The 144,179-nt window shown below is 38.6% G+C and overlaps 1 protein-coding gene across 1 annotated transcript; it reads right to left on the reverse strand.

Annotated features, from left to right (window-relative positions):
- Positions 1–12,135: 12,135 nt before the first annotated feature.
- On the reverse strand, positions 12,136–92,417 carry LOC139691569 (nose resistant to fluoxetine protein 6-like). Its single transcript, XM_071589445.1, has 13 exons — positions 91,863–92,417; positions 74,527–74,774; positions 57,647–57,861; positions 48,849–48,934; positions 44,136–44,329; positions 41,518–41,678; positions 40,237–40,405; positions 38,014–38,207; positions 33,892–34,033; positions 31,628–31,817; positions 18,541–18,683; positions 13,096–13,204; positions 12,136–12,263 (listed from the first exon to the last, which is right to left on the reverse strand). Exons 1-13 carry the CDS (start codon positions 92,263–92,265, stop codon positions 12,181–12,183), a joined length of 2,337 nt encoding a protein of 778 aa, XP_071445546.1. The 5' UTR covers positions 92,266–92,417; the 3' UTR covers positions 12,136–12,180.
- Between the last annotated feature and the right edge of the window lie 51,762 nt (positions 92,418–144,179).

Consider the following 144,179-nt stretch of genomic DNA (forward strand, 5'->3'; position numbering starts at 1 on the left):
AAGCTAGGAATGCATTTTAGGACATATTATCTAAGAGCTGTACGTAGATGATATCAAAGCAAAGCCTTTAAAGGAAAAAGCGTAATAAAATGCCCATATTTGTCGGTTGCACCCGGAATTAACCGATCATTTTGAACAATTGGGTCATATTTTCTCATGACGATCTGAAGTTCTACTCTGACGTCATGCTTTAAAAAAAGGAAGAATATGTTATATAAATGATTGGAATTTAATTTTCAAAAGTGAAAACGGAAGCACGCGAGTTAAATATACATTATTTGTGTAAAAAGGAAACGTTTCGAAAAAATATATTTATTTGCTTATATTGCTACAATGCTATTAAATTCTTCAAAGTACTTCCATTGTGCTTCAACACTCGTTTTCCAGTGGCTGTTCCAAGACTCAAAGACTCCCTGGTAGGCGGATTCCGTAAGATCCCAAAGGGTACGCCTGGAAGTTTGTTTGACGATAATTAGGGTCCCATGGTGGTGTCCTTTTAAGGAGGATTTAGATTTTTGGAATAGGAATTAGCTTGCTGGTGACAAGTCGGGTTTGTAGGGGGTTGGGCAATCGCCGCGATGCCGTGACGAAAGGCCTTCGGAAGCAGACACTCGACTCTGCTCTAGGTCGTCCGTCAAGCCCTTCGGGACGAGTTTAGCGTAGATGTTTAGCATCGTCAAATTTTCAGCGATAATGGTGTGTGTATATAAATATATATATAAATATATATATATATATATATATTCTATTCGAGTCTTGAATCAAATAACCAATCACAGATGAGCATTGAGTTACGGAGATTATCGATTGAGGCGTCGGAATCAGCCTCAAATTTCAATCAATCGAGCTTAAGTCAGAAGGAAATTAAGATTGGGTAAAAGAATTCATCCGAGGCTTAGCGCGGGGTTTTCGTCCAATATTTAACGTTCTGATTCCAAAAAATTAAAGTAAGCATCTAATGAAACGGCTTTTAGGTCTTCGGCAATGGATAGATAGTGCAAGGGACTGTCACTCTCACGTTCCCCTTCCGTTACTCATCTACATCTACTTAATACCCCGCAAGCCGCCGCAACGGCGTGTGGCGGTGGGTGTTAGGACACCACCCGTAATTTAGAAAAGAAAAAAAACCGCATGCTAGAACCAAAAATTCATACATCCACAAAAAAAAACATGGCATACATTCATGCAAGAACACTTACATCCCACACATGCAAACACTCAAACTACATCTTACATACACATGCACCTGAAAGTATACCTAACAGCTTTGCAGTGTTTCACTTTGCTCCGACTTGTAAATTCAATGTTTTTAATATTTCCAAACTGACTTCGGTTTCTTACTTTTATGATTTCTGACTGTTCGGGGAAATAATGAGTATTTGTATCCTTCTGTCCTGGAATTTATCTCCCTTATTTTATCTTTGTGGTCTGACCTGCCTAAGTAGTGTGGAGCCACAAAACTTCTTTCAGTGTTTTAGTTAAACTCGTTTGTTCTGAACCTTTCTAAAAGTCTAAGTCTCGCTTGTTCTCTCCGCACTTCAAGAGGTGCCCAGCCTAATTCCCCTAAGAGACCTGTCACACTTGTGTTCTTATCATAACAATTTTTAACGAATCTAGAGGATTTTCTGTGGACTTTATCTGATTCTTGTTGCCAAATTTTTCCAGGATTTGAATTCAGGAGTTTCCATGAAGAAATGGAAACTCCTGAATTCAAATCCTGGAAATCGAGATCGCTTCATATGGATATGCAGAATCAAAGCTACCGTCGACACGAAGCGCTTTCCGCCTGAATGGCTGCGACTGCAGTTCTGAATTAAAAATATCAGACAGGCCCCAAACTGTATGGACGGCATATTTCTTACCTCTAAGGAACTAGTGCTCACCTAAGAAATGGAGAATCCGGCCACGAAAGGGTTTGTTGTTTTATTGCGAAAGGGATATGAGATGATGGGTAGAGAGGAAGTCTTTCTATTATGTTGCTTTCCAAAATGTGAATGGGAGGGCATCAGGTGGTATCTTACCTATTACGTCTATTACTGTTAGCTTTTTATTGTATTACATCAGGTGTTGTTTACGAAAAAAATTAATTATTTATGCTTATAAGAAACCGAATTTATAAGTGCTTACTAATTAAGTTGTCGCTTCAGAATTATGTGTGTTCATTTTTTTTAAATTTATTGTAAGCCATCGCTAGGGGGTGTGGCAGGGGTTGAACACACACCAGACTAATTTTTACCCGAATATGACCCTTCCGCGGTCGGACAATTTTATTATGATCCCTAATCGTTCGTGAAAAAAATGAATTTTGAATTGTTTGGTTTATTTCGATTTATGTTAGTACCAAAATAAAAAATCAGTTGTCATTCACCGCAGCGTACATTTTTTCTTCGTAAACACGTAATTGAAGCGATCTGTTTTAGTCAGCCTATATTAGTGATAAGTGATCATACGTGGCAAAAAAAACGTTTTCCCCAAACCAAAGTACGCTTTTTTCTTCGCTGAAAGTACTTACTTTGATGTACGTTGGTATTATTAATTAAAACGCAGAGAAAGATTTAAAGTCTTGGGGAGGAGATATTGACCTAGGGATACTTATTAATTGAAGTACCATGAAGACTTGGCTTTAATTTACTTCTATATCTTCCACCTTTTACTACCCTACGAGCCACTACTAGGGTGAGTAGCAGGGTTTGATTCACGGCTAGCCATAAGCATAAAAAATCTAGTATCTCTTAATTTTTAATTACTATATGCATGTATAACAATTCAAGTAATTTAAATCATGTTTACTACAGGTACATGAGCTACTATATTTATGTGACATACGCTTCTCTACGCTTAAGTAATGATCTGTGAGTAACAAGATGTATAATAAAATAAAGGCAAATGAAATAATGACATCATACTAGGCTACAAAGATTTATAAGAATATTTTTCTCCTCGGTCGTTCGGCTGTAGCAATTCTGATGCTTTACATCGTACATGGGAAAAAAGACGTCTTAAATCTGTTTTTTCCCAGACCGGTCGAATCCTGCTGACAAATCTGTAATTTAACCTTCGCTGGATGGGTGAAAACCGACCTAGATCATCAAATGATTTTCATACCCTACTCAGTTTATGAAAACCACGTTTTACGATTCTAGCTCCTCTACGCTGCACGAGATTTGAATCCGCAATCAACTCAAACTTCATGAGAATGAATCTAAGGACGACGACCGACGAAACTAAAGACAGATCGACCCTAGAAGGGCATTAATGCGGGTTCCCTTGAGCTCGGTGGGGTGGTCAGTGAACTGCCTTCCTATCTTGAGGACCCAAGTTTGAAATTCAGCGGTGGATGATCATTACGAAGGCATATGCCTTATTGGGATGCCACCTCACGTGGATTACGCAATCCTTCGGATGGAACGTTAAAGCATTTTAACCCCTTTGGCGTCTTCCGATTGAAGTAGGCCGATTTTTTCACTCTCCAACTTTCCTTCCCTAATTTTCTGAAAAATCTATAATCTATCAAAATTTCCCCCTCCACTTATCCCCAATAGTGCAGATGACCTCGGCAGTCCTTCCTCTCCCATAGCGAATGCTAATACAATTGATTATGCGACACAAACGGTCTGATTCTACTACGCATCATCGATTGACGTGACTGCGGAGTTTCTTGACTGTTTTAGTTCCTTGAACCCACCACCCGATGCAGGCCACCGTGGTCCTGCGGGCAGCGGACGCGGTCCGGCGGGCGACCTCCAGCCGTGCGGCCGACAATCGAAAGTGGGGAGACAAGAATGTGCAAATATGTGCATTTTGGAAAGTGAAATTTTGGATATACACCCAAAGTAGGGTGAACAGACAGTATGGCACCGGACGGGATTTTTTTAGTAAATATGGAAGGTTCTCTTCATTTTTTTCTTTAAAAAATATCATTCACTCACACGTAAGTGTGCCTTTCAAATGCGCCCTACATTCCCATTCAAACGTGTAATTAAATTCTTATAATATTTATCTCGGGCACGCTCGCTTCACTACCCGGTGGATTTCAAGTATCACTCGGGTGTTTCAAAGAATTTGATGGCTTTGGGCGAATCTAGCAGGTGAATTATTTTTTCTTCCATTACCCGAAGGAAAGTGTTTTAGAGGCCGTGGGTCCAATATGTGGATCGATATTGAAATTATCGCGACCTACATATAACCTTCCTGTCACAGCAACCCCTTCAACCTCTTTTCTGGGTCCGCTACATAGACGATATTTTTATTCTCTGGACACATGGCTCTGACTCTCTCAACAACTTCTTATCCGCCTTAAATTCATCTTTCACGGTTAAATTCACCTTTTCCATTTCAGACTCCACCATCACCTTTCTTGACACAGACATCTTACTTCAAAACAACAAATTCACTACTTCAGTACACATCAAAGCCACTAACCATCAGCAATACCTACACCACACAAGCTGTCATCCTCAACACACGAAACGCTCGATTCCTAACTCTCTCTCTATCCGCGGACACCGAATTTGCAACACCACAGCCACTCTCAACAAATACCTTGCCAATCTACACCTTGCACTCCTCAAACGCGGTTACCCAGAAAAGTTGCTACGAAATAAAATCCACCGTTCCACCCGACCACACACACCACACAATAACAAGCCCACATCTGACGCAGGACTCAACCTTTGCACCACCTATTACCCCGGATCACACAGACTGAAAACCCTCCTTAAAGAACTGTTTCCAATTTTACATGACAATGACGCGACCTCATCCTTACTACCCCAATGCCCATCTATCGCATACAGACGACCCGCCAATCTCAAAAACCTTCTGAGATCCACCAACCCTTTGGCGCCCCCCCGTGACAAATTTCCCAATATTTCCCCAACTTGCAACCGCCCCCGATGTAAAACCTGTCCTCTTATTATGCCTACTCCCCTCTCCCTACATCCCCTCATAGCCCCCCACCTCGTTCCCACGCTAATTGCCTCTCAAAAAATATTATTTATCTTTTATCATGCAAACATTGCACTTCCTTCTACATAGGTGAATGCATTACCCCCTTATCCATCCGAATGAATAATCACCGGTACTCCTGTAATTCTGCCTCACTCTCTTCTCTTCCTATCCCTTCACACGCTAATTCCCACAACCTTTCATTCGACCAGTGTTTTTCCCTCAGCATCCTAGAATCCCTACCTGATTCAGCTACCAACATAGAGGTGAGAACTCGTGAATCCGCCTACATACTATCCTTCCGTTCCTTCAAAATTCCCACCCTTAACCGCCATATTTAATTTCCCTCCCAGCATTCCCTCCACACCTCCCCTCCACACCTCCCCTCCACGCCCATAACTCTTTCCCCTCTCCTGATCCATAGCATATTTTCAGTCTCTCTTGAAGAAGGCCCCTGAGAGGGCCAAAAGCTCGAACAATTTACCGTGTAAGTGTTCTTTTATATGTGTCTATTCTTTTCTATTTGTGTTATGTTGTGTCAGCCCATTATTGTGCCGCTCGTATGAGTTTTTCCGGACAATCGTGATATTAAGCTACCTAGCTACTGTTCCTGTCTCTTCTGTGTTCGTCGTGGGATCCAGCACCAGGTTTTGCGCCGCGGATTCTGCTCTATTTTGAATGTGCTATCCTTTCCCTCACCACTATCTTCCTTCGTTTCCTATTTATTTTCCACAACCTTCTCAATCGCCTAAACATGGACCACCCTCATCCCATTCCGTCTTGGATCCGAAATTTTCGCCGTCACGCCTATAAGCTCGCCAAATACACAAGCCACACCGAGTTTCTCACCTCCTGCCTGTCCTTAGGAATCGTTCCCAACGGTCTAGTCATTTCCCTACCACTATCTGCTACTCTTCCCGATATCCACCCCATACTTAATGCATTTTCTTACCAAAAATCTTTAGAATACACCCACCTTATCCTTATGCAATACCAATGCATTCGTGAACAACACAAATCAAACCTTTTTTCCCTCTTTAAAATAATCTCTTTAGCTTCTGCTCACCTAATTCCACAACTCAACGCCATAATTTCGTCTGCCCTACGTTCCCTCCAACAAAAACGTCAAACTCTCCTTAAAAAGCTGTCCAACTTGTATATTTCCTACTTCCGAGTTGGTCTCAAAATTCCACACTCTCACCCTTTCCCGCCACCTCCTCCTCAACCACCCCCACTCTTTCAATATAAGCCTGACCTCCGCAGCATTTACAACCTTCCCCCTCCTCCCAAAGGCCCTCCGGTTTTTCCAAAACGCCAGCCACCACCGAACAATCCCAACACCCCCCCTCCCTCCGACAATGCCCATGACATTGTAAACCTTTCAAACACCAGCCTTTCAGACAATGAAATATCCGTTCTTAGCAAAGGCCTATCCTTCTCCCCTACACCAAAAATAAACCACATAAACATACTCACTGATACCCTCAATTTCTGCCGAAACCTTCGATGGCGCGCCTTCTGGAAATTACAAAGTAAACCTTTCAGTAACCTAAAAACCAATCCCGCACTTGACAAATTCCGCCCGGCTTCAACTCATGAGCCAAAACCTCTTCCTAGTAACCATCCTGTCGAAATTTTTATACGTCTTCTCATCGAAAAAGTTTCCAATCAATCCTTCAGAAAACATCTCAGACCGGAAAATAACCTCTCCATGAACGAACGTCATGCCCTAAAAACCCTACAGTCCAATCCTAACATCGTTGTTACCTCCGCCGATAAAGGCTCCTCTGTTGTAATTCTAAACACCAATGATTATATTTCCAAAGCCCTCGCTCACCTGAACGATACATCCACCTATACCACTCTAACCAAAAACCCAACACAAACTTTCCAAACCGAAATTCGGTCTTTTCTCCTCCACTCCGGACCAGAAGAAGGCCTCACCTCCCAAGACATATCCCTACTTTCACCCCCAAACCCCAGAACACCCCAGTTTTATCTCCTCCCAAAAATACACAAACCCAACATCCCCTGTCGTCCTATAGTTTCCAGTTACAATTCTCCCACCGAAAGAATCTCCGCATTCCTTGACCACCACCTACAACCACTTGTACTCTCCTTGCCCTCCTTCACGAAAGACACGTACCACTTCCTCGACCGTCTAAATTCCGTCTCTATTCCCTCCACACCCAACCTACTTATGGCCACCATCGACGTTACCTCACTTTACACTTCTATTCCCCATGCAGAAGGTTTATCCTCCCTCCGACATTATCTTTCTCTGCGCCCCCTACCCCAGCGCCCCTCAACGGAATTTCTCCTCAATCTTGCCACTTTCGTCCTAACAAAAAATGCATTCACTTTCCAAAATTGTTTTTACCTACAGACAAAAGGCACAGCGATGGGAACGAGGATGGCACCATCATACGCCAATCTCTTCATGGGCCATCTCGAAGAGACCTTCCTGTCACAGCAACCCCTTCAACCTCTTTTCTGGGTCCGCTACATAGACGATATTTTTATTCTCTGGACACATGGCTCTGACTCTCTCAACAACTTCTTATCCGCCTTAAATTCATCTTTCACGGTTAAATTCACCTTTTCCATTTCAGACTCCACCATCACCTTTCTTGACACAGACATCTTACTTCAAAACAACAAATTCACTACTTCAGTACACATCAAAGCCACTAACCATCAGCAATACCTACACCACACAAGCTGTCATCCTCAACACACGAAACGCTCGATTCCTAACTCTCTCTCTATCCGCGGACACCGAATTTGCAACACCACAGCCACTCTCAACAAATACCTTGCCAATCTACACCTTGCACTCCTCAAACGCGGTTACCCAGAAAAGTTGCTACGAAATAAAATCCACCGTTCCACCCGACCACACACACCACACAATAACAAGCCCACATCTGACGCAGGACTCAACCTTTGCACCACCTATTACCCCGGATCACACAGACTGAAAACCCTCCTTAAAGAACTGTTTCCAATTTTACATGACAATGACGCGACCTCATCCTTACTACCCCAATGCCCATCTATCGCATACAGACGACCCGCCAATCTCAAAAACCTTCTGAGATCCACCAACCCTTTGGCGCCCCCCCGTGACAAATTTCCCAATATTTCCCCAACTTGCAACCGCCCCCGATGTAAAACCTGTCCTCTTATTATGCCTACTCCCCTCTCCCTACATCCCCTCATAGCCCCCCACCTCGTTCCCACGCTAATTGCCTCTCAAAAAATATTATTTATCTTTTATCATGCAAACATTGCACTTCCTTCTACATAGGTGAATGCATTACCCCCTTATCCATCCGAATGAATAATCACCGGTACTCCTGTAATTCTGCCTCACTCTCTTCTCTTCCTATCCCTTCACACGCTAATTCCCACAACCTTTCATTCGACCAGTGTTTTTCCCTCAGCATCCTAGAATCCCTACCTGATTCAGCTACCAACATAGAGGTGAGAACTCGTGAATCCGCCTACATACTATCCTTCCGTTCCTTCAAAATTCCCACCCTTAACCGCCATATTTAATTTCCCTCCCAGCATTCCCTCCACACATCTACATCTACATCTACATCTACATAATACCCCGCAAGCCGCCGCAAGGGCGTGTGGCGGGGGGTGTTAGGTCACCAACCGTAAAAACGAAAAATACCACATGCAAAAAACAACACGGAAAATTACACCCCAGCAGCGCACACACTCATGCAAAACTCCCTCCATCCAATACTCATGCAAACACATACACCGCAAAACTGCACCCCAGGATACAGCACCAAAGCCATCCTACAACACGCAAGCCAGGACACAACAAGCAAGAATGTGAAACATCACTACCACATGAAAATGCACCACAAAACACTCAACCCCCCAAAGAGACAGTAAAAGGAAGGGAATTCGACCCAACGTTGCAGGTAGCAGGAATTTCCCCCCGCCGGGAGGGAAGAGGGACTGAAAGGGAAACTTAAAAACAGATGAACAGAACACGAATGATGTCATGCGGAAAGAATAAACACACCTCCCCTCCACACCTCCCCTCCACGCCCATAACTCTTTCCCCTCTCCTGATCCATAGCATATTTTCAGTCTCTCTTGAAGAAGGCCCCTGAGAGGGCCGAAAGCTCGAACAATTTACCGTGTAAGTGTTCTTTTATATGTGTCTATTCTTTTCTATTTGTGTTATGTTGTGTCAGCCCATTATTGTGCCGCTCGTATGAGTTTTTCCGGACAATCGTTATATATATATATATATATATATATATATATATATATATATATATATATATATATATATTTCTCACTCACAATGTCGATGTCGACGCAGTCGAGTTTTCCTCATGGAAGGTACCAACTGAAGTGTCGTATCGATCTTAACCTCAAGTATTCAGAAGAGAGGAGAAGGCGATTAAGCGGAAGGAGGATCATATATGCTTCATGGCACGCGTACTTGGCTCCCTGATATTTAATTAACGATCAAATAGAGTCGTTCATTTTAGTTATCTCTCTAAAACCTGCCATATATCATATTAAGTGTATTGAATGAAATAAATTGGTTCTTAATCCATTTAAAATATTCGTAATATAATTTCATCGAAATAACGCGGAAGTGTTGAATAAAAAAAACTTGGACAGCAACAAACAATATAAGAACACAAAAAATGAACACTCACTCGTTATATATTAATAATGTAGACGGAATAATTTCAGTACTACTGTTTCTTCTGACGAAGACGGAGCTAAATTCCGTCGAAATTATTTAGAAATAACGTTCGAGTGTTCTTTTTAGGTGTTCTTATATTGTACGTTGCTGTCCAAGTTTTATATAAATATATAGTGTTACATATAAATAAAAGTGTTATATATATATTTATTAATATATATATATATATATATTAATATATATATATTAATAAATATATATATATAACACTTTTTGAAAATCTCACGTACGTGAATAATAATGTATACAATTTAGCACTTGTGGACACAGGCAAAAACACAGAAACACACAAAGAAGAGACTCACTAAGTTTCGAATTATCGGTGGTCGCAGCCACCTCACCCAAGGAAGAGAGGGATAGAACTGCCTGGAATACCAGGGCTGGAACGATGGATGGAAGTGGTAGGTGGGAAGAGGTTGCCGGAGGGATGATTTTGGAAGGTAAGCGTTAGAAGAGGGATTTTTAGAAGGGTGGGTAAAATGTGGAAGGTAATGGAGGTGGAGGGGGGATGAAAATATAATGGAGCAAGGTAATTAATGCCTAATATTGATTCCTGGACAATTCCAGGACTTCAAGAGCCAAATGAAGGATTGCGCTAATGTTTTGAGTTTCAGTGGAGGATCAGAGGGTGGGAGGGATGCTAAGATGGATACACTATAGCTTTTATCAAAGGGAGTGTTGTGTTCGGAGCCGTGTTTGGAGATAGGGAGCATATCAACCAGGGAAGAATTCTTGCATGTGGCCCAGTGGTTGTTAATTCTAATATTAAGGGGTGTGGTACACTGTCCAATATAATAGGCAGGGCACATTTGGTACTTCAGTAGGTAAACTACATTGCTAGATGTGTAAGAAGAGTAGGGAATTGGTGAGAGAGAGTTAAAAAGCGGGTGGGAGAGGGATGGGATTTCGATTTTGAAAATAGGGCATGTTTTGCATCTAGGTTTATTGCATTGCATGGGAGTGGTTTTGGGACGGGGCGGGGATTTAAGGAGAGGATGGGTTGATTTGAGAAGATCGGATAGGTTGGTGGGACGTTTGAAAGTAACAGAGGAACATTTAATACCACCGCCAACCTTTTTATCTAATGTCCCACACTCACACTCCGTCCGAAATCTCATACTTTTCTTCATCATACCCCTTCCAAAATAATGCACCGTGATAATACCACACACTGTTGCAATCCAACTTCTCACGCCATACTCCCCATCACGCACAGAACAATATTTTTAATACATAACATAATATAATTAACATCGACAAATAAAGTTATACAATAACGACAATTTTATTATCGTAGTTGCATAGGAAAATGGCCATATAGTTCCTATAACAAGCTCATTCCTATAACAGTATTTTAAGGCTTGAATAAATACATTTTGGAATTAAAATGCACTCTTGACCTCAACTTTGAATAACAATCATTTTCTGTCGAAATCTTGAATCGTGTGATAATTTTTAGGAGAAAGTCGGTGAAAGAAATTCATTACCTGGTTTCAGTTCAACCTGAACTCGTCGGCGAAAAATTTTGCTTTGTAAGTTCATCAGAACAAGCCGGTTTTGTCATTTTTAACTTCAAACTGCATTTCATTTGCAGGAACTGCGGAAGCAAAATGTGTGTATACTCTGTACAAGGAAAAAAGTTTTTGTATCTACCTTTTCTGCCTCCTTTGAATTTCTCCGAACAATTTCCTCTCCCCTTACCATGTTAAGCACTTCCTCATTTGTTTTCCTTTCTTTTAACTTTATCTTCTTCATCTTTCTCCACGTCCAACCCACGTCTATTATCCTACTTCAATGATCATATTACCGCGCCGAACATAAGTATGCCCCATATCAGTTTTAAGGAGCCTTAAAATTCTTAAATCCTTGCTCAACGTCTATGTCATTAATTTTCTTTTCCTTGTGAAAGCCTCTTCGTCTACTGCAATTCTTCTCCATATGTCCCTACAACTTTGGTCATTTGTGTCCAAAACACTTCCGAGATACCTAAACTGTTCCACCTGCTTTAGTTTTTGTCCTCCCATGATAACTGTCAGCTTAGCCTTTCACTTTTCTGGAAAACCGCATAAGCTTTGTTTTATTTCCATTTATTCTCATCCCATGCATCCCATTTATCGTAATGACTTTTCAATTACCTAATCAACGCTTGACGAAATAAAACTTGATAATCAGCGAACCTATATGATTTTATTAATTGCCCACCGACTTACATTCCTACCTCCAGTTCTCCCCATGTCTCTTTAACCAATTTCTTCACATATACGTTGAACAGCACATGTAATAGTGGACAATTCGTACACATTTCATGCTCTCTTACAGGTAATTACAGGCTTGCCTGTAATTTAATGAAATCGAACCGTGGGAATGTAGGGTGAGAGATGGATTGCTCTTGAGCAGGCACGTGGGATTGAACATACCGGGAAATAATTGGGACCGAATGAGTAAAAAAATAATTTTAATAAAAAATATAATATAACAATAATTTATTGAGGTATAGTCATGATGCGGCCGTTTTCGTAGGACATGTGGACAGTTTCCGCGATAGCCTCCTTCTCTGAATGTTTACCTGTGCGGAGAAATAAATTGTGTTTGAAATTAGAAATTAATCAGCACCTCTGAAATTCACTAAAAAAATTGATTTTATAATAAATTTATTTTAATATATTAATTATTCTTAATACTTAAGAAAGCGGAAGGTGCTTAAATTTTAAGATCCCATTCTCCACAACAAGGACAATATTTACTCAGTCGTAACAGATTTAGTGATTATTCTTCAAAAGATAATCACTCTGTAACGCCCGGTTTACCTTAATGCAGCAGATATATTATAAGTCGATTAATGAATAAAATAAAAATTTTTTGACAAATTTCTGCTTAGTTAATGTTTTTACATTTATAATTTATCCCATGGGGGAATATAGACTTAATACTGGCGAAATATGTTCCTTTGTGAACCACATGCAACTGATTTTTTTGCATTTTCTTAGAAGAAAAATCCTAAGCCAATATGCCTTTGCTCTGAATTTTTCTCCGGAAAACATTATGCCAATAGCTCACAGTTTCAATGTCATGCAAATTATTTGACTGTTTCATGAGAATGGATATCCAGTACAATGCTCTCTTGTATTGCAGAGGAATCTAAAATGCTCGTAGGAAAATTCTTAGGAATAATAGATATCTGCTGAAGGAGAATGTGTGAAATTATTGTTTCCTTTCATGAATCATATATATGACAACATCTTCACGTCAGAAGATATTTACTATTGGGTTATAGTTTCAATTTTGACAATGGTACTAGCGGGAGGGGAGCAGTTGCCAAAATTGTGATTCCCATTGAATAAGCTCGAGTCTCACACGAGAGCATCTATGAAGTTGATGATTGCCCTATTTCAACTTACCTCCCCTCAAGAAGATCTTTTGAAGGCTGCAAATAGGAGATTCAAACACCAACGTGACGAGAACCGCGATCATGAAGGTGAAAAATATATCTGCGCTCGTCATCCAAAACTGAAAATAGAGATTGTTAAAATTAGAATAATCGATGATCAAAGAGGCACTTGGTTCATTTTCGTTTCTTTACCTTTCTGTCCATTTTACCTTGTCCCTCCATCTCCATTCATGCATTGCGAAGACCTCTCTATAATATACGCCCATCATCTTACCTCAATTACCATGTTTCCTCATACAAAACCACCCACCACATCAAAGTCCTGATGAGTAGTTTTTTAACATCCTTAACGTTATTGTCATCAATTCCCTTCTCCTTGTGAAGCTTCTTTGCCTAACACATTACTTTTTCTAATGCCTCTCCTATTTGGTTCATTTTCGTCTAAAGTAATCCCAAGATTGGAAAACTTCTCCACCTATTCTAATTTTGGCCCTCCAATTTTAATATTTACCTTAGTCTCCCATTTTCTCGAAAACCTCATTAACTTTTTTAAAATGGATCTTATTCCATGCCTATCACATTGATTTCCTGATCCGTTCTGGAATGTTTGCAACCCCTTTGCTGACTTGTAAACTAAAGCTTGATCATCCGTAAACAGAAACAACTTTATGAATTCTCTCTCAATTTTTAATTCTATCTCAATTTCTCGCCAAACTTCTTCAACCATTTGCTCACATACATGCTGTAAGTACGGTTGATAAAGTCAACCACTGCCTTACACCTTTTCCTAGCACTACCCATCCCGGCTCTCCATCCAACACTCGTTCCTGAACAGTCCGAGACGTGCAGGTGGCGGATAAGTCTCCTATTCATCCAATCTTATTCTATTTTCTAAGACTAATTCAATTGTTCTAATCAGTTCACCCTATTAAAACGCCTTTTCGAAATCTACGAAACAGAAAAATAGATCCTGATTGTATTATACGTTACTGTCTATTAGAGACTTCATTACTGCTAGGCATCATGCGTGCCTCTCTCCTTCTTGAACTCAAATTGATTATCCCCTATGCATTCATTTTCCCTGCTCTCCATCCTCTTATCGATGATCCTAAGAACAAATTTAGCTGCGTGTGAAATCAAAATTATTGTTCTGTAGATAATCTATTCATGACCTTTTTTGGAATAGGAAGTAACACTGATCCCGCGAAATATTCCAAATTCCTCCCTCAGAAAGTCTACAATTTAGTCCATAAGAAACTTTAACATAAGAAAAAGGTTTTCTCAACCCTGAAGTAGTTGCGAGGAAATGTTAACTATTCCCACGACTTTATTTGATTGCAATGCCCGTAAACTTTTTGGCCTCATGTCTTTACCAAATAGTTCCTCTATATCTTTTATTTATTCCATCTCTCTTGTATATTTCCTGATCCAATTAATAATCATTATAGGCTTATCATTAATTGTAACCGCGGATTTCCCCCTCTTATTTCCTGAAAGTGATCTCATCTACCTGTATAGCACACCAATTTCACTTTTACTTTTCAAACTTTCCATATCCTCGCAATGCGTATTTCACCACGTTTCTTTTGCTCTGCTTGTTTCTTGCCTTATTTTATTATTTAACCCTTTATATTTGCCTCTGTCTGTACCAGTGTTTATATTCTTTCTTTTCCTTCTCTCGCCTATATTTCCAATTATTTCATCCTTAATCCAAGACTTCCTAGTCCTTTTCCTATTTATTGTTTCTATAGTAAGTGCAATTTGTAAGGTATCGTGTAGGGTATAAAGTATGCATGTAAGATTTGTTAAAGGTAATTTATGTGAGTTACGAAATATAACGCAAATTATGTCATTTTTTAAAATTCATCTTCGATAGTTTAAATCTAGTGGAGATGTAAACTCTGTAAGGAATGCCACCTTGCTAATATTCTGCGTGCGTTAGTTGGCAAACACGCGTGCTGCAAGCTGTGTTATTTGATTGGGACAATCGGTAAAATTTGGCAGTTTGAAATTTCAGAACAGTAGGAAATTTCTGGGACTTATTAAATTTACGTACGTGATTCAAATATTAATCACTTAATTTAAGTTTGATATAATGAAATAATTGATTAAGCATTTACGGCAACATTTTTTGCGGTGGAATGAGGAAATATTTTAACTATATATTAATGAATAGAATATGATGGTATTTTTACAGGTAACCCACTCATCTCTATCCACATAATACCCAGCAAGCCGTCGTAAGGGCGTGTGGCGACGGGTGTCAGGGTACTAGTCATTAATGCAAAACCATTAGTTTATTCATAAACGTGAAATGAGATAGCTCATATACAAACTCTCCCTTGCATACATATGCCTGTAGAAGATATTAGGTACGAAAAAAGAGTAAGCGTGACGGATATGTTGCATGAGGAAGTTTGGGACGCCCTTAGTTCTCAAAAAGTCCAGGCAAAACTTAAAATTTTCAGAAAGGGACCAAATACCCGTATTTTCTTGTGACACTAAAGTAATTTTAATGGTTCCAAATTATGTTGGTAGATTCACCCACCAATATTAAAGTAGGTGAGGCATGGACACCTTCAACGACAGATTTAAGTACTCGTCCTAAAATGCAAGCATAGCAAAATCCAACCCATTAGCCCAAAAAAGTTAAATAAATTTGAATACTAGAATTTGATGGATTATTCAATACACGACGAGTATTGTATGATATACGGTAATTAGGCATGTATGTGCACGAATTATGTGGTATGTAAACCGATTTATTTTTAAATGCCTATGTGAACTAATAATTAAGTAAGTGTTATCGGTGCCATAACATACCAATACATGTCCATGGGAACCTGTAACCGACCGCTACAGTGTATGGTCTTGTGAATCACGTCAATATAATTGAGCCGTTAGTTGTACAACGGATAAATTTAGGACGTAATATCTCTGACGAACGATTAGGGATCGGGAAGGCTTTTTTATTTAATCATTCCAAGGAGTAAGTATGTTATCTTTATCTCATCTAGCTTTAGTTATTGTCCTTGTTGCTAACAGCTCCTTGCTAAAGATGTAATTATGATTTAGATGCATCGAAAGCTGAAACTGTGCTGGGCCATACAGTTAAGCGATCCTCTTATTCCGGTTGAGATACTTTTCAGTTTACCGGTGGTCACATGTTAAAAATGTTGAAACCGGCCCCATCATAAATTCTACATGTTAATCGTTTTCTACACCTAATCCTTTTATCCGTTCCCTCCTATTGCAAATATTTTTGGGGCAAATGTTAAACATTTTCGAAGCAGGCTCGTTATAAATTCGGCCATTAGCCCATTTGAAGCTCGCACTGCGCCCCCATCCCCCTCCCGCCCTCACCAACTGAAATCCCGGGGGTGGGAGTTATTTCCGTAAGATTATTACGAAATATTTCAAGAGGTGAGGTCAGCGTCCGTTCTACAAACGAAAATTTCCGGTGGACCGGCTGACTCGATCGACGTAAAGGACCGGTTACCCACAGTCCGTGGCCACATACGAACCAAACTCAAAAATTTCACTCCCCAGCATGATTTCCTCGCAGAAATAAATTTGGATAAAATAAATAAATAAATAATTTTGACGTCTCCTTCGACTTTGCTTCCGGATGCTTGGCGCGGGAATACGTTCCGGTCTCATCCTGTCGGGAGTCCTTTCCGATTCGGGTGCGCTTAAAAACGAAATCGACGACCTTTCTCCAAAAGAGCGAAAGTTGCCGAGAGCCTCGCTCGTGTGGTACGCCGGATCCTTTGAAGAGACCGGTTTCGCCCGAATCCGGATGGAGATTGATTCCCCCCCCCCTTCCTTACTCAGTTCTCCGAGACTCTACGTCCTCTCGCAATCGATCCCGCGAACCCCTCCGGAAATTCCCTGGAGTGATAATAATTCCTCCGTTACTGTCTAGGTGACCTAAGACGCGAGAGGAAAGGGAAAGTAAACTGTATTTCTCATCCTGAAATGCTGATAGCAGATATTATGGGATAGGCAACCAATAGCGATAGTCATAGGCACCATGAGATATATACAGGTGGGAGTTTCGGGAAATGGGGGGAAGGAAGGGCAGAGGAGGAAAAATCCGGTGTATGAAATTAGTGAAATACGCCAAGAGGTCATAGAATTTACCGTTCTATCCAACGAACGATGTAATTCACTCTAAGTCCTCTTCATATGGCAAACATGTACGTAGTTTATCCACACATTAGTTATTTGCACATGTCCAGCGAATTGAAGGGCGAAGAGAAAAAACTCGGCGTTCAACAATATCCTGATGTAATAAAGAGATGAACTAAAGAGTCACACAGTTTAACGTAACATTTGACGGACGGTATAGTTCACTCGAAGTGCTCACCACATAGCCTCCAATCAGGCAGAATGTTCAGGGAATGAGCTAAGTAAATGTGGAGGAGGAAACCCGGCCTCGTCATTAGCCTAATCTTAACGAAATACGCCTAGGGGTCGCACAGTGTAACGTCCCATCTTACCACGTGAAGCGCTCTTCACATATGGCACCGGAGTAGGGATGCCTATGAAAAATTCAACCCCCATCCAGATTGAAACCTTGGGCCTCGAATTGGGAAGTCAGTGAACCAGTCACCACTCCAACTCGATCTCCTGATTAACAATCCTTGTGGAAGGTCGTTTAATCTAAGTCTTGGCGCGTCACTAAGGCACATGGAATGCCGTGTTCCGTTCTCAAATCATTTAATGGATTTCAAAAGCATTCGTCAAAATAAGGTATATAGTATGAGGCATTAACCACATATCAATCTCCAGAGATAAATCAAGCAATTTCTTCAAGCATGGTAATACTATGGGAAATGGTTCATGTAAATTGGGAATCGGCCCCTTTCTTTCGTTTTAACCGAATTTCATCTCAGCTGAATTTCGTTTAAACAAAATTCCATGTCAACCGAATATTGTTTTTGATGAATTTCATGTTAACCGAATTTCGGATAACACGAAAAAGGGATTCATTTTACAGAAACGTTTTCGGTGGCCATTTAATCACGGCGTCGACGTTTTGGAAACTGCCCAAGACTGCAAGAAGGATATTTGTAACTGAAGTTTCATTTTTTCTGGTGCAAGTAATTTGCCAGAGAAAATTATGAGAGCGTAATTAACTAATTCACGTAATCAGTCATTATTGTGAAGTATTTAGATAACCGCTATATTAATCTATTGCAACAATCGTCCCTCAAGTAGCATCACATAGGCAATAGTTTTCAATTCTTAAAGCTGAATTTCATTTTCTTCTTTCCGTTTTATACTCTGACAAGTATAAAAATGAATGGAACGCTTTCAAAAACGTATTGGTAAGTCTAAGATCAAGGTAAGAAGAACACATGTGATTGAAGATACTCAAATAAAGGTCGTAATCATATTTGGCTGTAGGGGAATGGAAAATTGGGAATATTGGGTTTCAATGATCACTCACCAGTTTATAAAACGTCATATACTCTGGGGTCCTGAGCGTGGCGATGCTCAACATTTGAACCCCACCGTGGATGAGGAATGCGCAGTAGGTGAGTCTACTGAGAGGCACCACGGCGTTCCATTTGAACAAGGGAGTCAGCGGCCCTGGAAATAAACGGACGAGGAATTAAAACATCAAAAGTACTCGTAATGTGAACGCATATATATATATATATATATATATATATATATATATATATATATATATATATATATATATATATATATATATGCTTTCGTAGACGTAACACGGAAGTGCCGAATAGTACATTACATAGTAACAAACAACATAGAAACACAAAAAAAGGGTCACTCACACGTTATTTCTTGATAATTTCGACGGAATTCTACTCCGTCTTCATCGGAAGATAGAGAAGTAATGACTGATGATTATATATATATATATATATATATATATATATATATATATATATATATATATATATAATATATATATATATAATCAGACCACCATGGTAGGAACATATTTACATTTTTAGAACTAAAAAATATATTTATGCATTGCAAAATAAAGTAATTAAACAAGAAATACAAATAAAAACACCTGCAATAATATTCTGTGGTAATTAATTTGCTGTGACTTAATGCCATACACGTATCATGTCAAAACTCACTACAATTATTGGTTTGCTCACTATTGAATAGCGTTACTAAGGCCGTTTTTATCGTTCTTAAGTAGTATGTTATTGCTAAAGATGCTTTTTAAAACAAAGAATCCCATTATATTCTTATCATTCATCACCCAAAAGAATCTCATGACCAAATTTCTCAATGTACCATTAACTTACATTAAAATCGAACCAATTCGAGTATCGTTCATGTGTCCGCAGTCACCATTGCAGATGCTTAAAAGTGCGAAATTGAGTTATTAACTCACGATATATTTGTCGAAGAAGGTAAATATTTCAAATAAATTTCATAATGATTGAATAAAGTCGCAGATATTGCTCCCATTATCCATTTCATTCTGTTTGGAGAGAACTATATATAAGTTTTTCAGGGGAGACATATGAATCTGTGACAAAAGTTACAAGGCATATTAATGACAATCTTTATCTAATAAGAATGTATACCAATGCAGGCAACATTTCATAAAAATAGATTTAGCAATTTAAAAGCAGTGACAGGGAGGAACCGAGTAATTACAGGCGTGTTTCCCTCACATCCATATCGTGGAACTTATGGTATCATGTAACTTATGATTGTTCGGTCGATAATGAGACACCTAAGTAGTCTGGAATCGATGATAAAAACCAGCACGGATTCCGGAAGGGTAAACCCTGCGAGACGCAACTTGCGCTTTTTGTTCATGGTATATGAGGCCCGGAAGGAGGAGAAGGGAGGGAGTATTTGGCCTGGGAGGGAGTGATGCTCCAGTGGACGCGGTATTTCCAGATTTACAAAAAGCCTTCTGTAAAGTATCCCATTGTAAACTGTCTGGATTAAAGACTTTCTGAATGGTCGCGGGAAAAGGGCCGTTTTTAGAGGGTGTTAGCTCTCATGCAGTAGAAGTTACTTCAGCTGTGCCTCATAGAAGTGTCCTCTTCCATTCCTTATTTACGTTAACAGCATTGACCCCGTGGTTGACAGTAAGATACGCGTTTTTGCCAACCAGGAAGTTTTTCACCAAGATAACAGTAGTTCTGGAAATAAGTTACTTTAGTGCATGTCCTTAACACAATAAAACGTTATTGTGACCTTTGGCAATGAGAATTTAGCATAAAAAGTTACGCAGTGAAAAATTTTTGGAATTAGAGCAATTCTTTCCCGAACGCATATTGTATTGGGAATACCGAAATAGAAATTGTGGACTCGATTAGTCGTTACCCTCACTCATGACCACCCCTGGGCGAAACACACGACGAATATGAGGGAAAGCTAACAAAAAACAGTGTTAGGGGAATGTGACGAGAGGGTTAAAGAGCAGTGTTATCATTCGCTAGTTAGGCCTAATTTGGAATATGCTGTTATCAAACGGGTTTGGGGATGGTTAAATATATCCGATATGCATGGGAATATATGGGAACATTATACGACCGTGCGATGAGAGGAAAGTATTTTGTCTTTATCTCATATAATTTTTTTTTACTGTCCTTCTTGTTTCCTACAGCTCCTGTCATATGCGTGGAGAAGTGTATCTATCTTATATAAGTTGTACATGTACCTGTATATGTCACTATCTATATTGCTTTAATTATTTTACCATTCTATAATTTTTACTAATTATAATTTAATCGTGAATATAAATGAAGAAGAACTTAATTTTTGATGTTGCATGTATGGTGTGTAATCGACCCTTGCGACGCTACCTAGCTATAGCTTGCAAGACACCGAGTAGATAAGATAGATTTACGAGAGACAGAACATAAGGAATGGTCTTCGCGCGTCAAGTTCATTGAGATCCCCTCGGCGGGTCAGCAAGAGAGAGAAATTTCACTTCGGTGAAAATCTTCAGTGAAGTTTGGATTGGGTACTTTGCACAGCAGGGCTAAAAGTTCAAGCATTGGTGCTGTGTTTGAACATTTCCTCGCTCGTGGTGCAAATTTCTTAATTCAGTATTTGCTTCATCGCATTAGTAGGCGGAATATTTTTCCGAGCATGATTGTTGGGCGTTACCGTAACGAGGTCTCCGAAGTTGGAGAGGCGCGGTCGCCTTCCACTGATGTTATTACTACAAATAACATGCCAGCAAAATACGCTAAGTGATGAATTTATGGAATAAAGATTAGTTTAAATATATCTCTTCACATTTCGGCGCGACTTTTCCCTTCAAGGAGTGGACGGAGGCGCACCTGAATCTGGTGAAAAGTGCGAGGCCAGCTATGTTTTCTTTCCGCAAAGTGATGATTGGGTACGCTCGTTGTCGATGGCCAATATTTGTCAAATGGAGGCGAGGAACTAGTCGAAGAGAGGTTGATTGCGGAGTTGTTGGGAGGTTACTGTGATATTGATTGTTTTTATCAGGCTAGACTTCAAACAGAAAGCACTTATAGCTCACGAGCACACGAAGAAAACAAAATCCCTCTCTGTCCAGCGTAAGATCTCACATCGATTACATACTTTGTAGCCAACAACTGTGGTCTCCGTTCCTCTTTTCTTCCAAAAAATCTGTCCATCGACAACCAATATAATAACTATCTATCAACCCTACAAGACAACGCTAGTGGTAGAAGTGATTACACACCAGGCATTCAGCATCAAAAATTAAGTTTTCCTCAATTGTTTGTAACAAAATAAATAAATTTATATGCATATCATACATCTTCACAGCTGCAGGTACATGTACCACGGTATTTAAGATAGAGATACATCCCTACGCTTTCAATAGGAGCTCTAAGTACTTAGAAGGATAATAGCTAAAGCTAGATGAGTTTAGGACAACTCAATAGGCTACTAGGAATGAGAAAAGTACTCCCACTAAGCGCAGTCTTACAGTTAATTTGAACCCTTTCAGTTCATAGGGAAAATGGTATCTTAAAATTATATGTTCTTAACTTGATCCATATAGTTTTATTGACTCCACCTCTCCTACCATTATGCGATGGGATTAATAGTACTTTTTCAACACCATCGTTAAAGAGACCTTCCAATTGATGCTGGAGATTTAATGTGTAATTTGGCCTCCGCCCTGTGAGTGATTCCAAAACTAGTTCCTCTAATAATATTGATGAGCTACTCAGTTAACGTGTTATGTACACCCACTGGTTCACTAATTTTATTCCTATTTTGCCATAAACCGATTTACTCTTCAACCGGCGGCAATATTGAAATCTTTTCCAATTCAATTTTCATTTAACTGACCAAATTTAGTAGTAATGGTAGTTATTTTTTACAAAAACATGAATGCTTTGCACTGTTATTTCCTGCAATGAAGTTTCAGAATTTCAAGATTCATTGAGAAATTATACGTTTCTATTCTTAAATTTAAGGAGAAATTATAAATTTCGGCCTGAAGAAAAACATAAAATTTAGGTGAGGAATAGGACCGACCACTTCAGAAACATATATGTATGCGGTGTAAGGGAAGAAGTTCCTCCTACTCTCTAAAGAAAATATTTTATTTCCAGCGGTGTAATCAACTGTAAAAAGGGATTTTTTCATCATCCCTAATCTTTGTTGAGAAAACTTGATTGGGGAAGACGAAAATAGAGAATACATTTTCTATACAGCATGAAGGCAGGCAGAAATTACAAATTAATAAAAATAAAAATGACCTAGGGCAAGGAAAGGGAAGTTCTCGTGATGTTTAGAAGTGAATAGCCGTTTGAGGACAGTCCAAAACCTGCACTTTATCTGGTGAAGACCCTTGAATGAAATTGATTTGGATTGATTTTGATAGTTGTAAATGCATATCAATTTTTGCCAGGCCAAATATGCTTCAGGCCTGCAAAATACCCATTTACTTAGGCTGTCAGTTCTTTGTTTGAAGAGAATCTCCGTCCACCGAGGAAAATTTTGAGCTCGGGGACGAGATGGAAATTTGATGGAGCTAAATCACTGATCGGGGTGAATCACTGTTCGGAAATTTCCATTCTTATGCGTTTGGATCCTGCGTCAAGAGTCGTGGAAACCATTTAGAAGATAATTTTATCACATTCTATTATTAAAATGTGATCTACCCGTTCAGATGGCATACCTACAGCTTCTGCGATTTCTCGCACTTTCCGTCGTTGACCCTAATTGGTCATTTAATGCACTTTTGCAATAATCTCGCCCGATCATTATTTCGAATTTGATTATTCAATATAAATTAATCTAGCAAGATATAAGAATCAACTTTAAATGCATTTCTTATGGAATTTGATGTTGAAACTGACAGTTATACACTTGGTTTTCTTTGTTTGACGAGAATACTACCTATCTACATGTTACCCCGTAAGCCATAGCTAGGGCGTGTGGTGATAACAGCCATGTAACATCAAAAAATAAGGTTTTCTTAACTGCTTCCGTATTCAGTGAGATGGGGTCAGTTACCTAAATTGGTTTTCTATTGGGTTTACTCCATCCCAATTGCGTTAGCACATTATAGCACGTTGGTATATTATATCCGAAGTACGCTGTCATACTTTATATGACTCTAAATTGATATACCATGGTGGGGAAAAATGATCGATACATTATTTTAAAATGGCGCATTGAATGCTTATTATTCCTTATTCTTTGATCCGTAATGACTTCACAATTTTATAATTACTTTAACTTACAATTATTAAATCACTCTACATGTGTGAAGTCATAATTTTCCAAAAATGGTTATTGGATTACAGCTTTCTCTTCATTAAATGGACCCTTTGTTAGTTTGTTAACATATTCTCCCGGTTGTCTATGTGGCTAAAATAATAACTTCATTAATCGTTCCGGATGAACGCGATACGCCAAAATGGTGAATTGTTTCGGGGAAGACTACATTTTCTAATTTAAGAGGACTTATACGTGCATTGATTTGCAGCATTGATTAACTGGCCCAAGGACGATATATTACTGTAATGACAGTTGAATTAACAACCCCATGACCTATATCCACGTGAGAGTGCGCGGTGCAATATGCAGATGAGGATTATCACCCGGTTCTATAGCATATTCAGCTATGCCTTTTGTTTCCGTGAGGTAGAATGAAAATGGGACATGGATCTTATGTCCTGCGGGATAGAGGGACAAAGAGGTGCGTGGGTGTAAATAGGACTGCTACACTACTGACGCTTTTTCCTCTGCTACTGTAATCCACATCTCAAGGTTGAATTCCTCAGGAATAAAGAGGTCCACTATGGTGGCTCCTCCCACGCTCTCCCGCTCCTTTAGAACCCCCACACCCCTCTATCAACCCCCTTATACGCTTCGGGGACCCGAGTGTATGAGGAAGAGGAGGGGAGGGAGAGGAGAAGACGAAGACGAGGCGGTGGAAATGGGGGCGGCGAATAAGATCCACATTGTTCCACTTTATTTCGACGTAGTCCTTTTCTTTCGCCACAGACGAAAAACGTGCCCTCGGCATTGTCTTGAGAGAGGGCATCGAAAAAGAGGGATTCGGACCTTCTACTTCGGATTCCGAGGTGACTGGTCTAAATGCAGTGTCCTGACCGTGGCCGTGAGGGACAGTCCTTTAGTTACGTAAGGCCACTTTCCCTTTCTCCCCCCCTTTCCCCTCGGCCCTCGCTCTATAAGGATCTGCAAGATATGGCCTCCCAACCACACCCGTCACTCGCAAAGCTATCGGTACTAATAGAAATACTCGTATATGTATATATATATATATATATATATATATATATATATATATACTCATATATACAGAAACAAATATAAGGGGAAGGGATAGGAACACATATAAAGGACGAACACAATAAAGGTGGGGAAGGCGGAATCGAACGGATCACAAGAGTAAAAATATTTCCTTGACCGGGACTCGAACCTCGGATCTTTCCACTTGCCGGGCGGATGCTCTTAACCACTTGAGCTATCGAGGAAACGTAATTTACCCTGAGATCCGTGGGTCTAATATGTCGCCAAGCGCCCCGATTCTTTAGCCAAGAGATGGCGTCAGGGGACTGAATCACCCACCAAAGGAGAAATAGACAATACACAAGAGGAAAGGACAGTGGCTTAGAATTCATACAACATCGTACAGGAAAGGAACAGTGCGTTTCGTGGCACGCATAGCCAGAAGAAAGAGATGAGCCACATTGGCCAAGTACACATTCAAACACGAAATCCCGCCAAACGGCGAATAAATACTCATATATACAGAAACAGATATAAGGAAAAGGGATAGGAACACATATAAAGGACGAACACAATAAAGGTGGGGAAGGCGGAATCGAACGGATCACAAGAGTAAAAATATTTCCTTGACCGGACTCGAACCTCGGATCGGATATATATATATACACACACACACACACACATATATATATATATATGTTCGTAGACGTAACACGGAAGTGCCGAATAGTACAATACACAGTAACACACAATATAGAAACACAAAAAAATAAAAAAAAAATATCAAGAAATAACGTGTGAGTGTTCTTCTTTTTTTGTTTCTCTATATTGTGTGTTACTGTATATTGTACTATATATATATATATAAATATATATAAATATATATATATATTTGTGTGTGTGTGTAGTTTGAACTATATGTGAGAGGATACGTGTGAGTTTATATATATATATATATATATATATATATATATATATATATATATATATATATATATATATATATATATATATACAAATAAAAAAACATATATATATATATATATATATATATATATATATATATATATATATATATATATATATATAAGCCCTAAGCCTAAGCCCTAAGGGGCTCCCATCCTAGTTCCCAGGACTCTCCGTCTCTTTTACGTCCATCTGGAAGCTATTTTGTGTGAAAGCTAGCGGATCGCAACGGAGCTACTCTTTGACCCTTGAGCAGAAGGCGTTCTATGAATCATAGGCCAATAATGATCGGCCCGAAAAAATTTTCCCTTGGGATGAAATAAAAACCCGTGAGAGGCTTTAACGTGTAACCTTGGAGAAAAATGAAAATCGGAAAGTGCAAGGAAGAGTCCCACGCGGGATTCACGCATAATTGCATCATAAAGCTTTGAAATCGAATTTTCGCTGGTCAAGGCGAATGATTTTTACATTCTGAAATTATTGCATTGAAATGCATATTAGCGGATGACTCCGTCAAAAGTCACTGTTGCGTAAAAGGTTATTCGTATTTTTTACAACAGTCCACCAGGCAGGTCTTAAGGCAGGTATTGGAAGGAAATTAAGAATGGTAATAAAATGGAACTACCGTTATATTTTTAAGACCCTCCTAGCTAGACAGAGCCTGACATTTTACGGTGAAATATTTCCTAATTCATATTTAGATTCTTCAATTCTAAATTCTTACAACCGTCCTTCATGACGTCCACATTGTCTTTTTTTTTCTTTTCCTACCTCTACCTCACCTACCTAACATTTCGTCTCCTATCACGGGTGAGTGCTTAGCCATCCAATAATGTTAGTTTCATTTGAAACATAGAAGGCGGCGAGCTTAATTTTGTAAGACCCAGACCTCCTTAATCCAGAATAATCGTAAGGCCTTCTTAATCCAGAATAATCGTGTATCATCAAAAGACTTGAGGACAAAGTGGTATATTACATTTTAAATGGTAGTCTACCAGTTATGGTAGGTTTTGGATAAACGCAGACTGAATACGCCTACATATCTAATCCCGACTTAAGAAGACGTCACAACTTGCACTACAATAAACCCTTATTCAATTACGTTTACATTCTATTTCTCTTTATTCTTTTATTCTCACGCCCTCTACCTCTCCTACCGAACGTTATCCCCTCTATAACACAGTCTTCAGCACCACATCTCCAGCCAAAACACTCTCCTTACACATTTTTCCGTCTTTGGATTTCTTCTAATAGCCCTCTCTCCTTTCCTCCCATACCATAGTTATTTCTTCTTGGTATTTTTATGTATGTCCCTGTATTTTCCTTTCATTGCATGTAATTTTTCCATACTTGCTGCTATGTACGGAGGACTGAAGATTCCGAACGGTAGAAAATTAGAATATTTTTTATTCCCTGCAAGATATCAAAACAGGTAAACAATAAATTTGTGCAAAAATCAATCACCTATTATCGCTGATTTGGTCATCATAGAGATCAGAAATATATCATTGACTCTTTACTTTTTAACGAAAATCGCTTCAAGAATTAATTGAATTTATTAATACTGATTTCGTATTTACCTAAAATTTAATAATTCATCGACTGAAGAGCTGCAGAAATTGAGAGAAGTACCTTTTCGATGCTAAATAGACCTTTGAATGTTCTAGTTTAAACCCTTGACGTTCAGTTGCTTCTACTTCGTAATCTTCTGAAATCGACGGCCGTCAGAAATGTCGAATGAATTATGCGTATAAAAACATATCTTTCGATATCACCCAAGTCCCAGAAAGTCACTGTTTTCCCTCCGGTTGTTAAAATTTTTATTGTTCCTCAACGTATTTTTGAGTGGGTACAGGAAATATTGAGAGGGTATGGGATTCTGACAACGGCAATAGTGGTATGATTCGTGTGATAACGTCAGTTCTTTTTGCGTTAAAACTGTAGTTTAAAAAATGATTTCGTTTTAAATATGATGAAATTTAATGATTTAACTCATAGAAATACCTTCTGTCATTTCAAAGTAAAGAAAATCGGATATGAAATTGATCTATTTTGGGGAATAGGCAGAGTGTTAGGGACGTTAAAAGCGAAAGTAAACGAAGGGTTTGCAAATAGACGGGAGTTTATAGTAGTCACCATGAGTGAGAACGAAAAATAAATGTTAGTGAAAACATTTATAAGGAGCGTAGTTTTGTATGGTTCAGGAACTTTGTCGTAGAGGAAAAAGGATAAGCGTTAATTGAAGGCCTTTTGGAAAGCCTTGGAAGTTGAAGAGAGATGGTTTTTGGGAAAAATTTGAATAAGGCAGGTCAAGTGGATGCATGAGTTACTGGGGATGAGTCAATGGGATGCCGAATAATGTAAGTCGCATAGAGGGGAGAATTCTGGGAAAGCGAGGTAGAGAGGGGAAAAGAGGTAGTTTTAATGGGAGGCGACAGACATTTAAGGTTATTTGCGCCATAAGGGATGGATGAGAAAGGAAGGGTATAGGGAAACCCAGCGTCGACATTAGCCTGCTCTAGTCGAAAGGCGCCAAGGGGCCCGCCGTTTAACGTCCCATCCGACGGACTGCGTACTCACTCAAAATACTCTCCTCAAAGAACCTCAAGTAGGGATCGGGATAACACTGAAATTAATCTGTCATCTCCCGATTTCGGAAGTCGAACCCGGGCCCTCTGGTTGGGAAGCCAGTACGTTAGCCAACGCTCCCTCACGTTCCCCTATATCAATCTATCACTTTAATAATCAATAAAGTTATATTATATTCATATCAAAAACGCCTGCAATAGATACGTATTTGATTAATATCTATTTCAGGGGACAAATATTGGGAAGAAACTACCAATCCAGTCTCCAGGATTTGAACCCGGGCTCAGGTAAAAAGAATATGCTATTTGATGTAATCAAGAAAGGAAGATATTAATTTTTTGCAGTATTTAGTACGTGGCTTAATAATATTTTGTGTCCATTTAGTTGTTGCTTTGGAGCATATTAGTGTTTTTTGCTAAGGTTCATCAAAAACCTACCCTAAGCCGGTAGGCCGATGCTAATAGCCTTACGCCTAATTACCAGCCACGTCTTCGCTCTTCTTTGGCCCTAGTCTGCAATGCTCCCAGCGTGGCAACACCAACGACTTGAGAGAAAGAAGCCAAGGCTGGCCACACTGGACCGGGGTTAGAGGGACGGAGGGTGAGAGCTATTTTTGAAGCCGGTATGTCTCGTTTGATTTCAATTTTAACTCACCTCAGTTTGGGTATGATTTTGTCGGATCATTACCTTTATTGAGGTCGTAGTCGGTAATGAGTTCGTATAATGAGATGGTAGGCATAACCGCCACCAAATCTCAAGATGGGAGAGGAGCTCGAGAGGAGAAAAAATATTTTTGTCTTTGTTATCTCGACCTCCGGCTGCGGTTACATTCGAAAATGGCGTTGGGCGGAGGATGCATACTTCTTCGCCTTCTACCCACGTATTCGACGGACCCGCGTCTCGAGGCTTGAAAAGAAAAAGTAAGAAACAATGCCGTGAGGGGGAGGAGGGGGGTCACATGAAATTTCAAGCTGTGACCCAAATCCAGGAATAAGGACAAGGCACGATATGGAAGGAGGCCTTGCAGCTTTTAAAAATAAAAAAATCAAGAAATCGCATCACTGAGCGTCAATTGAGTTCCGAAATTGCATTACATTTATTTCGTCGCCATTATATTCCGAGTTCATGAGTATATAGTTAAATAGTTACAGCTTATGAGATAATTAACGCAATACTCTCTTGAAGCGGAATCTTTTGCAGAAACGAAATGACCTCGCGGCATCGTTGCTGTGTCAAATTGACTTCTTTAGTTCCATTCACATCATCTCACGTAGCCTGCATTCGTTCTTTTTCTTCACCAAGCACAACCACATTGCAATGTAATTTTGCAAGTTTTGGTACATCTATGATTTGGAAGTGTACACGACAATATGTTGCCCTATGTCTCTGAGAGGCATAGGGCATTTGCCTGTCTAGAGAGGTCAGCCCGTTATCACAAGTGATCAGTCTTTTTCAAGTTCACAAGTTACCTAAAAGGAGAATGCGTATCTAAGTTTAAATGCATAAAATTTTGCTCGTTCATAAACTTGTATAGACGTCGTTATTGGTTTCAAAGACATTAAGGCATGCAAGTCTTAATTTTCTTCATTATAGGGCGTAGTTTTACATAATATGTTTACTTTAGTAGCTGAAGTCAGTGCTCAAATTAGGAACCTTCAGTGTCGGATTCGAGCATGGTGCTAAGTCTTAAATGTACCATTTGACACGATCTAATTCTCTTTTTCAATGTCAATTCTTTCGAACAGGTAAAACGCTTTTCTTCCGTGTTTTTGTCGAAGAAACGGTTGAATGAAAAGTAATTTTTAAAACAAATCAAGATATCTTCTTTGAACATCACCGCCCGTCTGGAATTATTATAATTCAAGAAGCAGATCGAAAGGAGGTGTCGTAATTATTTCTGTTTTCAGGACTGAATACCGCATTGAAATCTTTTATGGAAAGTAAAATATTCCCCTTCATAAACGATATGATTTTAAGTATACGTAATTTAGTACTGGTTTCAATACTTAAGCAAATAACGTACCAATCGGCCTTGAGATTATTTTTCCTGGAACATTATCATGACCCGTGCATTCTGTCACCCGACAACTCTTATCAGTTTCCATGAAATTCATGTCATATGGTATCCAGTCATCCATGAAGATGTTTAAAAAAAAGGTTTTCTTTATCACGTACTGATTTGAAATAGTGTTTCATTGCAATAATAATCGCCATTTGTAAATTTTCGTTCATACAAGTTTTACTAAAGCTGAAGGTTCAGAATACAGTTTTGTCGCTGTTGGCAGATTATTTTACTTCCATTTATTCCCTCGATAAGTGCAGCTGTTAATTTCAGGTATATTGGTTTAGAGCCATGACTGAATCATCTACCCAGTACATATACATGGTATCCTGTAAATCACCACTTGTGTGTATGGCAGGTGATGATTCTACACCAGGCATACAACATATGATGCTTGCTTAGTTGTCCGTCATCACTAACTATACAAAACATTCCAAACAATGGAAAAAATACTAAGCACATTACAAAACATTGGTATCGACGTGTAAAACACTTGTCTAAGCGTGCGAGACAAACAAATAATTACAAGAAGAAGTACAAAATAAGGATTAGATGAAAATAATGGCAATACACTGGACTACTTTGAATTTTAAAATATTTTTCCCAAAACTAATGCGGTCATTTTCAGTTCACAGAATTATAGAAATCCATCCACCGACTTCAGAAATCCAGTTCTCCTTTTTAACTGTTGATTCTTTCGCTCGCGTAAAAGCTTTTGTTTTGTGTGTCCGTCGAAGAAAACGTTGATTGAAAAGTAATGTTAGATACAATCAGAAATCATCGTTGAACGTCGAATCTGTGTCAGGGCGAAAGATCCCATTCGGTTAATGCTACCCTACTCTATCCGTTCGGACATTACGTCAACCCTTCTACACCAACCCAATACTCCCATCTTAAACACCACTTCCTCATTCTTCTCCACTCTCCAATCTCGTCTTGTCCGAGCGTCTTGCGGGCGAATGGACACGGAACGCCTCCATTCCGTCCCCGAAATGACTAACGCGTTCCAAAGCCGTCTCCCGGCATGTGAGACCGCCGCGGAAGACCACGCGGGAGAGGAGAGTGAAGGAAGGAGAGAGAGGAAAAAAATGAATAAAGACGCGCGCCTTATGGGAGACTAAAGGGGCTGAGTGGTGATAAATAATCCTCCCACCGCGGTGTTAAGATGGATGGATGTATCGGTGGTACTCACCTCCCAAGCCCAAGTCGCTGGCGACGACCAGCCACCCGAGGGATATGCCCCAGCCGGCTCGGTGAAGGCCTCCGTAGAAGGCGGACTCGAGACGACTATATGGCCGCCCTGGTAGGTAGAAAATCCAGGCACCGAACATGGACGCGAGGGCGGTCGTCAGCATTATCGCCCAAAGGCCCAGGATGGTGATCTGTGGGGAGAGAGAGTGGCAGAGAGGTTTTTTCTAATATGCATAAAATCGTAGTAGGTTCACAGAATTTCTTTTTAAAAACTTATCGCATTCACTCGGATTGTCTCCTGATGATGTCGGCTGCTTGACGACATCGGACAATACCTTTCTTATCCCTTTCCTTATTTACCCTTTACCCCATCATTTGACTTGTGGCGTTAGCCAACTAATTTTATTTGTACTTGGTTTTGAAAGGTATACTTCACGGCCATTGGAGTTTTTCATTTATATCACCTTGTACAGAAGAGAGGACGTAAGATAGGCGACGAAGGGTTAGGAATAGGGTGATACGAGTATATAGGTCGGGTGAATGGATGAAGAGGAAGGAAGTATGTGGATTAAAGTTGGTTTTATTTTGTATTGTAGGAGTGTTAGGTAGTATCTTGTAAGAAGAGGCTAATGAACGTAGGCGTGTTCAATCTGTAACCATCCGTAACGTACCTAAACGATAGACCACCAAATAAAAATACTGTCAGCTGTTAATGAAGAAATAATTTCAAATGGTTGAGTTTTTTTAGTTCACAGGCGTACCTCAGTTATTGTTAGATATTTGTACTGAAAAACCAGCCAATCATAGCGATCAACCCGAATAATTGGGTTTGATAAGTGAGAAAAGAGCTCACCTAGTACCTCACCGAGTTCAGCGGCGTTTGAAATTTTCACATCAGGGTACTACGGAAGGTCAATTCCTTTCCCTGTACCGCCCATAGTTTCCCAGGAAGACCTGGTACCCCAAAATAACACAGTTTGGATGGAGCTAAAAATGCCCAGAGGTGTAACCCGGAAATAGAATCTGGACTCTCCAGTTCCCAGCGCTCCCCCCACTAGGCTAACCACACCCCTATATTGGAATATGAAATGAAATATGAATTTCATGAATATGAAAAATGTTTTCGTAAAATCTGAATGCGCTTTCTTCAGAAAAGGTGCCTGTTTGCTATACTATAACGTTGCTGCCGATATTGACGCAATATGGAGGGAATTGGGGGGGGGGGGGAGGATACGAATCCTTCCAAAGGGAAAAAGTGGAAAAAAGGCCGAAATTTGACTCATTATTCAAAGCCCAGGACGATAATCTAAGAGGGAAGGAAGTTTTTATTAAAAAAGTGAATATGTCCAATTTTCGACGGAACCAGTCTTATAGTTTTTTCGATAAGAATCTGTGAATTTTTACGAGGATTTTATTCCATTTAGCTTGAAATTTCACAACATTGAGCAGGGCTCCATTGATTTTGGGAAGTTTTTTCATGCAAACAAGACGAAATCATTTTATTTTATTTTGTGGAACAGATGAGTGTGACCGCAACATAACTTATTCATTCTCGCGTTAATGGCATCTGATCATTGTAATGTAGCCTTGATAGCAGTTTTTATCAAAGTAGAGTTTAAGAAGATTTTAAAACAAAAATGACGTTTGGACTGGGAATGACATAATTTAGAAAAATGTGCAATTTTACACCGTGACAGCTTTTACCGTTGAGAAAACTTGCTTAATGGAATTCCCACGATTGGAAGTGGATAGGTCCAGTACTTACATGGATATATGATCTACAAAGTTAGTGCTACTGTAGCTACGAAGCTTATGTACTGCTGTATATTTATGAAGAAATGTATAGTTTTGCGTATATTGGTATTGCTCTAACAACCCGTTAACATGCCCTTTCGGCTGTTCGTGTTGTATTGTTTGCATTTCAAAGTAATGATTCCATTTTAAAGCATGAAAACCACAAGTTATCAATCCAAAGGTTGGTTTTGATAGTAGAGGGTTGAGCTCACCCAAGAACAAACCCAATTGCTTGTGAAATTTACACATTAGTGAGACATTAACATGGGATTGCAACATGGGACAACAACCCAGGAATTGTAACCGGGCCCTCCTATCAGTAGCCCAGGGCTCTACCCACTGGAATACCACGTCTCCTCTATCATTTTTAATTATAAAATAATATTAAATAAAAATTATAATAGGTACTTCAAAATAAATGGAATCCTATGAATTTTACAGTTAGTAAATTTCAATGAGACGTTTCCTTACCTGAGGTATTTTTATCTTATCAGCCTTAATCTTGTAGTACATGTAGCCCCATATCATGCCAATGAAATACGGACTGGCTCTGGTGTGCGACGTTATGTAAATTGACCGGAAAGTGTCATTGACAACTGGATCACTCAGAGTTCTGTAAGGAAAGGAAATTGGAACTCATATTTCCAGGTAAAGAAAGGAGATGATTAAAAGAATAGTTTAATTTTTCGTTTGTGCCTTATCAAAGAAGGCAATACGAAGTATTTATTAACTTTTTTTAGTTTTTGGGCTGGATTTACTTGGTTATCACAAGATAGATTAAACTTGGCATAAAAATTGAAGGGCACTGATCCAAGTTATGCCATAAGAGTAAGGGTCGAGTGATTTTCATTCCTCGGCCCCTGGGTAAACCCCTTAGAAATGAAATGATTTTGCTTATCGGTGTATTCCAACTACCAAATTCTCCAGCGAGGGTAACCTGAAGAGCAAAAAAGTGTACCTATTCAGTGAGTTAATGGTGCTTAATTAAAATTTTTTTTAATTTATCCTTCCTGTCGTCTCAATTCAGTTGTAACAGTACAGAATTAGCTTTTTTCTGACGTCCAACTCCCAAATCCTCAGTGGTGCAATGGACACCTAATAAATGGATTTAAGGTTACCAATACGTTTTAATTTGGATATTTCGATAGTTTACGTCATGTTTTACGACTCCAAAATTTAAAAAAAGGAAAACAATAAGGAATAACTTTTCCACTTGATATCAAGTGGAAAAGTGCTTCGATCAGTTATTCATTATGCTCGACTTCCACCACACCACGCCTGAAGCTACTCAATTTGAAAATAATAAGCTTTTCTTAAAAATATTTTAAGGTTTTTGTCTAAATATTGAAATGGTTTATTGCGTAGCCTATTGCACTAAATAATAACTTCTCCAAAGTAAATTTATTTTGCCCCGACATTCTATCAGTTTACATTTTGAGTTATTTTCCACCGACTGTTGGGAACTGTGAGCTTTTGTTTCAGGGTCATAGCCGTAGACCCACGACTTATCTCCAGTTATGAGCTTTTTTTTAGAAAACCTTGGTCATCGTTTGCGGCTAGGAACAAGTCTCCTGCAACTGCAGCACAAAATTCTTGAAGTTGACGAGATAAAAGAGAATGTGGGGACGAGGCAGCTGATGACCATTCCGAAAAAAGACTTTGCCGATTGTTTTGAATGGAGGAAGAATCGCTGGGAAAAGTGTGTGAGGTCCCGAAGGGGAGTACTTCAAAAGGGACTAATGCCTCATTGTTCTAGGTAGGTTATATTCCTCAAAATATAACCATGGCTGAATCCTTTCCGGACAGACCTCGTATATGTTAAGCAGATGTGATATAACGAATAACTTTTCTTTTCTTTCCTCCTCCTTATTGTCCATCTAAGGTCTTCATCTGATCCCCTGACTTGTGCCGTCAGATTACATAAACTAATTCATCTGCATCAGAAAATACGTCGGTCCCTCCGGTATACTCCTATATTCTGCATCATCAAATCATTACAATCCTCCTTGTGAAACTCTTTCCCGCGAATAAAATCAAACAGCTTGCCACTGTTAATACATACTCTTTTCCATTATTCTTCTCAATTCTCTCTCCTCTTCTTAATGGATTCGACATTATTTGCAAATAAGTGGGCGACGTTAATAGGGGGATGACGTATGGTAGGTCAGGCAGGGGAAGGAATTGAGGTTAGAAATGTTGAACGGAATGAAAGGAGATGGAAAATATTCGGAATTAAAGAATGATTTAATGTAGTGTTTGCTGTCGTGTTATGTCTTTTTCGGTGAGGCTTAGGCGTAGGCGAATGCTCAGTCTATGTGACCACCCAAAAACTAATTTAAATGGTAGATTTCTATTAAAACTCTGATCTACCCCTTTGTTCCCAAGGTTTTCAATCATACATTTCGCCCTACTTCTCGCTCCGGCGAAATTTAGCTCAATGCCCCCTATACTTCCTATAAATCCCGCAATATACGATGGACTGCCAGAGTTTCATGGAAAACACCTTAAGAGTCATAACACATCAGACCTTCGAGTTGTCTTTTAAGTCTTTGTGTTAATTATATAAGGATATGTTTTATTCCAACTTCCTTTTTTGCATTCATTTCCGCTTGCACTTAACTATCTCTAAATATATCGTAGTATTCCTTGCACAATGATATCGTTACCCACGTCACATTGCCCCCCCCCCCTTGTATCTCAATGGTTATCATAATATAGTTAACAGGATGAAAGAAGACACTTTGCTTGACCACATTTTTATTACGACCTAGGTTTTACAGCGTAACATCTTCAGGACCTGAAGATGTTATGCTGTAAAGAAACTTAGGTCAAACAATAAAAATATTCTATGTGATAAAGCAAAGTGTCTTTTTTCGGTATTCAGGATTGTTAGGCCTGAAACTGCGTTATTTATAGTGAACAGGGATCAACCAGAAGTTCGGTTTGACAGGTGAGGATGAAAATCATCCTGTAATAAGTCCTTTAAGGTGTGTAAAATTCATACTTTGACAGGGTAATATGGGGGATCGGTCAGTAGTAGTCCAGCGCTTAATACACTGGGCTACCACGCTGCTCATATAGTTATCATAATTCACGCCTATGCGTATCCGTATTCTCCTATTTTAAACATCTCTCTTTGGGAAGAGTAAGTTTTTTGAAGATACGTGTATTTGACAGCTAGCTTCGTGTTGACTTTCTATTTTCTCCTGACCATACTCTCGCCTTCTTTTAATACCGCGTCCATTCATTCCCTTATTTCAAAGTTTTTTCTTGAGATCGCTCCAGAAATATATGCGTGTTTTTCCCCTGAGTCCCAATTCCTTCTAGTTTTTAATAATTCTGATCGCTTCCTGAAGATTCTATCTCATCTTTTAAAGCTCTTCCCACCTTTGCCCTACTCTTTTCAACATTCTCTTCGTCCATGTTTCGTTTATGATGAAAATTTCGACTCAAACGCTTTTACAGCCATCTCACTAATCATTTACGTTGGGATGACTAATTTTTGTCTATGGATTCTACCAATTGATCCATTCAGCCTTGCCAGGAGCAATTACCGTAACTCCCACCAGCGCAGTTCTAGGTGCCAACAGAACACGCCCCAGTCCATCCACCAGGTCAAGGTCGCAGTCAATTCTTGGGAGTAATAACAAATTATTATTTCTTCATGAGTGATACTCCAAGGGAAAAAAACCTGGATAAATTGGAACAACCTGCCGGACCGGAGACCTTTCACTCGACCATCTTTATTTCTTTCTGGAGTGAAATATTTGGCATCTTTTATCATTGCACTAAGAGAAAATGCGTATTTAGAAATACTATATTCAGAATCCAAGCAATTTTTGTGGCAAGAGCAAATGTAGCTCTATAGAATTTTTAAAATAGATTCGCTCTAGTTATATTTTTGGTGTTATTTGAATGTTATATTGTTCAAAATCACCCAGGATATTATGTTACGCATGGGCTCCCAGTACCTATTTAAATCAGTAGTTGCCGTGAAGACAGTGACAATGGAATAATAAAAGTAGCTGTGTGGTGAAAACACATGAATATAAGATATTTACGTGCGAGTTTTAATGATTTTAAAAGATAAAACGGCTATCAAATTTTTATTTTACATTTTATGCTGAAAGCCAAATTGAATTGATATTATATGGAAGTATATTCCATAGATCGATGAAGACCGTAACTGTGTGATTGTAACTCTCATATACGTGTTGCGAAATCGGTAAACTATGCGGCAAAAATTGTGTATAAAACTATATGTACAGGAATGGCATCGCTTTGCCGAGACAATAACGCGACTAGAAGTGAAATTTAACATCGGATATATTTGTTGAAATTGTGACCGGACATCGGTTTTTTTAAACAAATTTCTGGGATAAATCACTGAAAATAATATGTTTTAGTTCATAATACGTAATCGAACTTTCGTGAAAAATAAGGTATTCCCTTAAATAAATTACGCTTGAGGTTTCCTGATAAAGTTTGCCCACTCGAATTTATGGGGTTAAAAAGAGACTTTCGGTCATCTCCTTGGTGAGTGGGGCGTCGACATTGGTCCGCTTGGTCGGGGCGTAGTTGGGTAAGACTCACGTCATGTAGAGGAGGAGCACTGCATCCAGCTGTCCAATGTAAGTCACGGCGAACGGGATGGCGATGGAAACCAAGGTGACTAGGAAGAGGACGATGCGTCCGTATCTAGGCCACCTCCACAGGGGGTAGACGAGGAGTGGGGCCATGAGGAAGAAGTGCATGTCGCAGGTGACGTACCACGACTGGAACATGCACTGTTTCGGGAGAATCAAAAGAAGTCATCTGAATGCGGGAGTGAAACGTAGCGTACATTCATACACAGAACTTCTTTCCGAATATATATATATATATATATATATATATATATATATATATATATATATATATATATATTCGGAAAGAAGTTCTGTATATATATATATATATATATATATATATATACATATACATATATAAGTGAAATAAAGCTTTAGATTTATACGTATATATATGTACATTTGGAAAAGGGATAGGAACACATATAAAGGGCGAACACAGGAGACGTGGGGAAAGCGGAATTGAGCAGATCACAAGTGTAAAAATATTTCCTTGACCGGCAATTGAACCACGGATTTTCCAACTTTCCGAACCGCCTGTCTAACCTTACCGGAGCGATGCTCTTGGAAATATTATTACACTTGTGATCTGCTCGACTCCGCTTTCAGTGTGTTTAGCTCCGTTTTCCTTATATATATTTCCATGAGAATGAGCATTTGTTCACCTTATGGTGGGTTTTCATGTTTAAATATTGATAATTTTTAGACAAGAACAAGTTAGAACTTTTTACACAAAAGTGTTGTCAATTATTTAACTAAGCGTCATTTCCACAATGTCGCACCTTTACAATATTAAATTTGTATTCTCTTCCGAAAATAATAACTGAAGTGTTTTGCTTAAGTATAACTTAATTTAAAATCTAGGCAACTTGAGCTCTACCACCTCGTAAAATAATAAATTTAAGGAAAACTCCTGCAGCCGTAATAAGTTAGCACCACTCGTCGCACAAAGAAAACTTAATTTATTGTGATGGCTCGTGGGAAAAGAAATTCTATGACAGTGATTAACCACAATCTCTCAACCGGCATAATTTTCTGTAGTGGTTTGCAGGAGTGTTACTTCCTTACCAGTGACCAAAAACAGACCTAAATACCCAAATTGATCGCAATAAACGCAATTAAAATCATCCACAGGGTTAAAGGAACTCCGTTTTAAGGATACCTGGGTTAATGAACATATACACCTTAGCCGTGACTGTTTACGGGAATAATTTCCCTGTCAGGAACAACCACAGAACTGACACAGTCATGAGAACTCCAGAAAATACTAACTCACACATTCAGAAAGGGTTTCACTACTGGTTGAATATTACTCAAATAGAGCCACGCCAAGATATAAACAACGAACAGAGAAAGACGAGCGTGTGCGTCGGTTATGCGTATTTAAAGTGAGTGCTCGTGACTGCATCAGCTCTGTGTTTGTCCCTGGCGCGGAATTTATTCCCATGTACAGTCACGGATAGTGTGTATGTGTTCATAAACCCAGGTATCCTCAACGGAGTCCCTTGAACTCTTTCAATGATCCCAATTGGGTAGGAGTGTTTGTCTATGCAGTTAGTCACTGGCGAAGAAGTAACATTCCCGCAAACTACTGCAGAAGGGTGTTTTGGTTTAGAAGTTTGTCACTATCGTGGAATTTCTTTTCCCAGGAAACCATCACAATAAAATTTTGTTTTCATTGTGGGACGAGTTGTAACGAGCAAACTTGTTACGGCTATAAGATTTTTTCTTTACTTTGTTTTATCTGAATTTGTGAAATTATTAACCTTCAGTTAATTAAGGTTTTACAAGTTCAAAGATTCATTCAGAATGCAAGTTAGAAAGATTCACTGCAATGAAAGTAAAATTTTATTTCGGATAAACTTCAATTTGGCATAAAGAATTAAAATAACCATAATACTTATCAATTCGGAGTTGCCCACTTTTTTATATAGAGATTTTAAATGCATTAGTGCCTTGTTTATGGTAGTTGCAATGAAACGTAATAAATACATTTATGAGGAGAAGTTATTTTTATGGGATGCTTATTATTCAAAAGACGGAATTCTATAGGTGATTTAAAAAGTGAACACATCTTTCAGAAAACACTAATACTGCCTTTCAGCATTTTGTCATATAGAGCTTGTTTTTTCACCATTATAGCATATTTATGATCAACTTTACAAACGTTAAAAAAGAAAAATCTTACCAATTGCATTGTGTTTACGTAATTGTTGACGTACAATAAGTTCGTCCACCAATTAGTTTCGCATCTCTCGGTTTCCATACCGATCCTAGCCTCCCAGAGTGGACCACGGTTGACTCGATAGAAAAGAGTAGCATAGAAAGCAACTATTATCATATAAACGGGAGTCAGCCTGCGGAAGAAAAAAGAAACGAGGCATTAATGTCTAAAAAATAATTACATGAAAGTCAGCGATCTTATTCCTTGGACTTTACCCAGCTGGCGCATGAAAGACAAATTCTAAGCAGTTTGAGGATGTGATGGCTGGATGTGGATTAACAATATCGCCAGTTTAGAGTGATTTCGACTTAATCGAAAGGATACGAGAATCGCTCGTATGATGGCTTTTATTTGGTGTAAGTATTTGAGAAGGCGATCGGCCGTTAAAGTCTCTTGCTCCACTAGGGGCATTATTGTAGTATGGTAATTTACAGCGTAATGCAGGTTGTGAATGGACACAAGCTTAACACCCGTACGTTTCTTAGCCTCCTCCAATAAAATACACGTTCGACCCAAAACCCCACACTACAATAAACGATTCTTGAATTTTACACACTTCCTTCTTCCCTTCATTCAATCCAACATACCTACACTCTTCCTCCCCTTAACTCAATTACCTAACGTTCTCTCCTCTGTATCATACATTTATCAACATTCCATTGCTAATCAAAGTGTGCAGCTATCATTATTTATTAATATAAAATCAAATGCTTTGCATGTTACAGTTGCATTAATTATGAATATACTGTTGATTCGTGATTTTGAAAAAATCCTTTCATGTGCAATGCAAACTTAAAAATGTTATGAGGTGGTGGTTTTAGCAAACCACCGCTATAAGGTTACCTAATATCATATCAAAATTATTGAATCTCTTTCTTACTCTATATATATATATATATATATATATATATATATATATATATATATATATATAGTATATAAATGCATATAAATATATATCTTATATATATATATGTGGGTGTATACATATATATATGTATATAATAATGAATATAATATTTTTAGCTGTTTACAAAATGTGCGAACAACTCTTTCTTTCATAGGTTTCATTCATTGTAATTCGTTGGGAAATATGTTAATGAACTCAGATATTAAAATTAGATTTAAGGTAAAATTTTGGACACGGGGATCTAGTTGTTGTGCACGGCAATTTCCGCATAAGTCGAAATTCAGTAATAATTTAAGCACAGGTTGGAGAGAAAGCATTATTTCATACCCTCTTACCGAATGTATCGATAGAGGTAGAGTACAAATATGTTGTATTTTTTCTTCTTGTCCAGCTCCAGAATGAGAAGGTAGCACGTGAGGAAGCCACTTATTAGGAAGAAGGTGTCCACTATCAGAGGTCCATTTAGGAGGAACATGTTTATCGCCTCCGTGTAAATCTGTAAAGAAGAAATATTACTTAGCAGGAGTGCGTATGAAGTAAATTGAAGTCACTTGTCGATTAATTTTCCGGAGAGTGCCAGTAAAGGATTACATTGCACGAACAAGCGAATATTTATCCATTAAAACTTGATATGAGACCATTCATTTTAACTCAATTGGTCGTACTCGTATTTCAAGTGCGACATCAAGTTCTTCGATGTATTTACATTGCATTTCTCGTCAATTATTTCTAACTCTAAGATATTATGATTTTGTATTCATTTTTGGAAATAATAAAAAAGTTACTTTTTTAAATAATCCAGTAACCAATCGTTACCAAGTATGGTTACCATTATATGCTATGTTCAGAAAAACTACTGAGATTTCTTGTGTCTCTGGTAAAAGAATTTTCCACAGGTTTTAATGATTTTAATGAAATACATAGATAGCAAGAACAATATGAATTTTATCTTAAGGAAAAAACTTATTTATTTCCATAACACGACAAAAAATAAGACGTCCTTTGATTTGTGTAATTATGCAGGATGATGTGCAGTAAAATCTTGCATAATCCATAAAAAATCCCTTTGAAAACTTAACGTACCACAACACAACAAAAAACATATGCTTAAAGTACCTTAACACAACGAAGCAAAGTCTTCTTCTAATTACTTCATGGATGAGTGCCAGCTCACAATGGTTGCCGTTTGCCAATGCGTATAATTATCAACCCTTACATTAATCCATTCAAATGGAAGGAATTTGAAGTTGAACTACCTGTATAATGGACGTAAAAGGATTTGAAACTGAAGCATCTCTATGTATTAAATCAATATGTACGTAGTTATAGGAATTGGTACTTTGATTGATTTCAACACTGGCGTTTTCCAATGACTCACGAGGTATAAATTTATGAGAAATAAGTAGTTTAGCCAGAAGTTGATGAAAAGATTTACAAGATTTCTCAGAGTAAAAAAAATTATTTTCCTCACAAACTTACAGCGAGCTGTTAAAACGAACTTTTTGAAAATTCATAACCACAAACCGGGAAATACGATGCTGGCTGACTGCTAAAAATAGACTCAATTGTATGGAGAATGTGACGAAGTACTATTCAACTTTTAGAAATTGACTTAAGAGCGGAAATACTATACACTGATCCCTTGATCTGTGGGAGCGACATGACATATAGTATTAGACACGTTTTCCCGGATATCCTCTTTAGCGCCTTATACATGCATTTTCATTATTCGTGGTTACTAGGGCATAATGCAATATGGAATAATTGGTGTGTTTGGCTAATATATTGAATTTTAGTCTTTCTCGAGCACTTGGGTTCCATTTTGTTACGAGATTCGTACATTTGCGAATCGTATTACAGAGCGAGTACTTGAATCTGTGACAGCATTTATTTATCTTTATTTAATCCCGGTGGTCGAATCAAGCAATGTAACTTGGTGCTACTATAATTCCATCGATCTCGAAGGAAATTCAGGCGTCCTGTGCCTCTCTGAATTTTTCAGTCCTTGCCCGTTCTTCAAGGGACACCCAGCCTAATTCCTCCAAAATAACCTTTTGGCGTACTCACTTCTCGTTGCATTTCCTTTATAAATTGATTTGCTTCGAGCATTTTCAATTTCTAAATTAACATTTTTCCCTTGGATACCAGATACCTGCCGCGTATTTAAAATGTGGCCTAGCTTAAGCGTAAGCTTAGACCTCTCTCTCTGTCTCTCACTTTTGAATTACATTTTCCGGCAAATCAACTAATGAAACCCAGCTTCATTCAAAGGCTCACCCGCAAATTCTTCCTCACTTCGGATTATTTACAGGTTTGTGCACTTATAATTCTGAAGTATGACACTGAAAAACAGTTTACATCGATAATAATTGACTTAGTAATGATGTTGAATCATTGATTTTTAATAATCAAGTTTTTGAAATTTGTTGGCAGGATTTTATATGATTGTCTGAATTTTATTAGCTACCAGAACAGGTACTTCGGTCTCTAAAATTGCCGGAGTACGGTGCCAATATTTATAGATGTAGCATTTACACTTTAATTAGACACTCGATTGAATCAGAATAGATCCTCGTTTAAAACGCCGTATTCCACCATGAATCTTTGGGGCTTTCCAACTGAAAAACGTTATAGTAGGCAGACATTGGTGGGCAGCAATGCAGACGGTTAATATTAAAGTTTTCTCTTTGTGGTATTGCTATGAATATGTTGCGTAGCAACCGAACGAATGAACCGAAAAGCAATTTGCCGACGAGTTAACGTCCGGGAAGTAGTTAGCTGGGACGATTGGTTATTCGATAGTATTTCTTAGACAGGGAATATCTTAGTGGAAAATTTCCTTTTGGAGGCTTCTGCAGTCTCGTATTGATGAACCGCCAAAAGTGGGGCCATCATGAGCTGCAATGGACAACAGACACAATGACGCGCCCCACGGCGGTCTTGCTTCACTCACATACTCTACGAATTGCGGGTTGTGCAAAGGGCCTCCGAAGGAAAACATGCAGCGGTGACCGAAGATGATGAGCATCATGGAATAGAAGCGCACGCCGTGGATGGCTTTGAGCTCCCCTTTCGAGATGTCCGTTTTCATCAGGTTGCGGAGGTTGGTCCTGGCGGAGAAGCAGGTGGCGACCCTCGATATCATGCCTGTGGAGGGAGATGCAACTTTATTTAAGTAATCTATTTAAAAGGCTGAGGAGCTGCTCTCTCCGAGAATCTTTACGGCCCCTGAAAATCTATAACAATAGTGATAGTGAGCATAAATATAAATAGAATCAATACGACATATTTTACTGCAAAATTATAAGTTGCGATTATATGTATGCATATATATATATATATATATATATATATATATATATATATAAACTTTGACAGCAACAAACAATATAAGAACACAAAAAAGATCACTCATACGTTAATTCTTGATCATTTCGACGGAATTCAGCTCCATCTTCATCGGAAGAAATAGAAGTAAATTCTATTCCATTGCTTCTATTTCTTCCAATGAAGACGGAGCTTAATTCTGTCGAAATGATCAAGAAATAACGTGAGTGATCTTTTTTGTGTTCTTATATTGTTTTTTGCTGTCAACGTTTGTTATTCAACACTTCCGTGTTGCTTCGACGAAACCATCTATATATATATTATTATATATTATAAATATATATTATATATATATATATATATATATATATATATATATATATATAGCACACGCACACACATATACAATTCTAATCTCCATTGAAATTGTATCAATCACATTAATCCAGAAAGGCGCAAAATATCTCTTTATTGCAACAAAGTAAATATTTTAGCAAAATAATGAATGATATTGGACCAAAGAAAGATATATCCACATCCATAATGTCCCCGGAAGCTACCACAAGAGTGTATGGCGGTAAATGTTAGCACACCAGTCATTCATGTATAAATATTCACTTACACATGAATACACTTGTTAAACAACACTCACTTGTGCATGAATATGCTTTTACGTATACTAGTATTTCACATCTATATATTTAGTATTTCACATCTATACACTTAAAGATTGTACATACAAAGATAAACACTTCAGATACTTAAAAGCACTTATGTATAGCATTTTGAAAACATTTTATTATAATTAAAATTTCAAATTATTTTTTTAAAGATTTTGAAATTTTTAGTGCTAATAACGCCTAATGCTATAAATAATTACACAATAATAGGCTTATAGAAATCTATGATTGACAGCTTATAGAAATCTAGAAGCTGTTGATCGTGGTCACAAAGTGCTCTTTGGTACTGTCCTGAAAACTGGAATTATAAATATATGAAACTAAAAACAAACATGAATTTTTAAAATTAATGTAATGGATATTTTTGTGGGATTTGAAATATCCAAATAACACGTAATGAATTAAAAATCCTCATTTATGTTTAGTTTTCCACCAAACGGCACATCGTACTCATTCTAAATGTTCTCATGAGGTCACAAGGTGGTGGTTCACGTTGGTGTCATCTGGTGCTAATTGCAGAAGGAATTGGGACAGCTGAAGCGTTTAAAAAAGGGTGGAGTGAGGGTGCGAGACGGTTGCATTCACTCAAAGTGTGTTTCCTAGAGACCTTAAGTGAACGCTTCTCCTTCCATGCGTGCAGTCGTTTATTTCAAGTTGAATGGGTGATTTACCTGCACGATATACGCGCACGTCTCAAAAGGATCCTGCTTGTCCTCATTTTCCTGTACAGGCATTTTGATCTTTTGGTTGAATAATTAGACTCACGTATGTGAACCGTGAAACAGCATACACCGTTTTATGACATTTGTGTAAGGAATATCATCAGATGTGAATTTTGAGTTTTTCATTTGGAGCGATAGCTAATCAAATGAACGACAGTATTTGAAACGCTCTCGGAAAAAAATCAAGGAAGATTTAATGGTAAGAATCTTCGATCAAGATTCTACGCAGCGTAAGCAAACACAGTGACAGGGTACCTACTTAGCCGGGAAAATAGGAATAACTTAACTTTTTATCCAGAATTTCGTGGAAAAAATTGTGGAAAATAGGCCGAATTTTTTGGAAAAAAATAAAATTGGATTTGGATATGAAATTCGGGAATGTGGTATATGAGTATTAGTTAATTCCCTCAACGAAAATGACCTTCCTTTTCACTTCCCGCAAGCTCTTTCCACAAATGATTTAGGGAATCGAAAATATCACTTCGAAGAGCTAAGACCCGCATTTAAAAAAAAACATAATTTATGTCCATGCATTTGAGAAAAAGGAAAATGAACGTTCTTTGGGGAAAATGAAGAACAATTTGAGAACGAGAATCCACACAATAATGAGTGTTGCATTCTAGGAGACACTTAAAAACGTCTTAGTTCTTAAAAAATGAGGATCTACCCATCTGTCTACGCGTCATGGAAAACGTAACAAATAAGGGAAGACAAGGAAAGAAAGGAGATGGGAAATACGAGGAGTGAGACTCGTAAAGGTTGAGGGAATGGGAGTAAAACGGGAAGTAATTACAAATGATACCAAATGGGAAAATAAATTAGGAATAGGTTCAAAAAAAAACCAACTGGCATAGTAGCAAACATCCTTGTGGAGACCTTTATAACTAATAGAGGGTGACATTTAACATTTAAACTAATGCAATTGAGTATTGAATTTAGCGGACACTTAAGAAAAACTCAACCATTATTATGCAACATGGCTCATGCATCTATGCGTAAAATCCTACAGTACGATGCCGCTAATGGGTAATTAGGTCTAGCAGGAAATGAAACCTCATGACTTGACAACTGTATCCGCATTTCATGAAGATGGAGACGCCAGCATTAATTCTCACTTCCCAATGCACTTTTAACGGTTGAAGGAAAATCGGTATTTGTCATGACTTTCAAACTAATGCAATTACCGTACCTCCATGAAACAGGATGCCATTACCGTCATCAATTATCCCTGCACTTTTTTCTTTCATGGGACCATGATGCGGCATAACGGCATCACGTAACACGGAATCACTGTCGTGATCTTAGCGTGATTTATGGAAGAAGGGAGACCCTACCGGAAGTAATGCGTGGTTTAATTACTATTTCCTTTCAATTTTTTCCCCATTTCTTTTTTTTTAATTTGCAATCATTAGCTTGAATTACGCGAGTTGCGTCCAAGATCTCAGATTTCTCAGTTATTTATCTCGGGAATGGAAGTAAATAGAAAGATAGATACACGTAGATAGGTAGAGAGAAAGGTAGATGAAAATCTTTGAACAAGTAAGTACTATTTACGAATAAAATACGAGTGGATAGTTGGCTGTACCGAACAGTGCACGAGATTCGTGTAGCTTTTGTTAGAGTAAGGAGCGTTTTCAATGCTTTACATGTTCAGTGTACAAGAACTGTGCGTGATCATCTGCTTTTAACACTTTGGGAGTAAAAAACCGTACAAATTCATCATAAATACGGTGATTGTTTTTTTGGAATGTTACTTTCATGAGCACGGTAATCTAATAAGAACGCCGAACGTCGCGTCGTAAAGTTGCATCGAACGCAAGAAGTTTCGGCCACGGACCAGGCGGTTTTTACAGTGGGCAACAGTAACAACCATGGAAGCGTTCCCTGTGACCGTGTAATCATAGCTTCGAAATTCTCAAAAGTATATAAGCCTACAGGGATATAAAATCTTTTAAGAATCAGACGTTTCAACATTCGGATGTGGATAGTTTGACAGAAAAAAATAGGAGACTTTGGAATATGAACACAAGTGGCATACATCAGATCTCGTATCTGAAAAAGACCTCCCGTTTCAGTTAAAGTGCTATCCGTCTTCGGGTTATACGTGGGTATGGCGTGTATTGGCAATTGGAATTTAAATTCAATGCATTTATTTTCGATGGAAAATGAAAACAGCAGGAAGTAATCAAGGAGGATTGAAACCTCCGGTAAAGGGAATAATTTTTTTCAGACATCGGCACTTTTCAACGACGGCCAATTGGTTGTTGTAAGGTGGTATCAAGCCCGTTATGCTGTCACGTGGATAAAAGGGATGTTATTGAAAAGGGAGACAATATTAGTATGGAATCTAGGGAAAGGGGTGAAGCGAGGTCCACGCCCCCGGCGCCGAGTGATAACTTGAAGGATGGTGCCACATGAAGTGAGCGAAACACAAAAAATTAAGATTGACCTTTTTATTTTTGAAGCAGAATTGCTCATATGTTCACGTACCACAGTTTTTTTCACCTTGAAAGGGGTGGGGGACCTATTATATTTTGCGTATCAATTTACTCTTACTTCTTTTCTAAAAGATTCCACCAGTATTAGGAGGAAAATCCTGGTGTGGAACGGGCGAACTCTCCGTAATTGTTTCTTCTGGATGTGAACTATTTCAAAAACTGAATTATTTTGGTTTGGGAATAATCACACGGGGTATGTTGACTCTTAACCCTCACGGGCAACGCCCAGGTCTAACTCAAGCCTGAATGCAAAATTACCGGTGAAAGATAAGGAAAGCATGCGGTACTGACGAAAGGTTTGCGTTTCTTTTTTTATATGTTCTCTATTTTGATTTTAATTCGTCCTTTATTATAACATTTAAAGCCTCTGCTATCTAGTGATTTTCCAAGATTGTACGATACCCACCCCTAAGGGGTCATTAGAGGACCATGTACTCACTGGTGTTATTTGTTCCCTTCCGCTGGCAGCAGAACTCAAATGTCGTACCGGCGACGACGGCAATGACAAAGAGGCTCATGATGACGCTGCGAAAAGAAGGAGATATCACATAAATTTAATGAATTTCATGTTAAAACAATCAAAATTTTATGGGCTATGACCCTTTAATAATATATTTCCCAACAAATATTGGGCTTACTCAATAAGATGATGAATATTGGACTAACGCAGTTTCTGTCATATTTATGAAGTGTTTTGAATCAAAATGACCAAATTAATAGGGACATAAGAAGAAAAAGAGGCGTTTTATATAGTAAATTGCGAAAAACTAATGAGTATATTTCAGAAAACAGGAATAAATTGGAGAGACAGGAGGCTAATCCGCAACCTGTACATGTCTCAGGCTGCTCATGTGCGAGTGGGGAACGGAGAGTCCGGATGGACAGTACTGGGAAGAGGTGTAAGGCAGGGTTTTCCATTATCACCGGTGCTGTTCAACGTATGTGTGGAAGAAATGATTAAAGGGGCCTGAGGAGAACTGGAGATAGGAATGAAAGTCGGAGGAGACTTTGTAAAATCAATTAGATTTTCAGATGACCAAGCTCTTATTTGTCTGTCAGCCACGGGTTTGCAAGTATTTCTGAGTGAATTGTAAATTCAATTCGATCGATATCAGATTAGAATCAATATAAGTTAAAAAAATGTTATGCGGTTTTCCAGAAAGAGAAAGGCTAAGCTAAATGTTAAAATAGGAGGGTAAGAACTAGATCATATGGAGCAGTTTACATATCTCGGAAGTGTTTTGGATAAAAATAGTGAAGTAAAAAAAAATAGTAGTAGAGACTTATGTAGAAGAATTGCACTGGGCAAAAAAGCTTTCCAGAGGAGAGAATTCATTACAGGGACGTTGAGTAAGGATGTTAAGGAAAGGCTTGTCAAAATTTTAATATGGAGTGTGGTTTTGTACAACGCGGAAACATGGTCATCGAAGCAGGATGATAACCGTAGACTGAAGGCTTTTGAAATGTGGGTGTGGAGAAGGATGGAGAAGGTGAAATGGACCAAAAGGAAAATAAACGAAGAAGTGCTAAGTATAGTAGGGGAGGAGAGGGGATTGTTGGGATAAAGCATAAGGAGCCAGGGAAAATGGAAGAAAAGCATATTGATCGGCAGTGGGATGTTGAAGAATGTAATAGAGGGGAGAAAAAAAAGGAAGGGCAGGAATAGGATAGGGATGCTGAGCAGATTGAAGGGAGGAAGGCAGTAAGCAGAATTGCAGAAGAGTTTGTTGTAGTGTCAGATGGGAGGTTGTTTATTGTTAAACGATAGTAAGTAATGAAGCTATGCTTATTCTGAGTCAATTGCACCTACCTTAATCAGTGCAATTATTATTATTGATAATCTACCGGTCAAAACTGATTTCTGATGGACACATGCTATCAAACTTTAAAGCGACAATTCCTTCGCCTCTCCTAATAAAATACTACCTGATCCAAGCCCCTGTTCTATTCCACATATTTCTTCCCTTCATTCTGTCCAACATCCCTATCGTACAAATGTTAAATGGAATGTTATCAATCAGGCATACGATTATCTATTTTTTCAGAATGATGTTTTCGTATGGTCGCGACCCAGGGAAAAATAAGTAACTTATAGTATTTAAATAGTGGTTTAGTAAATGTGTAAAGTGCATGCCCAGGGGGTATAATTGAATTCAGTCGTATTTTTTTGAGATAAAACATTGATAAATTTATGATTTCTATTCTTAATAACATGAATATCATTTAATGATGCCTTATGTCTTCAGATCAAGATAAAACTAGAACTAAGAACATCGTCTCCAGATCAAGATGGTGGTCCTAGAGATGACTTCCTGGAGCTAAAAGCCACGATTAAATTATATCATTTTCTGGTTAACGAAAGTCGGCACTGGGAAGGCAACTGATCCCTTGACATTGAATCTGTGAACGTCACCACGATCAGGTGAGCCTTACCATCAACTCGCATCAAGTCGACCTTCGGGTTAAGGGCTCTGCGGCGGGCTGGTAGGCTGAAGGAATTCCACCGAGTCATTTCAGAGCGCAATACCGTCATGAGCACTGCTGCGACTTCTCAATGTCAGAAAGAAAGCTCATTGCCGTTACTTAAAATAACCTCCTTTCCCCATACCTTCATTTTTATCGCCATGAAAGACCCAACCGGGTAATATTTCTAGTTTAAATATTGACCTCGCTGAAGCAATCGGTTGTATCGGTGTCGTTTCAACATAGAAAATTACGGTTCATAACCTTAATTATGTAAAGAGCACGGTAGTCTGGGGGCCAGACACATGCAACATTTGAAAAATGGGCCAGCGAAGATTGGAAGCCTTTGAAGGATGATACTGAAGAGGAAAACACTGGAGATAAAATGAATAGACGAAGTGAGTAAAGCGGAATTAATAGTTGCCATATGAAGATAACCATACGGCAATGGCAACAACGGGATGGATTTTACTCACCTTGAGGCACAATGGAGTAGTTAGGAACATAATAGAGGGAAAGATCTCGTAAAGGAAGACCAAGGGACAAGTATGTGCATAGGAAATAAATTAGGAATGGCGTGAAAAAGAAAATATATCGGGGGGTAAGAGGGAATTGACCCTGAATAGGGAAGAATGGAGTTTTGCAATAAACCAATCCTAGGACTTTCTTTAATTGTAATTATGATGATTCTTAATCACGGGTTCCAATCCTTACAAATTCATTGGTGGAGCGGGAACTATAATGATGAATGTCTCAAGAGTTTTATTCCAATAATGAGATTGGCTGTACTGGGGTGACGTAATGGTACCTTGCAAATTGAGGCAAAGATCTTTGGAAATGATTTTCGGCGTTAAACCTAATTCACGCCGTTACTTTGTACCCTTCCAAGGAAAATATCCGAGACCCTAACGAATAAGTTCAAATGCTCTGAGAAAGTGCTGGCCAACTTTTGTTCATGTTTATTGATCTCTCGGTCAAGTCAAGATGGAAGGAGGCATCTGATAAGCACTTACATTCTAAAGAAATTCTGTTGGCAAAGGGACCCCACATATTCACTCTATCCTGCCACCAACACATTTCTGTCGAAATGCGTAAAATTTTGTTTTTTTTGAACATTTTTCTGATTATATATATGTTATATTTTGGAATTAACACTTATTCGATTGTTTGATTATTCTTTCTGCATAGGAACATGAAAAAATCAATGAAATTCACATTTAGAGGGATGAATTATATCCCAAAAGCTTTTCTCTTGTGCAGGAGAGGACTGTTTCTTTCGAAATAAAAGTGCATAGTGATATTGTATACTTGCTCGTCTCCTTTTACCCCTTTTCGAGATCAAACTATTATATTTACGTTTTTTATTGGTTAAATGGATATTATTTTAAGATGAATTAATTAAATCAACATCCATTTGAGTCAAAATTTTCGTGATTACCCGGCTTTCACCGGTATAGCCTAGTTACTAAAATAAAACAATATTTAGACCTTAATTTTACGGAATTTTCCATAAAAATAATAGTATTTTTCTTCTGCAGCTCCACTGGAACTAAAATATTCAAATTTAACTAACCTTATCTTGTCTTACTTTTATCGACCGAGTCCCACGTAAATATGCAGCTAATTAAAGCATTTTTACTAGAGCGATTATTTACGATCAAACACTTTAATTATGTATAGACTTCAATATAAAGTAAAGTTTGGTCACCGAAGCAAATAGATTAGCAGTACAATGGAGACCCTTCAGATGTGGGTGTTGGGAACAATTAAAAAAATTAAATGGACGGGAAGAAAAACAAACAAAGAACCTCTAGGCATGGTGGGGACGAGAGACATTTGTTGGGAGAAATTCGAAGAAGACAGGACAAGGTATGTGGGAGATACTGAGAGGAGGGAATATGGGATTCTAAAGATAGGGATATGGAGGGAAGAAAATTGGGGAGTGAGGTAGAGGGAAGATGGAATAGGCATTTGGAATTGAATAAAGGGAGTTGGAAAGTATGCAGATTTAAAAAACGAGTTATTTTAATATGAAGTGCTATAGTGATTTGGTACTCTACCGTTTGAGGTAGGTCTAGATGGGCAAATACTGAATAACGATACATTTATTTGGCTCTAAACAAAAAAACGACTTGACATGCGACCCTATAATAAACTGCAATCTAACCCATCCATTTCCACCCTCTACCTCACTTGCCCAAAAATCTTCTCTGTATATCACTCTATCATCGTCAATTAAAATGCTCTGCATCCACCGCTCCTGCCTCAATTTTGTATTTCTCCCAAGAAACGCTTCTCTTTCCCTTGCACTATACCTATTACTTATTCGTTTGTTTTCATTTCTGCCCATTTCATCTTTTCCCCTCCTTATTCACACGCATATCTCTCAATATCCTCCAAACTACGCATCATATTTTGCGTAATGCAAGGGCGTGTTGAAAATGGTTTAAGATTTGTTGTCTTGTTAGCGTGCATTTCGGAGCATTATGGTGTTTTGACAGGATCCATCAAGACCTACCCCAACCCAGCAGTATAATGTCATATGCAATAGTGAATCACTTCAAAAAAGAGCATATTTTTTCTCCAGAGAGGGAATAATTGTGGCAAGACGAGACGTCATTCACCAGCCTCACCTCCAGCGGCTGACTTCTTATGAAACTTCTTCCGTCGACCGCGGCGGGCGTGCGAGCTCGCCCAACGAAAGCTTTTGAGCTTGTTGAGCGTAAAGGGTGGGATGTTTTTTCGGGAAGCGGAAGCTGCCGGACCGAAAGCGGAGGACGACGGTTCGAACCAATATTTCGAGTCTCTCCGGACAATGACGCCCCGGCAAGTCGGCGCCGTGCCCAGTTTCCGGGTCCTCTGACCCACATTGGGGCGACCCGATTTCCTCCATCCTCCGGATGCTCGCACACACATACGCACACGCACACCTTCCATCTCCCTAAGCCATTGAAAACCCTTCCGACGCCTTTTTGCCATCGGTCTTTCTCGTATACTTTTTCCGGCGGTTCCCTCCTTCCCTCCACCAAAAACAAACCTCCACCCCTTGCATCGAGTGTCCCTGAGACGATGAGGAACCTTAGTTTGGATCAATCCTTGACCTAGGCAGTCGTGGTTTGAAAAAGAAAATAAATTATCTCAACACCGAAAAGGTTTTTTCCCTCCGAAGGGAAATCTTTTGACGCAATCCCGCCAGATATGTCCGATTAACCTTTACGCTATCATAAATGAGAAAAAAATGTGTGACCAAAAACCAAATGTTTGTGTGTGTGTGCTCAAAAAAACACTTTGAATAGACTCTTCGAATTTAAGTCAGAAACAACGAATTTCACTCCCTCTGTACATATATTTTAGATTTGTTTCGATCATTTCGGCTTTTTTTTTGCTCTGCAAAATCTCTGCATTTCCCTTCTAGCAAGTTATAGAAATTACTACGGCATCTCTCTTATTTCTTTGAATTTGATAAATTTGTTTCCTTAAAGAATCGAGCTCTACTTGTGACGCTCATTGAGGATTAAACTCACTTGGGTGACAGAATACTATATTATTAGTTTTCCCTTTTAGTGTTCGAGTGGGAGTATTCTGATCTCTCAGACGGTCTTCCGATAGTGTTTCTCCTCGTGACTCAAGTCGCCTACAAAACAACTCGACGGTATCTTTGATGTCGAACGGTGAAAGTTGAAAGCGCAATGATGGGATATAAGTGGAATCATTTTGACTACATTCACATGACCCTCACTTCTTGATGTTATTTCCTAGTAATAATAGTAAATTTTCAATTAATATGTTTCAATAACTTAATGCTCTTCTGGATTTTTTTACGTAACTTGAAGATTACCAGGACCATATGAAGAAGGATAAAATTAAACGATATGTTTTTTTAAATTCGTAGTAGTAGTTTTTAGGGGAGGCGACCGAATGCTGAGGTCATTTGCGCCATAGGGGATGGACAGGAAAGGATAAAGGGTGGAGAGAAACCCGGCGTCGGCATTAGCCTACTCTTTACGCAAGGCGCCAAGGGGTCCGCAGCTTAACGTCCCATTTGACGGACGGCGTACTCACTCAAAGTGCCCTCCACAAAGCACCTCAAGTAGGGATCGAGATACCTCTGAAAAATACTCAACATTTCCTGGATAGCTCAAGTGGTTAAGAGCCTCCGCCCGGCAAGTGGAAAGATCCGGAGTTTAAATTCGTATATGAATGTTAACTATGTTTTTCTGCATGTATTCAATAAATAGAAGTTTCTAGCGAAGCCTTGGTCTAGGAGTTCATAATTAATTAATTTATTGTTGCAGAAAAAGACTGTCTTCAATACTTCTTTCTATTCTACGTTTCTAAGCGTCGGAATTTCTTCCGGATCGATCATTAGACGCTATCATTTAGCACGAAAAAATAATTAGTGATGATCACAACTCTTAGGTTTTTATGTGGCGATCGCTTGAGGGGACATTTGTTCACCGAAAAAAAAATTCTTGGACGGTACGCTACTCTAACATGTTTCTAAATACTTCGGTGGGGTGCACCACAAACTGTCTTTGCGTCACGAATCCATGTTAATTGTCTCGTGTGACATAAGTTGTGGATCAATTTTTAACTATGTTCCGTCACTGGATATCATTGTGCAATTTCCGCATATTGCCTGAGACAAATAAGTTTTCTCGATACACCTCGGTGGCACTAGTCTCCTCCCGGAAATAGATGTGATGGGAACAATTAGCGACTTTCTCGAGGCATTTTTTATTGGCTTAGTTTAGTAATTGGCTTTAAGGGGACGGACCTTGATACGTATGTCGGAATGCGGCAGGTGGATGTGTAAAGCAACGTTGGAAAAGAACTGACTAGAGAAATAATTATTATTTTCCCCTTTTGACACACCAGATTAAATAAATGGCTTTTTGCCAGTTGCTGCAATATCAGTTAATGCCGAGGTCTCCGGATTTGAATTTCTGATGTGACAGAACATTTTCAATGGTATTCCGATTCCAACATGGATGCCATCTGTGGTGTGCGTCAAAAATGGAATACGCCGTCCGTCGGATGGGTTGTTCAATTGTGCAATCTCTTGGCGTCTTTCATTAACAGAGTAGGCCATTGTTCTACGCCGGGTTTCTCTCTCCATACTTCGTTCCTCCATTCCCTGAGAATCCTACCAACTTGGGTTGCCATGTGGAGAGAACTTCAAGTCAAGGGAAATATACCATCCTTTGCATTGGAAATTTAAATTACTTACCCCTTGGCATTATTGGCGAAACTACCAAAGAGCAGTTATCAACCCGAAGGTCAGTTTGGTAGTTTTGAGTAGAGCTCACCTCTTTCTGAGCTCAATAAAGCGTGTGAAATTCACACATCAAGAGAGTAGTATTGGGGGGATGGGGCAGTTCCTCGATTTCTGTGCCACCTATGGTTTTCGAGGAAGATTTGGTATCCAAAAAATGGCACAGAAATAGTTAATCCACCGTTTGGAATGGACGAAGATTGAAAACATCTACATTTTTGTACTTCACCCAACAAAACATAGCCGGCCTCCCCACACAACAATAAACCCTTCTTTAATCCCGAGTACTTCCCTCTTCCCTTCCAATATACCTATGCTTTTTTCCCTTCTCGTCTGCCCAACGTGTTCCCCCATATTAGTCTTCCACATCCCTCTGTATCCACGTTTCCAGCCTCCTTTGGATTTCTTCCGAAAACCCTCTCTCCTCTTCTTTCACCGTGCCCATAGATTCTTCGTATCTTTTCCTTTCCGTCCATTTTATCCTTCTCCACACCCACCTATCTCAAAACCAATCCACAGCATCTCTCATCTTGCTTCAAACACATTTGTTGCGCACCGTACTAAACCACGCTCCGCATCAAAATTTCATTTATGCTATCTTAACATCCTCAATCAGCAATGGGTCAAACAATCATGGGTTAAATGGAAGAAGGAACCATTAGGTCTCAATTTCGCCCGAATAAAGACCTCTATCTATCTATCTATCAACGTCCCTGTCATCAAAACCCTTCTTTTTGAATGTATTTAATTCATTCATCTATTACCACTTGTCGTTATGCTCAATATCGGGTTTCTAAAATCATGCTATCATCAAAAGTCATTGCTTAACTAAAAGTATTCTTGTGCATGGGAAACTTATTGAGACAACATGTTTATTTTCCAAGGGAACGTAAAAGCGTTACCTATACTAATGGTATTCTCTCATCATCTGTCAATACTTCTCCAGGTATATTATTCGTCTATATCATCCGTCAGTACTTGTCCAGAGATACTTTTTTTCGATAACGTCTGTCTAAACTTCACCAGAGATATATTTGTCTATATTATCTGTCTATACTAGTACAGAGAGTATTTTACACATCTTCGAAACGAAAATTCTCTTAAAAGTAACTTAACAAGACACATCAAATGTAATTATTCTTATTAAACTGCGTGAGACTCTTCCAACAAAACCATCACATTTACTTCTTTGTTTATTTTCCCTTCGATCCATTTAACGATTTTTTTATGCATTTCGATTATTTTTCAATACATTTTTTTGATTGTTTTTAGTTTGACGAATTATCATATTTTTACCTCATGAAGTTTTAAGTTTTTTAATATTGTTGAGTGTTGTGTATTTCTCATAAAATAACCGTATTGGCTTAAAGGTTGAACAGAAAAACAAATCTGAGACTCAAGTAGAGAAGTCACTCGAAGGATTGGCAAAATAAAATTGACGTGTTAGCGTTCTTTGCATCATTCCCCTGTGCAGTATACGTATTGTGTGGTTTACTCACGTGACGGCTATGGCACCGGTCGACATTGGTGGTATTTCCGCCGTCTGGCACATCCTGTCCCTCACTTGCACCCTCATTGGTATGCCGTGCTCCTGCTGCACCCACTCGAAGGCCCCCTCGAGGGCATTCTGCAGGTCAACCGGCTGGCACGACGACGGGATGCAGAAGGACCAGTGGAATATGTCACGCCTCCTCACGCGCAGATCGCCTGTGTACTGTCGAAAAGAACTTGTCAGCCAATATTTGCCGAAACGTACCTCTGAGATTCCTTAATTTTATTTTTCGATCAAACTGCACACAGGTTATGCTAAGATCATTTCCGTCAAGTTAAGCGTGAGCGAGACACAGATACTTGGGTATTTTTCGTGATTACAAGAGATGATGATGTATCATATTAGTTCAATGCATAAAAGACGAGCATGGAAAGCGATTTAACCGCCGTTCACGGGTATGCCGTAGAAGTATATGATGTGAATATCCAGTTTTGAAAACAAAACTAAGAGGATCTTACTGATCTTATGAACCGTGCTCTCTAAAACTTGTTTTGGACTAGCTTTGGTGCCCAAATTTTTGAAAGCATTCGATTTCGATAAATTCGATAATTTCATGAACAAATTCCTTAATATCATTCAAATAAACGCGTGCTATAATGTAGAAATCATTGCAGTTATAATATAATTCTGCACATGATTTAAGTTTTTCATGAGGTGAATATCTATTCATGCTCCATTAATCCATAATTATTCTGGTGGTACGTAGTCCCCAACTTCCATAAAACTACACATTTAACCTTGGATTTTTATTGTCAATTTCTATTAACACCAGCACAGGAGGATACTGTTTTATCGTTGTCATTTGTTCGAGTGCGCTTCAGACTATAATCTACAGAAGGTTTTATGAAAATGATTCGTGATAACTGACACGTTCGTGACATTCGATGCCTGACGTTTCCATAAAACACGACCCAGGGTTTCGGCGTAGTAACACGTGATTGATGACATTTTGCTTCGGAGCTCGAGTCGTGCTTTAATTAAATCCGAGGGTTAACCAAGTCTCTTTGCCTCAATTATGAACAGATTCCATATAGTTACGCTAAGAAAAACAAATTTTGAGCATAAGCATGCGTTTCAAATGGAAATTATCACGTTTTATTTTTACAAAACGAATCCGCGTGCCAATTTGAATGGAAGAGTTAAAAATTAAATTGGGCGTTCGACAAATAAATCCGCACATTTTAGGGAAACCAGGTCATAGATTTGTTTATTTTTTAGGTTCTAGCATATTATTGTGTCAGATAAATAGTTTCAGAAGTTTCACAGACTATATTGACTTATTGGTTTTAATATGAAAGAAATTGCACTTCAAAAAATGTATCCAAATGCCTAAAATAGGTGCCTAATCTAAAAAGGACGAACTTTGGCTTTTTGGAGCCCATGAGGATGGGGAGTTATTTGCGCGAACTGGTTTATCTATTTCGTAAGCAAGACCAATGGCCTAGCCACCTTGACACACCAGTTCCCGTTAGTTCACGGAAGTTGAGCAGCGTTTGATCCGGACGGAGGTTAGATGAGTGACCATTCATACTTTTGGCGTGGTGCACTTGTCCTTTAGTGTGCGTGTCAGGCAGGTTAAAAATGAGTTAGCACCATTAAGCAAGAGATCTAAGTGCCCAGGGCTCCTACCAAAGGCCTCTTATATAGATAATTATCATGCCTAAAAAGCCGGTATGGTATGAAAGAATATAAGACGCTCCCTCTTTAACGAAGTTAGACGTTTGATAAAGTACGACGATAAAAATAATATCATGCACTGCGAAGCAGTCAAATTTGAAAAAAATCAACCGAAAAATTAAAAGAAAATTAGTCTTTCAGGGGTTCGTGATTGATGAATAGATTACATTTGTGGTATTTTGATTTTCTATATATTTTTCGTATGCAGAATGTAGATTTATCATTCCTAATTCCTGAAAATATTTATTCCTAACGCTGAATCGAAAACCTCTTAATCGATTTCTCCAATCCGAACTATCATATGACCTTTCCCTAGCGTTGACTCGATCCCGCTCAGAAGAAAACTTAAAACTGCCCATAGACAAACCAAATCCATGAATATTCGGCGCTGAATTTTAATGTCAACAAAATTTAACTTCAAAATTGCATTTACATTTCTAATGGAATTGTTTACGTTTCACTTGAATTGTAATGGATAAACAGAGCATTGAAATAATCAAACGTCGAAGTGAAATTCTAATTCAAGGTTTATGATCAAAAAAAAAATTAGTATGACTCTTTCTTAATCGTAATCTCATGGGTTTTATTCATATTTTCGTAGTTTCAAACTACTAAAAATATTTAAGAGTTGTAAAGATTCACCGCCTGATTGCAGAGTTGCAATATCTCCACCTTAGGGAAAGAGTTTCATTCCTTCTAACCAATATTTCCTGGCCGAATGTTTTCAACTCGTTCATAAGCGTTAATTATAGAATTGGATAAGGTTCAGAGAAAATCCGATGGGTTTGTTTAAAATTACTACAAGAAGAGAGTAAGCGTGACGGATACGCTGGAAGAATTAGTTTGGAAATCCCTTGATTATTGAAGAGAGAAGGCGAGACTCAATCAGTGGAAAAGTGCAAATTTGCTCTTCTCATGATGACGAACTTCCACTACATCTCGCCTGAATCTGTTGAAAATAAGACTTACAAGTATTATGGAATACTTTTCATGTAGTACATCTGAGTTTTCTTGTGGCACCGAGACAGTTATCCTGCTTCCAATTAATATTGGTTTATTCGACCACCGAGATAAAATATTGCACGATACTCAGTTATAACAAAATCGAACCCAAGTCCTCCAACAATTTACTTAAAGGCTTAACTTTAATGATTACAACAATTATTGCTTGATTTGAAAAGAAATTAGTGAGTGTATATTAATGAGTTTCTCGTACAATAACTAATATATGTTCAAATGTATTTAAATATTTATGAATGCATGGATGCTGCTCTAATATTACCCTCTACACGCCCATGCGACGGAATACGGTTAATTGCATAAATGTAAACGTAGATCCGTGTCTATGAGCGATCGTTAAGTGCAATCTTTTTCAGCATCCCTGCCTTTATTCATTCAATGATGCCGGGTTACAAGGTTGTAAACTAAGGATATCGAGAGCACGGATGTATGTTTATATCTCTCTATTTTTGACATGTTGCTTAATATTTCCTCGCATTCCAGTCTTTCAAGTCCCCTCAAGTCTTGGGGTTGATACAACCACCCCAATTTCTCACAAGAAGGATAAATTTTTAAAATTAAATCATTTTTGGTTAATTTATGTTCAACAAGCGTTCAATTCTTTCCGTCATAACCCTCATATTCTTGTTCACAAAGTGTCACCCAAGACGGATTTGGAGAAAGGCTATGGCTGTTTTCCTCTTCCAGACAGAAGATCATTAAAACCCATTCGTCAAACTATAAGCGTCACTCGCTTATTCAGTGAGCCGAAATAATTCCTTAAACTCACCCGTAGGACCGTTTCTTAAGTGGTTTGTTTATTACGTCTCCTCGGCCCACAGAAAAACAGTGTAATTGTGAGGGAGAAAGTGTGTGACTTATGGGAGCTTTAAATGAGTGTCATATTTGGCAATAACGAGGTGAGACGGATAGATGCGTGTCTGTCTTAGGTTTCCCTCTGGAATGAGGAAGGGAAAATATTGATCAACATGGTTTGGAAAGGCAATTACCGAGCCTCATTAATCCTTCGAAGACTCAGTTGTTTCTATAGTATTTATTTTTGGACACTGGTTAAATGCATTATTTGTATTCAAAATAAGTCGTATTAAAATATTAATATTTTTTCCATAAATTACAATATGTTTATTTTCTTCGTCTTTTAATATTATTAGAGGTAATCCACAGGTTGAAGTAGGTTGTGGATTGACAGCAGCCAACAAATAATTCTCTTGCCTCTCCCAACAAAGCACAACCCGACATCCTATTCTACTATGACCACCTCTTTACCTTCGTATGCTTCCTTCCTTCATCCCGTCCAACATCCATAATTCTATTCCTGCCACTTCCTCACTTTCCTTAAGTTCTCATCTCTTTTACAGTCTTCCACATTCCATTGCCAATCAGAATGCTTTGCATCCGTTTTTTCTCTTTCCTTAGGATTTTTTCCAGCAATCCTCTCTCTCCTCCCCTTCCACCATACCCAGCACCTCCTCATTTGCTTTATTTTTTATCAACTTAGCCTTCTCTATCCTTCTCTACATTTAAAAAGCCTCCAAACTTCGCCGATCATGCTGCTTCAATGACCATTTTTCCGCGGCATACCGAGCTAAACTTCATATCAAAGTTTTGAAGAGCATTTTCATATGATATTAAAATACTTCGGTGGGAAATTTTGATTATAGGAAATGTCTTAAGGTTATTCAACAGAATTTAACAATGATTTTTCATGATTTAAATGACCACTACAGGAGTGCCGTCTTGAAACACGATATTAAGAGAACTATCGACAACCTACACAAACTGATACATACTACATATAGTACATATATATATATATATATATATATATATATATATATATATATATATGTATATATATACACATTTATGTTTATATATATATATATACATATATATATTAATTTGATCCGAAGGAGGCTGAAAGCTTAACTTTCTGAAATGTGAGTGTCCTTTTACGTGTTAGCTAGTGTATTTTTTATGTATATATATATATATATATATATATATATATATGTATATATATATGCATATATATATACCTATTTATACATATGAGTCGCATTAGTTTAGGGCTAGAGGGGTGGACTATTGACCGGAAGACCCGAGCGCGATTCCCAGGCAAGCCTCTCTGGGCTCCACCCAAGCTATGTGATTTTTCGGGTACTGATCTTCCTGGGAAACCATAACTGGCACAGGGAAAGGAACTGGCCCTCCCCGTCCCTGATGTGTCAATTTCACACGCCGTCGGGCTTAGTACTGGGTGAACTCTACCATCACCTACCAAACCGACCTTCGGGTTGGTTTCTGTGTTTATGGTTTTTTTATGCACGTATATACGAATACTTTTTATATAAGGAGGAATATATGCATAAAAAACGGCAAAACGACTAGTGGAGAATGTAGAAGGGTTTCCTTGACCAGGACTAGAATCGACCTTCAACTTATCGAGCCGAAGCTTAACCCATTAAGCCATCAAGGAAGACGAGGTTGCCACTGAAATCCGTGGGGTTTATGCAATCAAGTGCCCCGATTCTTTGGCCTAAAGACGGCGCTTTCGAGTTATTCTTGAAAATATATATGATGTACTTACTTTTTACGGCATTGTATGAATTCTTCCCTTACTATCCTTTCATCATGTAGGTTCGTCCATTTATCAGTTGGTGGGTGAAACGGCTCCCGTGAGCCATCTCTTGGCTAAAGAATCGGTGCGCTTCGTTGCATAAGCCATGGCGGATTTCATTGGTAGTTTCCTCGGTAGCTTAATTAGTAGAGTTTTGTTGAGGCAACTTGGAGGACCTTGGTTTAAGTCCCGGTCAAAAAACTCTTTTCTTAATGAAGTTTTCTCAGGTCTTCCACTGGGTCAGGAGTTCCATATTGGCCGACGTTTTGATACCCGCCTCGTGCATCGTCCTCAGGGTCATCTACCCTGAGGACGATGCACGAGTCGGGCATCGAAACGCCGGCCAATTTGGTACTCCTGACCCAGTGGAAGACCCGAGAAAACTTCATGAAGCAAATACGCCGGGAAAGCGCCAGATCAAACTCTTTTCTGTTTGGAATGAGCACACTTCTACCGTCCCCACTAACCTTTTGCAACCCTTTACCCTACTACCTTGATCAAAAAGTTCCCGGAATAACCACCGTGTGGCGCTCCCATCGTTCCGATTTGAGTTCTGTTTTTTTTGTTAAATTGGTACATCTGTTGTTGATATTCCCTTTAAATCTTAGTGTCATAACTTGACATTTGCAAAAGTTACGTAGCCAAGAGTACATCTATCTCTCTGTGTGTTGGCGATTTTTTACAATTGCAGAAATGGATTTGAATTTGCAACAACGAACTTGTATTAAATTTTGCGTAAAAAACGGATTTAGTGGCGCACGGACGTTGGAAATGTTGGAAAAGTGTTTCGGCAACGATTCTCTAAAAAAACGGTCGTTTACCAGTGGCACGAGCGGTTCAGAAGTGGTCGTGAGTCAATAGAAGATGATGAACGCAGTGGCAGACCATCGACATCGAAAGTCGGTGAAAAAATTGATAAAGTAAAAGAAATGTTGGTCAATAACCGCAAATTAACCATCAGAGAAATAGCGGAGGACTTGAACATTGCCTATGGATCCGCCCAAGGCATTGTGGTTAATGATTTGGGTTTCCGTCGTGTAGCATGCCAAAAGACCTCAATTTCATGCAAAAAAGAGACCGTGTTGACGTCGCAAAAGACATGATTTGCGAGGCTGAATCCGATCCCACATTCATCAAAAGGATCATTACTGGAGACGAGACGTGGGTTTATGAGTACGACACGCAATCCAGACATCAGGCAAGTGAATGGCGTTCACCAAATGAGCCGAGACCAAAAAAACCACGTCGTTTTCAGTCAAAAAAGAAGGCAATGCTGACGGTTTTCATGGATTACAACGGTGTAGTGCATCATGAATTTTTGCCAGAAGGCCAGACAGTAAACAAAGAGTATTATTTGGGCGTTATGAGACGTTTGCGTGAAGCAATTCGCCGAAAGAGACCAGAAATGTGGGCAGAAAACTCGTGGATTTTGCACCATGATAACGCACCGTCGCACAGTGCTATCATTATTCGTAATTTTTTGACCGAAAATGCAACAAATACCATCCAACAGCCACCGAATTCACCTGATTTGGCTCCCTGTGACTTCTTTCTGTTCAATCGAGTTAAAAAACCATTACGGGGAACGCGTTTTAGCAGCCGAGAGGAAGTAATGGAAAAATCGCAGGAAGCACTGATGGACATACCGAAAACCGAATATAAAAAATGTTTCGAGGATTGGATCAAGCGCTGGCATAAGTGTGTTGCAGTCGATGGGGATTACTTTGAAGGGGACAATATAGATTTAGATGAATAAACTTGTATTTTTAATTTTCTGAATAAATTCCGGGAAATTTTTGATCAAGGTAGTATATACTTAGTACGTGTGAATATATTTTCACAGTTTGGCTGGTTTTTGCGTTTGAATGTATACAAATATATATATATATATATATATAATGTATAACACAAGCACTAGTGGACACATACAAAAACACAGAAACACACAAAAAAGAGACCCACTATTTTTCGAATTTTCGGTGGTCGTTGCCACATTTATCAAGGAAGAGAGGGATGTTGTGCAAATTGAGAGAGGGTGGGGTTCCGCGGTGGAGGAAGGTGTGGGAGTGCACGCATGTTTTCGGATTCTTTTGTTCAGGAGGGATTCGGGATAACCTCTTTTGAGGAGGGAACAGTGTAGACTTGAAAGGAAATTATCAAGGGAATCAGGGTCACTGCACCTCCGAACACAACACTCCCTTTGATAAATGCTATAGTGTATCCATCATAGCATCCCTCCCACCCTCTGATCCTCCTCTGAAACTGAAAACATTAGAGCAATCCTTCATCTGGCTCTTGGAGTCCTGGAACTGGCCAATATAAGGCACTAATTACCCTGCTCTAATTATATTTTCATCCCCTTTCCACCCCCATCACCTTCTACATTTTCCCCACCCTTCCAACGCTGCCCCTCCAAACCCTTCCCTTCGGAATTCTCTCCTCACCTTCCCCTTCCATCCATCGCTCCAGCCCTCGTATTCCCTTCAGTTCTGACCCTCTCTTCCTTGATAAAGGTGTAAAGGTGGCAACGACCACCGAAAATTCGAAAAATAGTGAGTCTCTTTTTTGTGTTTCTGTGTTTTTGTCTGTGTCCACTAGTGCTAGTGTTATACATTATTATTCACGTCCGTGAGACTTTCAAAAAGTGTTATATATATATATATATATGTTTTATATATATATATATATATATATGTTTTATATATATATATATATATATATATATATATATATATATATTCAATTCGTATATTTGCTTGTGTTCTTATGGAAATTCTAAATCGCAACCGATACATTGTCATATGAGCCTTGAAATTCTGAGGGATGGTCACGTGCAGGTGTCGCGGCGACTCGTACCCATAGCCGTAGCAGGTCTCCAAGGTGAAGAGCATCTTGTACAAAGAATAACGACTTAGATGAATTTTAGAAAAGGATATTTGAGTTTTCTTGTGACATCGAGCCAGTTATTCTGCTGCCAAATAGTATTGGTAGTTCCGACACCGAAATGTAATTAGAGAAATAGATCCCGTCGCAGACAGAGACACAGACTGTTTTTATTCTGAGAATAGATATCAGCCATGCCTTCACTTACTCAAGATATGTATTATACCCTGCGATTTGCTAAAACCTAAATTCAAATGAACTTGACTTGTTTACGACAGGGATGTCTCGTAATTGCAATACGATTTAATGTGTATTGTTGCTGGGGTTACTTAACCCTGTCCATGTTGTGATAGCTAATAGTTCGATTTTAAAACAAGAGTGTATGATTCTTCATATGCCGGAGTATTATTCTTTCTATTTAACCAAGATGGTCTGATCCATCCAAGAAATGTGGCGCCTGATAATGGCTGTTGGAGTGGAGGAGTGTTAGTAAGAGTTTCGGGAACTTTGAACTTTTGGTCTTTTGCGCCAACTCATTTTTAATGCGTCTTTCCACATGCATGGAGGGGACATGCGCACCACTGTAAAGGTATGGAGGTCACCCATCTAACTTCCTTCAGAGGTCAAACATTGCTTAACTTATTCATCATTAAGTGATCCATCGGGAGCTGATGTGTCAATATGGCTATGGGCCCTAATAAATTTCCTCTTTGTTAACCCAAGTGCTATTTGCCTTTCTAAAAGTTATGACACCGCTTGCTCTCCCTGTGTTGGGAGCGCCTGCCATACTAACTTTTCAAATAACGCCGTCATAAATCATTTTGGCATAAAAGGTTTTGACAAATCTTGCCGAGCCTCTTTGAACTTGTTGTAATTTATTAATTTATACCTTCACCGACGGATCACATGTGCAACACATGTGGTAACGCGAAATTAAACTAACATCTCTCCCCTACCTGTCCATTACGCTTACTGGAAACCCACCTAATGTGACAGAGTCGCTTTAAGGTCTGACCCGAGATCTCACTTTGGAAGGATACGATGGGAGGGGAGGAGTTATATGAGGTAGGAGGAACCTGGATGTTAAAATGACTCCTGGTTGGGAAATGAACATAGGGGACTTAGTAAAATGATTAACAGTCGCAAGGGAATCAGCCCTAGTAATGACGAATCATTTACGTTGGTGTTTCAAAGTAACCGTGGTTCATGAAACGAATAGCGGGGATATATTCGAATAATAAGGAAATGCGTTATTTCGCGTCGGTGAGACCTGAATACGCGAATGGGTATTTGGGACTCTGTTGAAGAGCACCCAATTTTGGCATTTTACAAGACACCTAGGGGAAAGAACTGATCGCTATCTTGAGGAAACACAATAAGCGAATAGAAATCGTATTATCGCAATTGCATGTCGTGAGTAGAAGTCATTCGAATCACAAAGGGTACAGGTGCAATTCGAACTACAAGATATATTATAATCGATTGAATTGAATGCGGAAAAGAAGGATAATTTTCATCCTCACATTAAATAGGTAACGCTAGGTAAGCGAGGAAAGGGTAGGGATAGAGGATGGACACGTAGGAAGTTTTGATGAAAGGAGGAAGGAAGTATACGCAGGTGAAGTAGGGTTTATTGTAATGTCGAATGTCAGGTTGTGTTTTGCTGGCAGGAGCAAAGAAATGTAGCGTTGTAAAGTTCCAGTTATAGACCGTGTCCATCTAAAACATTCCTTTGCTGGTAGAACTCCAACAATAACAATGTAATAATTACATAGGTGTGAAGTTAAATAAAACTGACTGCAGAATAGATTGACATAAGGAATTCCTTTTCCCTCACGCTTATATCGTGATGACAAGAGCAGGAAACCTAACATACGGCCATTCAAATTATACGAAGATAATTTCTCACCTATTATTTGTAACCACTAATTAGACTCAACATCCTCTGCCATATACCCTCGAGGTGGCTTTCAGGGTAATGTGTAGGTGAATTCTTATAAAATATAAGTTAATCTATTGTAACAGTACTAGGAGGTGACCGATAAGGAAGGTCAATTGCGTAATGGAATAGGTGGGTAGCTTGGTAGGAGTAGGATGTTGAAGTTATTGAAGGAGGCTGCAGAGAGACCCGGCGGCGGTATTAACCTACATTTAACGATAGGTGCCCAGGGGTCACAAAATTTGACGTTCCATCCGACGGACGGCGTATTCCACCTGAATTACCTTTCTCCTCATAGCTCCTCTATAAGGGACCGGGCTACCAACAGAAAATCCTCCCACCTTCTGAATTCGAACCCGGTCCTTATTGGAGCTGGAAGTAAGCCCGAATTCATTAGCCACCGCACCATCCCGTGTAAAGCTACCGCTAATCGCAAAAACAAATCAGGCTATATATTACGTTGTCAGTGGTTATGTGGTGTAAATGTTCCATATAGATGAAAGACACGCTCTCGGTTCTCTTTTAATAAGGTAATAATTCGATTATAATTTCAGTTTTCCTCTTAAATATTAACGAGAGGAAAATTGCGTGTTTTGGGTCAGATGAAAATGATTGTAGGTTGGCGGTGCGAAGGGTATATCAATGACCCAATTCTTCAGAATTTATTTGAAAAAATCAAGAATGCAGTGTGTTTTAACTACGATAATGTAATGTTAAATTGCAATCAATTAATAACCACTTCCTCATCGTGTTTAGCAGGAAAGGGCTATCATTTGTCCAAGCTTATCGGGTTTGAAAGCACTCGGGGTCGTCTAGACTTAATGCACGCGAGCTCTGGAGTTCCCAAGGGTATCTCTAATTCTTTATCGGAAGAATCCTTGTAGGGAATCCTTCCTTTAAGGAATCTACCTGCCTACTTTGAGTCTGAAAGTCGCAAAAAGTGTCGGCGCGTCATGATGAACTGTGAGCCCTCCCAACGTTTTCTTTCGTCATTATCGAAGTCTCAGAATCCACTGGAATACATGCGGACGGTTGCAGTGACGAAATTGGAATTACCAGGCAGTGCACCTTATCCCCACCCCACCCTACCACCACCACTCCCTTCAGTAATGAGACATCAGATTCCCAGGAATAAAACAAGACGATATGCCCTTCAGCGCCGTCGGTTCGCAACGGCAGAGACGCACGAACAACTTTCATTTTTCTGAATGTGGAGAAACGAGCCATTCCTGCTATATGCATTGCCTCAAAGGAGTTCTGAGACCTTATATTAGTGCACTAGCTATCTGTAAAACCAGTATCTTCAAATAAAATGGATGGGAAATGCATTCTCATGAAAGGCTAAATGAAATATAATTTACTTTGCTTGAAGACATACCCTTTACCTTCACCGGGGAATGGGAAAAAATCATGTTATTTTTTTTTCAAATAAATTCCAATGCGAAATAGTTTGAAACTTATATTAAATTATGCTGAAAATTACTCTTATGAAATTAAATTGGCCCTCCTCGTTTTTCTGTGCTCTTAAATTAACAGCGTTCGTAAAAATTAAAAATTCGATAAATTGCTCAAGGTATTTCATTTATAAGTATGGTCCGAGTTAAAATAGGACCGGTTCCATGAGTAAGTTGCGTCAAATCAGCATGCTACTTATTTGTTCTTTGTCCTCCAAAGACCTGAGAGTGTTCGGCTTTAAATTGTGTTTACCAATAATTTTATTGATACAATGTATTCGATATAAGTAAGCATTGACTAAAATGTTCGCGGCTTTTTCTGAAATTGCAAAGATTTGACCTGGATTTTAGAGTTTTGCTGCTTTTCGAACTTTTTAAATGAATTAGTTGAATTCGTCGGACAGTATTATGTTTTTAGTGATCTCGCCGATGGACGCAAAACAAAAGATGGAAATGATACTAAAGCCTAAGTAATGGCTTTTACTAGTAAATCTGTGGTGATACTTCTGAGCAAAAAATCTTTCTCTCTTGAACTCAACTTTTTAGATTATTTTCCAGGAATAGTTAAACAGAATTTTAACTTGTTTGCCTAAATACAGACGGTTAAAATTTAAATACACCATGAAATAATTATCTGATGCGTAATTATATTCCTATAGTCCACTGAATTCGAAAGACTCGTGATTAGAGCTTATACTCTTAAGTATCGGAAATAGTATGAATAATTTGAATCTTTCAATAATTGTAAGCAAACAGTCATATTGGGTTTTCGGATACATCTCTAAAAATTGTTTGAATGCAGGGTTCAGATATAGGTTTTATTCAGACTTGACGGCTTTTAAACTTTGTGTTTGTATGGCCGCATACATGTTACTCCACACATAACTTTATTATGTTTCATTTTCCCCATAAGATGTCCAGCTGAAGATTTTTGGGTTTTGCTGATTGACTATGAGTATCTGTTTTTTTCCATTCTGCCGTAATTGAGTTCATTGAACGGTGAAGAAGATAAACTATTTTTGGCAATATCGAGTCACTTCCCCCCGGAATTCAAGGCTTTGTGTCCACCAAACCAATTAACTTGCGCAAATACGATTTTTATTTATGATATACTATTATATAATAGTATTATACAAATTGGACGATGAAAATGCAATATTGACCGTAATGTTTTCATTCGTGATGGCTGAAGGTGAAATTTCCCAGTGAAATGGAAAGTTTCATTGTTTTGTTTCCATTCTTTTCTACTTTCCTGGTGCAGTGACCACGTAATACTACTGATGAATGGGCATCTTTGAAAATTACATGCGGTGAAAGGCTGAAATTAGCCACGGGCGCTCGACCTCAAGAGGGTGAAGTTACGGCAATGGAATATCCGCGACCGAAGCTTCAATGGCCTCAGACAGTGGTAGTGCGTAGTACGACGCCCTTCACGTTCAGGACGAGGATATTTCCGTACATATATCCGTTTGCCTTGTGTGATTTATATCTGGAAACAAACTTTTTTCTTCTTATCTGCACTTTTTTTTAGGTTTAGGCTTAATAAAGTTAAGGAGGAAAGTCTCAATATAACAACAACGGGCAATACGTTGGAGGCTCCGTTTGAGTGGACGAGTTGATCGGGATTGTTGCGGTGGCTATCGTACTGGCTTCCCACCCAGAGGGCCCGGGATCAAACCCCGGCGGTGTTGAATATTTTTCAGTGGTGTCTCGATCCCTACTTGAGGTGCTTTGTGGAGGGCACTTTGAGTGAATACGCCGTCCGTCGAAAGGGACGTTAAGCTGCGGACCCCTTGGCGCCTTTCGTAAAGAGTAGAGTAATGCCAACGCCGGGTTTCTCTCCACCCTTCATCCTTTCCCACCCATCCCTTATGGCGCAAATGACCTCAGCAATCGGTCGCCTCCCCTAAATACTACTACTACTGTTTGAAAGGACGTAATCTCTTATTCAATTTAGGTCTTCTTCCTCGCTATGTAGACCCGGTTTTTGTATCTTTCTTAATCCAAATAGATATTTCAATCTCTTTTCATATGTTGCAATACGTCCTCTTTGAGACACACTTGCGTGTTTTTTGAGGTCTTCCCTTTCCCATTTTTTTGTCTAATTTTATCCTCCGCAGCTAAATCACTCTCTAAGCAATTTATTTTTATGGACGGATGCTATTTAATTCGCTCTATCTAATTCTTTTTGTGCCCGGCAGATATTTTATGATTTTCTTTATTAAATCATCACCCAACTACTTCTTATTACTACTACTACTACTATCATCATCACTACTGAACATCACTACTGATCATTACTACTGAGATAACATATATCCTTCTAAGTATGCTCAATTCTTATCTGTGGCAAAATGTTTCCGTTTCATTCCTGTACGTTCGTATTCAAATTTTAAAAATGTGGTCATTGTTCCATAGTTTGTTGCAGAATTTTTTTCTGTATGTTGATCGATAAGGCATCCAATAAACTGTTCCAATTCGATAAATTCGCGAATAAATGTATTTTTGATTTCGTTTTCTATTTTAAAACTTTCTAATTTAATAAGACAAATATTTTACCACCAATTCTCTTTAATATTACTAATGTTGTACCATGCCTACATATTTCTTCGAAATTGAAGTCTAAATAGACATTGGTAAGCGTAGTAACCGTTTGTAGATATTCCTTCTTAAGGTAATCCAAAACATGCTCTGAATGATAAGGTCAAGATTATTAATTTCATTAATACTTAATCATTATATTTAAATAATTAAATTCATTAATTAAAAAAGAAATCAGTCTTAATCGTACTATTTTCTCCAAATAAGTTAAAACACAGCGTTACTATAACTAAAGTTCTTATAGCGCACGCCTTTTCAATGACTAAATATTTTTCTGCTTGCCAGAAGAATTACATCTGCACTTTGAAAACACTAGACTCTATTTTCAAAGGGTTGCCTAAACCAATGCCCCTGGGTTTTGTATTCTCTAATAAAAAATGCCATGTGACCCAGTCACCTCTGACAGTGGTAAAGTTTGTAATTAGGACAATGGGAAGTGAACTTCACGGAGAAGATGCGCATCCTATGAATTAGTTTCGAAGAGATATGCTATCGAAAGTTTACCATTGAGGTTCTCGTAATCCAATCTCGATATATAAATTAATATCTTGGGAGTTATAAAACTTCTTTGTCCCCTTTATTAGTAAGTTAGCGGCAGAAAATGACTTTTTATCATGATAGGCTTTCTACAGGACTTGGTGCTGGCAAGGATTTCTCAATTGGAACTCTCAAAAAAAAAAACTTGCTCCTAAAATGGCGAATTCCTTTAGTTGGAGTGCTGACGATGTTTTAGTTTACGAATATGATGAATCGTGTTATTTTTTACAGAACTTTCCCTTAATTCATGGTCATCTGTCGTTTGCTTATGAAGAGGACTGCGGATCATTTTTCCAGTCAAAGGACTATGGGTGAAAAATTGTGAGTCCTAGGGTTACGTAATTTGACCATTTTCCCAAGATTGAATTTGTTTCTTTAGGTTATTGACTCTTAATTCAAGAAGTGGATGTGTAAGCATTCAAGATTTTATGCACTTCGATGTTCTGCCAAGTTTGCATAAGGATTATTAAAGAAAAATGTATCAACTTTCATTAAACTCTTTGCGTAGTAACTTTCTTTGCTTGTGATTTTATGTTGCCATTTATATTCGACGAATGCACTTCACTTCTTTCCTTCGTGCGTTTAAATAAAAATAATTGTTATCGTAAATGTTAAGTAACAGATTTTTATTTAAAATGCACTTTGATTCTACACAATGTATTACTATAAATCGTAAATGTTGAAATAATGCATCTTTTAACCTGAACACCAGTTTTTCCGAATGTCTAACGAATATAATTGACGGATTGTAGAAATAATACACGTGTATACAAAGCAGGAAAAATTACGAATGCCGATCATTTATTTATTGGCTTCCATTTAATTTCCATATCTCCTCTTTTTGTTTAACGACAAAGAAAATTTAGAAATCAGCTTTAACGTTCGTAACTCGGGCGTTGAAGTCTCTATTTTGCGCAACGTTTCTTAACGTCTATGTTTTCATCTTAAGAGCTCCGGCATAAAAGTCGTCATTTAAGGTGCCTAGCTTTCAATGGTTTGAGAATTATTTGTTCTGGTTCAGTTACTTGGCTGGAGAAACACAAAGGCTCGAGAGAGAGAGAGGCGTCGTGGGATGGGGAAACGGGAGAAAAGAGCTCGTTCGCAGTGGTCCATTGTGCGCGGATTGCATTTCTCACGGTCCCATAGAAATTCAGACACAAAAGGAGGCTAGGTTTAAAACGACCACGTGAGAGTTTATTCTTAGACCGCGTTTTTATTGGCAAACTGCGACACTTAATATTGACGTGAACACCTTCTTGCGGAATTTGAAGTAAGAATTTTTCGTAGCCATTGCGTGCTTTCGGGATACGGAGAAAATGACTGAAAATTGTACATATTTGTGTAAATTAGACATCAAAAGAATCAATCAAGATTTCAATCAACAATTATTTATACTCTCAGTAAATAAATGCTTACCAGAACCCTTCAAATATTACATGATAGGACTGTTCAAGAAAGAAAGTATTTTTATAAACTTTATACACTATAGCTGCTTCATATTTAATTAAAAAGCTTCAATTTCACGAACTTACAATCATGTTTATGGATTTTTAAAGAATAGCATTTGTGTTACCATGATGATACATAGTAAGTATAATCCATTCCATAGAAGTTATTTGGTATTTGTTTGTGGCTGTTAACACTTTGTACCTGTACATGCTTGTGAAACTGAAATGAAAATTATTTAAATAAGTCGGTTGAATGGGGCCAACTAGATAATTTTTAATAATATCATTTATGTTTTAAACTGAAATGCACTCGCAATTTAAAAAATTGGCATAAAATTTTACGTTTCCGGGAAAGTAAACTTTTTCTTAGATGCGAAGTTATGTTATTAATCTGTGACTCATAAATTTCGCGCATTTCAGAAATCACCACAACATATTATTTGGACTTGTTTATTCTTAAAATCCTTCGATGGAAATAGAATTAAAGATTTTTTTCCAATTCAGAATTTATAAAATTTTAAAGGATTCCCATCAATGAATGTGACTCGATCAACGAAAGCCAATGGAGGGAAACAAGTTTTCAGACGCACGTACCGCTAATTCCAGCAATGAGGTCAACATTGACAAACTGTGTTTAACTGGTATTACCTTGAGACCTTCCCATGCGGAGCCATTCGGATCCTTGACGTATTCGTACGTGTGGTGGCCCCTGTCGGTTTCCGGAGGTAGGATTTGGACCTCGGCGAGGCAGTACTGGCCCGTGAAACGACTTTCGTTTTCGTGACCCCTTTGAGCCGGCAGCTGAGCCGTCACTGCTATGCACTCGTCGAAGGCGCCCATTTGGTAAGTGTTGCCAGCTATGAGGCCCGCCGGGAACTTCGTCGACGAGTCGAACACTGGGTGAATAAGCAGAGAACCCAAAATAAGAACATTTTTTCCTAATTTATATGCCACCAATTGGGTGGGAGAGTTTTCCAAGAAATTTCTGTGACTAATAAACATTTAGCTTTCATGGTTCCCCTTCGAGAAGACCGAGGCGTTTAGCCATGGAAGGTAATAGCTCATATTATATATATATATATATATATATATATATATATATATATATATATATATATATATATATATATACACATTCAAACACGAAATCCCGCCAAACGGCGAATAAATACTCATATATACAGAAACAGATATAAGGAAAAGGGATAGGAACACATATAAAGGACGAACACAATAGAGGTGGGGAAGGCGGAATCGAACGGATCACAAGAGTAAAAATATTTCCTCAACCGGGACTCGAACACCGGATCTTTCCACTTGCCGGGCGGATGCTCTTAACCACTTGAGCTATCGAGGATAGTCAATTTACCCTGAGATCCGTGGGTCTTATATGTCGCCAAGCGCCCCGATTCTTTCAGCCAAGAATCTCAGGGTAAATTGACTATCCTCGATAGCTCAAGTGGTTAAGAGCATCCGCCCGGCAAGTGGAAAGATCCGGTGTTCGAGTCCCGGTTGAGGAAATATTTTTACTCTTGTGATCCGTTCGATTCCGCCTTCCCCACCTCTATTGTGTTCGTCCTTTATATGTGTTCCTATCCCTTTTCCTTATATCTGTTTCTGTATATATGAGTATATATATATATATATATATATATATACATTTATATATATATATATATATATATATATATATATATATATATATATATATATATATGTATCTCACTCTTTTAATCCCAGGATTGGTTTACTATAGCTACTATTTTCTAATTATTTGAACGCCAGGCTGCGTATTCTAGGGAGAATAATGTGGTGGTTTCCCGTTGCCTTCCACATCGTGGTATTGCGGCCGATATCGTCAACTTCACTCTCGCCCGCAGCTAATGCCGGGCCGACTCACTCGGCCTGCGCCACCAGTGCCTAATAGCTTATTTTAGTAGGAGTTTTTTCTTATTGCCTCGTTCCGAAATACCATTATTGTGTTTTTTTCTGCTAATGTGTGGTTGTCTCGTTCCGAAAAATAATTCACTAACTTTTTCTAAGGTGAAAAAATTTCGCCAATCACGGGAATCGAATAAGCGACCTGCTCCACAGGCAGATAAGCTACCTCTGGTCAACCCCGTGATATAATAGTAGTCTTCTCGATAATTTCGAATGGATTTTAAGCTATAAACGAAAAATGAAAAATAAGTATTTTCAGTTTGCGTGAAATACATTGAAAGAATCAAAGATTAGAACAAAAGTAAATTCGCACCGCTAATTGCTTATGAGCCCAGCATGAAAATGAAGGTGGCGCACATGCTATTACTCTACGGGCACGTGTATTGAACTTTAAGGTTAAGTTACAATATTTCATGGTTTTAGAACTATTTTTGCAGGGAGGAGCAAAACGTATTATCAGATATTATTAATGATAAAATGTGCACAGAACATTATTAAGCAAATTAACTTTCCAAGTTCTCCATTTGAGATTCTATGATATCGTGTTACCCTCTTTCTTTTATTAGTAAACTCCCTCTTTTAAAAAATGGTTTTAATCTTTCGATTAATCTAATGTCGAAAGCTTAAAGCTTGAAGAATTTGCAGTAGAAAAGAAATTTTTCCGGAGTTGAGAAACGGATATGGTTACCATTAATTGCTTATTCTACGAATATTTCTGTTGGCTTATTTCCAGAGGCGTCTTTGTGAGATCGTCATTCTTCCGTAAGCACTCTCCTCACCCCTTCCATGGGCTGCTTCTCAAATAACTAAAAGTTGCGCATCCATAATATTTGAAAAATAAAGTGGTTGTTATATGAAATCATGATCCTGCCTCCTTAAGTCCACGTGGATATAGTGACCACGTTTGGTGAAGGTACCTATTATTTACCCAATATCTTTCTTTGACTCATTTAAACTTAATTGAAAAACGATTATATTTCGACGAAAATAATTTTCAAAGAATATTTTCAATTAGTATCCTGCATAGAAATTCAACAACTCTACCGAATAAATGGTTGTGTATAATGGTTTTATTTAAATGCTTTTAGCGAGTAACATAGTTAATGTTGATTCATGGTGAAGCAAAATCTTAGGAATAACATCAATCAATTTCTTTTTTATGTCGTAGAAATATTGATTATAAACGCCTAATGTGCTAACTAAATAGCAGCCAATGTCTTACACTTAATGGCATCAGAAGTAATGCTGTGGAAACCAAGGATCTCCATTATTGGTTATTCTACCAGTAAGGTTAAATTTGGATGGACACAGCCTACACCACGGTAGATCGATACATCGATAATAGATGTAAGTTATATATGTAATAATTTGATTGATGTGTGGTGTATTGTATTATATGTAATGGCTTAATTTTTTTAATTTATCTTTTTTTCTTCCTGATTAATGGTTGTAAATGGGATGGGGATTCGCTTGTTTTGTTAAAGAGATTGGTTTTTTGAAGTCTGATTTTATCTACGAGGGTCATCCGGAAAGTAGTACCCGTTCGTGAAATAAAGACACAAAAGTAAATATTAACAAACATAAAAAATTTTATTTGAAAGAGGATACTTTAAACTACTTCTCAACATAAACTCCAAGCAAATTAAGGCATTTGTCATAACGTGTGACAAGTTTCTGTATTCCTGCTGCATAGTCCTTCGCCGCCAGCTCATTGAGATACGCGGGGGACCCATCTTGCACAAATTTTTGCATAATGCAGATGGTGTTTAACAATTTCATGAACAATTGTTCGAGAAACATTGGGAAAATGCTCACAGATGTCATCAATTGTGACGCGCCGATCGTTCCTCACGAATTCGTCAACTGAGCTCACCAGTTGGTCTGTAATGACAGACGGTCTCTCCGAACGCTCATCGTCGTGTGTGTTCCCCCTCCCCATGTTGAAGTTGCGACACCACCGCCGAACAGACGACTCGTCCATTACATTGTCTCCATACACCTCCTTTAATTGGCGATGAATATCACATGGGCGAACGTTTCTTGCATTGAGGAATTTAATCACTGCCCTCACTTCACAACTGGCGGCGTTCTCAATTTTTTTAAACATTGTAAACAATCACAGAAACAACACAGGCAATGCTAGCGTCACGCAACTTGGCTCAGAGAAGGCAGACAAGCCACTGAAGCTATCTGACCTCGTCCAGCGGCTACTCGCGTCGTCAGCACTTCATGCGGCACGAACGGGTACTACTTTCCGGATGACCCTCGTATTATCTTTTGCAATTATTTGGGACTTGTGTGCCACCTGACAATGTCTATCAGCACATGTGTATTTTTAATAAAAATAATAATAACCCCCTTGTCTCGCCTAACAGAACAGAGCCTGATATCTTACATTACCATTAACACTTCTTCAATTCAGCATACTTCCTTTCTTCTTTCATTCCGTCCTAATATCCATTCTATTTGTTTCCATTTCTTGTTTGCCTATCATTCTCCCCTCAATAGTTTTAGTGTTTTCTTGCCAATTTAAATGCACTATCTTTATTTCCTTCTTCGGACTTCTCTCAACAATCCTCTCCCCTACCCCGCCATGCCTAGCACATTAGAGAAAATATTTGCGAATCGAAAATCAGTGTACTCATAAAATATACCAATCTTGCAATCCTTTAATAATGTCGATTGTAATATGTTGTCATTTCTTGTAGTGTGGTTTAACATTGCCATTTTCGGGTTGATCCAGGGTGAATTTGGAGTTAGTGGAGTTATTTTTCCGAAACTTCCATTACGAAGCTAGGCAGGTTTAAAGGTCTGCGGAGTACGGAGAATTTTATATCTTGGTTTGAATACAGGTATTATGTGCGCTCCAGGAATCGGGATGAAGGTGGAGGTGAAGCCGAGGGTCGATTGACACGATTTCGGTGAAATGTGAATCACAGCATGCTTAAGTCTTTTCTCAGAACAGCAATCTATGAGGCGTAGTTGTCAACACTCGTGTTTAAGAGTACACGAACGAGTTCATTCTCGTTTCATTAGGAATCCCTGGGTCCCTTGCGTTGTGAGAGTGATGGTATTTCGCTCTGGTCCCTCAGTTCGATGCCGATTTATTTGGCAGGCTTGTGTTTGAAAGACGTCGACATAAGCGCATCTGATCTTCGAGAACTAACAACGCAAATATCATGAACCTCCTTTGTGAGATGTAATTTTCATTCTTTGGTCTTTTCGAAACGTTTTTCAAATAACGTTGTCTTGCTAAGCGAACCCAACTAACAACATTTCGATGACACTCATAATCAACGATTTTGATTGTTTTTTTCGATCAAAAGCGATGTCTTCTGCGAGAGGAAATGTGTTAGCTGTTATGCACGTGTCTTTGAACTATATACGAGTTAAATCACGACCTTGAATCAGTGTTTACACCTCTATTTTATGGTATCGAAGATATTATTGTGTATTTAAGTATAACGACTTTAACTTTCGACTTAGGTGAAATATTTTTGAGTAATTTTAATGGCTGCAAAACGCTTTACACTACATAAGCCTCGGAAACTTATTCTGCATCATAAATTCTTCAATATTCTCGGAAAAGACTGCTTGTGAGCTTTTCGTTGCGCAGCAATGATTTCAGCATTCATTTGCCTTTTATAAAAACCATCTCGTCTTCACAGCAGTGTTAAAATTATACGTAACCTTGTCAAAGTATTCATAACCTTTAGTTCTACCCAGAGAACCCCATTACGGTTGTTTACATCCGTTTGAGGTAATTTATGAGCTACCTTTTAAAGGAGTTGCGTCTCAAGAATGGATGCGTTGGCGTCTGGATGTGCATTATTTTATACTCCTCTCCTCTTTCCTCGACCCGGCATAAAGTTTAAAATGCGCACCGCATTTTCCACGATTGTTTCATGATTATTTGAATCCAAGGAGACGAATGGCATCAAGTGACCCTCGACGGACAAGAGTGGGTTTAAACGTTGTTTCCTACGTTCACAAGCGATACAATCGGAGGACGAGAATGAGCATGTTGTCAGTAATGCGCATGATGATGACGTCACGCTTGGAATTGCGCATGAATTCAGAGATAAATCATTTCCTTGAATCTTAATTTTTGCAGTTTTTTCTATTGTCATGAATCAATCGACGACTGCTTTATTAGCATATTAGCATGGAAATTGTTTCTCGAAATTAAGAGTATGAACGACTCGAACGTTTTCTATTGTTTCAGGCTTCACTTCGTGGAAGTAATTGATATCCATTATTGAAATAGAAAGAAAGACTTGTACTTTTCCACAGATTTTATTATACGGCAAAAATTAGTGCCGTATAATAAAATCTGTGGAAAAGTACAAGTCTTTCTTTCTATTTCAATAATGGACTCGAAAGTTATTTGAATTGATTATTCAATTAATCCGCCCCGATTCGCACATACTACTATATATATCTTCGCTGCAACAATTATTTCCCAGCGCTTGCAAATCGACCGACTCTCAACCGACTCCCTCAGTTTCTTGATTGACGTTTCTAATTGTGTTTGGCAGTAGAAGGAGTTAAACTTTCCTGTCATCCATAAATGTGAACGGATTATCGTGATAAAAATTATTTTGGCTGATGAAGCAAATGACATAAGGAAAAAGAAGTGATGCAGACGTGAGGTAATCTGATGAAATCGACATTGGGATTGATCTGTGCCGCAAACTAGGTCGACACACTTTATTTTCATTATTTACTAATTATTTATATTTATCAAGATTTTAACGACTCATATTTGCAATTATGTTATGCTTTTGTTTTTAATGTGCGTAAAAAAATTTTATTTATATTTTTAAGCACTAAGTGTTGTTATATGTGAGTACATTTGATTATAAATAATATTCATTTTAATAAGGGAAGCTGTAGTATTTTACTGGACGTATGGCCAATAGAACTTTATTATTACCAGTAGTATGCCTAGGTTATGGTAAGTTTTGATGGACCCTGAAAGTGCAAATTAAATGTGAAGGCCTTGAAGAACCCTGCCTGATCTAGATGTGACGGTAGTTGTTCCAAAAATATCACTGTATTAGAAAGTATGTAATCTCTCAAATTTATGTTTCAAGTTTGAAGACGCTTCGTTGTTTAGTATTTGTTTGGCAGGCATCAATAGTGAACGTTTCCAGTGAATTTGTGAAAATGAAGAAAATTGGTCATCATTATGTGATGCAATACTTTTGTTTGAAAAGCCTCAGCCGAACAATATTAGAGCTGAACTGGATTCTAATCTAAGGGAGTTTGCTCTTTCGTTTACAACAGTAAAATATTGGGTAGCAGAGTTTAAACGAGGCCGTACGAGCTGTCAAGACAAGCATCACATTGGTCGACCAAATGAGGTGACGACTCCGGAAACGGTGAAGAAAATCCTCAAAGTGATACTGGATGATCGTCGACTGAAAGTGCGCGAGCTAGCGGACATAGTAGGCCTTTCAAAAAGTGCGGCACATCGCATATTAACTGCACATTTGGACATGAGAAGGCTGTGTGCAAGATGGGTGCCGCGTTTGCTCACACTCGAGCAAAACCAGTGTCGTGAAGATGTTTCAATTGAGTGTTTAGCAAAGTTTCACAGCAACAAAGCAGAATTTTTGCGCTGTTTCATAACCATGGATGAAATATGGGTCCATTACTTAACCATCGAGGCAAAAAAACAATCAAAACAATGGATTCAAAAGGGAGAACTGCCTCCAAAGAAGGCGAAGACCACCGTTTCATCTGCAGGTAAGGTCATGGAGTCGGTTTTTTGGGATGCGTGTTGGGATTTTCATTGAGTATCTTGAAAAAAGAGAAACTATCAACGGCAAGTATTATGCAAATTTATTGCAACGTTTGAGCGAATAAATCAAGCAAAAGCGGTCGCATTTTACTAAGAAGAAAGTGTTGCTTTATCAAGACAATGCACCAGCTCACAAATCCGTTATTGCAATGGCCAAAATTCATGAATTAAAGTTTGAATTCCTACCTAATGCACCCTATTCGCCAGATTTAGCTCTCGTGGAGTATTTTCTGTTCGTGAACTTAAAAAAATGGCTCGGTGGTCAAAGTTTTTCCAACCACGAAGAAGTGATGTCGGCAGTTAATAGCTATTTGAGGAGCAAGACAGTTATTATTATTTTAGATGCATCGAATTTATTGAACATCGCTGAGAAAATTGTACAGAGCTGAAAGGAGATTATGCTGAAAAATAAATAATTTTTTTCAAAATTTTTGTGTTTTCTTTGTTGGGTCGGGTACTTCTCGTATTGTATTCCTAAGAATCAAATAATACGAAATATCCTTTAAACCCATACTATATATGGCAATAGCTCATTTCTAATCTTCATCTATTTTAGATCTCCCTTTCATTCCATCCCAAATGCCTATTCTCTTCCACCCTTTACCTCCCTTTCTCAGCGATATCCCATCGGTATACGAGTATAACCGTCTTCGACAACTCATTCCCTCGTCAATATCTCCTGCATCCACTTTTCCTGCCTTCTTCGTCATTCACAACAACCATTTTTCCTCATTTTCTCTATAATGCCTAAAACTTCATTTTTCGTTTGATAGGAAGTTACAGAAACTAACTAGAGTGATGAATTTCGATGGGTATATTTGCTTAGCGAGAACTACCCGAACGATTCACCTTACCAGATACGTTTGATCCCTTTACAATATCGAAAATTTTTAATCGACAATATTTATTAGGAATTCCACATTCCATTCGATTTCCACCATCGATCCGTGACTAAGGAGAAAGGATGTATTGATAGGTAATGAATACAATGGGGTATAAATATACGTATGTCTTGTTTGTGTAGGAATTTAAACATGAATGGAAATTTTATTTTGAGTGTTAAAAATAGATATATACTCTGTATTACTTTTAGTGAAGGAGAAAAATCTCATGGAATGTTTGAATTGCTTTTGGCATTATGAATTAGGAGAAAATACTTTCTGCAGGAAAGTGTATGTCTTTTGTTAGATATCTATTTTCTTAATGGCATGTATTCCCTTGAATGATAGTAAGCCTTAATATTTAGAGTATTGGCATTTATTTGTATTTTCTATCACTCATTTTTTTCATACCTTCTCTGATGGTTAAGTTTCATATTACTAATATATGAGCTTAATAAGTTTAAATTCCTTATTTTCATGGTAATCCTTATGCAAACGAAAATAAAAAATAGTAGTAGTCTAATGGGTTTGAAAACTGCTACTACGTCTAGACATAACTTTTTTCGCTCATCCCACTGCAGTAATAAACCAGAAGGTTGATTTGATAGGTGAAGTTTACCTAATATCTACTTATCCCCTAATATTGAGGTCTATATGACTTGCGAAATTCACAAATCATACAAGATATGGGTGTCAGTTCCTTTTCTTGGGCGGCCTATGACTTCCCAGGATAATCTGGTGCCCCAAAAATCACTCATAGCTTGGGTTAAGCTGTGGGTGGTCAGATCCATCACGCTAAATCGAACCCGAACCCACCCATTAGTAGCACAGTGCTCTACTTTTTGGATTGGACTACGAACCTAAAATCTACGCTGCTCTTAGGCCAAGACTGATTTGCAAGTTGAATTGAAATCGATTTGCTACAGACATACTAGGTCGTCCCGACCTTGCATAATCTATGGCGTCTTGTCGGTCTTTGAAACGCTTAATCCACTTTAAAACGGATGTTTTCTTCCAAGCATTATCACCGTAAACAGTTGTCAACATTTCAGTAATTTCTTGATAAATTTTACCACACTTCACCAAAAAACTTAATGTTGATTCGTTTCCCCGTGATTTCGTAGATTTCCATTTTCGACAAACAGTAAAAACAAGGACAATAGGAACTAATATAACTGACACCATACGCACAGCTCGACGATCCGCCAAACACAGACGGCTCTTTGGCCACCTAGTGCCGCTAGTGGGCGGGGCTATAGTCCACGTTATGGCCACCAGATTGCACCAGTTCGCGTTTTTTTTGGCAGACCACGTAAATTAGCACTTTCCTCTTGAAATAGGAATATTTAATTGCGACTGGAATAGTCGTGACTTTGAGGTATAAAGTCGGAAGGTTAAATAGCAAAAATAATAATACTTGGAAAGTATAATAAGAGTAGCTCAGAGTATACTATTTGGCAATCAACTTGCCTACATAATACTAATGGTTAAAAGATTATCTCATTCCTTTGTAATCGTCAGTTCTGGAAAAGTGAGAGAAGTGGTAATTTTGGATCAAATGAGATCTGTCTTGATATATGATTGTGCTTAATAGCTGAAGCAGCCAAGAGCATGTAGTTAATTCCCCATTTGCTTCATCATACCATTAACGAGCATGTTTATCCATAACGCGATCAGCATATTTTCTCATATAATTGCAATTGCATCTGGTACAGTTCAATTAACGATAATTTGCATGGAAAAACAAATCCAGGTCAAGTTCTGTTCTTATTTTTGCACGAGGGCTCTGAGATTACGGCACGTTAAAGTTGTTGTAGCGTTGGCAAGAGACAAGCCTGGCCCGAAGACGTTCGCTCCATTGTTAAGCAGGTTATTACGGAAATGTATCAAAGAGAGAAAACATTTTGCTGGCTTTTCAAAGCAGATGCCAGAATGGGTCCACGCATCAGTACTTCAATTAAATGGACGATGTCCAGCAACATTAGCGCAATCGACCTGGTACAGACAAAAATGAAATGCAAAATTTAAAAAGTGGTGCTGCATTAGGAATCCCACTTGTGTACACTCGATGTCTCTTTAAATTGCGTGATATTTTTTTTATCCAGAGCCAAAAATAGTCTTATTTTCTTGTCTTTTTGTTGGAATTTTTTCCAAGAATATGACAACAAAGTCAATGCAAAACATGGAAACCCAAAGTATAGTAAAATCGACCTTGGCGCGATTCCAATTCGCGATCTCTTGGTTAGCAGGCAAGGACGTTACAACACCACCATCGAGGTGGCATATAGTATGTATGTCAAATTTAGAATTTGAGAATAAATTGCTACAGTCTTTAACAATTCTGTGTTAAGGGAGTAAGAGTGGTGGAGAATGTTGGAGAAATTTGGTTTGGATCCCCTTGAGTCACGAAGAGATCAGGAAAGACTTTTAGAAAGGTACAGAACACCTGAGTTTTCTTGCGACACAGAGGAAATTGTTATATTTTTCATTTAAAAACAAAATTTAAATAATTTTGCCCAATAAATATGGTATTGGATGATGTACGAGATAGACGTGCCTGTCTATGTGAGTTCTCGTACCGGTATGAAGAAATGTGTAATCACATTTGTGCAAAAGCTCATATTTAAGCGTGAATGGTAGATGTCCTAATACGTCCGTTATCCCCTCCTCCCCGCAAGCTCTCACTGCGGTTTCTCTAGTGTCGTTTGTCTAGGTACAGATGCTGGACGGCCGTTTACAAACGATGGCGTCACTTGAAAAATTACAGGCCTCACCGGGAAACAAAATCCATTGTATTCCTTCAACAATTTGACCAACACGGTTAAGAAAGCAATAAAACCAAAAAACTAAGAGAGACAGTCGAATGGTGAGTTCCGTGCCTGGCAACCTTAAATACTACGAGGTACTGGAAAAGAAAAAGTGTTAGTTTAGGCCAACAAATGCTCGAGGTACTTAGAAACTCGGCGGCTATGCATGAGTTTTCAGTGAATGTTCAAAACCTGAGATTAATCAGCAGTCCGTATGCATTAAATATAATAAAATAGAAAACGATTCGTCCATGAAGTTGTCCTGCTTTCAGTGAAACGAAAAACTCGTGCCACTTGACCTCGATCTAATTTCTCTTAGGTTCTATGCTGTTATCAATGGAAACGTTTTAATTTCACCTTCCTAGAACTCGTCGCGTACACTTGGACGTTTACTTAACGCAAATTTTACCGACAGAGCGACGATTTTATGTCATCCTGCTGCGTGAATGCAAACTTTCAAAACCGTAGTTACTCCATCATTAAATCAACACGAAAGTTATTGATATGTGTGGACTTTGGCTGGAACTAAGTTTTGGCTTTAACCGGCGGTTTTGGTGGGCAAAGTTCACCCACCATGAAATGAGTTATTATGTATATATGAGAAAACTAGGCCTAAGTAACAGAAAGCACTGACACGGCATTTTTTTAAATTATTATTTCAAAGTTTTGGGGCCAAAATGGTACTAACTTAATCAGAGAATTCTGATTTTTTCATTCATTTCCTTACGCCAAGTCGTTTGACAGTTTTGCTAGTTCAGACGGTGTAACTTGAACTCTTTTCCCGAGGAAATATGAGTTCGTATTTATATGGTAATGATGCAAATCCTAATCGGCCGAAGGTTGTTCGATGCTGTTTTTCAGTAGTCAACAGAGCATTGTGGAGGTTGGGTTAAGAAAATTAGGACCTTAATCTCAGGGAGTTCCTGGCTTGGTTATAAAGAAATACTCTTTTTCCCCGCAACTTCACCTAAAGAGACGATCAAAGAGACCTCTTGGAACAACATAATATTGGAGTTGTCTCGAGACGCCCGCAATTTTGCAAACACGCCTACACTGCAAAATAAACGTACTATGTGTATTGTACAAATTCCGTCTAAGTAGCAGCCCAGGTTTTGAAAAAAAAGCAATTCCTTGCTGTTTCCCGTTTGATTTAATGCGCCAGGTCAAATAGAAATCACTAGTAACGAAAATTAAGTATATTTGGGAATTCAAAGCAATTTTGATGAGTTATCTTTTAGTTTCAATTAGAATATTAGTAAAAAGAGTCTGAAGAATTTCTAGTAGAAAACTATAATCATATAAGTTCCTAATCCATTATCCGGAGAGAAAAAAAACGTTATTCGGATCAAGTACAACGTCCTTCTTTGTTATGATATTCATTCAAGGCATTCTACCTATTAAACGTAGCTCTTGAGTGTCTTTTAATGCATTGAGTGAACGTCCTCTTCTTTGGCCTTCATTATAATTATTTCTTTCATCATTTCATCGTAACTTCTGCCTGCCTTTATTCTGTCTAACAAGCCTACAACTTTCTCTTACCTTTGCTTAATGTGAAATTCTCCCTCCCATTGAGGTCTTCAACATATCATCATACCCTTAAAAGTATTTACTCCGTCATTCATTTCCTCTGCCTTTTTCGGATTACCCCCCTCAATAGTAACTTCCCCTCTTCACCCACCATTCCATTTCAAAAACCTCTGCGTTTGTCCTCACCTCTTTCCAACTTATTTTTTCCATTCTTGACCACATCCACTTCTCAATAAGCCTCAAAATAAACACTTTTCGATCTTTTATTGATCGCCTTTTTTAAAAATTAACGTCTTTACCTGGCGGGTTATGTTTAATTTCATTGAGTTCTCATATTTATACTGAAAATACACTCAAATGACGGTTTATAATGGATCCTTTTACTGTTGAAAAATCGCAGATATAGAAAGAAAATGGTATCGAGAGAAATAATGAAATTTAGCTTCTAAGGGTTGAAATAAACACTTCGTTATTTAAGTATCCTTTTTTATATTCCCACTATGCAAGCATTGAGCTTATCTGAAAATCAAGTTATAACATCAATCTCTTGAGACTTCGCAGATTATTTTTATGCTCCGATGCTGATATTAAATTAACGAGGTGTAAAAAAATTCTTTAATGAATTAAAATACTATTTCATTGATATATCATGTGTTTCATGTCATTATATGTGCTTTATTGTGAGTATTTAGTTTCTGTATGATGTAATCATTTACTTGGCTGTAATGCTTTATTATGTGAGGTTCTCCGAAGTTCATTTTCCTCTTTACGGCGTCATCGTAAAGTTCATAATTCGTTTATTACACACGCTATTTAGCACTTGAGAAAGAACGTATGCATTAACCATAGACTTGCAAACAGGCGGCATTTAAACGTTAATGTCACAATTATTAGCGTTGGAAAACGTATTTCCTCTTTATTTAAAGCTAGACTTTTAACGCGTCAAGTTTTTTCACTGTTTTCTTGGCCCGTAAGTCTTTTCGATAAATATCAATAATGAATCAATCCGTAGACGTTTATGTCTCGTAGTATTTGCTTTTGAGTTCACACTAAGCATAACCTACATAACCTCCGATGGGGTTCTTCTAAGGAGGTTTTATTGAGTAATGATCGAAGCCTTTTAGTTGGAGCAGAGAAAAGATGAAGATCATGTTTGATGATTTCTCACTAAAAACAGCATTATCGTTATTATTGAATAAAAAACGCTTGGTGATTTTCCAAACTACATTTAAATTCTTGACCGGTTACATGAGACAGTTCAGCATTCAGTGGTGTATAACTTATAAAACCCGTGAGACAATAGGAGAGAGTTGAATGGGGAAAGGGAGGTAGGGGTAAGGAGGTTAAAGGGAACAGTTAGGAGACATGGATAAGGCATTGGGTATTTCCCCAACCCCTCCCCTAACCTTTCCCCCCCTTAAATCCCTATTGTCTCAAGGACATAAGACACCACTAATATTGAACGGTTTACTTTACATAATTATGTGTCACGAGTTTCAATAAAGTATGGAACATTACTTTTTTTCAATGAGGGGAAAATTCCAGAGTAGAATAGTCCGAAATGTATTCTAACTATATTGCAGTATACATGCAACAATTCTAATGGTGTTTTATCAACTTCTGAAGAAAGAATAGTTCTGATAAGTTCATGATCTGATAATTTTGGAAGCCACTTATCTCAGTATTACGAGTATGTTAACACCCCTTGAATAATACCCTGGAATTACCTCTTGAATAGTGCCTTTCAATTCGATAACAGGCAACTATACTTTTAGATTTGGAGATATTATCATCATGATCATCTTGCCTGACGACTCTTCAAAGTGAAATGAAATGTATTCAAAGGTGGTCTTAAAGGAGAAGTCCGAAAGTAATATTATTTGGTTGTTTATTTTGGTAACATGTTTCAAGATAAGATTAAAGATTTGGGGAAGGATGCGCAGTGTTTTAAGTTTTGAAAAAACCTTCGTCAAAATTACCCTTCAATAAAAGGATGATATTTCTAATTTTTCCTTAAAGAAAATTTTGCCTTAAATTAATTTACTGTAACTACAAGAACCTAATCAATGGCTTGTGTCGTGGCGGATGTATAGTGCTTACAAATTACGCAAAGGAGAAATTACGTGTCGTATTAAGCCCATTTGATTAGGTTAGCCCTGACCTTGATAGCAATATTGCTTATATGAGCGGGTGCGCGTGGGATTTCGTCATTCTGTTACTTGTGTATTGTTATCCTAAGATTCTCTAAAAGTTTAAGTTTAGAGGAGTTAGATTTCGGTTTGGTTTTGTAGATCGATTAGGTATGGATAGATTTATAGTTTCTGTCCTATCACTCCCTTTAGATCATTGGGTCGAGACCATGTGTAATCCTCCATTTATCGGTTGAGTTCGAATAACCAGTTTCGTTTTTCCTTGAAACAACTCGGTTCCAGCCTCCTGTTTTACTCCTCCTTTCTCCTTCCAATCTCTCGATCATGGCGGCATTGATAATCATGTGCTTCGGGTGCAATTGAAAGTTTCATGTCCTTCCATCTATACTCATAATGGAAATTCACTTACTATTATGAATTAAGTTAGCCTTTGAAATTGGAGTTTTTCTCTTTGCAGGCTAAAACATTTCATGAAGATGAAATTACACTTCACGTAACTGTTGAATTAATTTAAAATGACCTTGACTCTTTCAATTGCACTTCTGAAAGAGCAGCTATCGTTGTGTTCTCATATTTTATTGCTGCTGTATAATTTACACATTTATTTAGAAATAGAAGAATTAAAACTTTTTTGCGAGAGGAAATTGGTTTGCCTGGTCCATTTTTTATTGGATAAAATTCATGGGAATGAAACTCCTCTCGGAAAGAAACACGATTATTCTGTAGCTGTATGCACGCAAAAAGAGGATTCACTATTGATTTATTTGATGGAAATCATCTGAAATTTATCGATATCGCGGCTGAGGACATTTCGGCTGTATGTAGTAATTGATAGCATCTGGGAACAGCTGTCAAAATCCTCCTTGGTCGGATAAATTGCTCAAATAATTAAGCCTCACATACATGAAATGGGAAACAAATGTACTCGTACAAAGTATTAAATAGGGCATAAAAATATTCGTGTCAGATATTGTCGCCATAAATCGGAGTCGAATGCTTAAGATCAAAGGGGTCGTTAGGACACGAGCAAGTACGCATTTGAATTGAAGACACAAATTCCTACGGATTACTTTTCAGAAAAGACGAGATATGCGAAATCAACGCTTCTGAGACCTCATGCGTTCGTTTGGAACAAAATGAAAGGGGATGGATAAAAGAAGAGCTATCGGTGCGTAGTAGAATAAGCATCGGAGTAATCAAACGGCTCCACTCAGCAATCTTTGGGTTGCATAAATAATGATTTCACAAAAATTATTCCAGTAATATATTAAATCCGTTCTCTTGAAATTAAAACTGATAGAATCTCATCAAAGCCTTTGCTAAAACATGATAACTACACAGTAAAGCTCTTAAAAGCTGTGAATATCCTTACTCATAGAGCCGAGAACAGGTACAACATGACCTTCTTTCAATGACAAATGTTGTAATTGGTTTCTCATGACGACACAATTACGGCTACTAATTACATCCGTAATATACGTCACGCCTTAACTCACTTTTAATTATTTTGTATAAACGTCTTTCCTGTACGTCATTATGTGTTCCGTCTTGTATTTTATTTGAGGAGGATATTAAAAGTCACGTTACCTTGTCACAAGGGAGGACTAGGATGAAATAGCAGTAGCCTTCCAAATCAACGCCGTTTAGAAGTTATATTTTTTTATATAGGCAATTTTCCATTGTTCCAGTGTATCAAGGCGTCGTTCCTTATCGTCGAAGTAGAGGCCCTTCACGTTGCAAATGCATTGGGTCCACTGTTCTACTCAAATGATCTGCCAGGTAGAATTTCGGATGAGAAATTTCCTGAGCTTGTCGTGAAAGTTAACGTTTTGTTATATTCCGGAATCGCTCTCTCGTCATGATACCACGTGTTAGAGCATTGGAAAATGATTATTTTTTAAATAATATACAAGAGCTTAAAAATACTTAGTAATTTGCCAAAATTTTTGCTATTTTTAGTGGTATTTTCACGTCTAAATTAGACAGAATTAGAAGGTTGAATCTCATAGTATCTATGCAGTATCATATAAGTTATTCGATCGTACATAATAGTGTCTTTGTATTGCTTTGTGTGAAATACTGAATTACGCATTCAAATATTTGGAATGACATTATTAAAAATCGAATTAATTCATCATTGAAATTTATCAGTGAAACAACATCAAGAAATTTGAGATAATTAATTGAGTTTTAAGGATTTAAAAAAATTAAATATGCTTTATTCTTTTAAATTTACTAGCTGAAACAAGATGTGTTATTTCTCACATAGTTTGTAAATTATGAAGATTATGTAAATATAAATTGAAGTACTTACATTTCATTTTAAATTTAGTTAATCCCTTATTTTATAAACTAATATTTATATAATACTTATGAAATAAGAATCTATGATTCTAAAAATGTGTAAATGTTGTCATGATAACAGATAATGAACCCTATATTGTGTTTCAAAATGTAAGAAAGGAATGCGACCCTTATCAGTGGCGTTTGTCTGCCAAATATTTCTATTTTATGTTTTCTATTCGTCTGACAACAATTCTTTCCACAACAGAAACGAATTTTATCCTTTGAGTTTCACACTTCTTCCCAAAAATCAGTGGAAGTTTAGTGTCGGGTTAAGCCTAGAGTACGAATTTACATTTTGAAATGAATGACAGATTGAGATACACTGGCATTTTTGGTATATTTGTATTGACTAAGTCTACCACCTCAGACACGTACCGTACACGACAAATCTTCAGACAAGTGAGTAGGTGATAAATTCCGAATGACTAACGCGCGCTGATTAGGTAACGGATACCACTCTGCTAAGTCCCCACTATGAAATGGTTTTCATGGTCAATGGACCATGGTGTTCTCGCTTTCGCCTTACTTTCAACGGCCCACAAAGTGAAGTTATCCAGCTGCTTGAGGTATGCCATGCTGTGGTTCCTGCAGAGCTGGTTCTTCACCCTCGTGGACGTGAGGGAGAATCTGGAGAAGAGATCCGAGAGGCCCCCGGCTTGGCTGAGGAGCACGGGCACTGAATCCACGGACGAGTCGTAAGTCAGCTCCGCGCTTCGGGGACTATGCCTCGTAGCCCGGGGCCCGTAAGGGTCCTCTCCCACCACCGCGGTGCGGTTGGAGGCGATGGACGCTCCTTCATCCCCCCTAGACGTGCACGGCAGGAGCAGCAAACAGAGGAGGAGGTGCGGTGTGGGGAGAGAGGGCCGGCGCGGGGACGACGGCGGGGACCGCTGCATCACGAGGCTCATTCCTGGGTGAGGTTCGAACATGTGTGGTGGTTCTTCTCGGGAGGGATCCTCTCGTGGAGGTGACTGACACTCTTTGTCCGCCCCGGGTCCGCTTTCGGAGACTTCAACAAGCGGGAGAAGCGATCCTTATCCAACGATGTCTCGGAGCGATTTGTGTGACAAGTGGCAAGAGCGCGCGGGAATGACCCGATTCGCCTACAGCATCACCTCTCTCTCTCTCTCTATACCCACCAATGGGGGTAGGAGGGACGGGGGTGCGGAGAGGTGGTACACAAGAACTTCCACCCCCTCTCCTATTCCCTTCCCACAGCTCCCGCCCACACCACCGACCACTGCATTCAGTGCTACCTCACGTAAACCTTCCCGTCTTGCCCCTCCTTGCCCCCCCTCAACCTTGGACGTCCCCACGATCAGGGGAGGCGATTACGGAGGGACGCTATGGGCATTAAAGGGGGTCGAAGAGACATCGGTCGGAGGACAGGAGTGGGGCAACGATCTCGGGGAGTCCGTACCCGCCTCTACGGGCGCGAATGGAGTAAGGCGCGCTCGAAATTCCGCTCCGATTCCCTCAGGGGAATCCCACCTCGAACACGCCTCCGGAAGTCTCCCTTACATGTCCATTAAGATCATAACGTCATCAGAGAGGAGTGAGGAGCGTTAAAAAAATCACCCCTGGGCTTCTCCCACAGCGAGCTATCTCCCTTGGCGGGAACTCATAAGTGGGGTCAGGTGATCGTATTAAGATCAAGGCGAGAATGCCAGTTACAATTTTTCCCCAGTGACGCCACCCCCCCCCCCCCACTCTCTCTCCCGCACTCTTCATCCATCGCTGGCGGTCAGTGTCTTTTTCCGTCTGCCGGGGGGAATGCAGGCCGAGGACGCCCCGCTGACGTCGATTCAAGTTAACTTCCTAGTCTCCAGCTCTTCGGTGCATTTAGATGGGGGAAGGGGGTTGGTGGGGCTCTCGGCAGCTGCTTTCCGGCGGCCGGGGTCGAAGATCGCGGCTCAGCGAATTTAATTGCGGTTCGCGATCAGGAGACAGCGCCGAGCGAAAGTGCTAGGTTTCGCTGCGTTCCCCCCAACCCTACGCCCGAATCGATGAAAACATACGCTATTGTGAATGAAATTTACGCGGGTGGGAAAGTGATCGGCGGCATCGGAATGTACGTGGCGTGATATATCCCCGTATATCGGGGCAGAGCCAAGAAAGTGTAACCGCTCATGCAGCAGCCTGACCTTTTACGGGTGTCAGGGCACGAATTGGGGTGACTAGTCGATGGAAATAAGGTTCGATACGAGATCACTCACATGAATCACACAATGATGATTTGGACTTGCAAGCGTAGTAAAAGTGGGTTTACAACTACTTGATGGATTTTATTATAAGGAAAAAGTATGCTTGTGCTTAACTCCTTGGATCTTGTTCGCTGTTTCTTTCGCTGTTTTAATTTCGAAATTAATTTCCTAAGAAATTTTATTAGTCATTTGTTTGTTTTTGCTTTTTGTAATTTGTTATTAATTTATATTAACAGGAAAGGGCTCATTTTATTTTCATAGTAGTAGTAGTTTTAAGGGAGGTGATCGACAGCTGGGGTCATTTGCGCCATTAGGGATGGACAGGAAAGGGTGGAGAGAAACCCGGCGTCGGCATTAGCTTAATCTTGTCGAAAGGCGCCAAAGGGTTCGCAGCTTAATGTTCCATCTGACGGATGGCGAACTCTGTCAAAGTGCCCTCCACTAAGCACCTCAAGTAGGGATCGGGGCACCACTGAAAAATATCTGACGCCGCCAGGATTAGAACCTGGACCCTGTCGTTTGGAAGCCAGTACGTTAGCCACCGCACCCGATCCCCTTTGTTTTTGTCCAATAAGCAGTATAAGGTGAGGTTGAAATAACTTTGACGGTGATATGGATGTTTTCTGGAAACTTAAATTCATGATTGATTACAGGAGTACGTACATGTAATTTTTGTTGCTTTGCATTCCTTCACAAATAAAGCGTGCATGTTTTCAGCCCAGGAATCAATTTAACGCTCTAAGTTTACAAAATACGCGGATACAAATATTTACAGAAACCTCTCCGATTCAAATGGAAAATTTTAGCCCTTTTTTCATATTTTTGACACCAAAGGCTGGCGCAGAAGCTTGACCCAATATATTTGGACGGATACTCTACGCCAACAATTGAGTGATGCAGTTGCAATGCTCAAACAATTGATACGCAATGGAGTTAATAGCCATGAATATGAATATTAATTTAAAAACACTGAAATTAGACACACATGAGAACATTTACAGAATCAAAATTAAAATTTACCCTGATGCTTAAAATAGGAAAATTGACGTGACTAAAACAGCGTTCATCATTTACTAACACTGCCGCGAAGTCCAAATGCTATAAATATTAACTAAAATACACATAGATAGATATAATGCAAACATACAAATAAACATACATGCATAAAATATAAAGGTTCCATTTTCTGATGGCAGCGAGAAAACCGTACAGCATATACGAGGGTCATCCGGAAAGTAGTACCCGTTCGTGCCGCATGAAGTGCTGACGACGCGAGTAGCCGCTGGACGAGGTCAGATAGCTTCAGTGGCTTGTCTGCCTTCTCTGAGCCAAGTTGCGTGACGCTAGCATTGCCTGTGTTGTTTCTGTGATTGTTTACAATGTTTAAAAAAATTGAGAACGCCGCCAGTTGTGAAGTGAGGGCAGTGATTAAATTCCTCAATGCAAGAAACGTTCGCCCATGTGATATTCATCGCCAATTAAAGGAGGTGTATGGAGACAATGTAATGGACGAGTCGTCTGTTCGGCGGTGGTGTCGCAACTTCAACATGGGGAGGGGGAACACACACGACGATGAGCGTTCGGAGAGACCGTCTGTCATTACAGACCAACTGGTGAGCTCAGTTGACGAATTCGTGAGGAACGATCGGCGCGTCACAATTGATGACATCTGTGAGCATTTTCCCAATGTTTCTCGAACAATTGTTCATGAAATTGTTAAACACCATCTGCATTATGCAAAAATTTGTGCAAGATGGGTCCCTCGCGTATCTCAATGAGCTGGCGGCGAAGGACTATGCAGCAGGAATACAGAAACTTGTCACACGTTATGACAAATGCCTTAATTTGCTTGGAGATTATGTTGAGAAGTAGTTTAAAGTATCCTCTTTCAAATAAAATTTTTTATGTTTGTTAATATTTACTTTTGTGTCTTTATTTCACGAACGGGTACTACTTTCCAGATGACCCTCGTAGATATCATAACAAAATTAATTAATGATAATTATTTCATAACAATACTGTATGTTTATGACATTTAATTCTACATTAATTGGAATTCTAAAATAAAAAACCTGAGACTCTCAAACTCATCACGAAATGCCCATTATAGTGCTCTTAAATGCCTGGCCTAATATATTTAGGCCTCTTATATATCTTAAATGTTTACGTCAGCAATTGGTGCCTAGTCATATTAAAGTTCTTTGTTTTTATGTGCGGTTAAATTTTGACCAAACCAAACCTAAAGTCAACGATGAGGAAAAATTAATAATTTTTGCTCAACAGTGCATTGGATTTGTCCATTCGGAGCATTTTCTACTGACATCTTTCGCTGCTATACCAAATGGTCGGAATATCAGGGTTTTGTGGTTGGTTTGTATCACATTTCTAGTTCCATGCCACGGAAACCCATTAGAAAAGATATTTGCCCTGGCATAACACTAAACTCCTTAAGAGAATGGAAACCAATTATGATAGCCACGGAGGGAGAACACCTTAATTTGACCGGCGTCTTTCATTGAGGGTCTACAACCATTCACCGTTTTTATAACTACGTTTGTATTTTAATTCTCGTGCCAATTATGGTTGCTCATAAGACCTTAGCTAGCCATAACCTCTTCTTATAGGTTACTTTCTATTAAATTTTCTGGCGCTTTCGCGTTTTCATTACAGCTGAGTGACCTTGTCTCTATGATCTTTTTCATTTTACTATTAAGGACAAATGCAATGTGTTTGCTTGCTGAGCAAATAGGTCAATCGATGCTAAGTCATATAAATGGAATCATGAGGAACACTCAACGCCACAATTTACATAGAGTTTTTTTTAACAGTGTTTGGTTTTTAAGGTACTTTTGGAGAATAAGGTAATTTTTATTCATTTCCATTGCTTCTTATTCTTTCATGCAGCTTTTGTATTCCGCCTGAAGACTATGTATTCGAACAAACACGGGAGAAATCAAGAAATACTGCTGTAATCAGCGTAAGATCTCTTTATCACCAATGGTGCTGTTTTTAGTGGGTGAACTATAATAATCATTACTGACTAGTATTAACATCAACAAACATGTGCGTAAAAACTATTTTTTGCATCTTTTTGGAAAAAGATTAAATAAATTTTGATACATTCCCTAATTCGTTTCTCAAATTACTTGAAAAACCTTACTTAATAGTTAGATCTTATTTCAAGTCAAATAAATAATTATATTTCAATAAAATTGAGGCACATTTAAGAGTAAATTACCGTGATACTATTGAAATGAGTGAAGGGGTGAGAAGGGGTGAATGACTTCACCCCTTCTCACCCCAGACTATCTGCAGACATGGTTTAAAGCTTACCAAGCAGTTGATATTAATTATACTCATACATTACCAATGAACAACCCTATACCTTTGTATAATCTAAAAGGTTTTGAAACATGGGGCAAACCGATTAAAATGCCGTCTTCATTTTCCAATAAAAACTGGAAAAGGTATTGTATTTATAGATGTCAAATATTATTTTCCGTTTTGCTCTGAAAATGTATTTTCTCCAAGATGCTTAGAAGCTAATATCATGGAATGAGATTGATAGCTATATTAGTTATATTCTAGAGAAGATTCTCATTTGGGCGGAAAGTTTCAAGTTTTATATAAATATAAATAAAGTTCAAATAGGCGAAGTAGAGTTGATGATAGCACAATATTTCTTGTTTGTTCAATATTTTCATTAACCGATGTTTACATGAATATATAGCTCTACCATATTAGACGTATCACTAACAGATTAATCTCTGGAAACCTCCGAATTTCACTCTAAATTTGGAACATATGGAGAGATCAACGCTCGAATTCGTATCGCCATGGCAATTAGTGGCTATTACCATGACAGCAGAACTTCGTAGCAATTTATCAAAGATTGATATTTTTTGGGCATATTTATGTTAGAAGTAAAACTGGCATGTATATATAATCCCTGTTTTAGCAAAGACTATGCTCATATATGTCTCTTGTAAGCCCTGCATATGATACTTCCCCTCCTTCACAATGACCATGACTGAACGTAACTACTGTGAATTACGCCTCTAAGCTGCTATATTACGTACAAAAATGCCAGGACCAGGAGACGACCCTTGCGTGAATCAGAACACTTATTTTAGAATAATACATCAACATACTCAGTGTTTTAATCCTATGATTGGCTTACTTCAGCTGCTACATTCTTCTCTATTTTAATGCAAGGCTGCATATGCTAGGGAGAATAATTTGGTGGTTTCACGTTGCCTTCCACATCGCAGTACTGCAGCCGATACGGTAAACTTCACTCTCGCCCGCAGCCCACTCGATCTGCGCCACTAGTGCCAAATGGTGAAACTGTTGCCTTTCACCATGGGTTTAGGGTAGCATTTTTTAATTAGGAGTCTTTTAATTTCTCGTTGCCTCTTTCCATTATATCATAATTGTATTTTTTCTGTTAAAGTGAGGTTGCCGCGTTCCGAAACACCATTAACAAACGTTTTCTAAACTCCAGTAAATTTTCGCCGATTACGGGAATCGAACCAGCGACCGGCTCCATAGGCAGACACGCTACCTCTGGTCTACCTTACTGGAATTATCAGCCAACTTTGCGCGTTGGCAAGAAACTAAACGACTTCTATTTGATGCGTACCCTTCTCTCGTATTTCCCCATAGAATTGCAAAAGATAACAACATTCAAGATTTCCTCCGCATATGTGGCTCATCTCGTTTTCAGAGCTTGTATTCTCGTCTTTTAACTTTGACCCTTGTGTTTTAAAATATGCAATCCACGCGCAGTGCCTTATTCTTTCAAAAAACTCGCTTTTATGCGTAATCACCCTTGACGTCACTATTGCTTGCATTTCTTAAGTATTTTTTCCTATTCTATCCTTGCTTATCAATTATTCTGTTAGGAAAATCACGTTTATTATAAATTATTCTTGTTTTTTCACGCTTTTTTCATAAAAAAATTATTCTATCTATGAAGATCAAATATTTTCGAAAGTCAATTGCAAATTAGACATACGTATGGGCGATATTATTATATACCTACAATAATACCGTTTTCACTGAAAATACGTGGCAGTTAATCTCGTATATCATCAATGCATTCATATCATATAAGACTTGAAAAGAAGTTATGATTAAAGATTTTGGTGCTGGTAATAAAAAAACTGCAACATCCGTATCAATTGAACGGGGGTTATTACAAGTAATTACTACCTTAATGCGTTGAGTTAATGGCCAAAATTTATAAATAAATAAGTGTCGCTTGCCTACGATTTCTTCTTTGAAAATTATGTCTTCTCTTTTATTTGGTTGTGGAAAAAAATATTCAACATCATGGGGTAAAATTTACTGTGATATAAATTTTCCAAAAAATAGTTGAATAATCCACCTCCTGCTTCAATTGTAATGATTTTGCAAAAGTGTTTTTCCAGGTATTTTCTTTCCCTTCTCAGCCCACCATTTTAATATCGTTTATGCTTGTTTTATCCCTCTCAACCGTTTTTTTCTCTTGTAATTCTTCACAATTAGCTTACATTTTTAATAAGAAGGATGTGAATATTTTTCTAGAATCGGGGAATGCTTTGCACTCAGACCACAAATTTCTAAGCTTGAAAAATTATGTAAAAATGAAAAAAAATAAAAGGGAAAAAGACAAGCACATGGAAATGTTAATAATATTTTAAATACCTACTTTTTTAAATGCTTTTCATTTTGTTTATTCTTATCTATTTAATCATAATATTTAAATCAAAGTTTAATATACCTGATGTGTTGAAGAAGATATTCTTTTATTCCTGTAGCTTATTTCATCTCTATATTTGCATTATTTTCAGTGTCAGAAAGAAATAAAACCAACAGATTTTCGTATTTATTTGTTGTTTTTTTGTTTCGAATAATTCAAGAAGTGGATCAAAAAATGAATTAAGTAGAAGTAATGAGTATATTGTAGAAAATAGGAATGGATTGGAGAGATAGGACGCTAATCCGCGACCTGTACATGTCTCAGACTGCTCAGGAACGAGTAGGAGGTCGTGAGTCCGGATGGACAGAGTTAGGAAGAGATGTAAGACAGGATTGTCCATTATTACCGGTGCTGTTAAACGTATATTTGAGGCAAAGATTAAAGAGGCTTGGGAATAAATGGAGGCAGTAATTAACGCTGGGGGACAATTCATAAAATATGTAGTTCTATACAAAGCTTAATCACCCACGATTATTTTTTATAGCATGGAAGAAAAACGTAGTTAAAGAATTGGATAAGGTTCTGAGAAAATCCGCTACACTTGCTAAAAATGTTTCCTAGAAGAGAGTAAGTGTAAAGGCGAATACTGGAGGATTTAGGCTTGGAGCCTCTTGATTCATTAATAGAGCAGACAAAACTCCTGACGTTTAGAAATGTACTGGGCAGCTGAGTGTTTTTGCTAAATCAAGAGAAGTATAATTACCTCAAATTATATCGGAATATTTGACCAAATCGATGCAATAGATGAGAGATGGACATCATCACTGGGGACATATTCAAGTACTCGTTCTACCATCGCACAACACGCTATCATAACAAAATAGAACGCAAGTGCCTGAAGATATTGACTTAAATACTGACCCTTAATAGTCAAGAAAGTCATTTATAGCTTGGTGTATTCATGCGTGGGGGTATTTTTACCCTTTATGTACCTTATACAATGGGGGGCCGGGGTGGACCAGTGGTAGCGTGTTCGACTCTCATTCCGAGGGTCGCCGGTCGCCGACCATTGCACGGAGAATATTTTTCAGCCAGTCGACGACTTTTACACGCAGCACAAAATGACCCCACTACTGAGAGGAAGCAGCTCTCAGTAAAAGGCAATGATGGCGCAGATCAAGGAGATCGGCCCGGCATCAACTGCCACAGCTTCGGGTGAGAGTGAAGTTCACGGAATCGGCCGAAGTACTGCGATGCGGAAGGCAACGGGAAACCACCGCATTAAACTCCCGAGGAGATGCAGCCCTGCACTCAAACCTATAATAACATGATATGGGATAGGAAGGAATGGAGGGCTGCAGTACACCAATTCTAGGATTATAATACTAAAAAAAAACATTGGCTAATATATATTAAAGTGCATGTACCAACTAATATTTCTGCATCTGTGGATGGTGCGCTAACACTCCCTACCCCATGCCCTTACGACGATTTGCTGTGCAATGTAGTAAAGGCGATGTGTAGGAAATTAGAAGGTTGGAGGGGAAGCCAACATCATTTAAGCACTTGCCCGCGAGTTCCGCGAAGCCCATTCCCCGTGTCTTTCTACAGAGATTCCACATCTGATTCGATCCCCTCTTTATCCTACAAGAGATTCAAGCCCCTCTCCATCCTTGTATACTCGAAGTGGATGACGCGGTTAGTCAGACGGACCGTGCGGCAGATGGTTGAACACACGTCGACACTCGCTATCCCTGAGCTTTTTGAAACTTGGGGTGTCAAAACCTTGAAAGGCATTAATAATATGTCGCATTGCTAGAAAATTGCTTAGATCCAGGAGCGGTCGACACGATGGCCTAACGCCATCGACAGTTTGCTGGGAATTAAGAAATTTGACGGACAACCTTCTGGACAGCGTTTGCTCACGTGCTTTTATCTCCATCCAATCTATTAATGTCACCTCTCGCAAAGAGGGAAAAGAAATGTACTTCCCAAAACGTGTTGAAACTTCTCCTTGGGAAACGAATACAGTCATAGCTTTGATAGTAATTGAGCGTACAGCTTTGCATTCTGATAGCTGAATCTCTGTTTTTTCTCAAAGGTGCTCTTAGCCAATAAAAGTAATTATGCATTACTATTATAATACCAGTAATTAGGAATCTTGTTGTTGTTATTATAATTTTTGATGGGAAGTCTATTAACTTCCTACTCTCTCTCTTTCTTTCTCTTTGACAACTTGATTATATCTATCTTACACTCATTGTCCTTCCGCAGGAGAGGAGAAAGTGAGAGGAAATTATTTTATGAATCAAGGACAGTTGAATCAAACTTGGTCATTGCCCAATTAGGCCACGACTAAAATTGCTTCAATGGTAGAGTACTAAGAAATTTCACATCTATTGCATGCAGTGACCAATAGTAACCAAGGCGGAGGGCAGCATCCCATAGGATCTTCCCATATGGGCGTATACTTGCTTCCCATCGACGAATTCCATCCCACACCCATTTGATGATTAAAAATATATCGCACCCTCGCAGTAGTAGGTAGGAGGGTAGTAGCAATGCAAGAAAGGGCGGATCAAAAATTGCGTATATTTGGAATGTTTGATAACTCTTTAACAATTTTATTCTTTTCCATTGCTAAATTACTTGAATTAAACGGTAGTCTCATTGGAAAAACCCTAAAACGTAACCGCAGAGGAGTCAAAGTGGAACTTTTTGGGGCAGTATCTCATAAATGTTTACAATGATTACATATATATATATGACACGAGGTCTGTTCAAACAGTATCGCGTATTCTGAATTTTTGCGGGTTACATATATTTGATTTTCGATTTTTTTGTGAAGTTATGTTGGCACTTATGTTTCTCACTTACGCCGAAAAGTTCGACCATTTTGAATGTTTAGTTAATTGTTGACAGCTGTTTTGCTTGGACGTGTTTTCGCTTGTCTTCGATTTTTGCCTGTTCCAAAAAATGAAATGTATTCCAAATGTTGACTGTGGTATATGGAGAAGCTACCTTGGTCCAAAGCAACGTTTATCGGTGGTAAAAAATGTTCTCAGAGGGCTGAGAACGAGGAAGAGCGTGCCGGACGCCCGAGCATGTCAACAACAGACGAAAACATTGATGAAGTGGAGAAAATAGGTTTTATTGTATTCGCCAATCGTCGAATCACCGTTAGAGAAGTTGCTGAGGACCTAAACATATCGATTGGCTCGTGCCATTCGATTTTTACCAATGATGTGGGCATGACATGGGTCGCCGCGAAATTCGTACCTAAATTGCCCAATTTCGACCAAAAACAGCAACGTATTAATATTGCTAATGAGGTGTCCGCGACGACCCAAATTTGCTCCAGAGGATCATAACTGGTGAAAAATCATAGGTTTATGGTTATGACGTGGAAACTAAAGCTCAATCATCCTAATGGAAGCTGCAGCACGAGCCAGGACCGAAAAAAGCGCGCCAATTTTGGATTAATGTGAAAGTTTTACTCACAGTTTTATTCGATTGAAGGGGCGTCGTGCATCATGCGTTCTTGCCATAGGGTAGAACGTAGGTAAATAAGGAATATTACCTGCAAGTTATGTGTAATTTGCGCGAAGCAATCCGCCACAAACGCTCGGATTTGTGGCAGAACAAACATTAGCTTTTGCACCATGACAAAGCCTCTGCTCACACATCGTTACTTGTGCGCGAATTTTTGGCCAAAAACAACACACTAATGATGCCGCAGCCGCCGTATTCCCCAACTCCGGCCCCCAGTGACTTGTTCTTGTTCTTGAAACTGAAGAGGCCCATGAAAGGGCGACGCTACGCTACGATTGACGAGATAAATACTGCATCGAAGGAGAAGCTGCACAAGATCACAATAAATGATTTGTTGAAGTCCTTCGAGGATTAGAAAAAAACGTTGGCACAAGTGTATAATATCTAATGGGGATTACTTTGAACGGGACACAATAGATATTCATGAGTAAATAAATAATTTTTGAAAAAACACAAAAGTCGCGATACTTTTTGAACAGACCTCGTATACTTGTATTTGCTCATTTTTAGAATTTTTATAGTCCTATTATATATTTTTGAGATCTCTCAATTGTTGTGAAAACTTAAGTAGTGATATTCTTTTATTCCAGTAACGTAGTGACAGTCCAGTAAAAAATGATTTTCCTTCTGACGACCGTAGCAGCTCTATCTATGTCAGCCTACCGAACGTTATGTGTGTGGAATTACTAAGTGAATAATTTAACTTCAATGTGTTATCTTTAAGGCATCTTTCCACTACCAATTCTTGTAGAGATAGGCTAGAGTTATGGAAGTCCATGGCAAAAATCGGTTTATATTGACTTGATGTGGAGCAATGCAATCATTTCTGACCAATAGTTGAAAATTTTCAACGGTATGTATTGATCAGAAATACATGAATCCTAACTACAAGGGAGTCATCCATAAGCTTCGAGTAACTTTTTCTGAATCTATTGGCAGGAATTTCGAACCATAAGGAAAGCAGTTCTTAGTGATATTTACGAGAAATAGCATACGGATTCTTGATCTGCAATACGTAATGAGCCGTAGGATAAAACTGAATTTTTATGACTTTATATCTTGGGAATGCAGCATTAAGTAGAGATGCTGTTTTTGTTAACGCCTTGAAACCTTCAGGGTAAATTCAATCATGTTCACTGTAACCTGAGGGAACAGTATTACACCAATGAAGAACACACGTTATGCCCATCAATTATTTATTTTAACATACTTCGTGCGGTCCACCATCTTGAAGTCACATCATCAGGTAAGCGATAGAATTCTATTCCATCGTGTGGACACATGATTGTCCAAAAGGGAGAGGGTGAATTGTAAAAATATTTAGAGAGATTTAAGTCGAAGGTGATATCTAATTCGTCGTAATTTCTCCCTTCAACCAAACCCTACTCGGGACCTTAAGATACTTAGGACCTTACCAAGGACCGTCAACTTAAGATGGAAAATAGGGTAAGTGATGACTCAATGAATGATTGATTTCACTTCAGAGAGGGGGAGGTATACGTGATGCCATATCAGTATTGGGTTACGGCCAGGGAAACATAATGTAACCAAGTTCATAAGGTTTCCACGGCGTTGAACTGCTTGCCTCTGCACTGCCGGGTTCTCCATCCGCGTTAATTGTCTTCGGGTTACGACAGTTTCGCTGGTCAGTTCTGCGTCCTGCTTGAGTCTTCAACGCGATGCACTTTCCACGAGAATCGGAGTACGCTCTAGGCCACGGAACAGCTGGAGGATGGGTGGACGGCAAACGGTGACTTCTCTCGCTGTGGAGAGAGGCTAACGGGTATTGCGTCGCGAATCTCGCTAATTAACTCGTGCGGACGGAATCTTTGGGGTAACTTCAAGCGCGAATAAAGGTATGGACGTTGATTTGAAACCCGAAGTATTTAATTGCTTCCCTCGTAATGGCGATCAACTATGATTAGACGGTGTCAATACGAGATGCCTTGCTATGTAACCTCGCTTTTCAAAAGAGTCGATTGCATTTTATGTTCGCGCTACCTGAAGCCTTGGGATTTTCCTCCCAATGCTTGCGTCAATGAATTTTTCGCTGTTATGAAACTATCATATGTCTCGCATTTGAATGAAAAAACTTGCGTTGCCATAAGTTTAATAAACAGCCTTCTTCATCTTCATTCCCCTTCCCCTCGCTTCTCTTCCGCAATTAATCTCTTTCACATTTGACCTTTCTCCAATGGAAATTTTCACTCGGAACTTAATAGAGCTTGTTTATACGTGTACTGTTGTTCTGTTTAAAAATGTTTCATTCTCTACTTATCAATGGCGTCAGCATGAGCTCCATTATGGAGTTTCAATTCCTAATCCATTCGATGTGGCGACGTTTCCCCTTTAAATTTCAACAAGTCACAATTACGCAAACCTAGACAGTTTTAAGTCGAAATATTTCTCATAGTTTCAGTTGAGATTATCGGGTGACATCCGTTTCATGTTTTGGAGACTGGTTTTCGAAGTAAAGAACAGCCTTTTTCAGAATGGTGTGCGGCTCGCAAGATTCGCCAATATCGAGGGCATGCTTATTAAGTTTAACTTTCCAAAGACTCGTTTACAGAAATCAGATAGTCAGTTAGGACAACTGTATAGGACTATACTTCGCTAGTCGCACAAATAGTACCCGTACACCATCCCAACACTCACTCAAAATTATGCCACCCACTAACAGGAGCTATATTTCACAAATAGTACTCTACGAAATAAATCACGATTAGGATAAATCGAGCACGGTATGGAATTGTATCAATAGCCTATCAAAAATACGCACTTCCTTTTTGATTCGATACAAATTTTATTATTTACAATCTATTTTTCAAGGAAGTTTTGAGACATTTAGTACGTACACAATGTAGTGGCATAAAAAATGATCCGAGACTTTAATAAAAAGAGAAGTGGAATGTAAGTCAGACTGGAAGTTAATAATAATAATGCTACATCCCAAAAAAATTCATTAATACATAGCTTTGGTCACTATGGTTACACTCGTACTCAATTTATGGAAAAATTTTAATGAGAAAAATTATGGTAAGATAGTAACCAGAAGAACTTTAATCTCAATTTTTAATGGATGTCACGATATATCAATCGCGTAATTTAGAAGGTTGAGACTAATTAATCCTTGGGGCATTTGGAATGTCCTTAAGGCCGTTTCACGCAATGCTTACTTCAGTTCTTGAAATCAGAGTTTACTGTCAATATTTGATGCAAAAGTGGGGGCTAAAACCTCGGATTAAATGCCCTCAATCCTCGAGGTGGTCAAAAATTAATTAAGCAGACCCTTTGACACGATCTAGCTCTCCTCTATACTTTTTAAATTTTGCGCCTGCGCAGACGCTCTTGTTTTATGATTTTGTTGACGTGACCGTTGAAACTTGAGAAATATTTTTGATCTCGACGAAACAATGTGAAAATCTTCTTTAAACTCCACCGCTCGTCTGTGATTGTTTGTTAAATTGAAGAATCGGTTATAACGTGCTTATTTAGATATTTCAATACAGTTAATAGGATTCATATATCTTATCGTACACTCTTTCCCATTTGTCAATAGCACCATTTGAATATCCTGATTTCAGTACTGAATTCACTGCTAAAACATGCAACGTGAATATTGGCCTTCAGGATATTCAGCTTTCCCATACACGCTATATTGCACTGTACTGTATATTGTATGTAAATCTTCTAAATATTCTAATTTCCTGAAATGCTGAAATTTCGAGTCTTCTGCCGTGTTTAGAAATATCCGTGAGCCTGAGTGAGGTGGACAGTTTTTTAAACGTGGTAGGAAAGGACTTCATAACAAGATTATCACTGGTAATAAGCTAATCGTTGCGGCAACAAATATTCAGTACTCAAAAGAAGGTATGTATTCATTCAATCTTTTCATTTCGCCATCGTATGGTGGTTTCTTTGAGAGGAAGACGAACGGGAAGTAGATGAACATTCTTAATGATTCCATGAAACTGATTGTCACCAGCTTGAAGGTTAATGTGTAGCTAGAGGATAAGAGAAGGGAAATAAAAGTTTCAAAACTATTTCGAGCGTGACAACTGAAATAGTTAGGAATGTGTCAATACAGGTATACTTGTATGTCACGAGTACCTGCTCTGTAAATACGATCTCGCGTTTCCGGGTTTTTTCTATAACTCTAAAAATATAGGAATAAACGGTGTGACGTAGAGATTGTTCCATGCTGCTTCCGGGAATTTCTGTTGCGTATGATGGCTTGTTAGACAACAGTTTCATTTCCAGTCCTGTAGGAGTCTTCTGGGCGAAGTCATCTTCGTTGATTCGATTTCGATTCAAAGGTTTTTATTTCCGCAATGACGAAGGGCATAGAGAAAAGAAGAATAGAAACTCTGAGTGGAATAATATTACATAACAGAAACCCCGCTGGAGGAGACACTCCTCAAACGCCTCCTTTCCTCGCCTAGTTCTTTTGCTTGGTTGAACTCATTTATGTGTCCTAGTTACGACCACGCATGGTCGGCGATTGCCGAAGAGTCGGAATTGTTTCTTTTTCGTGGTCCCTTGGTGATCCTTAATTCTGCATCTAATGGACCTTCCTGTTTTGCCGATATAAGATTATTCACAAATACCCTTAATCTCATGTACTCCTTCGTACATGAGATCGAGAATCCGGTCCTTTGCATATTCCAACTTGGAAATACCGATTTTCCCCAGACTCATAAGAGAAGTGGTAGAAATAATGAAGAATCCGATGAACTTCAACCGTGATGACGGTTATACCCTTAGTTCAACGTGGAAAGGGATTTGTTGTCTCCGTCGTAACTTTATTGAATTTGCATAACATATTGAAATAAAATTCAATAGTTTCGTTTCTTTTCAATGTGAAAAAATGATATTTCCACCTTATCACCGAGCAACAGAGTGCTCCGGGCCAGCCAGAGAATCCTAGATATAACTGCAAAATTGCAATGAAGGTCACGTCGACCTATATATGCCTCCAGGACTGGGGGCGAAACTTTTGTCCAACAAGCCATTCTACGTGACGGAAATTCCCGGAAGCACCATGGAACATCATACAGATAAGATCAATTTCTAATTTCACTGTAATTTAAAAAAAAACAGTTTAACAGCTTTTAGCGTATTGATCACATTGCATGAGCCGTTTCGTGGGTGACATAAAGATTAGCGCACCGGTCTAATTCAGTATGGCATTTTCTGAAGCATCCAAGATGAGATAGAAGCGGTCCCTAAAATCACGGAATAAGCTCATGACTTGGTATGTGAAGACGCCCGAATGATCGTGAAGACTTGAATCATATGGTTGGGACAGTTATTTATATCTTGAATTCACTTAGTTATATCCGCTGGGCATGTGTTATGTGATCATCTTCACCAGTGGACATCATTAAGATCAACATGTTAAGCTTGTAAATAAAGAAAAGATACTAACAATTTTCCACTAGATAAAGTTAATTGTACGACCGGGTTCCGATGTATTATGTATGATGTCATACATCGAAACCCGGTCGTACTATTTAACTTATGTTGCGGAAAATTGTTTTGATATTTTCTTTATCATGTTCGAATTCCACCACACCACGACTGAAACTATTCAATTAGTAAACTTGAAAATATGAATACAAAAATAAAAGTGTTTTCCGGGCTGTTCTCTTAGCTGACGACAAAAGTGTGTTTTACTGTGTATACCTCTATTAGGATGACGCGGAAAAATTCGACATATTGCAGACAAGACTCTCCCTATGCGCTATATTTGACCGTTGGTATTACCAGCATCCACGCAAAACTAAATCGTTGATACGAGATTTAGCTCTGCTGTCTGACCCGAAAACGTTTGGAAAATTTAGGCGAAATTCACCATAGACTTAGGTGAAGGAATATTTCAAGTACAAGAGTTTTCACTAAGCATACTGGTACCCTAAAGTCTTCTCTAGTATATCTCGTTTATCACGAAAATATTTTGCTGATACTATTTATTGTTTTCGTCTTTGAGGCTTCAGAGGGTCAATATCACAATTTGCATATTGTCCGTATTGTATCAAGGATGATGGAACACGTTTCGAAAATCGACCCTGTCAAAAAAAGAACTTGGGTAAGATTCCTTTTTTTATCAGTGTTAGAAGACTGGAATTGACTGGCGGAAAATTTGTTTGATCCATTTCCTAAATATTTTAAATGCACTTTGAAACGATTGAAAAATCAGTCTGGTATGCGATTATCTACGGGGAAAATGTCATTTTCTTCTTCTCTTCGGTCTATTCCTATTTTATTTGCTGATCCTTTACTTGGTGTAAGGTTTTGTGCTTTCTGATGACCCCTAAAGCTGTGCTAGCGGATGGCATTGATGATCACTTCTGGTAGGGTTACTCAATCCAAATAGGTCGAAGGTTAGGAGCTAGACGAAAGAAAGCAGAAGTCTGCCCCTCAATGAGGCGGCTGCAAAGCCGTCTGGCCCCTGGGGTGGCCATTGCAAAATGGTGGCACGTTAAAAACACTATTGATGAAGGTACCAGGAAACCGCTTCTGTTGCCTATCCCACAAAATAATAATGGACATAGGTTTTTAATGTGACTCCAGGCAACAACGAGAGTCGGCCTTCTGGGCCGTGTGGGAGAGTAAAGGCTCTCGTGGTCACGAAATCCTTGCAAAGTGAAATTGGCAGCAGCAATGACATAGAAGACACAAAATAAGCTCTAAATAGAGACTTGGATGTAATGCTTTGAGGAAAGGTTTGCAATGGGAAGAAAGGTTTGAAGAGCAATGTTTTCTTTCGCTGGCTAGGCCTCATTTAAGTAGAATATGATACCAGGGTATGGGAAGTGAAGTTGGATTGATTAACGAATTTAGATGGCATGCGGCGTAGATGAGCTAGATTTGTTAAAAGTTTAAATGACAAACTGAGTGGCTTATCGATATTATTACAAGAGTTAGGATGGGAATTATTCACGGACCGAAGGTTAAATTATACATAGAGTAAATATTTTGCACAAATTGGAAGGAGGTCTCTTTAGAAGTGATGTTTAAAATTTATTATTACCCCCATCTTACTACTGTAGGAGAGATCATGCCTATTAACTTAGAGAGATTAAGTGAAGAGCAGATAGATTTAAGATGTAATTTTTTTCCACGATCGATAAGGGATCGGCATTTTTGGAACTTGGATAACATTGTTAACACCGTAGTAGGGTCATATCCGGGTTTAATTAGAGGAGTGGTACAGTACCTTTAAGGCAATCATAAATATTAATTAGACAATTAATCTAATAAAACTATTGTAAGTTTGCAGTAAGGGATATAGATTCTCTTTCAGAGTAAAACATGCTCATAAGAATTGATTTGGCGCCAATTTTAAGTTCTTCTTTTCCGTTGAATAACGAGAAAATATATCGTCGGTAACCGTTACGTAGCCGTTGATACTAACCATACAATTTCGTTAAAATGAACAAAATTTAACGTTTGAAATGATTTTTCTTAATACTTAAGAAAAATGTAAATATTTAAGAAAAGTGTAAATATTCTCCCATATTTTTCATTCATGGATGTAGAAGTCTCATAGATGTAGATTATTGCACAACAAGTAGGGTATATTGTAATATAATGAGTGAAATGAAATCCATCTGCATGAAAATTGTTCGTTACTTGGATTTATTTGAATTGAAAATAAATCTCTTCTGGGATCAAACCTAGATCACATCCTTAATAAATAATGATTTTTTTACATTCTTCTGACAAAGAGAAACGTTCCCATAAATATTGCATTTATGTGGCTTGAGTGAAAGTGTCCAGGAGTTGGTTTCAATTATCCAATTATTGAGTGAGTCAATATACGGCTATATATATATATATATATATATATATATATTATATATATAGTATATATATATAGTATATATATATATATAGCCGCATATTGACTCACTCAAAAAATTGTGCAATAAACAAACGAAGGAATTAAAAATAATGAACAGATTCAATCTCTTCTGGTTGAAAAAACAATATATATATATATACATGTATTTATATATATGTGTGTGTCTGTGTGTGTATATATATATATACACACACACACACACACACATATATATATATATATATATATATATATATATATATATGTGTGTGTGTGTGTGTGTGTGTGTGTGTGTATATATTATATATGTTACTTTCAAAAAAATAAATATATATATATATGTATTTATATATGTGTGTGTGTGTCTGTGTGTGTGTATATATATACACACACACATATATATGTATATATATTTTTTTTTTCAACCAGAAGAGATTGAAACTGTTCATTATTTTTAATTCCTTCGTTTGTTTATTGCACAATTTTTGTGAAATTTATAATTTACTTTATGTTACTTTCAGAAAAAAAACGTTGGAAAAACGTTTAACCGTCAAATGACATGTTCAAAAAGGATTGTAAGTTATTGAATAGCTCTTTATCACCGAAATTACTCTTTGATGCTTGAAACGTAGCCTTGCGGAAAAAACGATCCATCCTTTACAAATATAATGGTATCTCATTTTCATTTCGCCATCGCGTCGATTTCTTGAGAAGGCCAACGGGAAGTAATCACTCGTAATTCAATTTTAAAATACTCTCTCCTGCCCGAAGGTTTGTGACAAGGTGGAGCAATGAAATAAAAATTCTTTGAAATTTCGAAAGTTTTAATTTACAATTGCGTTAATTAATAACAACTTATGATAAATATTAATATTTTACACCATTAGTGTTACAACTATAACTGGGTTACGCCAAAGTTCATCATTCCAAATCCTCAAGTTTCCCCATTTTATGGACTCTCGTAAACAATCATAAAATTTTATCACTATGAATAGTATTAGTGTCCTTATTATATAGTGTTAGTAATATTTTTAGAAGCGTTAGACTCCTAAAATAAAACAATCTAATGAAAATGAGTTAAAATAATCCCGATGGAATCAGTTCAAAGGTAGCCCTACCAACATCTAAGTAAAATATATTTCCTATTTTGGCGATTAGAATATATAAAAAGAGCATGTTCCATCAATTCTCCTTCAGTCCCACCAATGACAATGGTTAACAATCTTCGTTCTTAGCTCAATAAATCAATGGCATTACTCTTAATTAGTTTATTATAGTTAATTTACCGTTAAATGTAGGTTTTGGCTGGACTGAACTACCATATACTATCTTGTCTCTCCTAGCAAAACACAACCCAACATCCTAATCTACAGCAAACCCCTCTTCAATTCCGCAAGCTTCCTCCCTCCCCCCATTCCGTCCGACATTCCTATCCTATTACTGCCCCTTCCTCGTTTGCCTAACATTCTCCCCTCTATCGCAGTCTTCAATATCCCACTGCCGATCAATATACCTTGAACCCATCTTTCCTGTCTCCTTGATATGTTTACAAATAAACCCCTCTCTTTCCCCACCATACCCAGTACCTCCTAATTTTTTTTCCTTTCCTCCACTTCACCTCCTCCATCCTTCTCCACAAACAATTTTAATATGCCACGATAAATATTGAAAATTATGAATTACTATTCATATGAATGTGTAAGATACACTCCCTAACAAAACGACTTCTGCAGTGACTTCCTCAGAATATGATTTAGAAAATCAATGATGTGAATTTATTTATTTCATTGACATAATACCCTGCAAAGACACTGCCAGGCTGTGTGCCAGAGGGTGATTACACACCCGACTACTTTAGGCCAAAAAGCCTTTTCCTCCCTAGTGCGATCGGACAACGTTATTCTGATCCCTTATTGCTCGTGGAAAAAATGTCATATTAAATTTTCTATTCTACACTTAATCTCTCTAATTATATTGACATGTTCTATGCCATCGTAGCAGGATGGGTCCAACAACATACGCTCAATATTATTTCTAAAGAGACGCCCTTCCAATTTATGCCAGAGATCCTATCTGCAATTCAACCCTCGCTCATCGAGAGATGACCAACCTAGCTTCTCTAACAACCTTGATACGCCACTCAGCTTGTCATAACAACGTTTCACAAATCCTGCTCCTCCACGCTGCACGCAATCCAACTTGGCAATAAATATAACTTCATGAGTATCCCATATATTAGCAGCAAATTACAAATGAGTTATTACGAGCTAGAGATAATGTATCTCTTTGAACCTGCAGGGTAAAATACTAAATTACGAAATAATAACATTTTCATCACATTTCGCCAAAACTCTTCCAACGAATCCCAATTTTTTGCAAGCCTGTTTACACATTCCCTGTAAATTTGAGTGATCGGCGAATCAAAGTTCGCAAAATACTTGAGGCCACAGGCATATCACATGGTACATTGTTTTCAATTTTGCACCAAAAATTGGGTGTGAAAAAATCTCGGAAAAATGAGTACCATGTTTAATCTCAGTGGAGAATAAACGCAACCGTGCGATCGATTCGGAGACTAGTTTGGCGGTTTTGCGTCGCAATCCAGACGTCTTTTTGCGTCGATAATTAACTGTGGACGAATCATGGATACGCTAATAACCTGTAGAAGTAAAGGAACAGTGTGTTTATAAAGATATATAAAGGCTCCGAAGAAGGGGAAGACTGTGAAATCGACCGACGAGGTGTTTGCCACGGTTTTTCTGGATGCGTAAAGGGTTAGCCTAATTAACTTACTTGCAGAAAGGACAAACGACAAATAGAGAGTATTATGCGTCGTTATTGCACCAGTTGAGTGAATAAATAAGGAAAAAAGTCTTCATTTGTACAAATAAATTCTCTTCCATCGAGACAAGGTACGGGTGCACACCTGCGCAGGGTTAAAATTCTGCGCGGTGGCGGAAATTATGGAATTAAAATTGAGATTGTTAAAACATCAACGATACTATTACTACCTTAACCGGTAGATTTTTGGATGGACACAACAACCAAATAAATATTTTGTGACTCCTAACAAAACACAATCCAGCAACCTATTCTGCAACAAGTCCCTCTTCATCTCTGGATACTTCCTTCCTCCCTTCATCCCGTCCAACATCCCTATCCTGTTCCTGCCCTTTCCTTGATATTCACCAGATGTCCACCAGTGCCTTTTTTTATTTCTAAATTTAAAAAAAGGCTTGTTGAAAAAGGTTTTATGTCGAGAGAGAAGGTTATTGTCAACACAGATGCCTCGTACTTTGAGGACCTTCCGAAATCTTTTCGACGGTTTGAAATAGTTGGAAGGAAAAGGAGATCATGTTGAACAATTGAAAACTCTACAAAAAATTCTGTTCGTTTGTTTTTTATATTTCCATTTTTTCCTAAGGACTTATTGGACGATCCTCGTATTCTTTCCATATTCTCTTGAATATTCCCTGGTTTCATTTTGATTAGATTTAATAATGTTCCTGGTTTATCTTTGATTTTTTGCAAAGATTTTCCCTTTTCACATTCTGATAGATTTCTCACCTTTCCATACAATGCACCCATCTCACCCTACCGTTGTAAAGATTCCATATTCTCGCACCATATCTTCCACTACACTTCTTGTGTTGTTTTGTTTCCATCTCAATTTTGATATCCCTCGGCTCAGAAGGCCGAGCTACAAAGGAGTTGGTTGGCTTTTTTCTTTTCAGATTGCGCTGGCGTCATTGTGACTGCCTGTGAGCTGCCAAGTTAATCTTTCGTTTACACTACTCTATCTATTCCTGGATTATTAAAAACGGCTTTCATTCATTAGTACTATTGTCAAGAGAGACACAATTTTTTTGAGAAAACTATTCTCTAGAATTATAACGAGAAACTAGAATCTGGCATTATGAAAACGACCTACCAACAACAGTAATCGATCCGAACGTTTGTTTGATGAGCGTAGAGTTCACTTAATACTTCCAGTATATGGGATCTTCACGAAGTAGGAGAGATTGCCGAATTGTATCGCGTGCAGCATAGGTGAGGCAGATATGTAAATCGTTTTTATGATAAACTTAGCAGTGCATCCAAAATTTCAGAGGAGCTACGCTTGGAATCACTCACGGAGCAATTGTTAAATTACAGATAAATCGCCTCGCATAAATTGGAAGGGAGTCTCTTTAGCAGTGATATTGAAAATTTATTATTACCCCCATCGAACTACGATAGGAGATATCATGTCAATAAAATTAGAGAGATCAAGTGTAGGACAGATAGATTTAAGATATCATATTTGCCACAAAAGATAAGGAATCATAATAACATTGTCCGACTACGGTAGGGTCATATTCAGGTCAAAATTAGTCTGGTGTGTATTCACCCCCTGCCACACACCTTAGCGATGGCTTGCAGGATACTCAAATGTCTATATCTAAAAATACCAAACCAAACGACAGGAATAATTCTCAAATGAGCGTAGGAGGGGCCAGTTCCTTTCCTTGCGCCGCCTATGTTTTCCCAGGAATACCTATTACACGAAAAGTCACACAGCTTGGGTGAATCTAATGGTACCCAGACACATCACCTCTACACCGCTTACCCAACATTCTCCCTTCCATATCACGGCCTTCAATATTCCACTACCATAAATATCACCACCGACCACTTTCTCTGCCTTTCCCGGATTTCCACCCAATCACTTCCCACTCTTCGCCCACCATATTTAAAACTTCGGCGTTTTTATCTTCCTCTTCGTCTTATTTCTTTTCTGCAATATTCTCCTCAATATAACCACATCTCAAAAGCAATACCACATAGTCGTCCGTAAAAATTTATTTGGTTCTCATGACGCATTCTTAATTTGTTATTTTCACTTTTAGTTTAGAAACACTGGGCACCCATCATTAGCGTACGTGACTCAAAGAATACACTATTTATTTCCAAAAATGTTTATTCAAACAACATAGGTTTCGACGCGTGGCGTCATCATCATCTGGAAAATCGCCATGTGGAAAACCAAAGTGTTATCTTTGAGTCATGGATCGCTTCCTCAAAGTAACGCTGGAAACTACAGCGCACACGATTCGTGAAATTGGCTTCGGCGTATAGTATGTTGCCCTCCGCTGTAAAATCGCTAACTTCTACACGTGCGCATATTTATCGTTTCTTCGATTATCACGTCCATGGTCACACAAGGGGATTTTTCCTTGCAGCTATTCCCATTCACTTGGCCTTTCAGACTTGCTTTCTGATTTGCGCATTATAATCTACCATTTGCATTCCCATGCACTTTGGTTTCTCCCGAACCGATGAATGTGATTGATGCTGAAGGCTGAGGGCACTTGTGCAACGTAGCTATGACGGCGACCGAAATGTGTTTTCAATATCGTAGAAGGGGTAAAATAATTTGTTTAATAACACCGCAGAAGGCCGTCATGGAAAGCAAATCACTTTACTAGCATTTTTTCTCGTTAGTATCCTCCAATGAAATGTTATCATGGAAAGAATAAGATACTCAAAATTCGATCTCATGAACGATTAATATTCTAAATCCATTCATATCAACCAGTTTTAATATATTTCCTTCAAAATAGCGGGAAATCACTCCAATCGTTCATACGCGTAAAATTTTGAAAAAAAACATATTTAAAAAAATAATTATTCTCTTTAATTCAGAGGACTTTTTTGAATGCTAAGATTTGAGATACATTGGTCATACCCTCTAACCGGCGAAAGGAACATAAGCAGAAGAGAATTTTAAGAAATACACAGATAATTTTAAGATGTCATTTTTCCCCCGAATGATAAATAAGGTTCAATTACAGATTAAATATCTTGCATAAATTGGGAGGATGTCTCTTAAGCAGTGATTTTGAAAAGGTGTTATTACTTTCATCGTACTACGATAGGAAAGATTATATCAATAGAATTAGAGACATTAAGTATAGAAGTGATAGATTTTAGATGTCATTTTTTAGATGTTTTTGTACCCTGCAAGCCACCGTTAGGGTGTGTGGCAGGGGGTGAATACACACCAGACTTATGTTCACCCTAATATGACCCTACCGCGGTCGGACAGTGTTGTTCTGATCTCTTGTCGTTCGTTGCAAATATGACATCTTAAATCTATCTGTTCTATATCTCTTTAATCTCTCTATATCACTTTATCTCTCTAATTTTATAGACATGATCTCTCCTACCGTAGTGCGATGGGGGTGATATTCATTGATTTGAGTGAATTATCTGTAGACTGAATCTCTGAATCTCTCTGACATACCACCAAAATGCTTTCAGATTCTCTTTCAAATTTTATGCTTATCTTTTCCTACTGAATTTTGTAAACGTTTTTCAAAAATTCCTTCTTGGCATTCACCCTAGATATCTGTTAATCATTCATAAGTGATCTCAATTCTTTTGTGGCTACAGATATCATCCCTAATGTTTTTCATCTTGGCGTGACGTAGCAATTAACGTCTTAATGATTTTCTAACACCCGCGTTGGACCACCTGGGTTCCGTGTTATGTTTTATAAATTCACCGGCAATGAGCCTGATAAATGCTAAGCGTTTGACGTCAGCAAGTGATCCGTATCCTCTGTGTTTCGGTGTTCACAATATTTCTTAAAATTTGTAAATTTACTCTGTAACACGCCTTTTAGGGCATTATTATCCTCTTCTTTAAACAAATAAATGTTTCTTTTAGGCTTCTTATTTCTGACACCATATATGGGAAGCTTAGAATTTACTGCTCTTTTGCCACTAGTTCTATTTATAGTTTCTATAGGGATCGAAATGGTGCGGGGGCTAACATACTGCCTTCCCACCTGGAGGGTCCGGGTTCAAATCCCGGCAGTGTTGAATGTTTTTCAGTGGTATCTCGATCCCTACTTGAGGTGCTTTGTGGAGGGCACTTTAAGTGAGTACGCCGTCCGTCGGATGGGACGTTAAGCTGCGGACCCCTTGGTGCCTTTCGTAAATAATAGGCTAGTGCCGACGCCGGGTTTCTCTCCACCTTTCATCCTTTTCTGTCCATCCCCTATGGTGCAAATGACCTTAGCTGTCGGTCGCCTCCCTTAAATACTACTTCTACTATATATTCGTCCCGCGGGTACTGACTGATGAACAGAGTCAAAAACGTGTGCTAGGAACTCCTGGATCGAGCCAATGCCGACCCAGAGTTTCTCAAAAGTTAAAATCAACCTTGAACGGGCGCCTATAATGGGCGCCTAAATTACATATGCGTGCATATATAATCCCATCAGATTAAAGATCATAACGTACCTCCTACTTCTTTGGCCTCAATAATATCCCATGTAAATCGTTAGAGAGCAATCCACCGGTGTTCTTATTTCTCTTATCCTGTTAACATGGGAGTTTATGTCATTAATTCAGAGCAATAAGGGTTAGTGGCCCTATGTTACCTCCCTGCGGCACTTCCGAAGTTATAACTGTCGATAATGAGCCCAACTCGTCGACGACTACATTCTGTTTGCTGTTTGATATATTTAAATTTAATATCACCTAACGCATTTCTTGTCTGATTGCCCCCACTATTTTGTCAATTTTCATGTTAATACGTTTTATTATTTTTGTAAATACATTTTTGATACATTTTAATTATATGTCACGTAACGCATTTCTTGTCTCATTGCCCTCACTATTTTGTCCATTTTTATGTAAAATGCATTTTTGATACTTTCTAATTCTAAATCACGTAACGCATTTCTTGTCTCATTGCCTTCACTATTTTGTCTATTTTTATGTTAAATTTTTCTTATTTTTGAAGCATTACTTTTTTTCGTATTTTTTAAGCTTTAGAATATTTTTTGGGCATTGAAATACTCGGATTGATGAAATAATTGTTCACCACGCGTATCAAATAGCCTTAGGGATAACGTATAACGTTGATTAAAATCAACACCTTTGACCCCGAGTTACGTCAGCGGCCCGTCGCTGACGTAACTAGGGGGAATATTGCCGTTGGCGGTTCGCTGCGGGTAGGTTAACACGCAACACTGTCCCTTTCAACCTTGAGGTGTTTTTGGACCTTGAGATAGAGAAGGGGTTCTTTCCAGCTCATGCAAATTTCACGATAACCTACGGGCGTTTCCGTAAACACACGGTAACTGTAAAAATCCATTCGAATGACACCTTGTATAGGGCGGTGACGACAAAATTCGTAATTCTAAGTTTTCTCAACCACTAACCTTTCCTCAGTGGATAGCATATCCAACCGCTATAAACCGTCATGCCGTCATCATCAGTGGGTGAAGGCGGTTAGTTCAAATAGACTTAATCGATTTGATGCCTGTTGGAGCGGCGAACGTATTATTTTACAAAATAAATTGCAGTCATTAGAATATCTTCCTCTACAAGAATACACGTGTTATTTTTTCCTGAGTGATTCTGCTTCGGAATGATTTAATTATTCAAATGTCCTAAGCTAATAGATATTATTGCTTTTTGAGATACTTTACAGCGCCAGCTGCAAAATATGCTCACCTAAAACTATCTCTAAATATATTATTAACCTATTCCCGTGATATTCATGTTATTGTAATTATTTACTGAAGTATCTATTAAAATTTTGCTATCGTTTACTTTGATTCCTGTCATTTTCATGCATAACATGTAAGATTAAGTCTAGTCATATTTTTTATTGTGACTTAATGTGAACATATTGGAATCAATAATGAGGACTACAAATGAGAGATTTAATTTCATAAAACTACCATAGCACTCAGTTGGTATTATGTGAATTTTATTCTTGCAATTATGTAGCACAATTATGGCTCGTCTCATATTAAGAAGCCTACCTGGCTTAGTTCTTGATTATAAGAATTCCCTCGGAATGCGTAAGATTAGTGGTTTAAGTAATAGCGAAGGTAATTCCGTTCTTTAGTAAGGAAGAAAAATATAATTCGGGACGCTGAAAATTGAGTTTATTAATTTAAGTAATGACTTGCATCAAAGTTAAATGTCTGACAATTAGCCTGAGTATGACTCAGGAGCATCCTTCAGTCATCATTATCAGTATGTAAACTCGAAGATTGGTTGACCTTTGCCCTCCCTTTCTTTGATACCACCACCCTTGTATTCCCTGATTGACCATCTCTCTTGCATCCTTCTTCACTTAGCCTAGTCGTTGTGTCCATCCAAAGTCTCAAGACATGCCCAGTTCATCTGGTTCTGTCATTTCTTATTGTCCATGTCCTCCTATACTCTTTTGTTTGCTTAATTTCTTATTTTATCTGTCCATTCATCCTCAGTGAATCTCTCCAGCACCACGTTTCCGAGCCCTCTGATTCCACTCTGTCTACTTTACCAATGGTTCATGCTTACGAATCTTAAAAGTGCCATAATCCAGAAGACTGTTTACCTGTAAGCTTATCATCCTAGAGCGTAACGGTCGCTTCTTCTTCGCGGTAAGTGCCCTCTCAGGTCGAGCCCGACATCCTTGGGTAAAGGGGGTTTAAATTAGAAATGATATTCACACTTTTTTCGAATGAACCATCCGATAAAAATTCCAAAGAAGTCATAAATGAGTAGATTCTTGGGTATTCGCGCCGTTTTTAGAGTATGGATATTATATACGGCAGCAGAATAGCGCAGCCTCACCATGAGATTATGCATACTTCCATAGAATCAGGCGTTTCCTCTTTACCGAGAAATGTTTGAACGGGATTCTTCCATTGGGTAATCAAGGCAGAAGAGGAACTCAAGCAATCGAAAGGAGTCAGTTCACTTAAGAGCACTGTAGAGTTTTAAATATATATTTAACAATTTTATACCTTCACAAGAGATGTGATAATTTGGTGGTCAGAGTGCTGGGCGAACTGAGGTCCCGGGTTCGATTCAGGGTGAGTCGTTCACCCAAGCTGTGTTCTTTTTCGGCTACCAGATCTTCCGTATACTTAAATAACCTTAGATTTTAAACGATGTATGATTACAATTAAAATACCTCGTTAATTCATGTCCGTCAATTCCTTGAAATGCGTGGATTTGTAATTCCTGAAATTTATTCGCATGTGATTGCTCAATGGTAGCTATTACTTGTGAATGTAATGGGACGCGTTCTTGAAAATGTTCCTCATTTGTTCAATGGTGCCTATCCTTCCTTCTCCGCTTTTAATCGTGTAAGTGGATATCTGCATAGCAGAGTATGTACTGATATAAAATTGATTATTTCTTAGTAACTTATCGGTAGTACGTGGGTAATTTTATAAACTTATCATGCTTCTGTTCCACATGAGGAATATTTTCTATCCAGATGAGCGATTGCATGTTTTGCCGTTTGTTTTCCCAAGGGTCGAAACAGCAATTTTAAATAGCTCTCATCCCCGAGTCGTCATTCGAAACCGCGATATCCGGGTAAACAGGTATGTGCGTTTTCCGCATATCTAACCCCAGACAGCTGTTGGTTATTCATATTTCTTGTTTAAGAGAAGAAAATGTTGACAGTCACGAAGTAACAAGAACAAGCGAAAACTCTAACATTCATCTTTATTTTGACGTATATAATTTCATGTTTAAGAAAAAGCACGTCTGAGAAAGCAAGTAGTTCCGCAGAATGCTTTACGTATTACTCAATTTGTTCAATGAATTATTTTCAACGGACTCAATAGAACTCCTAATCGAAATACACGGAGCAAATATATCTTCCCAGTTATACTCTCTCTTTATTTTAAGGTATTTTAATCCTACTGGATCACCTGTATTCATTTTTTCCTCCTTCCAAAATCCAAGTTACTAAATTTTGATTATATGATTCGTTTTCCCTGTTTTGCTGACTTTTATTTACTGTCTTAAGCACGTATGATCCTGTACAATTTTAGGTTTTGGACTCTTTGAGAACTGGGGTCAATAATGACCAAGCGAAATCTAATTGCCAAATTTCTTCCTCGTAATATTATAAATAGACCCACGGTAACTCATTATTCCCTTCTTTCCTAAACAATGAGTATTTTCCATGTAGATATTTCCTAATCCTCACTTCCCTATTTGACTTCGTTTCTCTAAGCGCTTTACCTATCTGGAAATCTAGCATTCCCGAGCGAAAGTTATCCTCAACCAAGTAAAATACTTTTGCTGTGCCTCTAACGATCTCCCACGCGTCCTCTCAATCTCCCCTGTTTCTCCTCCGGGTTCATTAATGCTGCCCTCGTATTTTCTCTCTTGGGGATGACCAAAAGAAGGAGGAAAATGTCCTTTAAACATCAAAGCAGCGTGTAACGCTAATCGTGGGAAACTAATTCCAAAACGAAGAGAACGAATCTCGCATGTTTATTAACGGGGTAGGTCAAAATCTCAAGATAAGAATCAACCCGTGTTCAAAGTAAACTGGCAAACAAGCAGGCCACGGGTAGACCTACACGCCCTGTAGCTATTCTACGGGAAAATCGATTTCTCTCAACGGTGACAGTCAAAGAATTTAAGCTCCACCACCAATTAGTGGGTGATAAATTGTCGATTTAGTTTTGGAGACCCCGTGGAGGAAATGGTGATGTCTTGTCACGAGCACACAAAGTGATTTGCGGAGAACATGATTCCGCTCTCAGGTACCGAATCAATCAACGTGTTCGAGCCCATGCAGCAGTTTTCGTGAGGTGGTTATTTACGCGGTGTTCACTCCAAACGTCTGGGGCCAGAATCGGGAAAACCAGCTACCCGCGATCGACATGCTTAAGAACGAGATAAATTCACTCAAAAGTAGCCTGATATCTCTCCAGATGTCAAACTTATTAGTCAGGCTACTTTTGCCTGGGGTGGCAAGGGAAAAAAGAAGAACGCCGAAAATGGAGCCTTATTCCGATAAGTGGTCTTATCCAAGTAGTAGCGGTTATAATTTGCACAATCAGTGGTTAACTTTGGTGGTAGTAGATTTTTCAGGAAATAGGGGAAGAGTGGAGTGGATCCCGCTGTTGGCATTAGTATTAACTAAAGATGCCTAGTGGTCACATAGATGTAGTTTAACTTCCCGTCCGACGGACGGCGTACTCATTTAAAAGTGCTCTCCCCATAGGGCACCCCGCCTCAGGTCACATCTGTTTATACGGTACGAACTGTTAAGAACACTACCAATTCCCATGACAGCAAATGCCCTATCATTCAGAGTAATTTGGAGTGGCTGACCAGTACGATAGGCTATGGAAAATAATCAACATATTCTCAAAATAGAGCAAATAAACACCCAAGGAGCCAAAACGTTTCTTTGGAATTTGTCGTTTTTGTGGAACGACGGCCCAAGTGTTCAAAAGTTGGCTTTATCCTCGTGGACTGTGGCGCGTCGCGCACGACTACGAATGCCTGTGACATTGTATGCACGGTATTTCGTCACAACATCTTGTTCCTTTAAAAGCCCCCAAAATTCAGAGTTTAAGAGGACGCCTCCATAGTTTAACTGGCTAAAGCACTCGACCGGAAATTGAGGGATCCGGGTTCGAATCCCGGTCAAGGAGAATGAATTTGAATCACTCTGAAATTGTTGCATTAAAATGCACTTTAGCGGATGAATCTGTTAAAAGTTACTGTTGCGGCATCCCCGCAGTTTCCTTGGAAGGAGAACATTAGGCTAGCGAGGAAAGGGTAGATGTAATATTGGGATGTTGGACGGAATGAAGGGAGGAAGGAAGTATGGGTATTGAAGAAAGATTTGTTATAATTTAGAGTAATTAGCCGTTGTGTCAATCCGAAACCTACCTTAAATGGCAGGTAACCATTTAATAATATTAATAATTATTTGTTATCAGAGAATCAATACTTCCAGAGAAATCTACCATCATAGAGAAAGAAAAGCGCAAATTGTATTTCTGCTTTCGGGTCATTACGAAAAATTCTTCATCCAAATTTACACACTTCCCCGTAGTTTGCCTGAGGGGTGTGTGGCCAGGGATGTTAGGGCACCAGTCTTTTGTGCACAAATATTCAATGATACAGGTACTGTGCATTAACAATAATTTGTTGTACATCCAATATATTCTTTTAATTAAATCTTAAAATATTTCCTCCACATGTATGTGGGAAGTTAAAGAGGTATGGAAGGAAGTGGAGAAGATGAGAGTCGGTGGACGATTCATAAAATCAGTTATCTTGGAGGATGATAAAGCGTCAGTCAGCCAAGGAGTTTTAGGCATTGCTGAGTGCATTAGAAAATCTACGCGATATATGTGGGATGAGAACGAATGTAAATGAAACACATATTATTCTGTTTTCCAAAAAGAATAAGGCAAAGTGAAACGTTAAAATGGGAGGGCAAAAACTGGAACAGGTGGAACAGTTTACGTATTTCGGAAATTTTTCGGACAAAAATGATCAAAGTAGTAAGGACATAAGGAGAAGAATTGCGTTGGGTAAAGAAGCTTTCATAAGGAGGAGGGCCTTGATGACAGAGATGTTGAGTAAGAATGGTTGTAAAAGGCTCGTTTAAACTTTGATATGGGGCGTGCTTATGTGCGGCGCGGAATTATGGTCATTGAAGCAGGATGATAGACGTAGATTGAAGGCTATGGAAATGTGGGTGTGCAGAGGGATGGAGAATTTTAAGTGGACGCCCAGGAAAACAAATGAGGAAGTGCTCGGTATGGTGGGCGAGGAGATGGGATTGTTGGGAGAAATTATAAGGAGAGAGGAAAAATGGATGCATAGCATATTGAATGGCAGTGGGATGTGGAAAACTGTGATAGAGGGGAAAATGCTAGGCAAATGAAGAAAGGGTAAGAATAGGATAGGCATGTTGGACGGAATGAGGGGAGGAAAGAAGCATAGAGGATTGAAGAGGGGCTAAATATAATGTTGGATGTCGTGTTTTATTTTGTTAAGAGAGACTATACCATTGTCGCTATACCATTTGGTAGCTTGTGTCCATACAAAACCGACCTTAACCGTAGCAATACAATATATTTGAACATACATGAACACATGGGTACTTGAGAGATAAAAAAATAGCCTTCCTGTCTCCTTTTTTATAAACGAATGAGTTGCCTCGGATAATAGAGAGTTGAACCTTGAGAATTTAATATTCGCTTAGAAATCGTAAGGTATGAATTTCGTTATTATTGTCAAAGTCTCCGTATTTCCTTGATAGACATAAGCTAGGAATATTAAAATTTTCCTTTATATGACATTTCATCTCATTTAGTTACCCTGTGGTTGATTATATATTCATGTGCATGGAGAAACTAATCCAACCGTATACTCACAAATGAAAATTGCGTTTCTAGTGGGAAGTTCCTTTTTGACCTCAAATGTCCGTTGCTCCAGTAATAAATTATGGGGCAATGGCTAATGGTATGTCTTCCTTTGCCAGAAGAAGTAATTTTGCCTCGGACGCCTTGTCATTTTATCGAAGACATTCACTTTCTACGCTTGCACAGCGATGATGCGGAGCCAACAGACATTGGAAGTGAATGCTGCCTCTCAAGTCTCCAAGGACAAAAGGTTGGGTTAGTTATTCCTGGGCAACAAAACAGGAAATGGTAATATCCAGCCAAACAATATTTCTTTTATCATCGACGTGCGCACCCACCTTATTCCAGTCCTGAGTCCAGCCATCCGGCGAATAACAGATGCTTTTCTTAAGAAACAAAATTCGTATTCTGTCAAGGTTAATCGTAATCATAGAAATTAAAAGTGTTCTAAGCTACTAAAACTTATTTCTTTGGAATTATATGACTCATATTCGCAGCCACTTTTATCCAAATCTGCAGCGTTCACGGATAAATTATTGAATTAAATGGAACTACGTTTTTCTTAATAATGAACAAGTAGAAGGTTTGAGAGCAAATCAAATTTTGTAAGTTCAGTTCTCATTTTCCCTCTACGGCATCTTAAGAAAGACCTTCGTTAAAACAATTATGGAAATCAGATGTCACACTTGGCAATATTCGAAGCGAGAATTTTGGAAATGAATAAGGAATGATTTCAATAAAATTTTCTAGAATAATTCTTCCGTATACTCTGATTAAAAAAGTTTTTGGAAATATTCCCTTTTCTGATCTGAATACTAAGTTGAACAGGTTCCGGTTTCAAATTACACCTACTGAAGATTTCTTTCTTGAACCAGCTCAGTAAGGTTGATACGGCCAAAAGAAATGCAGAATTTATATCTTGACGAAATTTATCAAAAATTGGAACATTAGTTAAATAAATCATATCAATGTTTTGCGTGGTTATTGATCATATGAATACAATTATCAATTCGAATAATAATCTACACTTGAACTTCCAATGGGAAAACCTTTAAGGAACTAGAGAGGACACTGAGTTGCTCATGTTGATTTGCACGTAAAACTTTTTCCATTACAAAAACTACTGCTCCGAATGTCTGATTTTTAGGTGAGAGTAGAGTTCACCTAGCATTAAGCCCAACGGCGCGTGAAATTCACGCATCAGTGTAATATGGGGGCCAGGTCCTTATTCTCTTTGCCACCCATGGTTTCCCAGGAACGTTTTAAAACTGAAAAATCACACAGCTCGGGCGAAACTGAGGGTGATAGGCGTCACCCGGAATCGAACCCAGGCCCTCCGGGTTGTAGTGCAACATTTTACCCACTGGATTATCAATTTGTATGGCTATTTTATTTATTCTCGGTATTTTTAACTGATAAATTAAAAAAAATAAAATTTAATGGTAAATTTATTGATTTTCGTTTACCATTTATCTTGAGTTTCGCGGTGTTAATGTAATTCTTATATTTGAGAATTATCCCTTGCAATTCTTGAGATTCGCTGTTAGAAAAGTTTGAATTGCAATGCCACAAACAATAAACCCTTCCTATGAGGTACATACGTTCTTATATCGCGAATCGAATCCGAATTATGTTCGTGGGATTGGACCGATATTGTAATAATGAGTTATTCACCGGTTTACAGAGGTCTGTCTGCATTATTTCAACCACGCGGAGTCATACGGCCAACATTCAAGTACAGCAGAATCTATAATAGAGCCGTTATGGATTTGCAGTCAAATAGATGCATGTCTAATTCATAGTTATAATAAAATGATAAAACAAATCAATTTTTACCCCTGATTTACGATACGGACCATGAGTTACCCTATTTTAAATCAAACATTCTCGTTAGGCAACGCGATACCCTATACATAACTCACCATTCATAAAAAAACTGCACGCGTATCCGTGACGCAGAAAAATTGACTTTTGGATTTTTTCTACTCAAATGGATAATAGTAATCCCCAGCCAAATGCATATATTTACCTATCATTAATCTGGATGGGCGATTGGAGTACGTACTTCTCGAAGGACATACCGGTAAGAAAGAGTGAAAACACGTTTTGAGACTTAGTTGAATAAAGCGAGCGGAATTTATTATCCACGCTTTCTAACGAGAGGGATAGGTAAGAGTTCTTAGAACCAAACTGAGGAATGTTCATTTCAGTCTCAAGGATTTGCGCAAGAGGCTCACGTCTTCTGGCGGATATCGCTCCTTTTTTGTTCTATCTCGTTTGCAGGGAGAAAATGGCGAGAATGGAGTACGGTCGTACATAAAATCTTTGATCTCGGCTGCTTTGTGGGGTGAGAGTTCTAAGCTCCTAATTTGGTTAAATTTGCCCCAAGGGAGCTAAAAGAATGCGATGGGGCGCGATTTGCTGGATTTTGTCTCTCAATGCGATTGAAAATAAAATGAAGGTCAAAATTAAACATGCTCGTAAATAAAACAAAAAGGGTATCATGGGGGAAAAAAAGGTCAGAATGTTAATAGTGTAATGAAAAGCACGAACGAATGAGAGAATATCAATGGAGTGTGAAAGAGGAGGAAATGTTAGGAATTATAGGTGGGTGGAAGAGAATAATGAGCATGTCGGACGCAATGAAGGGATATGATTTCATTTATTGCATCTATTCTTCCTGGAGCCAATAGGAAACAGTCTTCCCTCTCCCCCCGGCTCAGGAGTGATACAAACTCGTACAGTGAATAATGATGACATTTCCGATAAAATAAAATGGAATCGTGGGCGAACGTCCTTGATCAAATTAAAATAAAAGAAACAGAAATGTGTGAAAGTATATTTTCACTTAATAAAATGTAATAATAGCGTCAAATAAAAATTTGCAATAAGTAACGCGATTGCCATAAAGAAAATAAAAGAAATAAAATATAGTTTGGTTGATACCTTTTTGTAATCAACACAAGGAAAAATCATTAATTTACAAACGATATTAATTATAAGTTTGCAAGACATTAACGTAATTACAATAAAAACAACCTTAAAACATAATGGCACGGAATTTTTAAACTACGATAATTGTATATGATAAACGATATAAGGATGAAGGCAGAAACTAAGTGGATTTTAAGGTGGGTCCTTCTCCAATTCCGCTTACTTCCTTCCCCCTTCATTCCGTCGAACATGGCCAACCTATTTCTACCCATCCCTTGCTTGCCTAATGTTCTATCCTTTATCATAGTCTTCAGCAGTTCATTGTCAATGAAAATATTCCGCATCCACCTTTCCTGATTCCTTTGGATATCTCCCAAACAATCAATCACCTCCCCTCATCCGTAAGACGTTCTGTCATTGTTGATTTTCCCTTCCGTCCAATTTATCGTTTACCTCCTTTTCCAACGCCCTATATTAAAATACTTCAATGCATCTAAGACCAAGTTTTCACGCTGCACAAAACCACGCTACATATCAAAATGGCATCCAGGCTTTGCCTAACATCCTTACTCAACAATCTTATCAATCGCTTACTTGCAAACACTAATTTGTCTAACATAATTTTTCTCTTGCTTTTTACTCGTGCGTTGACCATGTTGGTTCAAAAGATTTCCAAGATTGATCAAAAATTCTGTCTGCTCTCCTTTTTATTATCTAATTTTAATATATTTGTAAAACTTATTTTTTCTCGAAAAATCTCATAACCTTAGTTTTTTTGGCAAAGATTTTCATGCCATACCCTTAATTAAAATAAGGAATTAAGATAAGATAAGTGGAGAGCTGCGTGAAGGAAATCCTGCTGGTTTATTATGAAATCCCGATACCTCATCAAAATTCCATTATATAGTAGTATATACACATCATACATATGTATAGAAACCATAAACACAGTTATCAACCCTAAAGTTGGTAGGGGCAAGTTTATTACTGGCCGACCATGCAATAATTTACGTAGATATTCGTAATCCTGACGATCAAGCAGCTTAAGTAGAATAATTAAATGCTATAAAAAGTAGGTGAGACACATGGCAATCAAAGTTAAATTTAAAAAAGAGCGTAGTGATGAATTTTTGGAAAAGAGCAAATCCCTTCCGAACACGAAATCCTGGGCGAAACATGGACGGTAAATATGTGGATAAACTAACAAAAAATTAGTATTTATTGGAAGGGTATTGGGGAAATGGGTCGAAAATTTAAAAAAAATGTTACCTTTCGCTCGTTTGGCCTTATTTATAATATGGTGCTAGTATATGCGATCCTCATTGATGTAGATTGACTGCCGAATTAGATCGCGTGCAACGTTGAGGAGATAGATGAGTAAAACGTTGTTACGATGAACTGAATAGCGTATCAAAATTATAAGAGGATCTAGGTAGGGAACCACTCACGGAACGAAGGTTGAACTACAGTTCAAATCTTTTCCATAAATTAGAAATATGTCTCTTTAGCAATGATGTTGTAAATGTATTATTAGCCCCATCGTTCTAGGACAGCTCATGTAAATAAAATTAGAGAGATAAAGCGAAGAACAGATAGATTTAAGATGCCATTTTTCTGGCGAACGATGACGAATTAGAAAAACGTTGTCCGACCGCGCTAGGGAGGAAATGTATTTTGGATTTATACGAGTATTAGTTTGATGTGTAATCACCCCCAGCCACACACCCTTGCGGTGGCTTTCGGGAAACTATGTAATGTAGAGGTGACTGCATGGTTAATTTGCCTGACGCTATAACGAGAATCGTTTTCAATATTTTGAAATGGCCGCGTTGACCACGCAGCGTGTCATTAACAGATTTTTCTAACCGCGAGGTTTGATACCACCTAAATCTATTGATAATTGACTGAGGCGTTTTCGTTTTAGTGGTTTAATGGGCATGCGTTCTTTAGTGCGTGACAGTTAAATAAAAAGGCCGAACGTCGTAACGTGACAACGAACCCTAGAAGCCTCTAGAAACGTGAAAGCCACCCTTAGCGGATTTGAATAAGGTCCTTCACTATATCTTGCGGACGGCTCTGTAATCATTCATCCATTGCATCTGGTGGGAGTCGGTTTTAAAAGCCCATTTAAAACGACAAAAACCACTGTTGGAATTGGATATTACATCCATTTACGGAAATTATTTTGTTTTAAACCTCATCACATAAAAACGCCACATGAGAAAAACGTTCTATGATTCGGACTTGGAATTTTTTTCTGCCATCATATCCGACGCCAATTTGCAACTAACAGCAATTTAAACATGAATCACTCTCTGCATAGCCATGAGAATGACCCTGCATTTTCAAAAATTATCGGTTTTAGCAAAGACTGAGCTTTCACCTTGATATCAAAGAATGGCTGCAGTGAAACAATGCTTCTGAAGGTTTGGGCAAAGGTGTTGCATTCAGTAGATGTCATTGCATTAGGTGTCACTCTATCACTAAGATAACCTATGCTCACGATGGTTTTGTGGATGATCAGGGTCTTAGCTTCAAGATGGATCCAGCCAAAAGCTGAAAACAATCACAGTGATCAAGCTGAAGGTTGATTTGATAGGCGAAGATAGGGTTCAAAAAATATTGAACCATACAAGTGCGTGTGGCATGATATATTAATAGGTAGAGCGTTGAGAACTGATTGAAGAGCCCAGGTTTGATTCTGGGTGCTACCTCTTGTCACCCTCGGTAATTTACCATAGCTATGTGACTTTTAGGGTATTAAAAATCTTCCTGAGAAACTGCAAGCAATGGGCACTTGATTTTCCTGGCATAGTTTGTAGTTCACTCATGGTGTCTTTCTGAAAAAAAATCAGTTGCCCAATTCTGACTGAAAAACACCCCTTGCATCCAATGGATGCCAGCTAGTCACAGCAATTCAGAGAATAGGGCCCCTAAACTTCTTAAGACTGGGTGGGAAGGAAAGCAAGGGAGAGGGAAATGAAGGAAAAGAGAAGAGGCAGAGGAAAAGACAAGAAGCTCTAGGAAAGACAAGACCAAGAGATTGAATGGAACATGGTCGACTAGCATAAGGTTAGGGAGGAGGGACACTAAGGAATCAGGAGACCATTGCCTGAACTCCTCCTAGGAGAAAAAATCATAGGGGGTATGGCTCCAAAAACTAGTTTGAGATATTTTTCAGGCATTTATATGAATCAAACAGCAGAGGTAACAGAAGTTAACTCAAAATGAGCAGTGACAGTGAGATAAGGGCAGGGGAATATGACCAGGTTTCCCTTTATTTTGGGTACTTTTCAATATGCATGCTTGAGGAAATTTTAATGACGGCAGGAGGGCTTTGAGTTGGGAATGAAAGTGGGCAGTGAGATGATTAGTATGGTTAGGTTTGCAGATTATCAGACGAGATTAGAAAAAATAGTGAGTCAGACAGCCAAGTGGTTGGAGTTATAATTGAATCTGTTACAGAAAAAATATGCAAGTTTTGAGATAATGACTGACCTCATGAAAACATAAGTAATATTATTTTTGAGAAGTTGGAAGGCTAAGAAATGAATAAACCAGAGCACATGCAGTGGTTTCTTATAATCTGGCAGTATTTTAGAGAAAAATTAGTGCTCTAATGTATGCATCAGGGGGAGAATTGTGTTAGCAAAAGAAGGATTTACAAGAAGAAAAGAATTTCCTGACAGATACCCTAAACACAGATGTGGAGAAAAGATAAATAAAAATTTCAACGTGGAGTGTAGTCCTTTATGGATTTAAAACCTGGTCTGTAATGCATGAGCATGAACATAGGATGTGGGAGTGTGGAGGAGAATGGAGGAAATAATTTGGACCGAGAGGAAGGCAACTGTTAAAGTTATAAAAATGGTGGGCAAAGAGAGAAAATTTCTGGGGAAAATCTGAAAAAGGTAGGGAAATTTGGTGGGAAAAAAATTGAGAGGTAGCTGAAGAGTTATAAGGGAGGAAGTTTACTATATTAAAAATATTACTTGGATGCCTGTTGTCCTCAGTGCATAAAAGTATCCACTCTTGCAGAGCAGTAAACTCTGAAGAAAATACCATTAATTTCAACATGATTTTTAACTTACTTAAATATAGAAAAAATATTAAATTATTTTTTTCGCTTATGAAAAGTCCCCTTGTTTTCTAGATCTGCTACTGGACCAGGAAATTTTTTAACATTCAAGAGTCGAATGTGAATAGCTGGCTAAACTACCTGAGATAGTTGCATCATACTTTGATGCAAATATGTATTACAATAACATGAAATTTGGAAGCAAATGAAATTGAAATATTTAGTCAAAATTTAAAATTATAGGTCCTACACCATCAGTAATTTTTACTAAGATTTTATTTTTTTAAGGTGGCTCTTATGTTCTTATTTCTAGTAGCTAATTGTAATCCTAAAACCATAACTTCATAAACTTGTAATGATGGACTGTAATCAATACACTTTGGCGTACATGTATTTAGCATAATTTCAGTTGCTTACCTAACATACCTGCATTGCATTGCATAGTAAAACCTGGTCAATAATTTATATGACACCTTGCATGTTAAATTTGATAGAATTAATTGGGTAGAATTCATGAATGCATTACAGAAAATAGGAGTTGTTGGAAAGATAGGAGTCTTATTAACAACCTGCACATGTCTCAGACTTCTGAGGTGTGAGTGACTGATAGGTAGTCCAGATAAGCAGTTTCAGAAAGTGGAGTGAGACTGGTGTGTCCAATATGATCAAAGCTTGTCTGCATATATGTGATCAAAATGGTATAAAGGACATGAGAAGAACTGCAGGTAAGAAATAAAGTCAGTGGAGATTTCTTAAAATCAATAAGGTTTGCAGATGATCAAGCTTTAGGTTGCCACTCAGCCAAGGGATGACAAGCTTTGCTAAGCAAAATTGAAACTCAGAGGGATAGAGGTATGAGGTAAGAATCAATGTAAACAATACAAATATTGTGTGATTTTTTAGAAGGAGGAAAGCTTCTTCAAATATTTAAATAGTAGTTGCTCCACCAGAGAAGATGGAACAATTCACCTATCTCTCAGTTGTTTTGGGCCAAAATGGCCCAAGTACTTGGGCCATAAGGAGAAGGATTGTGTTAGGCAAAGAATCTTTCATAAGGAGAAGGGAATTGAAGACAGGGATCTTGAGTAAGGCTGCTAAGAAAAGGCTTGTAATAACTTTGTTTTGGAGAAAGGTATTTTAAGGTTTGGGAAAATGGTAATTGAAGAAAGGCAATAAGCATAATTTGGAGGCTTTTGAAATTTCTGTGTAAAGGTGGGTGAAACAGGTGGAATGGGCAAATAGCGAAATAAGCATGGAAGATCTGAGCATGGATGGGGAGAGAGAAATCTTGAGGGAGATCCAATGGAAGCAGGAAAGATGGATACAGAGCATTTTGATTGGGAATGGTATGTCAAAGACTGTGATAGAGGTGAGGTAAGCAAAGTAAGAGGAGGAAAAAGGATGCACCTATTTGGCAGGATGAAAGGAAATATAATGTATGTGGAATTGAAGAAGGGAAAGTTTAAGTGTGAGGTATCAATTTGTGTTTCGTGAGGAGAGGCATGGTATTGTATTATTATACCATGGCATTGTCTGTGTCAATCCAAAACCTACCTTAAATGCCGAAATACCAATAATAATAATAATGCCCAATTTCATCTTACTCTGAAAGACTTAGAAAGGGATCCCAGGACTGGTGGATGTGCTCTGCATTTTTAAGATTAGGATCCTAATGTTGTGTTTGTCATACTGATATGGCTCCTGAGATAGCTTATTAAATAATTGGTTTCATATTAATATTTACCAGAGACTTTGATGGGCTAAATACCATTTAGATATCAGTTGTAATATTGTTTCAATCTGTTTCAGAATTAACTCTTTTGTCTGACCCGTATCAATGAGTGTCACATCAACCAATTTGAAAATATTCAAAGATGCATAATGAGAATGTAAATGTGTCAACGAAAACAGGAATATTTTATTTGTTGATATGTTGTTAAATGGGCCAAGCAAATCGAATGATCTGCAGTTCAAGTCCCAGTCAAGGAAACTTTTTTAAATTTGTGATCTGCTCGATTCCATCTTCCCCATCTTTCCTGTGTTTGCCCTTTATATGTGTTCCTAACAATTTTCCTTGTTTCAACATATATCCATATGTATGAATATATATATTTATCAAGTTAGCACTAGAAAGTTATCACTTCCTTCTCTTCCTTGAGAAAGATGGTTTGACCATCAAATATTCTAAAACGTGTGTGGTTGATTAAATAGAGAAGAATGGAGGGGCTGGTTTACCACAGTCCCTCTATTCTACTCTATTTGATGTCAATTCCCTCAATCCCTGATACCTTCTCTGTTTTCCGTCCTTCTTAATTTGTGCTATGTACATTTCTCTTGGTGTTCCTTGTGGCATCCTCCCATCTATTTTTCCTTCTCTTATATTCCTAATCAATGCATCTATTTCTTCTTTGCTGTAGAGTTCTCCATATGGACCTATTCTCCTCCAGCACCATATTTCAAAGGCTTCTATTTTTTGCTGGTCCACTTATGCAATGTTCAAAGTCTTGGAACCATAGAGCACCATGCTCCACATGAAAGTCTTGACGATTTGCTTCCTTGTTTCCAGCCTAAGGTTCTTTGAACATAGTAATTGCCTCTTCTTCATGAATGCATTCTTAGCTTGGGCTATTCTTTGCTTGATGTCAGTCAAACTTCTTCAATGCAATGTTATGCTGCTGCCCAGGTTTATGAAGCATTCATTTTGCTCTAGTCTCAATCCTTGATTTGTGAGATCTACCCTGGACTACTGCGATTCCCAAAATCCAACACATATTTTGGGATCATAAAAGAAAAAAAGCCAACTTCAAGAAACCAGGATGGTACTAAATTTATTCTTTGGGTGACAATACATATTTTGGAATCATAAAAGAAAAAAGCCAACTTCAAGAAACCAGGATGGTACTAAATTATTCTTTGGGTGAGGATGGGTATGAAAATGTACCTCTCATATTATTCTCCCTCAATCACCAATCCCTCTCACTCACTCAATACCTGGAATCATTTGATATGATGCACATTTGCTGTCTCACCTATCGTCTTTCTCCAGTAAATGCAGGATTAACTGCTTCTCATCTAATTTAATCTTAGCATTGATTATCTGAAATCTCATTTCCAAACTATTTCTTACAGATCTAAAGCTGTAACACCATAAATATTTCATGCAGTTTTAGTGAATTATTCATCAATGTAGAAAATAAAATCATCCAAATTTTCAGCTACAAGAATATGGCTTTCTCTACAAAAATAGGCATATGGCTCAAGACGAGATCATATGAAGCATGCACTCAACACAACTTCTATTAACCCACACCCCGAACAAGAAGGCTGTTTAAGGCCATACACAGCTTCTGTTAATTTATTAGCCTTTTTTACATTTGAAGCAAAACCTTCAGGCTAGCATATGAGTCTCTCTCGTTACAAGCTTCCAAGGTGAAAAGTAGTAGATAAATTTTCAAATATTTCCTCTGGAAAGAAATTGAAAGCAGCAATTGAAAAGAACCTATCTCAAGGTATTATATTTCACCCCTGATTAAAAACAGCGAACTGGATTGATGAAATATGTACTGAACAATGCTTTTCCTTTAAGTATCTTGGCCATATTCCACACATAATTTTTCCTGAAAATTATTAATATCGTATTTCACAGCTGTTCTGCACTGGAAATCAGATATAAACCTAAACACTTCAGTTATTGAAGAAGGCTCAATATGCCTGTCAGACTGCCTACCTGGTACTAGAGAATTACAACTAAAATCAGTAAATTCTCTCTTCAATATTTCCCTTAGAGGATTTCTCCTTTCTCGTTCTCTTATTGCAGACTGAGTGTTCATGAGATCACTTTCAGAATTGAGACAGTTATTAAGTTGTCAATCATTAATGGCACAATTCTTGATGTGGAAAATTATTATTTAAAGTAACACTCTCACAAATATTGTAACCCAATACATTCTTCCTTTCATTATTAAGAATAAACAAGGAGAGAACTATGCAAGTTGCCAAAACCTCTTTTAGTTAATTTTGAAAATGCACTGAACATTTACTGATTTTTTATTTGAATTATCATGGGTACATATTATTATATTATTTAAGTGATTTCCAGGCATAGTATCTTAATATTTTTCTTTGTTTCAATGCAACGATTTCAGAGTGTTAAAATCATTCCCCTTGACTGGGATTCGAACCAAGATCCCTCAATGTCCGGTCGAGTGCTTTAGCCAGTTAAGCTATCGAGGCAACCTCTTAAACTCTGAAATTTTAGGTGTTGTGACGAAATACCGTACATACAATGTCACAGGCATTCGTAGTTGTGCGCGACGAGCCACAGTTCACAAGGTTAAAGCCAACTTTTAAACACTTAAGCTGTTTATACCTTGACAAATTCCACTAGAAAATTTCAGAGTTTAAGAAGATGCCTAGATAGCTTAACTGGCTAAAGCACTTGACCGAATATTGAGGGATCTGGGTTCAAATCCTGATCAAGGCAAATGATTTTTACAATCTGAAATTGTTGCATTGAAATGCACATTAGCGGATGACTCTGTTAAAAGTTACTGTTGTGGCATCTCCCACAGTTTCTTTGGAATTTTTCTTTGTGATAATAATAGATTTTTGTGTAGTGTAACAATTTTTTCAATGCTCAACATGATGGATATTCCTGTTCATTCAAATTATTCCCCTCAGGTCATGATGAGTAACCTACCATAATCTTCTGAATACTATATTTGTTTAGTTTTTCCCCTTTAATTTCCTCAATTTTTCTTTACTTCTCAGAACTAAATACTCATGATGTTATCCCATTTAGTCATTAGAAAACTCTACTTGGTACAACAATCAGATGATTTATGCACAATAGTGTAGTTTAAATATAATTCTTGCTCCATTACCTAGTGTAATGATGATGGTAGAATATGACAATAATGATATGGGAATATAAATGAGAAAGTCCAACTTTAAGGTACCAATGAGGTTGCATACTCATTTTGAAGCAAAATAATGCACCAGAAGAATGCAAGCATGGATTTAATATGATGAGAATGTTTGGAGGTTACACAAAGTACCTATGGTCATATCACTCGTGAATAAAGGGTAACTTTGGGTCCATTAGGAGCAATTGTTTCCCTCCTTCCTGCCTGATTCCTCAACCTTCAATTGCCCATAACTCAAGGGTCTGAGACCTGACCCACACATGTAATTTCATGATGCAAGCAACAATAAGTTAACCAACCAGCAATAAGCAACTTGTTAAGCCATTCATCATTTTGTGTGAGATACATGCATTTAGAAGTTGTATTTCAGAGCTCCAATATTTAAAAGTGGCAGCAATTATTCATTCAAGAGAACCCTAACTTAAGGATGAATTTTCCTGTCAACTAGAAGTTAGGCATTTAATGAAGTTTTCAATTCACTCTTTATACTATAGGAACTTAGTATAAGCATATGAAACATCAGTCAATATTAATGAGCATTTGTGTGGCATTTTGTGGTTTAGCTACATTCACCATGATCATTCAGAACCTAAAAAATTGTATACAGATTTGTTAGGTTCATTTAACTTATGAGCAATTTACACTAAAAATTATAACAGTTTGATTTTGTTTGACATTATTTAAACTAGTCGTAAAATAAAAGAAAACAGCATAAATTGTTGATAAATATATCTAGACAAATGTATGCATGGATGGAAAAACCTACTAGTTCACAGTTGCCTTATAATATACATGTATACAGAAAGGAAAATGAACGAAGAAGTGCTAGACATGATGGAGAATTGTTGAAAGAAATCACAAAGAGTCAGGAAAAGTGAATTAAATGCATTTTGATTGGCTATGTGATGTTGAAGACTTTGGTATGGGGGAAAATGTTAGACAAGCTAGGAATAAGGAAGGAATAAGATAGGTATGTTGGATGGAATGAATGGAGGAAGAAAGTATTTGGAATTGAAGAGGGTCTTGTTGGTTCTTAGTTGTTTTTTTTCAAGAAGGAATTGTCACAGTACCATTTGGTAGCTTGTGTGCATCCAACACCTGCCTTGACCAGTAGATTACCTGCTATCATAATAATATTAATACCCTCATATGCAAACATTATAATACATTTAGTTGATTAGTAGTCCTGCTATTTCCAAAAAACTTCAAAATTAAGTCCACCTGATTAGAACACCTGTAGTAGCGAATGTAAGCTGTCAAAATGTGCTTTGTAGAGAGATGAGAACCGCGGCCATCACAAATAGGGCAGTCCTTCATCAATTTTTAAGAGATACAAGTTAATTAGTCCCACTGTAACCTATTCTTTGAATGGTGATCATAACTCTCTCCGGCCTTCTATTTCTGACGGAAGAGGCCCATGGAATACTAAGAAATATTTTTCTAGTTCCATATCAGTTGATTAAACCCTCTAATCCTTTCCTTCTGATGTTAATTCTCTTAGATCTAGATATTTCTTGTAGTTGACATACCTCTATTTGGGACAAATAATTTGTCTTTTGGCGTTGAACCCTCCCATATATTTACCTCCTTCTTCCCTGTTTTTCATCTTTTCTTTTTTCCCAAGGTGTTCCTAATCTGTATAGTGAGATAGATTCATAGATTATTCTTTTTCCATCTGCAAACTTCTGCTTCCAGTCAGTGATACATGTGGTGTTCTGCAATTTCAGGTAGGTTTTTGGGTGGGCAAATCTACTGAACAACAGTAGATTTCTTTGCCTCAGTTCTGGAATACCTCTGAAGGACATTTTTGTACATGAATTAATATAATTTTACTACCTTTTTTTAGCAAATAAAGCTGAGTCATGTTAAGTTTTAAATCAATTGCAGTAATTTAGAGACTGCAATTCATCTTGCCGTAGATTTTTTCCCCTTTGGTTAAAAGTTAATATAAATTAGTGCTAACCATGTATGTATGTGTATATATGGTATATTAATTTTCAATGTTATTAAAACATATAATATTCTGTAAGAGGGGCCCATAGGTTTCATTACCCCCCCCTTTGGATCTACCAATGCTTTCAGTACTAAATTTCAAAGGTTTGCAGTTCTACTCTCATCTTAATTTTCAACGATCCAAATGTTTTCTGGAAGAACGATACCACTTCATATAATTCACACAATTTTTTTCATATGCTGCTCCTTTCCTAGTAAATTCTCTTCTCTCTAAGAATAATACATGCATGCATAGGCACCCATTCCTCATCAATATTTCTTAGCTTGAGTAATTTTGCACTTGAAACCCAATGGATTTCCATTGTAAGCAGTGGCACAAGCACCCAGGGGGGGCTAGGGAACCAATTATCTGGCCCAACCTCCACAATCCAATATCTTGTATATTTGCTGAGAATCACAGACTTTTGATTTTGACTGGGAGTTGATCTCGTTCCCGTTAGTATCAAGGATGACTATTACATTATAATTACGTCAGACTTCACTGATTATAAATAGAATTTGATCAATTGATTTCATTCTGAACATATTCTGACAAAATGGTTATTGAAGGCTAAATGAAGTTTCATTAAAACTATGATCCCCTTCTTTAAACTAATGGAATTCTAGTAAATTTAATTTCATTCTTTGTTTACTTCTGTTTCTCTTCATATAATCATTACTTTTGGCATTCTATCATTGGAGGTAGCTTTTGGATGGACACAGCCTGGACAACTGTAAAACCATTCATTTGCTTGCTCCCCCAATAAACCCTTCTTCAATACCACATTTTATTTCCCTTCGCTCTGTCTAACATGCCTATCCTATTACTATTCTTTCCTCACATGCCTAATGTTCTCTCTTCTATCAGTCTTCAACATCCCACCGCCAATCAAAATGACCTACATCCATGATAAAAGATCTGGTGCTCTACTAGTGTATCTGTTGAGTGAAATCCTCTCCTGTCTTCCACTAAGTTAGTCTCTCTATTGGAGGCACTTACTTGGTGGAAGACCGAGAGGATTTTGATCTAAATCAGCATTTCTTGTCTCTTTTGGATTTTCCACATGTGACGTTGTGCTTGGCGCAGCGTCACTTGCCCAGTTCGAATACGCGCGCCCCTCTCGCGAGCCGTAGAACGGCGGGGCGCTATTTGTGGGCGCCGACAATGTATGTAAGAAAAAAAGAAGAGCGGAGCGCGCCGCGCGCGGAGAGTGCCGGCCAACACGTGGTAAGGAGAGTTCGTTGTGAGATGTCCGAGAGAGAAGGTCGTGTGCTATCATCGTCGAGTCACCGACAGCCTGCGAACACCGGGGGTGCGCGTGCCAGCAACCGACCTCGCCGTGTGGGCCCCCCGCAGGCCCCGACCGGAACATCGGGACCCAGCAGTCGACAGCGAGGCGGCCATCTTCGGCTGCCGCCGAGCGGCCACCCAACATCGTGGGCCAGCAGGCGTCGGCACCGCGCGTCATGTTTGCTTGGGAGCACCCACACCTTTTCTTGTGATAATAAATAGTTCTTATGAAGTTTACTCGTCGGAGTCCATTTTTATGCGCCTCCTTGCGTCCCTCGTGATTTCAGCTGAAGAGCCGCTGCCCACCCCGGGGCACATAAAAGGTGAGCGAGCCCTCCCCTGGGACGAGGAGTGTGATGGGCCAGGTGACAGCCAGCGGCGTGACTCTGCGGCTAGCCATGCGGCTAGCCTGGCGCCCTCAAAACAAGTAGAGTCGCGGCCTCCCTTGTCTCGCGGTATCGGGGAAAATTTATATATAAATTAAATACCGCGTCACAAATGGCGCCCAACGTGGGGCAGCCTTTCTATTGTTGTGCGAGAAAAGTGACAATTATATTTCGAGAGTGCGCATGAGGCGCGAGTGTAAAATGGCGTCGCGTCGGCCTTGACGAGGCAACAATGGTGTGAAGGAGAGCAAGCGGAGTGATACCGGCATGGTGTGCAAAGCGTGTGTGTGAGCGGGAACGATGCGTGATTAACATCGCGCGAGCGCTAGTTATTACGTACAGCTCTTTCGCGAGCGGTATACAATTTTTCTATTTGATATATAAATTAGTCCTTTTTTTGCTATACATTTTCATGAAATTAAAAAATTTAAAATTCTTTGTGAGGGAAGCAGTAAATAAGAGATTATAATTTCTACTCAATCTTTTGTACTTGAATGTGGTTTGTGCGGTTGCTTTGAGTGGTTGCTTGGCGTTGAGGGTGGGATGAAAGCTGTGAACATTCCCGAGGCGACTTGTTTCCAGTTAAGTTGCGGAGGGACGATCGGTTTCTAAGATTAACTACTATTATTGGCGTGAGGGAAGCTCCGTGCGTGGCCACGTATCCCTAGAGTGGCAGAGGATCCTTTGAAAAGAGGAAGTGGAGTTTGTAATTTTTGAATTTTGAGGTTAGGTTATGCTTTTAATATAGAATTCTGATTTATTCTACCCTATTTGTTATAATAACTGTAGAACAGGGAAATATCTTTAGATTAGGATTAAATTTTTGCAGTAAGCGTATTTTAGGTTAGGTGGGGCAAATCCTTTAATTATTCAATAGGTTAAGAATTTTCTTCTTCCTAATTTACAATGGAGGGTGACACTGGATTTTTGGCGAGATATCAGAGAGATATGAGGGCACTGCTACGGCATTCAGCGGTAAAGGCAGAATTTGAAATAATTAAGCAAATGAGTGAAGAAGAGGTGGAAAATGAGTTGTCAAGTAAAGGACACTCCTTGGTAGGGCCACTCTTAGTGCGCAAAGAGCGATTATTGCGGGCTAAGCTTCTTTTGGCACAACCACGGTTAGGGACACCATGGTCGAAGAATTGGACGAGGATGTGCAGCCTGACGATGTAACCCTCTCAGGAGCTTTATACGCCTTAAACTGGGACGAAGACCTAGATGCAGGGCGGAAAATGAAAGGAGCATGCAGTAAGGGGCATAAAAAGAAGCACATCGAGACGGAGAAAGTTGCCGCAAGCGACGGAGAAATTAATGAGGAACTGAACCCCATTCGGACCATTACAGCAAACGCAGCGGGAGGCCCTCAGCCCAAACTGCCGCTGATGGACTCATATGATTTTCCGCCGCTGGGGGAAAGGAAAGAAGCGTCAGATTTGACCAGAGAAAAGGAAAAACTGCGCATTCTGCCTTCGGAAGCGAAATCAAATCAGAAAGAGATACCAGTACAGAGCGACCGCAACTCTGAGGAAATAAAGGAGTTGCGGAGTCAATTGCAACAGCAGAACGAGATGATCAACAACCTAACGGATGGAATTAGCCGAATTTTACAAAAAATGGGCAGTGAGAAGAACGATAAGGAAGTGAACTTGAGAAAGGGTTCCAAGAAAAAGTATCGGAGGGAAATAACATCCACTTCGTCATCTTCTTCAGAGTCGGAGGTAACGAGCGGGTCGTTATCTACTGACAGCAGTGATGACTCGGACGATGCATCAGGGGACGATGGACATAGACAGAGCATCAGCTATGAGTTAGGAAGGGCCATAACGAGACCTACGTGGTCTAGGCCTTCACAGGCGAGAGACCAGGGACCGGGCTTTGACGGAGCTTGTTATTCCTGCGGAGAGTCGGGACATAGGGCAAATGCGTGCCCGAGAGTCCAGTGTTTCAGCTGTGGCGCAAGAGGGCATATCAGTGTCAATTGCCCCAGTCGACCTGGAAGGACACAAGAAAAGTGCCAACTTTGCGGCAAGGTCGGCTTATTGGCAATTAATTGCCCTAATTGCAAACACCTGTTTACTCGGCAGGAAAACGGACAAGCGGGGAGTCGCCTAGCCCAAGCGGCTTCCCCGCAAACCAATCCGTCGAACACGAAACGGCTGAATTAGATCTAGGTAATCATAGGAATAAGTCGATTAGGTTAGGAAATGGTGATTCGATTTTGGAAAAGCCGAGTTGGACAGCCAAATTCTGCGAACCAAATTCGATCAAGGGAGATGTAAATAGTGGAATAAAGGATTGTATAGGGAAAGGAAGGGAGATAAACTCAGATGGGCCAGATGAAACATCTGCTCCTGGGTCGAGTTGGACAGCCAACATCCACCACCCATCTGAGGCGTTGGCAAAGATCAAGGATGAAGAAATCTACAGATCGAGGTGGACAGCCAACCTCTATCGATCTGGCCAATGCAATGGAGCTATCAGGAAAAGCTCTCCAGCTGAGCAGTGGAGACGGACGGCCGACCTCCACTGCAAAGCTGATATTTGCTGTCCAGCCGTTGATTTCGCCGAGCCGAGCGGGTCAGCCCGTCTCCGCCCATCAAATCAACCGCATATGGGGCAGAAGGCGCATTGGTCGACGGAGTCAGCTCCGCTCTGCCAATCCGTTAGGTCGGAAGAAAGCGAAAGGGTCAAGTCCTTGGTAGGATCGAACAGGCCAGCCTGTCTCCAGCCACCAAAGCAAGCAGAGAGTGAGAGAATGAGTGAGAGGCCTCAGAGCATCTCGTCGGTGCCACAAAGCCCGCCGAGACATGCGTGGAATGTAGATTCTGCCCAGTCGCTTCACGCGGGCCGGAAATCAGAACAGGACAGCGATTATGAGAAATTGCCTCAAGTACTGTTCACTCTGGATCGGTTGTGTACCAACAAAGGGACGGGCAGGAATGAGTCGAGTGAGAGTGTGACATACCCTGTAACCATTGAGGACAAACCTGATAGGCTGTGTCCGGTTCAGGGAGGGGGAGTCGGCGTGGAGTCCACGCCTAGAGTGAGTTTAGCGAGTGTGACGGCAGAGAATAGAGACCAAGTCTCAGTCCTGATCGGGGGAAAAGAGTACGTTGCGCTCTATGACCCCGGGGCTCAAGTGACCATAGTAGGTCTCGAGGTGGTGCATCGTCGAAGTAAAATCCATGATTTGCCTGATGCACTATCTTGTATGTACGAGCAACTTTCTGGCGAAGAGAAGATCGCTGAAATTACGGAAGTAAAGGATGAGGACTACCAACGCAGAGTCGAGGAAGTCAGCAAATATCCGGAGAGGTATAAAAATTGGAAGGTCGAAGCGGGCCACTTGTATCGTTACAAGTACGATGAGCTGCTCGATCCAATCGCTGATTGTGAAGAGGGCTGGAAACTCGTGCTTCCAAAAGAATGTCGAGAGCGGGTCATAAGGGATGCCCATTGTGAACCTTCATCGGGCCACCTCGGAGTGGAAAAGACATTCGATCGAGTCGTTCGAGATTACTATTGGAGAGGGGCCTATCACGACATTCACAACTTTGTGAGGCAATGTCAGGACTGTCAACAGTTCAAAACGTCGCAGCAAGCGCCTCAGGGACTATTGGGTAAAAGAACGGTAGAGAGACCTTGGAGCGTCGTAGCAGCAGATCTCATGGAGTTTCCGCTTAGCAAAGCCAAGAACAAGTACTTAATAATCTTTCAGGACTTATTTTCAAGATGGGTGGAGCTAAAGGCGGTCA

The sequence above is a fragment of the Hetaerina americana genome, unplaced genomic scaffold, assembly GCF_022747635.1.
Source record: "Hetaerina americana unplaced genomic scaffold, ioHetAmer1.1.p SCAF_38, whole genome shotgun sequence".
NCBI classification, from domain to species: domain Eukaryota; kingdom Metazoa; phylum Arthropoda; class Insecta; order Odonata; family Calopterygidae; genus Hetaerina; species Hetaerina americana.

Excerpts from the sequence above, each read along its gene's own strand:
- LOC139691569 (XM_071589445.1), bottom strand. The coding sequence starts at position 92,265 with ATGTTCGAACCTCACCCAGGAATGAGCCTCGTGATGCAGCGGTCCCCG. Across the intron at positions 44,330-48,848 it reads GAAGGGAACAAATAACACCA|GCATGATATCGAGGGTCGCC; the intron begins GTGAGTACATGG and ends CTCCCTCCACAG. Across the intron at positions 41,679-44,135 it reads ACCCGCAATTCGTAGAGTAT|ATTTACACGGAGGCGATAAA; the intron begins GTGAGTGAAGCA and ends TCTTCTTTACAG.